General features: G+C 43.6%; 1 protein-coding gene across 2 annotated transcripts; it reads right to left on the bottom strand.

Moving 5' to 3' along the window:
* Nucleotides 1–9,932: 9,932 nt before the first annotated feature.
* On the bottom strand, nt 9,933–87,000 carry LOC130303375 (calcium-binding protein 2-like). Of its 2 annotated transcripts, XM_056551786.1 has the most exons (7): nt 86,843–87,000; nt 48,396–48,560; nt 14,929–14,959; nt 12,896–13,030; nt 11,865–11,974; nt 10,415–10,562; nt 9,933–10,223 (listed from the first exon to the last, which is right to left on the bottom strand). In XM_056551786.1, the coding sequence occupies exons 1-7, from the start codon at nt 86,882–86,884 to the stop codon at nt 10,198–10,200; spliced, it is 657 nt and encodes a 218-aa protein (XP_056407761.1). In that variant the 5' UTR covers nt 86,885–87,000; the 3' UTR covers nt 9,933–10,197. The 2 variants fall into 2 exon arrangements, with proteins under 2 accessions (XP_056407761.1, XP_056407760.1); XM_056551785.1 differs by having other exon boundaries at nt 9,933–10,562.
* Nucleotides 87,001–110,689: the final 23,689 nt, after the last annotated feature.

Here is a 110,689-nt window from a genome sequence, read left to right as displayed (position 1 = left end):
GCTCCAAATGAGGAACACATCATCTATGTATCGCCACCACCCCAGGACATGCCTGAAGTACGTTGGGGACACATTTGTCCGTATGGCAGTTTCGGTGATTTGTGCATGTCGTTGAAAGTAAAATAATTGTTAGATAATGCAAATTCACGTAATGAAATAATGAAGTGCACTTCAGCAAATGAAAAATCAGAAGATATCATGGAGGCAACAGCTGCAATGCCTAAGTCATTGGGGATTGATGTGTACAGTGATACAATATCGAACGATGGCAGAATGACATCGTCCGAAATCGCAACTGAATCCAGCTTCTCTAGGAAGTGAGAGGTGTCACGTAGATATGATTTAGCTTTCATTGTGTATGGGCGTAATAATTGGTCCAAGAACATAGATGCATGACTTGTAATCGAGTTCCGTCCGGAGACGATGGGTCGTCCGGGGGGATCAGACAGGGATTTGTGGACTTTTGGTAATAGGTATAGCACAGGTATAACTGGGTTAGAGACCTGAAGAAAATCATACAAAGGTTCATCAATAAGGTGTTGGTCACGTGCCCTTTGTAGAATGTGGTTAAGTGTGGCTGTAATGTCTCTTGTAGGGTCATGTGCAAGGACAAGATAAGTGTTGGAATCACTGAGTTGACGTTGAGCTTCGCGGATGTATTTGCTACGATCAGGACTAAAATCGCTCCGCCTTTATCGGCGGGTTTTGGAATCAGGTTATGGTCCTAAATTAACCTAACCCCGAGGCCAAAGCCCGAGGTGAAAAACCCCTTATTGCTCAACCCTTAAAAAATAACCTTTATTGGTATATATTAAAAACTCCCCAGTGTGAAATTAAAATAACCCCTGACAGGTATATGCAGGGTTAATGAGGGAAAATTCCCTTCCAGTATTAAGTGCGTTGCTGCAGACACTCCCACTTTACTGTCAGAGGGTTGATAAAAACTCAACAGTATGCCCACCCCTACATGTTTCGCCGCATCGCGGCGTTCTCAAGAGGTATATGTGGCTACTAATAGTAGCCTTGTTTCCTCCCTGGTGTTTCGGGGGGAAGGTCTTGGGTGGACGAACTCTGGTTCTTACGGGACCGCCAGTGGCGGAGTCCTCCCCCTCTGGTGGGTCGGTGGATGCTGGGGGTATCTGTAAAAAGGCTGTTGTCTTGGTTGTTTTCCATCATTCGAGGTGCTGGATGAACAGTGAGGTGATGTGGGATGAGATCTCATGTTGTTACCCTTGAAGTCTCTGATCCTCTTAGGGACGTTTATTAGAAAGTTCGCTTCATGAGTAGACACGTGCGTTTTCATAATCAAGACAGTCACGGTGCCATTTGTGGCGTTTGAAGATCTCTTGTTCCCCTCTAGATTTTTGAAGGGATGTAATCTGTTTTTGGAGAAATTAGTCTACTTCATTCGGTGGCAAGCAAGATTTTAAGGAATCTTCCAATGAGGACATTTTGGTGCGAGTAGTAATGATGTCCCTTTGCAGGAAGTCAATGTTGAGAAGGATGAGTTCTAAAGAGAATTTATTGTCAATGACTTCATACTTTGATCTGTAGTCTGGATCGCTGGAGTAAGTATTTTCTTGTGGTTGGACTCATAGGCCATGTGGGATCCACTGTGTAATGTACTATTCGCCCATAGTGATCAAATGGATGGTAAGGGAGAGCATCTTTTTACATTCGGCCTCATATAGTCATTGAATGTCGATACTTGGAGGGGTGTGCAGAAAAGTCGCAGGACAGCAGCCTGTCAATGTCACCCGCAGAATATGCTGATGAGCTAGATGGTGCTGACGTACCATTCGGTAAGGTTGTAGAAGATAAATCCATTTTAACTGGAAGTAAGATCCAATGGGTGCCAGCTCCCTATACCAATAATAGAAAAACCAAGAGGAAGCAGCACACCTAAAGTTGTTGGTTCTATCGGTGCAAATCCCTGGTCACGGGATGTAACATAGATAAATCCAAAAGAAGACCGCATAGTCAGAGATGTATAGTCAGCGAGGAACCGTCCATTGCTTCCACCCTTGACAGCATTGCCTCTAACTTTATTCAGCAAGGGTATCCCAGTAAATTAGTCTCACAATGCAAAAACACTGTACTCACTCTTGACCGTTAGAAATTGATCACAGATACTTCTCCGAAATCTTCACATAAACGTATTGCATTTGTATCCCATCTCATCTCAGGGATTGTCAAACAACATTGGCATATCCTTAGAAGTGCTTTCCCTAACATCAGTGATTTTCAATCATTACCCTTAATGTCTTACAAACATGCACCCAACCTTTGTGATAAGCTTGTCCGAGCTGATATAGGGACTCAGACTTCCACAAAACAAAAGTATCTGACAGTCAAAAGCAGGGGCTGCTTCCCCTGCTGTCACTGCATAAATTGTTCTAAGATGCTGAAAGGGCCTACTTTCACTCACCCTAAGCAGGGTAAAATGTACAAGATTAGACATTACCTCACTTGCATATGCTACTTTGTGATATATGTGCTCCTCTGTCCATGCGATTTATTGTACATTGGCGAGACCAGTGGTGAATTCCGCATATGCTTCAACCAGCATCGTTATACGATTAGGAAGGGGAGATTGGATCACCCTCTCCCTAAACATTTCATAGTATGTGGCCACTCAGAGCGGAACTTACGTTTTGCTCTGATTGACCACATTCCCCCTTTCAAAAGAGGAGGTGATCGCATCTCACCGCTGTGAATTGCGTTGGATATTTGAGCTTCAGATGCTCAGACCCAATGGCCTCAATGTTGATTTTCCTATTGCTAATATCTAATATCATATTTTGCCTGACTCACATGACATCCCTGTAGATTGTCACTCATAGATATGCCTTGTATACACATTGTTTATTTGAGATTTTTCATCTCTGTTTTATTTTGTTCAGGAGACGGTGTGACGGAACCTGCATGAACATTAATTCTATCAAATACAAGTCACCATTAGGAAACAGAAGCTCAACCAAAATACATATCGTGTTAATTTGGAAATCTTTTATGGATCCTTGACCACATTTACTCTGCATTTTACTTCATCTTTCATTATTCTCATTTTACTCTCTGTTTAAATTTTTTGTTTCCTTCAGTCTTTTTACATTTGTTTCCTTTAGACTTTTATATTTATTTCTTCATAACCTTCATATTTTAGCAGGCGGTTGCATCCTGTAGGTGTGTGAAATACATATATATATGTTTATACTTTTACATATATATTTTGGTGGTTAATCTGCCTTCTTCTTATTCATTACAATTATCAACCAGGATCCTGTATGAGTGGGACCCTTCTGGCTGGGACATCATTTATGCCACTACCGATTATGGGGCCATTGGGAGTATTGGGGTTCCCCACTTACCATGTTTTTTCATCTATGACCCTGGGTACTTGACATATAACCCAAGGGGGTCCAGATTGCTGTGTCCGTTGCTTTATGGCTTTCTACATGCTTGCATAGATCCTGTAATATGGGGAGCAGTTCTTCCCTACAGTGTATCTGACTATACCTTATCTTCTTCTCTATAAGAATTGTGTACTTCATTATCACCACCAATTTGGGTTGTACTAGTGCAAGCTGCATTTAATTGTCTCATTTTTTCCATTTTAATTTCTTTATTTTTTCTTTTATCACTATTATTGATTTATTATTTTTCATTTTTCTTTCTTTTCTTCTATTTATTTCATCATCTCATTTTATTTTATTCTTTTTCCCATCTATTTTCCCTACTTCTATACCTATTCCCATTGGTCCCCACAATTTTTGCCATTTGTACCATGTCCGTTTCATCAGTTACAATCGCTTGGTCCCTCTGTATCCCCTGACATACACTACCCTGCGCTTTGCCCATAACTGTCATAACCACGGAGCGCTCTCCGCTGCCCTAAGCATGCGCGAATGCACCATCTTCCGGTTGACCTTCTTAGCTTCAGCTTCTCTCTATGCACGCCGAGCGTACGTCTGTCATATAGTGATGACGCTGCCGGCGCTTTAATTGCACATCAAGCAGGTTCCGCCCAGAGCTCCTGTCCCTGTGAGTTTATTATTGTTGGTTTTATGCTATCCTTCTACTGTAAATGCACGATTTATGACACTCGTCACTTTATACACCATCACCTGCGTCACTGTATGATTATATTGTTTTGTTAACACTCCGATCATGTGATTGTCTATGGTCGCACTTTTGTTATTGTAATTATGCTAATGTATGACGTCATTATGATGTCACTGCCTTTACCATATTTATACCACCCCAGTAACACTGTGTATTGCTTGAAAAAGGCTGCATGTACGCAGCTGAAACGTTGCCCTTTTGAACTTGATGGAATAAACGCTACTCACGTTTTTTCACCACAACTTGGAGTGCTGCGGTCTTCTTTTGGATTTATGTTACATCCTGTGACCAGGGATTTGCACCGATAGCACTCACAACTTTAGGTGTGCTGCTTACTCTTGGTTTGTCTATATCTGACCTAAGAGTAATATCAATATATGATATTTGACATAAGAGTAATATATACAGGGTGGGCCATTTATATGGATACACCTTAATAAAATGGGAATGGTTGGTGATATTAACTTACTGTTTGTGGCACATTAGTATATGTGAGGGGGGAAATTTTTCAAGATGGGTGGTGACCATGGTGGCCATTTTGAAGTCGGTCATTTTGAATCCTACTTTTGTTTTTTCAATAGGAAGAGGGTCATGTGACACATCAAACTTATTGGGAATGTCACAAGAAAAACAACGATGTGCTTGGTTTTAACGTAACTTTATTCTTTCATGAGTTATTTACAAGTTTCTGACCACTTATAAAATGTGTTCAATGTGCTGCCCATTGTGTTGGATTGTCAATGCAACCCTCTTCTCCCACTCTTCACACACTGATAGCAACACCGCAGGAGAAATGCTAGCACAGGCTTCCAGTATCTGTAGTTTCAGGTGCTGCAGAATGGGCAAAACAAAAATTGGAACAGGACCCTCAGTTTACGCAGAAGATTTTGTTCAGTGATGAGAAAACTTTAAGGTGAATGGTGAAGTTAGCAAACAAAACCACCACTATTGGTCTGACACTAACCCACAGGATAGATTCCTCCAAGATTGTGGGAACACAAAAATTGATGGTATGGTGTGGTATATGGGCTACAAAGATAGTGGGGCCATTCTTCATCAATGGAAACCTCGAGGCCACTGGATATGCGAAATTGCTACATGATGATGTGTTTCCCTCTATGCACTGAAGCTGGCACGTTCCCTGAGTTTTTCCGAGCATTCCTAGATGAACAGTTTACTGGAAAGTGGATTGGTCGTCTTGGGCCAGGTGAATGGCCCCCAAGGTCTCCCGATCTGACCCCCTTAGACTTTTATCTTTATGGTCATCTGAAGGCAATTGTCTATGCTGTGAAGATACGAGATGTGCAGCACCTGAAACTACGGATACTGGAAGCCCGTTAAAACCAAGCACATCATTGTTTTTCTTGTGAAATTCCCAATAAGTTTGATTTTTTCACATGACCCTCTTCCTATTGAAAAAACAAAAGTTGGATTCAAAATGGCCAGCTTCAAAATGGCCGCCATGGTCACCACCCATCTTGAAAAGTTTCCCCCCTCACATATGCTAATGTGCCACAAACAGGAAGATTATATCACCACCCATTACCATTTTATTAAGGTGTATCCATATAAATGGGCCACCCTGTATATATGATATCTGACCTAACAGTAATATCTATAAAATCATGGCCGTAAATGTTGGCACCCCTGAAATCTAGCAAGAAAGTGAAGTATTTCATGGATTTCAAGGATTGCAGTAACACATGTTTTGCCATATGTTTTGCCATAAAAAAAGCAAATTGGACATAATGTCACCAAACTCCCAAAATGGGCTGGACAAAATTATTGTCACCCTTAACTTAATATTTGGTTGCATACCCTTTGGAAAAAATAAGTGAAATCAGTGTCTTCCTATAACCATCAATAAGCTTCTTACACCTCTCAGCCGGAATGTTGGACCACTCTTCCTTTACAAACTGCTCCTGGTCTCTTATTGGAAGGTGCCTTTTCCCAGCAGTAATTATAAGATCTCTCCACAGGTGATCAATGGGATTTAGATCTGGACTCATTGCTGCCACTTCAGAACTCTCCAGCGCTTTGTTGCCATCCATTTCTGGGGCTTTTTGACGTATGTTTGGGGTCATTGTCCTGCTGGAAGACCCAAGATCTCGGACACAAACCCAGCTTTCTGACACTGGGCTGTACAGTGTGACCCAAAATCCATTGGTAATCCTCAGATTTAATGAGGCCTTGTACACATTCAAGGCCCCCAGTGCCAGAGGCAGCAAAACAACCCAGAACATCACTGACCTCCCCCATATGTCACTGTAGGTACTGTGCTCTTTTCTTTGTAGGCCTCATTCTGTTTTCGGTAAACAGTAGAATGATGTCCACAAGATGTTTTCCCAGAAGGATTTTGTCTTACTTAAAGGGGTATTCCAGGCAAAAACTTTTTTATATATATCAACTGGCTCCAGAAATTTAAACAGATTTGTTAATTAAATATCTTCAAAAGGCAATGAAGGAATGAAGCTCGTATAACGAGTGAAACAGAATCTGTCGCCTACTACATTTTACCCCCCCTGCACCGATCCCTCTCCCTATTTGCATTTCATGCTGTGAGTATGTTTTGAATAAAGGAACTTTTTCAGAAGAGAAGACTGGTGAGTTGCCGATTCATTCCATTCCTTCATTGCCTTTTGAAGATATGAACTTTTTGCCAAGTATCAGAGCACCACCACATCTCTAATTATACTTCTCCGTACAAGCGTCATACACGACTGCCCGCTAGAGCCTATAAATAGCAGTGCCGAATATCACTTCTTTGCTTTAGATTTGTTAATTACTTCTATTAAAAAATCTTAATCCTTTCAGTACTTATGAGCTTCTGAAGTTGAGGTTGTTCTTTTCTGTCTAAGTGCTCTCTGATGACACCTGTCTCGGGAAACGCCCAGTTTAGAAGAGGTTTGCTATGGGGATTTGCTTCTAAACTGGGCGTTTCCCGAGACAGGTGTCATCAGAGAGGACTTAGACAGAAAAGAACAACCTTAACTTCAGAAGGTCATAAGTACTGAAAGGATTAAGATTTTTTAATAGAAGTAATTTACAAATCTGTTTAACTTTCTGGAGCCAGTTGATATATATAAAAAAAAGTTTTTTCCTGGATCACCCCTTTAAGTTCATTTTGGCAAAATGTAGTCTTGCTTTTTTATGTCTCTGTGTCAGCAGTGGGGTCCTCCTGGGTCTCCTCCATAGTGGGGTCATCCTGGGTCTCCTCCATAGCGTTTCATGTAAATGTGGACGGATAGTTCGCTCTTACACTGATGCTCCCTGAGCCTGCAGGACAGCTTGAATATCTTTGGAACTTGTTTGGGGCTGCTTATCCACCATCAGGACTATCCTGCGTTGACACCTTTCATCAATTTTCAATTTTTCTCTTCTGTCCACGCCCAGGGAGATTAGCTACAGGGCCATGGGGTGTAAACTTCTTGGTAATGTTGTGCACTGCACTGTGGACAAAGGCAAATCTAGATCTCCTGAGATGGACATAACTTTGAGATTGTTGATATTTTTCCACAATTTTGGTTCTCAAGTCCTCACAGTTCTCTTCTCCTCTTTCTGTTGTCCATGCTTAGTGTGGCACACGCAGACACACAATGCAAAGACTAAGTGAACTTCTCTCCTTTTTATCTGCTTTCAAGTGTGATTTTTTTATATTGCCCACACCTGTTACTTGCCCCAGGTGAGTTTGAAGGAGCATCACATGCCTGAAACAATCTTATTTTCCACAATTTTGAAAGGGTGACAATAATTGTGTCCAGCCCATTTTTGGAGTTTGGTGACATTATGTCCAATTTGCTTTTTTTCCTCCTTTTTATGGTTTAGTTCCAATACACACAAAGGGAATAAACATGTGTATAGCAAAATATGTGTTACTGCAATCCTTTTCTGTGAGAAATACTTCATTTTCTTGAATAATTTCAGGGGTGCCAACATTTATGGCCACGACTGTATATGATATCTGATCTAAGAGTAATCTCCATGTATGATATAGGTCAAATACCCTATATGGATATTACTCATAGGTCAGATATCATACAGATATTAGTCTTAGGTCAGATATTATATATTGATATTAACTCTTAGTTCAGATGAGTAATCTCCATATATGATATCTGACCTAAGAGTAATCTCCAAATATGATATAGGTCAGATACCCTAGACAGATATTACTCTTAGGTCAGATATTATATATTGATTTTACTCTTAGTTCAGATGAGTAATCTCCATATATGATATTTGACCTAAGAGTAATATCCATGTATAATATCTGAGCTAAGAGTAATATCCATATATAATATCTGACCTAAGAGTAATATCTATATATGATATCTGACCTATGAATAATATCCTTATATGATATCTGACCTAAGAGTAATATCAATATATGATATCTTACCTAAGAGTAATATCTATATATGATATTTGACCTATGAATAATATCCATATATATCTGACCCAAGAGTAATATCTATATATGATATCTGACCTATGAATAATATCCATATATGACATCTGACCTAAGAGTAATATCTATATATGATATCTTACCTAAGAGTAATATCTGTATATGATATCTGACCTAAGAGTAAGGCTCCTTTCACACTATGACTGTTGCTCCGTTACAAACAGATGTTAATGTCTTTTTTTTTTTCTACTTTGGCTGCCGTTAACATCCGTTATTGTAACAGCAAAATGGGAGTTATAACGGGCAAAGAGGATCACATTTACTTGAATGGGATTCCTCTAACATCCGTTAGAAGTCCAGTTTAAGTTTATATCAGACCTGAGTCCCAAACGGGAATGATTGTGGAGAGCACCCGGGAGGGGCCACTGTGACCCAAGTTGATGGGTGTCTCGAGGTCCACTGCTTCCATGATCCCTCTGAGTTATGAGGGCCGTGAAGGCCAGGACTGCAAAGAAAACTTGTCATGGTTCTGGAACAGATTCATGACAATTTATATGGGGGCAGAATATGACTCTTTACACCCGATTACTCTGGAGAGGGACAATCATCCAGTTGCCATGAATGATACTCTGATGCTTTACCTTATATTGTCATCTGCCCTGATGGGATTTAGTCAGAGAACTAAGAAGTCTTCATGGAAGCCCAATCAGGATTATATATAATTCAGCAAGATATTATGTCAGGTTTACACATCACTCATCAGGATTACACATCACTCGTCAGGATTACTCATCACTCGTCAGGATTACTCATCACTCGTCAGGATTACTCATCACTCGTCACGATTACACACCACTTGTCACGATTACACACCACTCGTCAGGATTAGGGTGCATTCACACCACGTTTCCGAGATCCGGCTGCCGGATCTAGGTGGGAAATTTCAAAACCAGTCGCTCCGGCATCCCAGCCGGACCGGCGCCGAATCTCATTCATTTAAATGGTGACCTGGTCTGCTCATTTTGGCCCGTATCCGGTTTTATGGTCAGACTGAAAACCGTAGCATACCACAGTTTTGAAATTTCCCAGCCGGATTTTGGAAACGTGGTGTAAAACTTGTCAGGAATAGGCTCCTTTCACACTGCCGTTAGTACACGGCAGTGTGACAGCTGTCGGGAGAGCTGGGCAGAATATTGGGAGAAGTATTACTGCTTGTGCCGTCTTTTACTCCCGCTATTCATTACGGCATCCAGCGGACCCCATAATTGTAAATGGGAGCCGCCGGGACCCGTTGTTGAGCGTTTCTCCCTGTCATGAGAACGCATGTTAAAGTCAGAAAAAAAGAAGAAGAAAAAAGACTGACAGTCGTTCTAGACAGGGAGCAAAGGCAATGGGAAAGGGGCCTAATACATCACTCGTCAGGATTACATGTCACTCATCTGAATTACACGTCACTTGTTGGGGTTATATGTCACTTGACAGGATTATATATAACTCATTAGGATTATGTACATCACTCATGGGGCCAGTCACAGGTCACCAATGAGAATATCTGTTTGTAGCAGTAATAAGACACACCCAAATCAGTAGAATAATATACATTTATTATAGTGAAGCTCAGACACACGAGCGGATCTATAGACTACTCCAGACATCACTGTATCTTCTCAGCGGGACATCATCCGTACAAATTCTGCGGGGAAAGAGAGAGAGAGAAGAGTAAGGCTGGGAGATGGCAGAAGACTCTGTTCACACCAGCACATTGGTCTCCTGTGACACCTACACCCGATCTCTTCTCATAGGGATCTCAATAAATCCTGGCAGATCACATTCTTCATCTTTCTATAGGAAAGTATCTACAGATAAAGTTATTGATCCTCCTACCTTCGAAATCTACAAGTCCATCTCCATTGACATCCACATCTCTCAAGATTTCATCTACTTCACGGGGAGCAAGTTGTTGGCCGAGGAGTTTTTTCATAGCCTCGCGCAGTTCCCGGGTGCTGATCCTCCCATCACCATTTGAATCAAACTGGATTTGGTAAAAGAAAAAAGGGTTAATAGTCTGGTCACAAGTTATAACAGGACTGAACATGATGTCGATGGATGATCACACAATGTTATGGGATCTGTCTAGGTTTTACACCATATTTTGAGAATGGGGTGGGGTATACTCTTTAAAGGGGTACTCTGTCCCCAGACATCTTATCCCCTATCCAAAGCATAGGGGATAAGATGTCTGATCACTGCTGGGACCCCTGCGAACTCTGTGCAGCATCTGGCATTCGTTTAGAATGCTGGGTGCGGCCGGCGGGGTTGTGACGTCATGGCCACTCCTCATTGTGACATCACGTAACGCCCCCTATTTGTGGGGGCATGCCCCCTTCCATACACTTACATTGAAGGAGCGTGATGTGACGACCCTGCCGCCCGCTTCAGGTGTTCGGAACAAAATGTTTCAAACGCCAGGACAGCAGAGTACCCCTTTAATACCCACCAGGAGGAAGAAGATAGATTTACTGTATATGAGGAATTGTCTTTCTTCTTATCTGTAGTTTGGTTCTTACAAACTTCCCACAACCCTTAAAGGGAACCCTTGATATTTCCTGGTACAGACTCGGCTAGTGGAATTTGACTATTGTGTTTGTTTGTTTAGGTTTATTTCTGTTAGTTGTGTGTTACCCAACTGTATCCTGACCTGTGTCCGATTTTGTAGTTTATTTTGTTGATGTTTACTTCCATCACTTATTTAAGAAGGGATGTCACCGTAGTTGTAGATCCGCTATTTAGGGCAGATAGGCAGGTAGACAGGGTAAGAGGAACTGGGTGAGAACAGGGCTGCACTCCTTCCCTGCCCATACATAATAGACAGATCCCCTTTAAATAATTTTCTTCTTCGTCCTGCCCTCCGCCCTCTCAGGACGCCCCTCTATGGGCCAGAACAGAGAGGTCCTGCTCCGATATACTCCAGCCGTCCATGTCATACATCTGAATGGCTGCTGTGTAATCCCACATTTAATCTCCAGTGCCTTTGAAATGCCGAAGGGTTCCCAGGGCAAAATCACATCTATGGCAGCGACTACAAGCTGAAAGGTCTTGTCTCCAATGAGTTGTTTCCTTACGGAGGGTATACTCATATCTCTTTCTACTCTATATAATAATAACATTTCGTATATCAACATATGAGTAAACCAGATGTGCCCTGCTGCTAAGTGAGTGATCTACCGATGTGCCAGAAGTCTTATTCATGGCATCATGTACCCGGCTGTATTACCTCAGCTTTAATAGGAAGCTATAAATACCACCCACCCAGAGCAGTCTCATGGGGTCCTACCTCCTTAAAAGCATCTCTCAGCTCCTTCACACCGATCATGTCGGCCGTCTCTGCAAGAAGTTTCGGTCCCATCAGTTCTACAAAGTCTTCAAAGTCAACTTTACCCCCTGCTGAGGGCAAAAGAACAGTTCAGCGGAAACAGTATTACTGAGAGGGGTAGAAGGGGCTACATCTAACCTGCACCATGTATATTCATATAGGTCATCTATATGGCTCACCAATATCCATTCTTCTCATCATAGAGGTAAATTAGTAATTTGTGGCTGCCACTAGAGGGCACTTATTGTATACAGCTCCACATGAATTCATATAAATGTCTATGCTGTAAGCTCCCCCTAGTGGCATCAGCTGGAGTCCAGAGTAATATATGTCAGTATTACGCCTCAGGTGCAGCTGTATAGAGAGCAGCTCATAGATGGCGGGCCCAGTGTCTTCAGTAGAGCTGCTGATGGGGTCAAAGGGCTTTACTGACCCTTTACATGCTGCAGTCATGATTTCACCACGGCATGTAAGGGGTTAAACTACCAGCATTGGAGGTTTCTCTCGTGATGGGGGGCCCAGCTGTAATAATAAGAAAACAAATGAAAATGTTTAAACACAGTTGAGGGGTTCGAGGTCTAGAATTAAAGGGGAACTCCACTGGCCAGCATTTGGAACATTTAGTTCTAAAGGCTGTGTGTGCTGCAGGGTCAGTTCCGACCCCCTCGCGATGTCATGCCCCACCTGCCCACTCAATACAAGTCTATATTATGTCCACCACGCCCCCTCCTATAGACTTGCATTGAGGGGACGGGGACGACCCCCGCAGTGCACGAACAGCATTTGGAACTTAATGTTCTGAACGCTGATCAGTGGAGTATCCCTTTAAGGAAAATGGGAAGCCATTTATTAAATGTTATTAACTCTTTCACCACTGGTGTCCTGTATCCCAATCACATCCTGTATGATACCAGATTTATTCCCCAATAATTGATCAGACAATCTATTTATATGTCACTGTACTCGTCTTCACACACAACCAGAACACTTACTGATTTTCTGGGAGAGTTCAATGAGCTCCATCTCGGTCGGCATATATCCCATGGTCCTCATGCATTCGCCCAACTCCTTGTAGCCAATGAAGCCGTCCTTGTCCCGATCGAACTCCTTAAAGGCTTCTCTGAGCTCTGAGGAGGTAAAAAGACATAAGTTACATCTGAGACCATGAGACGGTGATATAAGGAGACCGCGAGATGGTGATATAAGGAGACGGTGATATAAGGAGACCGCGAGACGGTGATGTAAGGAGACCGGAAGACGGTGATATAAGAAGACCATTAGACGGTGATATGAGGAGACCGTGAGACAGTGATATTTGGAGACCCCGAGACAGTGATATTAGGAGACCATGAGACGGGGATATAAGGAGACAGTGATATAAGGAGACCGCGAGACGGTGATATAAGGAGACCACGAGACGGTGATATAAGGAGACGGTGATATAAGGAGACGGTGATATAAGGAGGCCGCAAGACTGTGATATAAGGAGACCGCAAGACTGTGCTATAAGGAGACCGTGAGATGGTGATATAAGCAGACCGTGAGACGGGGATATAAGGAGACCGTGAGACGGGGATATAAGGAGACTGCTCTGGACCACAGCTCTTGTATCTGAAGCGTGTGTATTATGTCTACAGCCAATGCTGTGTTGTCCCTAATGTTTATAATGCTGAGTGGTCTATGTGATTCCCATGATGCGGCAGAAATGGGCGGGAGATCATGAGCAGCAGGAAACCGGGACAGGCTTCATAATTACAGCTGACTGTGTAAAGGGAAAGATCTAGTAATTCAAGTCTGGTGGCAGGAGAAGCCACCTCAGATGGCCCCATTGACTCCTGGACCATCCAAGTGACACGTGTGACCGCCCTATTGACTCCTGGACCATCCCAGTGACTCCATGCCCCGTTCCTGCCCAGGTTTTTCAAACTCAGTGACATGTGTAGGCTGAAAACACACAGCAAGTTATACTCACCCCAGGGTTTTTTTTTTTTTTTTGTTTTTGTTTTTTTTGCAAAAAATGCTGTGGCCAGATGTTAGCTGGCATGAATATGAAACATGAGACGCTATACCTAGGTGTTTTTTTTTTTAACCCTTTAGCATAATTTTTAGGCTCTAAAATCACAGCATGCTTGGGTAGGGCTTTTTTTTTTTTTCCAGAAATGTTGGCATTTTATTCCTCTCATAGACTTCTATAGGTGGATAAAACAAAACAAAAAACATGTGTGCATGTATACTGGCGTTCTTTATGGTGTTATCCCCCCAACTCTTTAATTGAAATCCTGATGAAAAAATCACATGACATGACAGCAAGAAAAAGCAGGGGATAAAGATACCACCTAAAAAACTCCTATACTAAAAATAAAATATGCAACACAGAGCATCATAGAGGAGAAAACTGATGGGGAGGGGCTTTTCAGGGCAAAAACATTAAACTAAAGTTGTGTCTGTTCATATTGTGTATGTTAAAAAAGTTTCCACTGATGGTATATTTCAGGATACTATCACGGAGGTAGTTAGATGTATGAGGCTGTAATAGACGTAGTTCACTAGTGATTATCTGTTTTAAGCTGGAATTTTTTTTTTCAGACAAAAACATGGTCAACCACAAATAAACCATAATCCAGCATATAACCTATGGTTCCCAGTATACATGGAGTGTCCTTATGTATGGTATATCCGGTATACTACTGCAAGAGACTGACATTGTGTGTGGAGACGCTCAGTATATCTGTCCTCATCTACAGGAATTGGTAAATGCAATAAATACAGAGTTCGGATACGGTCACATGGGTGGATATTCTGCCATATTTACGCTCTAGGAAAGCTGCAGGTTTAGACCCCATTGCAGTCAACAAAGTCTCCTACAGAAAATCCACCACGGCTAAACCCACTGCTTTTCTGGGTCAGAAATCCTGCAGAAGATCCAATGGTGTGAATGTACCCTAATAGAATGTCCAGAGTATTCATGGAGAAAAGAAAAAGGAACCTAGAAGGGACATCATAGGGACAGTAATAGGACTCATACCTTCTATCTCCTCCGGTCTCAGCTCTCTGTCCTGGAAAAGAAAGAGTAATAATTAAGAGTTAATGTATCATATAGATAGAAATGACAACAATGGAGAGTTCTCAGGAGCTGTTACCTTTCAAATTGAATGTGTCGTCTAGATTTTAGTTTTTATTGATTAGACCTAAATATAGAAACATGTTATTTCTTTCTAATCTGTTCTGAGCTTCTAACGCCTTCTCTGTCTATAAGGGAGAAAAAGGCTGAGCCCCTATTGTCTTCTCTATAGGGGAGGAAGAGGCGGAGCTCTTATTGCATTCTCTATCTATATGGGAGGAAAATACAGCTCCTATTGTTTTCTCTATCTACAGGGAGGGGGAGGCTGAGCTTCTATTTTCTTCTCTATCTACAGGGAGGGGGAAGCTGAGCTCCTATTGTCTTCTCTATCTACAGGGAGGGGGAGGCTGAGATCCTATTGTCTTCTCTACATGGAGGGAAATGCTGAGCTCCTATTGTCTTCTCTACATGGAGGGAAATGCTGAGCTCCTATTGTCTTCTCTACATGGAGCTCCTATTGCCATGTCTATCTACAGGGGAGGAAGAGGCTGAACTCCTATTGTCTTCTTTATCTACATGAAGAGGAAGGCTGAGCTCCTATTGTCTTCTCTATATACAGGGAGGGGAACGCTGAGCCTCTATTGTCTTCTCTATCTACAGAGAGGGGGAGGCTGAGCCCCTATTGTCTTCTCTATCTACAGGGATGAGTAAGGCTGAGCCCCTATTGTCTTCTCTATCTACAGGGATGAGTAAGGCTGAGCCCTTATTGTCTTCTCTATCTACAGGGAGGGGGAGGCTGAGCTTCTATTGTCTTCTCTTGCTCCTGGTGTCACCTCTAACTGTAATCTTGTACAGATCACTTGCCAGCAGCATCCGCCTTATCATCACAGACACAATAAGAAGCCTCTGCTTAGTTTTAGGCCTTAGTGGCCAGAATGGAAACTGCAAGAATACAGGATTATTTCATGATAAAGAAAGAAAAAAACAACAATGAATACGTTCAACATAAAACAATTTAAACAACAAGTATTTGTTCTGACGACATAATTCACATCAGGAACAAGACGTTCCGGGTCATGAGGACCCGGGTCATGTGACAGAACAATGATTTCCAGCACAGTGGCAAATCTGTGAAAGAGAAGATGAAAGGGGCCAAAATAAGTCCCGGTCCGGACCAAAACCCGAGAGAAATGTTATGGTGGGACCGTAAGAGTTGTGTATAAACCAATGGCCACCCTAATGTCTCCTCCTTATAGTATATACAGGATGATCACCATAATGTCTCCTTATTTATTTTATTTATATATATAGTGCCTACAGATTCCACAGCGCTTACAATTATGGGGTACAAACAAAGACAAGTATCAGACATAAAATTACATATTCAAACAATAACTATTCAAACAAGAGGTGTGGGGATATATTGAGGATATGTTGGGGATATGTTTGGAATATGTTGAGGATATGTTGAGGATATGTTGGGGATATGTTGAGGCCAATTAGAGACTGTTATAAGCCTGTCTGAAGAGATGTGTTTTTAGGCCACGTTTGAAACTATGGATGTTGTTGTTGAGTCTAAGGGATTGAGGGATAGCATTCCAGAGAACCGGAGCAGCACGAGTGAAGTCTTGGAGACGGGAGTGAGAAGTTCGGATTATAGAAGATGTTAGTGTGAGGTCATTAGCAGATCAGAGAGAACGTGTAGGATGATAGACAGAGATGAGAGAGGAGATGTAGGGAGGTGCAGCATTGTGGAGAGCTTTGTGTGTGAGACTGAGGATTTTGTACTGTATTCTGGACTGAATTGGTAACCAGTGTAGTGACTGGCACAGGGAGGAGGCGTCGGTGTAGCGGCTGGAGAGGAAGATGAGTCTGGCTGCGGCATTAAGGATGGACTGGAGAGGAGAGAGTTTGGAGAAAGGAAGGCCTATTAGTAAAGAGTTACAGTAGTCGAGGCGGGAGTGAATCAAAGCAATAATGAGAGTTTTTCAGTTTCAGTAGTGAGAAACGGGCGGATTCTGGAAATGTTTTTTGAGATGCAGGTGACAAGAACGTGAAAGAGACTGAATATGGGGAGTGAAAGACAGATCAGAGTCAAGTATAACTCCAAGACAGCGAGCCTGCTGCCCGGGAGTTATGGTAGTCCCACATACCGAGATGGAAATGTCAGGGTTAGGTACAGTATCAGTTGATGGAGAAAAGACAAGAAGTTCTGTTTTAGAAAGATTTAGTTTCAGATATAAATAGGACATGATGTCTGAGACGGCAGAGAGACAGTCACTGGTATTCTGTAGGAGTGCAGGGGTGATGTTGGCAGAGGAGGTATAGAGTTGGGTGTCATCAGCGTAGAGGTGGTACTGGAAATCAAATCTACTGATTGTTTTTCCAATGGGGGATGTGTAGAGTGAAAAGAGTAGAGGACCCAGGACCGATCCCTGGGGAACCCCGACAACAAGAGGAAGAGGAGAAGAAGTAGAGCCAGAAAACGAGACGCTAAAGAAGCGGCCAGAGAGATAGAAGGAAAACCAGGCGAGAGCAGAGTCCTTGAGACCGATGGAGCGGAGACTGCTGAGGAGGAGTTGGTGATCCACAGTGTCAAAAGCCGCAGACAGGTCCAAAGAGAAATTGCCATTTGATTTGGCTGTCAGAAGATCGTTACTGACTTTGGTTAGGGCCTTTTCTGTAGAGTGAAGGGAGCAGAAACCAGACTGTAAGGGGTCAAGGAGAGAGTTCTTGGAGAGATAGCGGATAAGGCGGGAGTAGACCAAGTGTTCCAGGAGTTTGGAGATAAAGGGGAGATTTGAGACGGGTCAAAAGTTGGCTGCACAGGACGGGTCCAGAGATGGTTTTTTCAATAGTGGGGTTATGATAGAGTGTTTGAAGGAGGAGGGAAAGACCCCAGAAGAGAGGGAGAGGTTAAAGATTTTAGTTAGGTGACAGCTGATAGCAGGAGAGAGAGACTGGGTGAGGTGTGAAGGCATGGGGGTCACTAGAGCAGGTAGTGGGGCGGGCGGAGGAGAGGAGCCTGGAAACCTCATCCTCCGTTACAGGCTCAAAAACTGAGAGTGGTGAAGAGGAGACGTGGCTGGGAATTGGATCAGAACTTTTAGGGGACTGGGAGAGGATTTCATCATGAATGTCATCGATTTTAGTTTTGAAGTATTTGGCCAGGGAGGGAGGAACTCCCTCCCTTCTTATAGTATATACAGGATGATCACCATAATGTCTCCTCCTTATAGTATATACAGGATGATCACCATAATGTCTCCTCCATAACAACAAGACATACAACATCAAGGGACAATACTCCTGCACCACAGAGAACGTAGTCTACATGATACAATGCACCAAGTGTGACCTGGGATGTTACATTGGTGAGACCAGTCAGCCACTCAATAAAAGGATGAACCTCCACAGATCGTCCATCAACAACCATAGAGAAAAGGACTATTGCACCCCAGTTGGACACCACTTCACTCACACAGGTCACTCCCTACAGGACCTCAAAATCAAGATCCTGAAAGGAAACTTCAAGAACACCCAGGAAAGAAAGACATTTGAAGCCAAAATGATAGTTCTTTATGACTCCAAGAACAGAGGACTTAATGTGGATTTAAGCTTCTTATCCCATTATCAAAATTTCCTATAATCTTTGCTAAACTCTCTACCCTCTCCCTGCTCTAACACCATCACACCCCTGCTCCCCCTCCCCTGTCTAGTCTTATCTTCATTCTATGGCTCTATAGTAAAATTGTCTGTCCAGCGTAACCACTATTCTCACCTCTGCTCTCCAGCCCCCCCCCCTCCTCATCCTTATCTGTATCTATCGTCCTATTGCTATACAATTTATGGCCCAACTTAATGTCCATTCTCCACTAATGTTGTTTTAACCCCTGCATATTTTGTGAGATAGAACCTGTGTTTTCTCCTTGTGAGCTCAGAAATGCTTATGACTTGATAAAGGGAGGAATCCCGAAAGCTTGTCTCTACAAAATCTTGTTAGTCCAATAAAAAAGGTTATTACAAGATACTGCAACTACACATGATTTTGCTTTTTGCATCACTGGACTAATACGGCTACTCCTAACTAATCTATATATATATATATATATATATATATATATATATATATATATATATATATACAGGATGATCACCATAATGTCTCCTCCTTATAGTATATATACAGGACAATCACCATAATGTCTCCTCCTTATAGTATATATAGGATGATCACCATAATGTCTCCTCCTTATAGTATATATGCAGGACAATCACCATAATGTCTCCTCCTTATAGTATATATAGGATGATCACCATAATGTCTCCTCCTTATAGTATATATACAGGACAATCACCATACTGTCTCCTCCTTATAGTATATACAGGATGATCACCATAATGTCTCCTCCTTATAGTATATACAGGATGATCACCATAATGTCTCCTCCTTATAGTATATACAGGATGATCACCATAATGTCTCCTCCTTATAGTATATACAGGATGATCACCATAATGTCTCCTCCTTATAGTATATACAGGATGATCACCATAATGTCTCCTCCTTATAGTATATATACAGGATGATCACCATAATGTCTCCTCCTTATAGTATATACAGGATGTTCACCATAATGTCTCCTCCTTATAGTATATACAGGATGATCACTGTTATGCCGAGCGCTCCGGGTCCCCACTCCTCCCCGGAGCGCTCACAGCGTTCTCCTATTCGCAGCACCCTGGTCAGACCTGCTGACCGGGTGCGCTGCGATAATGTTCCCAGCCGGGGAGGCGATTCGCGGTGCGGGACGCGCCCGCTCGCGATGCGCATCCCGACCCGCTTACCAGACTCGTTCCCCGTCTGTGCTGTCCCGGGTCTTTGCGATTTAAAGGGCCGGTGCGCCACTGATTGGCGCATGGGTTTTAATCAGTACCTTCACCTGTGCACTTCCCTATTTATACCTCACTTCCCCTGCACTCCCTTGCCGGATCTTGTTGCCATTGTGCCAGTGAAAGCGTTTCCTTGTGTGTTCCTAGCCTGTGTTCCAGACCTCCTGCTGTTGCCCCTGACTACGATCCTTGCTGCCTGCCCTAACCTTCTGCTACGTCCGACCTTGCTCTTGTCTACTCCCTTGTACCGCGCTTATCTCAACAGTCAGAGAGGTTGAGCCGTTGCCGGTGGATACGACCTGGTTGCTACCGCCGCTGCAAGACCATCCCGCTTTGCGGCGGGCTCTGGTGAAAACCAGTAGCAACTTAGAACCGGTCCACCGACACGGTCCACGCCAATCCCTCTCTGGCACAGAGGATCCACCTCCAGCCAGCCGAATCATGACAGTAGATCCGGCCATGGATCCCGCTGAGGTCCCGCTGCCAGTTGTCGCTGACCTCACCACGGTGGTCGCCCAGCAGTCGCAACAGATAGCGCAACAAGGCCACCAGCTGTCTCAACTGACCGTGATGCTACAGCAGCTTCTACCACAGCTTCAGCAACCATCTCCTCCGCCAGCTCCTGCACCTCCTCCGCAGCGAGTGGCCGCATCCAGCCTCCGTTTATCATTGCCGGACAAATTTGATGGGGACTCTAAATTTTGCCGTGGTTTTCTTTCACAATGTTCCCTGCATTTGGAGATGATGTCGGACCAATTTCCAACTGAAAGGTCAAAGGTGGCTTTCATAGTCAGCCTTCTGTCTGGGAAAGTCCTGTCATGGGCCACACCGCTCTGGGACCGCAATGATCCTGTCACTGCCTCTGTACACTCTTTCTTCACGGAGATTCGAAGTGTCTTCGAGGAACCAGCCCGAGCCTCTTCTGCCGAGACTGCCCTGCTGAATCTGGTCCAGGGTAATTCTTCTGTTGGCGAGTACGCCATCCAATTCCGTACTCTTGCCTCCGAATTGTCCTGGAATAACGAGGCCCTCTGCGCGACCTTTAAAAAAGGCCTATCCAGTAACATCAAAGATGTGCTGGCTGCACGAGAAATCCCTGCTAACCTGCATGAACTTATTCATCTTGCCACCCACATTGACATGCGTTTTTCTGAAAGGCGTCAGGAGCTCCGCCAGGATATGGACTTTGTTCGCACGAGGCGGTTTCTCTACCCGGCTCCTCTCTCCTCTGGTCCACTGCAATCCGTTCCTGTGCCTTCCGCCGTGGAGGCTATGCAAGTTGACCGGTCTCGCTTGACACCTCAAGAGAGGACACAACGCCGCATGGAGAACCTTTGCCTGTACTGTGCCAGTACCGAACACTTCTTGAAGGATTGTCCTATCCGACCTCCACGTCAGGAAAGACGTACTCCGACTCCGCACAAAGGTGAGACAGCTCTAGATGTGAACTCTGCTTCTCCACGTCTTACTGTGCCTGTGCGGATTTCTTCTTCTACCTTCTCCTTCTCAGCTGTGGCCTTCTTGGATTCCGGATCTGCAGGAAATTTTATTTTGGCCTCTTTCATCAACAGGTTCAACATCCCGGTGACCAGTCTCGAGAGACCCCTCTACATCGCCTCTGTTAATAATTAAAGATTGGACTGTACTGTGCGTTACCGCACGGAACCCCTCTTAATGTGCATTGGACCCCATCACGAAAAAATTGAATTACTGGTCCTCTCTAACTGCACTTCGGAAATTCTTCTTGGACTACCGTGGCTTCAACGCCATTCCCCAACCCTTAATTGGACCACTGGGGAGATCAAGAACTGGGGTACTACTTGCCACAAGAACTGTCTTAAGCCTGCTCCCAGTACTGTCAGTCAAGACCCTGTGGCTCCTCCTGGTCTCTCCAAGGCCTATCTGGACTATGCTGATGTTTTTTGCAAAAAACAAGCAGAGACTTTGCCTCCTCACAGGCCTTATGACTGTCCTATTGACCTCCTCCCTGGTACTACTCCACCCCGGGGCAGAATCTATCCTCTGTCTGCTCCGGAAACACAAGCCATGTCGGAGTACATCCAAGAGAATTTAAAAAAGGGGTTTATCCGCAAGTCTTCCTCCCCTGCCAGAGCTGGATTTTTCTTCGTTTCCAAAAAAGACGGCTCCTTACGTCCTTGCATTGATTACCGCGGACTTAATAAAATCACTGTAAAAAAACGCTATCCCCTACCTCTTATCTCGGAACTCTTTGACCGCCTACGAAGCGCCAACATCTTTACCAAGCTGGACTTAAGAGGTGCATATAATCTCATCCGCATCAGGGAGGGGGACGAGTGGAAGACCGCGTTTAACACCAGAGATGGACACTTTGAATATCTGGTTATGCCCTTTGGGCTTTGCAACGCCCCTGCCGTCTTCCAAGACTTTGTAAACAAAATTTTTCGTGATCTTCTATGTACCTGTGTTGTGGTCTACCTGGACGATATTTTGATTTTTTCTGCTAACCTAGAAGAACACCGCCGGCATGTCCGCATGGTTCTTCAGAGACTTCGGGACAATCAATTATATGCCAAAATGGAAAAATGTCTCTTTGAATGTCAATCTCTTCCCTTCCTAGGATACTTAGTCTCTGGCCAGGGACTCCAAATGGACCCAGACAAACTATCAGCCGTATTGGATTGGCCACGCCCCTCCGGACTCCGTGCTATCCAACATTTCTTGGGGTTTGCCAATTATTACAGACAATTTATTCTGCGTTATTAGTGGTGTACCCCAAGGTTCAGTACTGGGCCCGCTGTTGTTTAATTTATTTATCAATGATATAGAGGATGGTATTAACAGCTCTGTTTCTATCTTTGCAGATGACACCAAGCTTTGTAGCACGGTACAGTCTATAAAGGATGGGCATAAGTTACAGGATGACTTGGATAGACTAAGTGTCTGGGCATCCACTTGGCAAATGAGGTTCAATGTGGATAAATGTAAAGTTATGCATCTGGGTACTAATAACCTGCATGGATCGTATGTCTTAGTGGGGATTAAACTGTCAGAGTCACTGGTAGAGAAGGATCTGGGTGTACTTGTAGATCACAGACTACAAAATAGCATGCAATGTCAGGCTGCTGCTTCCAAAGCCGGCAGGATATTGCCATGTATAAAAAGAGGCATGGACTCAAGGGACAGGGACATAATACTCCCCCTTTATAAAGCATTGGTACGGCCTCACCTGGAATATGCTGTTCAGTTTTGGGCACCTGTCCATAAAAGGGACACTACGGAGTTGGGAAGGGTGCAGAGACGCGCGACTAAACTAATATGGGGCATGGATCATCTTAGCTATGAGGAGCGATTAAAGGAGTTACAATTGTTTAGTCTTGAGAAGAGACGTTTAAGGGGGGATATGATAAACGTATATAAGTATATTAATGGCCCATACAAAAAATATGGAGAAAAACTGTTCCAGGTTAAACCCCCCCAAAGGACGAGGGGGCACTCCCTCCGTCTGGAGAAGAAAAAGTTTAGTCTCAAGGGGCGACACGCCTTCTTTACCGTGAGGACTGTGAATTTATTGAACGGTCTACCTCAGGAACTGGTCACAGCAGGAACAATTAACAGCTTTAAAACAGGATTAGATACATTCCTGGAACAAAATAACATTAATGCTTATGAAGAAATATAAAATCCCATCCCTTCCCCAATATTGCGCCGCACCCCTACCCCTTAATTCCCTGGTTGAACTTGATGGACATATGTCTTTTTTCGACCGTACTAACTATGTAACTATGTAACTATGCATTTTTCCACTATTGTGGCCCCTATCGTGACCCTAACCAAGAAAAATGCCAACCCTAAGTCCTGGCCTCCTCAAGCGGAAGATGCATTCAATCATCTCAAAACTGCCTTTTCTTCTGCTCCCGTACTCTCCAGACCTGATCCATCTAGGCCCTTCTCGCTGGAGGTAGACGCCTCCTCGGTGGGAGCTGGAGCAGTACTCCTACAGAAAAATTCTTCCGGACATGCTGTTACTTGTGGTTTCTTTTCTAGGACCTTCTCTCCGGCGGAGAAAAACTACTCCATTGGTGATCGAGAACTACTGGTCATAAAATTGGCGCTTGAAGAATGGAGGCACCTGCTGGAGGGATCCAAATATCCAGTTATTATATGCACTGATCACAAGAATCTCTCTTATCTTCAGTCTGCCCAACGGCTGAACCCTCGCCAGGCTAGGTGGTCGTTGTTCTTTGCCCGTTTTAACTTTGAAATTCATTTTCGCCCTGCTGACAAGAACATTAGGGCTGACGCCCTCTCTCGTTCATCGGATGCTTCTGAAGTGGAAGCTTCCCCGCAACACATTATTCCTCCGGACTGTCTGATCTCCACTTCTCCAGCCTCCATCAGACAAACTCCTCCAGGGAAGACCTTCGTCTCTCCACGCCAGCGCCTCAGGATTCTCAAGTGGGGACACTCCTCACACCTCGCAGGCCATGCTGGCATCAAAAAATCCATCCAGCTCATCTCTCGATTTTATTGGTGGCCTACCCTGGAAGCTGATGTTGTTGATTTTGTTCGGGCTTGTACAGTCTGTGCCCGGGACAAGACCCCTCGCCAGAAGCCTGCTGGTCTCCTCCATCCTCTGCCTGTTCCTGAGCGACCATGGTCTCAGATTGATATGGACTTTATTACTGACTTACCTTTATCCCATGGCAACACAGTTATTTGGGTGGTCACTGATCGATTCTCCAAGATGGCACATTTTATCCCTCTTCCAGGTCTTCCTTCTGCGCCTCAGTTGGCGAAACAATTTTTTATACACATTTTTCGCCTTCACGGGCTTCCTACGCATATCGTCTCGGATAGAGGCGTTCAATTTGTGTCAAAATTCTGGTGGGCCCTCTGTAATCAACTTAAAATCAAATTAAACTTCTCGTCTTCTTATCATCCCCAATCCAATGGGCAAGTGGAAAGAATTAATCAGGTTCTGGGTGACTATTTGCGACATTTTGTTTCCTCCCGCCAGGATGACTGGGCCGATCTTCTACCATGGGCCGAATTCTCGTACAATTTCAGAGTCTCTGAGTCTTCCGCTAAATCCCCATTTTTTGTGGTGTACGGCCGTCATCCTCTTCCCCCCCTTCCCACTCCCATGCCTTCTGGTTTGCCCGCTGTTGATGAGGTGACTCGGGACTTCTCCACCATCTGGAAAGAGACTCAAAATTCTCTCCTACAGGCCTCATCCCGGATGAAGAAACATGCTGATAAAAAAAGAAGAATTCCCCCCGTTTTTTCTCCCGGAGACAAAGTATGGCTCTCCGCCAAGTATGTCCGCTTTCGTGTCCCCAGTTATAAACTGGGACCACGTTATCTTGGTCCTTTCAAAATCAAGTGCCAAATCAACCCTGTCTCTTACAAACTCCTTCTTCCTCCTTCTCTCCGTATTCCCAATGCTTTCCATGTCTCTCTTGTAATGCCGAGCGCTCCGGGTCCCCGCTCCTCCCCGAAGCGCTCACAGCGTTCTCCTATTCGCAGCGCCCCGGTCAGACCTGCTGACCGGGTGCGCTGCGATAATGTTCCCAGCCGAGATGCGATTCGCGATGCGGGACGCGCCCGCTCGCGATGCGCATCCCGACCCGCTTACCAGACTCGATCCCCGTCTGTGCTGTCCCGGCGCACGCAGCCCCGCTCCCTAGGGCGCGCGAGCGCCGGGTATTTGCGATTTAAAGGGCCGGTGCGCCACTGATTGGCGCATGGGTTTTAATCAGTACCTTCACCTGTGCACTTCCCTATTTATACCTCACTTCCCCTGCACTCCCTTGATGGATCTTGTTGCCATTGTGCCAGTGAAAGCGTTTCCTTGTGTGTTTCTAGCCTGTGTTCCAGACCTCCTGCAGTTGCCCCTGACTACGATCCTTGCTGCCTGCCCTGACCTTCTGCTACGTCCGACCTTGCTCTTGTCTACTCCCTTGTACCGCGCTTATCTCAGCAGTCAGAAAGGTTGAGCCATTGCCGGTGGATACGACCTGGTTGCTACCGCCGCTGCAAGACCATCCCGCTTTGCGGCGGGCTCTGGTGAAAACCAGTAGCAACTTAGAACCGGTCCACCGACACGGTCCACGCCAATCCCTCTCTGACACAGAGGATCCACCTCCAGCCAGCCGAATCGTGATAATCACCATAATGTCTCCTCCTTATAGTATATATAGGATGATCATCATAATGTCTCCTCCTTATAGTATATATACAGGATGATCACCATAATGTCTCCTCCTTATAGTATATACAGGATGATCACCATAATGTCTCCTCTTTATAGTATATATATAGGATGATCACCATAATGTCTCCTCCTTATATATATACAGGATGATCACCATAATGTCTCCTCCTTATAGTATATACAGGATGATCACCAAAATGTCTCCTCCTTATAGTATATACAGGATGATCACCATAATGTCTCCTCTTTATAGTATATATATAGGATGATCACCATAATGTCTCCTCCTTATAGTATATACAGGATGATCACCATAATGTCTCCTCCTTATAGTATATATATATATATATATATATATATATATATATAGGATGATCACCATAATGTCTCCTCCTTATAGTATATACAGAATGATCACCATAATGTCTCCTCCTTATAGTATATATATATAGGATGATCACCATAATGTCTCCTCCTTATAGTATATACAGGATGATCACCATAATGTCTCCTCCTTATAGTATATACAGGATGATCACCATAATGTCTCCTCCTTATAGTATATACAGGATGATCACCATAATGTCTCCTCCTTATAGTATATATAGGATGATCACCATAATGTCTCCTCCTTATAGTATATATACAGGATGATCACCAAATTGTCTCCTCCTTATAGTATATACAGGATGATCACCATAATGTCTCCTCCTTATAGTATATACAGGATGATCACCATAAAGTCTCCTCCTTATAGTATATACAGGATGATCACCATAATGTCTCCTCCTTATAGTATATACAGGATGATCACCATAATGTCTCCTCCTTATAGTATATACAGGATGATCACCATAAAGTCTCCTCCTTATAGTATATACAGGACAATCACCATAATGTCTCCTCCTTATAGTATATACAGGATGATCACCATAATGTCTCCTCCTTATAGTATATATACAGGATGATCACCATAATGTCTCCTCCTTATAGTATATATAGGATGATCACCATAATGTCTCCTCCTTATAGTATATATACAGGATGATCACCAAATTGTCTCCTCCTTATAGTATATACAGGATGATCACCATAATGTCTCCTCCTTATAGTATATACAGGATGATCACCATAAAGTCTCCTCCTTATAGTATATACAGGATGATCACCATAATGTCTCCTCCTTATAGTATATACAGGATGATCACCATAATGTCTCCTCCTTATAGTATATATACAGGATGATCACCATAATGTCTCCTCCTTATAGTATATATAGGATGATCACCATAATGTCTCCTCCTTATAGTATATATACAGGATGATCACCATAATGTCTCCTCCTTATAGTATATACAGGATGATCACCATAATGTCTCCTCCTTATAGTATATATACAGGATGATCACCATAATGTCTCCTCCTTATAGTATATATACAGGATGATCACCATAATGTCTCCTCCTTATAGTATATACAGGATGATCACCATAATGTCTCCTCCTTATAGTATATACAGGATGATCACCATAATGTCTCCTCCTTATAGTATATACAGGATGATCACCATAATGTCTCCTCCTTATAGTATATATACAGGATGATCACCATAATGTCTCCTCCTTATAGTATATACAGGATGATCACCATAATGTCTCCTCCTTATAGTATATATATAGGAATGATTGTCACGATTCGGCTTACAGGTAGTGGATCCTCTGTGTCAGCGAGGGATTGGCGTGGACCGTGCTGGTGGACCGGTTCTAAGAGGCTACTGGTGTTCACCAGAGCCCGCCGCAAAGCGGGATGGTCTTGCTGCGGCAGTAGCAACCAGGTCGTATCCACTAGCAACGGCTCAACCTCGCTGACTGCTGAGAAGGCGTGGGACAGAAGGACTAGGCAGAGGCAAGGTCAGACGTAGCAGAAGGTCGGGGCAGGCGGAAAGGTTCGTAGTCAAGATGGATAGCAGGAGTTCAGGTAACACAGGCTTTGGACAACACTAAACGCTTTCACTGGCACAAGGCAACAAGATCCGGCCCGGGAGTGCAGGGGCAGTGAGCGGATATAGCCAGGGAGCAGGTGGAAGCAAATTAAGCTAATTGGGCCAGGCACCAATCATTGGTGCACTGGCCCTTTAAGTCTCAGAGAGCCGGCGCGCGCGCGCCCTAGAGAGCGGAGCCGCGCGCGCCAGCACATGACAGCAGGGGACCGGGACGGGTAAGTGACTTGGGATGCGATTCGCGAGCGAGTGCGTCCCGCTGTGCGAATCGCATCCCCGACGGCCATGTCAGTGCAGTGCTCCCGGTCAGCGGGACCGACCGGGGCGCTGCAGGGAGAGAGACGCCGTGAGCGCTCCGGGGAGGAGCAGGGACCTGGAGCGCTCGGCGTAACAGTACCCCCCCCCCCCTTAGGTCTCCCCCTTTTTTTGTCCGACAACTGCTTTACCTGGGACGAGGACACCGGGAGTGAATGGAGGGTTTCCTCAAAGGCAGGCAGTACAGCAGGAGTGGGAATGGGGAGGGAGGGCAGAGGGCGAAGCCTGGCACGGGGCAGTGTGTCACCAGGACGGGGGCCATGAGGAGGCACTGAGGCTTGCCTGACGGGACTGGGAGGGGGGGAGAGGCACTTCCTATGGCAAGCAGAGTCCCAGTTCTTGATCTCCCCGGTGGTCCAGTCAAGGGTGGGAGAATGAAGCCGGAGCCATGGCAGACCGAGGAGGACCTCAGAGGTACAGTTGGGAAGGACGAAGAACTCAATCACTTCGTGATGGGGTCCAATACACATCAAGAGGGGTTCTGTGCGGTAACGCACGGTGCAATCCAATCTGACTCCGTTGACCTCGGAAATGTAGAGCGGCTTGACGAGACGGGTCACCGGGATGCAGAATTTATTCACCAAAGACTCCAAAATGAAATTCCCAGAGGCACCAGAGTCCAAGCAGGTCACGGCTGAGAGGGAGGAGTTGGCTGAAGGAGAAATCCGCACGGGCACCGTGAGACGTGGAGAAGCAGACTTTGAACCAAGAGACGCCACACCCACGTGAGCTGGGTGCGTGCGTGCGTTTCCCAGACGTGGAGGACGAATAGGGCAATCCACCAAGAAATGCTCGGTACTGGCACAGTACAGACAAAGATTTTCTTCCCTACGGCGATTCCTCTCTTCCTGGGTCAGGCGAGACCGATCCACTTGCATGACCTCCTCGGCGGGAGGCCCAGGCGTAGACTGCAAAGGATGCTGTGGGAGAGGTGCCCAGAGATCTAAGTCTTTTTCCTGGCGGAGCTCCTGATGTCTCTCAGAAAAACACATGTCAATGCGGGTGGCCAAATGGATAAGTTCTTGCAGGTTGGCAGGAATCTCTCGTGCGGCCAGCACATCCTTGATGCTACTGGATAGGCCTTTTTTAAAGGTCGCGCAGAGAGCCTCGTTATTCCATGATAATTCGGAAGCGAGAGTACGAAATTGGATGGCGTACTCGCCCACTGAAGAATTACCCTGGACCAGGTTCAGCAGGGCAGTCTCGGCAGAAGAAGCTCAGGCTGGTTCCTCGAAGACACTACGGACTTCAGCGAAGAAGGACTGGACTGTGGCTGTGGCAGGATCATTGCGGTCCCAGAGCGGTGTGGCCCAAGACAAGGCCTTTCCTGAAAGAAGGCTCACTACGAACGCCACCTTAGACCGTTCTGTAGGAAACAAGTCCGACAACATCTCCATATGCAGGGAACATTGAGACAAAAATCCACGGCAGAGTCTAGAGTCCCCATCAAATTTGTCCGGCAGGGACAAGCGGAGGCTAGGAGCAGCCACTCGCTGCGGAGGAGGTGCAGGAGCTGGCAGAGGAGATGGTTGCTGCTGTAGCAGAGGCAGAAGTTGCTGTAACATGGCGGTCAACTGCGACAGCTGCTGTCCTTGTTGGGCAATCTGCTGCGATTGCTGAGCGACCACCGTGGGAAGGTCAGCGAGAATTGGCAGCGGCACCTCAGCGGGATCCATGGCCGGATCTACTGTCACGATTCGGCTTACAGGTAGTGGATCCTCTGTGTCAGCGAGGGATTGGCGTGGACCGTGCTGGTGGACCGGTTCTAAGAGGCTACTGGTGTTCACCAGAGCCCGCCGTAAAGCGGGATGGTCTTGCTGCGGCAGTAGCAACCAGGTCGTATCCACTAGCAACGGCTCAACCTCGCTGACTGCTGAGAAGGCGTGGGACAGAAGGACTAGGCAGAGGCAAGGTCAGACGTAGCAGAAGGTCGGGGCAGGCGGAAAGGTTCGTAGTCAAGATGGATAGCAAGGGTTCAGGTAACACAGGCTTTGGACAACACTAAACGCTTTCACTGTCACAAGGCAACAAGATCCGGCCCGGGAGTGCAGGGGCAGTGAGCAGATATAGCCAGGGAGCAGGTGGAAGCAAATTAAGCTAATTGGGCCAGGCACCAATCATTGGTGCACTGGCCCTTTAAGTCTCAGAGAGCCGGCGCGCGCGCCCTAGAGAGCGGAGCCGCGCGCGCCAGCACATGACAGCAGGGGACCGGGACGGGTAAGTGACTTGGGATGCGATTCGCGAGCGGGTGCGTCCCGCTGTGCGAATCGCATCCCCGACGGCCATGTCAGTGCAGCGCTCCCGGTCAGCGGGACCGACCGGGGCGCTGCAGGGAGAGAGACGCCGTGAGCGCTCCGGGGAGGAGCAGGGACCCGGAGCGCTCGGCGTAACAATGATCACCATAATGTCTCCTCCTTATAGTATATACAGGATGATCACCATAATGTCTCCTCCTTATAGTATATACAGGATGATCACCATAATGTCTCCTCCTTATAGTATATACAGGATGATCACCATAATGTCTCCTCCTTATAGTATATACAGGATGATCACCATAATGTCTCCTCCTTATAGTATATACAGGATGATCACCATAATGTCTCCTCCTTATAGTATATACAGGATGATCACCATAATGTCTCCTCCTTATAGTATATACAGGATGATCACCATAATGTCTCCTCCTTATAGTATATACAGGATGATCACCATAATGTCTCCTCCTTATAGTATATATACAGGATGATCACCATAATGTCTCCTCCTTATAGTATATATACAGGATGATCACCATAATGTCTCCTCCTTATAGTATATACAGGATGATCACCATAATGTCTCCTCCTTATAGTATATACAGGATGATCACCATAATGTCTCCTCCTTATAGTATATACAGGATGATCACCATAATGTCTCCTCCTTATATATATATACAGGATGATCACCACAATGTCTCCTCCTTATAGTATATACAGGATGATCACCATAATGTCTCCTCCTTATAGTATATACAGGATGATCACCATAATGTCTCCTCCTTATAGTATATATAGGATGATCACCATAATGTCTCCTCCTTATAGTATATACAGGATGATCACCATAATGTCTCCTCCTTATAGTATATATAGGATGATCACCATAATGTCTCCTCCTTATAGTATATACAGGATGATCACCATAAAGTCTCCTCCTTATAGTATATACAGGATGATCACCATAATGTCTCCTCCTTATAGTATATACAGGATGATCACCATAATGTCTCCTCCTTATAGTATATATACAGGATGATCACCATAATGTCTCCTCCTTATAGTATATACAGGATGATCACCATAATGTCTCCTCCTTATAGTATATATAGGATGATCACCATAATGTCTCCTCCTTATAGTATATACAGGATGATCACCATAATGTCTCCTCCTTATAGTATATATACAGGATGATCACCATAATGTCTCCTCCTTATAGTATATACAGGATGATCACCATAATGTCTCCTCCTTATAGTATATACAGGATGATCACCATAATGTCTCCTCTTATAGTATATACAGGATGATCACCATAATGTCTCCTCCTTATAGTATATATAGGATGATCACCATAATGTCTCCTCCTTATAGTATATACAGGATGATCACCATAATGTCTCCTCCTTATAGTATATATAGGATGATCACCATAATGTCTCCTCCTTATATATATATACAGGATGATCACCATAAAGTCTCCTCCTTATAGTATATACAGGATGATCACCATAATGTCTCCTCCTTATAGTATATATAGGATGATCACCATAATGTCTCCTCCTTATATATATATACAGGATGATCACCATAATGTCTCCTCCTTATAGTATATATACAGGATGATCACCATAATGTCTCCTCCTTATAGTATATACAGGATGATCACCATAATGTCTCCTCCTTATAGTATATACAGGATGATCACCATAAAGTCTCCTCCTTATAGTATATACAGGATGATCACCATAATGTCTCCTCCTTATAGTATATACAGGATGATCACCATAAAGTCTCCTCCTTATAGTATATACAGGACAATCACCATAATGTCTCCTCCTTATAGTATATACAGGATGATCACCATAATGTCTCCTCCTTATAGTATATACAGGATGATCACCATAATGTCTCCTCCTTATAGTATATATACAGGATGATCACCATAATGTCTCCTCCTTATAGTATATATACAGGATGATCACCATAATGTCTCCTCCTTATAGTATATACAGGATGATCACCATAATGTCTCCTCCTTATAATATATACAGGATGATCACCATAATGTCTCCTCCTTATAGTATATATACAGGACAATCACCATAATGTCTCCTCCTTATAGTATATACAGGATGATCACCATAATGTCTCCTCCTTATAGTATATATACAGGATGATCACCATAATGTCTCCTCCTTATAGTATATACAGGATGATCACCATAATGTCTCCTCCTTATAGTATATACAGGATGATCACCATAATGTCTCCTCCTTATAGTATATACAGGATGATCACCATAATGTCTCCTCCTTATAGTATATACAGGATGATCACCATAATGTCTCCTCCTTATAGTATATACAGGATGATCACCATAATGTCTCCTCCTTATAGTATATACAGGATGATCACCATAAAGTCTCCTCCTTATAGTATATACAGGATGATCACCATAATGTCTCCTCCTTATAGTGTATATACAGGATGATCACCACAATGTCTCCTCCTTATAGTATATACAGGACAATCACCATAATGTCTCCTCCTTATAGTATATACAGGATGATCACCACAATGTCTCCTCCTTATAGTATATATACAGGATGATCACCATAATGTCTCCTCCTTATAGTATATATACAGGATGATCACCATAATGTCTCCTCCTTATAGTGTATATACAGGATGATCACCATAATGTCTCCTCCTTATAGTATATATACAGGATGATCACCATAATGTCTCCTCCTTATATATATATATACAGGATGATCACCATAATGTCTCCTCCTTATAGTATATACAGGATTATCACCATAATGTCTCCTCCTTATAGTATATACAGGATGATCACCATAAAGTCTCCTCCTTATAGTATATACAGAACAATCACCATAATGTCTCCTCCTTATAGTATATACAGGATTATCACCATAATGTCTCCTCCTTATAGTATATACAGGATTATCACCATAATGTCTCCTCCTTATAGTATATACAGGATGATCACCATAATGTCTCCTCCTTATAGTATATACAGGATGATCACCATAATGTCTCCTCCTTATAGTATATACAGGATGATCACCATAATGTCTCCTCCTTATAGTATATATACAGGATGATCACCATAATGTCTCCTCCTTATAGTATATACAGGATGATCACCATAATGTCTCCTCCTTATAGTATATACAGGATGATCACCATAATGTCTCCTCCTTATAGTATATACAGGATGATCCCCATAATGTCTCCTCCTTATAGTATATATACAGGATGATCACCATAATGTCTCCTCCTTATAGTATATATACAGGATGATCACCATAATGTGTCCTCCTTATAGTATATATATAGGATGATCACCATAATGTCTCCTCCTTATAGTATATACAGGATGATCACCATAATGTCTCCTCCTTATAGTATATACAGGATGATCACCATAATGTCTCCTCCTTATAGTATATATACAGGATGATCACCATAATGTCTCCTCCTTATAGTATATATAGGATGATCACCATAATGTCTCCTCCTTATAGTATATACAGGATGATCACCATAATGTCTCCTCCTTATAGTATATACAGGATGATCACCATAATGTCTCCTCCTTATAGTATATACAGGATGATCACCATAAAGTCTCCTCCTTATAGTATATACAGGATGATCACCATAATGTCTCCTCCTTATAGTATATACAGGATGATCACCATAATGTCTCCTCCTTATAGTATATACAGGATGATCACCATAATGTCTCCTCCTTATAGTATATATACATGATGATCACCATAATGTCTCCTCCTTATAGTATATACAGGATGATCACCATAATGTCTCCTCCTTATAGTATATACAGGATGATCACCATAATGTCTCCTCCTTATAGTATATATACAGGATGATCACCATAATGTCTCCTCCTTATAGTATATACAGGATGATCACCATAATGTCTCCTCCTTATAGTATATACAGGATGATCACCATAATGTCTCCTCCTTATAGTATATATAGGATGATCACCATAATGTCTCCTCCTTATAGTATATACAGGATGATCACCATAATGTCTCCTCCTTATAGTATATATATGGGATGATCACCACAATGTCTCCTCCTTATAGTATATACAGGATGATCACCATAATGTCTCCTCCTTATAGTATATACAGGATGATCACCATAATGTCTCCTCCTTATAGTATATACAGGATGATCACCATAATGTCTCCTCCTTATAGTATATATACAGGATGATCACCATAATGTCTCCTCCTTATAGTATATACAGGATGATCACCATAATGTCTCCTCCTTATAGTATATATACAGGATGATCACCATAATATCTCCTCCTTATAGTATATACAGGATGATCACCATAATGTCTCCTCCTTATAGTATATACAGGATGATCACCATAATGTCTCCTCCTTATAGTATATACAGGATGATCACCATAATGTCTCCTCCTTATAGTATATACAGGATGATCACCATAATGTCTCCTCCTTATAGTATATATACAGGATGATCACCATAATGTCTCCTCCTTATAGTATATACAGGATTATCACCATAATGTCTCCTCCTTATAGTATATATACAGGATGATCACCATAATGTCTCCTCCTTATAGTATATATACTGGATGATCACCATAATGTCTCCTCCTTATAGTATATATAGGATGATCACCATAATGTCTCCTCCTTATAGTATATATACAGGATGATCACCATAATGTCTCCTCCTTATAGTATATATACAGGATTATCACCATAATGTCTCCTCCTTATAGTATATACAGGATTATCACCATAATGTCTCCTCCTTATAGTATATACAGGATGATCACCATAATGTCTCCTCCTTATAGTATATACAGGATGATCACCATAATGTCTCCTCCTTATAGTATATATAGGATGATCACCATAATATCTCCTCCTTATAGTATATACAGGATGATCACCATAATGTCTCCTCCTTATAGTATATACAGGACAATCACCATAATGTCTCCTCCTTATAGTATATACAGGATGATCACCATAATGTCTCCTCCTTATAGTATATACAGGATGATCACCATAATGTCTCCTCCTTATAGTATATACAGGATGATCCCCATAATGTCTCCTCCTTATAGTATATATACAGGATGATCACCATAATGTCTCCTCCTTATAGTATATACAGGATGATCACCATAATGTCTCCTCCTTATAGTATATACAGGATGATCACCATAATGTCTCCTCCTTATAGTATATACAGGACAATCACCATAATGTCTCCTCCTTATAGTATATACAGGATGATCACCATAATGTCTCCTCCTTATAGTATATACAGGATGATCACCATAATGTCTCCTCCTTATAGTATATACAGGATGATCACCATAATGTCTCCTCCTTATAGTATATACAGGATTATCACCATAATGTCTCCTCCTTATAGTATATACAGGATTATCACCATAATGTCTCCTCCTTATAGTATATACAGGATGATCACCATAATGTCTCCTCCTTATAGTATATACAGGATTATCACCATAATGTCTCCTCCTTATAGTATATACATGATGATCACCATAATGTCTCCTCCTTATAGTATATACAGGATGATCACCATAATGTCTCCTCCTTATAGTATATACATGATGATCACCATAATGTCTCCTCCTTATAGTATATACAGGATGATCACCATAATGTCTCCTCCTTATAGTATATACAGGATGATCACCATAATGTCTCCTCCTTATAGTATATATAGGATGATCACCATAATGTCTCCTCCTTATAGTATATATACAGGATGATCACCATAATGTCTCCTCCTTATAGTATATACAGGATGATCACCATAATGTCTCCTCCTTATAGTATATACAGGATGATCACCATAATGTCTCCTCCTTATAGTATATACAGGATGATCACCATAAAGTCTCCTCCTTATAGTATATACAGGATGATCACCATAATGTCTCCTCCTTATAGTATATACAGGATGATCACCATAATGTCTCCTCCTTATAGTATATACAGGATGATCACCATAATGTCTCCTCCTTATAGTATATATACAGGATGATCACCATAATGTCTCCTCCTTATAGTATATACAGGATGATCACCATAATGTCTCCTCCTTATAGTATATACAGGATGATCACCATAATGTCTCCTCCTTATAGTATATACAGGATGATCACCATAATGTCTCCTCCTTATAGTACATACAGGATGATCACCATAATGTCTCCTCCTTATAGTATATACAGGATGATCACCATAATGTCTCCTCCTTATAGTATATACAGGATGATCACCATAATGTCTCCTCCTTATAGTATATACAGGATGATCACCATAATGTCTCCTCCTTATAGTATATACAGGATGATCACCATAAAGTCTCCTCCTTATAGTATATACAGGATGATCACCATAATGTCTCCTCCTTATAGTATATATACAGGATGATCACCATAATGTCTCCTCCTTATAGTATATACAGGATGATCACCATAATGTCTCCTCCTTATAGTATATATAGGATGATCACCATAATGTCTCCTCCTTATAGTGTATACAGGATGATCACCATAATGTCTCCTCCTTATAGTATATACAGGATGATCACCATAATGTCTCCTCCTTATAGTATATATACAGGATGATCACCATAATGTCTCCTCCTTATAGTATATATACAGGATGATCACCATAATGTCTCCTCCTTATAGTATATACAGGATGATCACCATAATGTCTCCTCCTTATAGTATATACAGGATGATCACCATAATGTCTCCTCCTTATAGTATATACAGGATGATCACCATAATGTCTCCTCCTTATAGTATATACAGGATGATCACCATAATGTCTCCTCCTTATAGTATATATACAGGATGATCACCATAATGTCTCCTCCTTATAGTATATACAGGATGTTCACCATAATGTCTCCTCCTTATAGTATATATACAGGATGATCACCATAATGTCTCCTCCTTATAGTATATACAGGATGATCACCATAATGTCTCCTCCTTATAGTTTATATACAGGATGATCACCATAATGTCTCCTCCTTATAGTATATATAGGATGATCACCATAATGTCTCCTCCTTATAGTATATATACAGGATGATCACCATAATGTATCCTCCTTATAGTATATATACAGGATGATCACCATAATGTCTCCTCCTTATAGTATATACAGGATGATCACCATAATGTCTCCTCCTTATAGTATATACAGGATGATCACCATAATGTCTCCTCCTTATAGTATATATACAGGATGATCACCATAATGTCTCCTCCTTATAGTATATACAGGATGATCACCATAATGTCTCCTCCTTATAGTATATATACAGGATGATCACCATAATGTCTCCTCCTTATAGTATATACAGGATGATCACCATAATGTCTCCTCCTTATAGTATATATACAGGATGATCACCATAATGTCTCCTCCTTATAGTATATATACAGGATGATCACCATAATGTCTCCTCCTTATAGTATATACAGGATGATCACCATAATGTCTCCTCCTTATAGTATATACAGGATGATCACCATAATGTCTCCTCCTTATAGTATATATACAGGATGATCACCATAATGTCTCCTCCTTATAGTATATACAGGATGATCACCATAATGTCTGCTCCTTATAGTATATACAGGATGATCACCATAATGTCTCCTCCTTATAGTATATACAGGATGATCACCATAATGTCTCCTCCTTATAGTATATACAGGATGATCACCATAATGTCTCCTTATAGTATATACAGGATGATCACCATAATGTCTCCTCTTATAGTATATACAGGATGATCACCATAATGTCTCCTCCTTATAGTATATACAGGATGATCACCATAATGTCTCCTCCTTATAGTATATACAGGATGATCACCATAATGTCTCCTCCTTATAGTATATACAGGATGATCACCATAATGTCTCCTCCTTATAGTATATATAGGATGATCACCATAATGTCTCCTCCTTATAGTATATACAGGATGATCACCATAATGTCTCCTCCTTATAGTATATACAGGATGATCACCATAATGTCTCCTCCTTATAGTATATATACAGGACAATCACCATAATGTCTCCTCCTTATAGTATATACAGGATGATCACCATAATGTCTGCTCCTTATAGTATATACAGGATGATCACCATAATGTCTCCTCCTTATAGTATATACAGGATGATCACCATAATGTCTCCTCCTTATAGTATATATAGGATGATCACCATAATGTCTCCTCCTTATAGTATATACAGGATGATCACCATAATGTCTCCTCCTTATAGTATATACAGGATGATCACCATAAAGTCTCCTCCTTATAGTATATACAGGACAATCACCATAATGTCTCCTCCTTATAGTATATACAGGATGATCACCATAATGTCTCCTCCTTATAGTATATACAGGATGATCACCATAATGTCTCCTCCTTATAGTATATACAGGATGATCACCATAATGTCTCCTCCTTATAGTATATACAGGATGATCACCATAATGTCTCCTCCTTATAGTATATACAGGATGATCACCATAATGTCTCCTCCTTATAGTATATACAGGATGATCACCATAATGTCTCCTCCTTATAGTATATACAGGATGATCACCATAATGTCTCCTCCTTATAGTATATATATACAGGATGATCACCATAATGTCTCCTCCTTATAGTATATATATATATATATATATATATATATATATATATATATAGGATGATCACCATAATGTCTCCTCCTTATAGTATATATATAGGATGCTCACCATAATGTCTCCTCCTTATAGTATATACAGGATGATCACCATAATGTCTCCTCCTTATAGTATATACAGGATGATCACCATAATGTCTCCTCCTTATAGTATATACAGGATGATCACCATAATGTCTCCACCTTATAGTATATACAGGATGATCACCATAATGTCTCCTCCTTATAGTATATACAGGATGATCACCATAATGTCTCCTCCTTATAGTATATACAGGATGATCACCATAATGTCTCCTCCTTATAGTATATACAGGATGATCACCATAATGTCTCCTCCTTATAGTATATACAGGATGATCACCATAATGTCTCCTCCTTATAGTATATACAGGATGATCACCATAATGTCTCCTCCTTATAGTATATATACAGGATGATCACCATAATGTCTCCTCCTTATAGTATATATACAGGATGATCACCATAATGTCTCCTCCTTATAGTATATACAGGATGATCACCATAATGTCTCCTCCTTATAGTATATACAGGATGATCACCATAATGTCTCCTCCTTATAGTATATACAGGATGATCACCATAATGTCTCCTCCTTATATATATACAGGATGATCACCACAATGTCTCCTCCTTATAGTATATATACAGGATGATCCCCATAATGTCTCCTCCTTATAGTATATACAGGATGATCACCATAATGTCTCCTCCTTATAGTATATGCAGGATGATCACCATAATGTCTCCTCCTTATAGTATATACAGGATGATCACCATAATGTCTCCTCCTTATAGTATATACAGGATGATCACCATAATGTCTCCTCCTTATAGTATATACAGGATGATCACCATAATGTCTCCTCCTTATAGTATATACAGGATGATCACCATAATGTCTCCTCCTCATAGTATATACAGGATGATCACCATAATGTCTCCTTATAGTATATACAGGATGATCACCATAATGTCTCCTCCTTATAGTATATATACAGGATGATCACCATAATGTCTCCTCCTTATAGTATATATACAGGAGGATCACCATAATGTCTCCTCCTTATAGTATATACAGGATGATCACCATAATGTCTCCTCCTTATAGTATATACAGGATGATCACCATAATGTCTCCTCCTTATAGTATATATAGGATGATCACCATAATGTCTCCTCCTCATAGTATATACAGGATGATCACCATAATGTCTCCTCCTTATAGTATATACAGGATGATCACCATAATGTCTCCTCCTTATAGTATATACAGGATGATCACCATAATGTCTCCTCCTTATAGTATATACAGGATGATCACCATAATGTCTCCTCCTTATAGTATATACAGGATGATCACCATAATGTCTCCTCCTTATAGTATATATACAGGATGATCACCATAATGTCTCCTCCTTATAGTATATATACAGGATGATCACCATAATGTCTCCTCCTTATAGTATATACAGGATGATCACCATAATGTCTCCTCCTTATAGTATATATAGGATGATCACCATAATGTCTCCTCCTTATAGTATATACAGGATGATCACCATAATGTCTCCTCCTTATAGTATATATAGGATGATCACCATAATGTCTCCTCCTTATAGTATATACAGGATGATCACCATAATGTCTCCTCTTTATAGTATATATATGGGATGATCACCACAATGTCTCCTCCTTATAGTATATACAGGATGATCACCATAATGTCTCCTCCTTATAGTATATACAGGAAGATCACCATAATGTCTCCTCCTTATAGTATATACAGGATGATCACCATAATGTCTCCTCCTCATAGTATATACAGGATGATCACCATAATGTCTCCTCCTTATAGTATATACAGGATGATCACCATAATGTCTCCTCCTTATAGTATATATACAGGATGATCACCATAATGTCTCCTCCTTATAGTATATATACAGGATGATCACCATAATGTCTCCTCCTTATAGTATATATACAGGATGATCACCATAATGTCTCCTCCTTATAGTATATATACAGGATGATCACCATAATGTCTCCTCCTTATAGTATATATACAGGATGATCACCATAATGTCTCCTCTTTATAGTATATATACAGGATGATCACCATAATGTCTCCTCCTTATAGTATATACAGGATGATCACCATAATGTCTCCTCCTTATAGTATATACAGGATGATCACCATAATGTCTCCTCCTTATAGTATATATACAGGATGATCACCATAATGTCTCCTCCTTATAGTATATACAGGATGATCACCATAATGTCTCCTCCTCATAGTATATACAGGATGATCACCATAATGTCTCCTCCTCATAGTATATACAGGATGATCACCATAATGTCTCCTCCTTATAGTATATACAGGATGATCACCATAATGTCTCCTCCTTATAGTATATATACAGGATGATCACCATAATGTCTCCTCCTTATAGTATATACAGGATGATCACCATAATGTCTCCTCCTTATAGTATATATACAGGATGATCACCATAATGTCTCCTCCTTATAGTATATACAGGATGATCACCATAATGTCTCCTCCTTATAGTATATACAGGATGATCACCATAATGTCTCCTCCTTATAGTATATACAGGATGATCACCATAATGTCTCCTCCTTATAGTATATACAGGATGATCACCATAATGTCTCCTCCTTATAGTATATACAGGATGATCACCATAATGTCTCCTCCTTATAGTATATATACAGGATGATCACCAAATTGTCTCCTCCTTATAGTATATATACAGGATGATCACCATAATGTCTCCTCCTTATAGTATATACAGGATGATCACCATAATGTCTCCTCCTTATAGTATATACAGGATGATCACCATAATGTCTCCTCCTTATAGTATATACAGGATGATCACCATAATGTCTCCTCCTTATAGTATATATACAGGATGATCACCATAATGTCTCCTCCTTATAGTATATACAGGATGATCACCATAATGTCTCCTCCTTATAGTATATACAGGATGATCACCATAATGTCTCCTCCTTATAGTATATATACAGGATGATCACCATAATGTCTCCTCCTTATAGTATATACAGGATGATCACCATAATGTCTCCTCCTTATAGTATATATACAGGATGATCACCATAATGTCTCCTCCTCATAGTATATACAGGATGATCACCATAATGTCTCCTCCTTATAGTATATACAGGATGATCACCATAATGTCTCCTCCTTATAGTATATATACAGGATGATCACCATAATGTCTCCTCCTTATAGTATATATAGGATGATCACCATAATGTCTCCTCCTTATAGTATATATACAGGATGATCACCATAATGTCTCCTCCTTATAGTATATACAGGATGATCACCATAATGTCTCCTCCTTATAGTATATACAGGATGATCACCATAATGTCTCCTCCTTATAGTATATACAGGATGATCACCATAATGTCTCCTCCTTATAGTATATACAGGATGATCACCATAATGTCTCCTCCTTATAGTATATACAGGATTATCACCATAATGTCTCCTCCTTATAGTATATACAGGATGATCACCATAATGTCTCCTCCTTATAGTATATACAGGATGATCACCATAATGTCTCCTCCTTATAGTATATACAGGATGATCACCATAATGTCTCCTCCTTATAGTATATACAGGATGATCACCATAATGTCTCCTCCTTATAGTATATACAGGATGATCACCATAATGTCTCCTCCTTATAGTATATATACAGGATGATCACCATAATGTCTCCTCCTTATAGTATATATACAGGATGATCACCATAATGTGTCCTCCTTATAGTATATATACAGGATGATCACCATAATGTCTCCTCCTTATAGTATATATACAGGATGATCACCATAATGTGTCCTCCTTATAGTATATATACAGGATGATCACCATAATGTCTCCTCCTTATAGTATATATACAGGATGATCACCATAATATCTCCTCCTTATAGTATATATACAGGATGATCACTATAATGTCTCCTCCTTATAGTATATATACAGGATGATCACCATAATGTCTCCTCCTTATAGTGTATATACAGGATGATCACCATAATGTCTCCTCCTTATAGTATATATAGGATGATCACCATAATGTCTCCTCCTTATAGTATATATACAGGATGATCACCATAATGTCTCCTCCTTATAGTATATATACAGGATGATCACCATAATATCTCCTCCTTATAGTATATACAGGATGATCACCATAATGTCTCCTCCTTATAGTATATACAGGATGATCACCATAATATCTCCTCCTTATAGTATATATACAGGATTATCACCATAATGTCTCCTCCTTATAGTATATACAGGATGATCACCATAATGTCTCCTCCTTATAGTATATACAGGATGATCACCATAATGTCTCCTCCTTATAGTATATACATGATGATCACCATAATGTCTCCTCCTTATAGTATATACAGGATGATCACCATAATGTCTCCTCCTTATAGTATATACAGGATGATCACCATAATGTCTCCTCCTTATAGTATATACAGGATGATCACCATAATGTCTCCTCCTTATAGTATATATACAGGATGATCACCATAATGTCTCCTCCTTATAGTATATACAGGATGATCACCATAATGTCTCCTCCTTATAGTATATACAGGATGATCACCATAATGTCTCCTCCTTATAGTATATATACAGGATGATCACCATAATATCTCCTCCTTATAGTATATATAGGATGATCACCATAATGTCTCCTCCTTATAGTATATACAGGATGATCACCATAATGTCTCCTCCTTATAGTATATACAGGATGATCACCATAATGTCTCCTCTTTATAGTATATACAGGATGATCACCATAATGTCTCCTCCTTATAGTATATATACAGGATGATCACCATAATGTCTCCTCCTTATAGTATATATACAGGATGATCACCATAATGTCTCCTCCTTATAGTGTATATACAGGATGATCACCATAATGTCTCCTCCTTATAGTATATATACAGGATGATCACCAAATTGTCTCCTCCTTATAGTATATACAGGATGATCACCATAATGTCTCCTCCTTATAGTATATATAGGATGATCACCATAATGTCTCCTCCTTATAGTATATACAGGATGATCACCATAATGTCTCCTCCTTATAGTATATACAGGATGATCACCATAATGTCTCCTCCTTATATATATATAGGATGATCACCACAATGTCTCCTCCTTATAGTATATACAGGATTATCACCATAATGTCTCCTCCTTATAGTATATACAGGATTATCACCATAATGTCTCCTCCTTATAGTATATACAGGACAATCACCATAATGTCTCCTCCTTATAGTATATATAGGATGATCACCATAATGTCTCCTCCTTATAGTATATACAGGATGATCACCATAATGTCTCCTCCTTATAGTATATACAGGATGATCACCATAATGTCTCCTCCTTATAGTATATACAGGATGATCACCATAATGTCTCCTCCTTATAGTATATATACAGGATGATCACCATAATGTCTCCTCCTTATAGTATATACAGGATGATCACCATAATGTCTCCTCCTTATAGTTTATACAGGATGATCACCATAATGTCTCCTCCTTATAGTATATACAGGATGATCACCATAATGTCTGCTCCTTATAGTATATACAGGATGATCACCATAATGTCTCCTCCTTATAGTATATACAGGATGATCACCATAATGTCTCCTCCTTATAGTATATACAGGATGATCACCATAATGTCTCCTCCTTATATATATATACAGGATGATCACCACAATGTCTCCTCCTTATAGTATATACAGGATGATCACCATAATGTCTCCTCCTTATAGTATATACAGGATGATCACCATAATGTCTCCTCCTTATAGTATATACAGGATGATCACCACAATGTCTCCTCCTTATAGTATATACAGGATGATCACCATAATGTCTCCTCCTTATATATATATATACAGGATGATCACCATAATGTCTCCTCCTTATAGTATATATATAGGATGATCACCATAATGTCTCCTCCTTATAGTATATACAGGATGATCACCATAATGTCTCCTCCTTATAGTATATACAAGATGATCACCATAATGTCTCCTCCTTATAGTATATACAGGATGATCACCATAATGTCTCCTCCTTATAGTATATACAGGATGATCACCATAATGTCTCCTCCTTATAGTATGTACAGGATGATCACCATAATGTCTCCTCCTTATAGTATATATACAGGATGATCACCATAACGTCTCCTCCTTTTAGTATATATACAGGATGATCACCATAATGTCTCCTCCTTATAGTATATACAGGATGATCACCATAATGTCTCCTCCTTATAGTATATATACAGGATGATCACCATAATGTCTCCTCCTTATAGTATATACAGGATGATCACCATAATGTCTCCTCCTTATAGTATATATATAGGATGATCACCATAATGTCTCCTCCTTATAGTATATACAGGATGATCACCATAATGTCTCCTCCTTATAGTATATATACAGGATGATCACCATAATGTCTCCTCCTTATAGTATATATACAGGATGATCACCATAATATCTCCTCCTTATAGTATATACAGGACAATCACCATAATGTCTCCTCCTTATAGTATATACAGGACGATCACCATAATGTCTCCTCCTTATAGTATATATACAGGATGATCACCAAATTGTCTCCTCCTTATAGTATATACAGGATGATCACCATAATGTCTCCTCCTTATAGTATATACAGGATGATCACCATAATGTCTCCTCCTTATAGTATATACAGGATGATCACCATAATGTCTCCTCCTTATAGTATATATAGGATGATCACCATAATGTCTCCTCCTTATAGTATATACAGGATGATCACCATAATGTCTCCTCTTTATAGTATATATATGGGATGATCACCACAATGTCTCCTCCTTATAGTATATACAGGATGATCACCATAATGTCTCCTCCTTATAGTATATACAGGATGATCACCATAATGTCTCCTCCTTATAGTATATACAGGATGATCACCATAATGTCTCCTCCTTATAGTATATACAGGATGATCACCATAATGTCTCCTCCTTATAGTATATACAGGATGATCACCATAATGTCTCCTCCTTATAGTATATACAGGATGATCACCATAATATCTCCTCCTTATAGTATATACAGGATGATCACCATAATGTCTCCTCCTTATAGTATATACAGGATGATCACCATAATATCTCCTCCTTATAGTATATACAGGATGATCACCATAATGTCTCCTCCTTATAGTATATACAGGATGATCACCATAATGTCTCCTCCTTATAGTATATACAGGATGATCACCATAATGTCTCCTCCTTATAGTATATACAGGATGATCACCACAATGTCTCCTCCTTATAGTATATATACAGGACAATCACCATAATGTCTCCTCCTTATAGTATATATAGGATGATCACCATAATGTCTCCTCCTTATAGTATATACAGGATGATCACCATAATGTCTCCTCCTTATAGTATATATACAGGATGATCACCATAATGTCTCCTCCTTATAGTATATACAGGATGATCACCATAATGTCTCCTCCTTATAGTATATACAGGATGATCACCATAATGTCTCCTCCTTATAGTATATATACAGGATGATCACCATAATGTCTCCTCCTTATAGTATATACAGGATGATCACCATAATGTCTCCTCCTTATAGTATATACAGGATGATCACCATAATGTCTCCTCCTTATAGTATATATACAGGATGATCACCATAATGTCTCCTCCTTATAGTATATACAGGATGATCACCATAATGTCTCCTCCTTATAGTATATACAGGACGATCACCATAATGTCTCCTCCTTATAGTATATACAGGATGATCACCATAATGTCTCCTCCTTATAGTATATACAGGATGATCACCATAATGTCTCCTCCTTATAGTATATACAGGATGATCACCATAATGTCTCCTCCTTATAGTATATATACAGGATGATCACCAAATTGTCTCCTCCTTATAGTATATACAGGATGATCACCATAATGTCTCCTCCTTATAGTATATACAGGATGATCACCATAATGTCTCCTCCTTATAGTATATACAGGATGATCACCATAATGTCTCCTCCTTATAGTATATACAGGATGATCACCATAATGTCTCCTCCTTATAGTATATACAGGATGATCACCATAATGTCTCCTCTTTATAGTATATATATGGGATGATCACCACAATGTCTCCTCCTTATAGTATATACAGGATGATCACCATAATGTCTCCTCCTTATAGTATATACAGGATGATCACCATAATGTCTCCTCCTTATAGTATATACAGGATGATCACCATAATGTCTCCTCCTTATAGTATATACAGGATGATCACCATAATGTCTCCTCCTTATAGTATATACAGGATGATCCCCATAATGTCTCCTCCTTATAGTATATACAGGATGATCACCATAATGTCTCCTCCTTATATATATATATATATATATATATATATATATATACACACACAAGATGATCACCATAATGTATTTTATGCTCCTCAGTGTTCTCCATACTGTTGACCTCTAGAGGTTGGATCTGAAGGTCCATAGTTTGGAGACCATTGACCTACGTTCTATGGTAATAATGGACGATGAGAGCAGAGTTGTAGGCACCTTGGCCCTGTAGGTAATAACCCCGGCCTGGGCAGAGAACGACCCTTGTGCCCCCCACGGCCTCCATTTAGATACATGTATCATTCTTGTTGTTCCCTTTATATAATGATCACAGACAATAATAATACATACGATCTGGGTGATAGCGATGCTGTGCCGCAGGAAGATGCAGGCTGTCCCAGCGAGGCTCTGCAGCGCCGCGAAGCTCTGCAAGGGCCGTGGCCAGCTGTCCACAATCTCTGGACCCACCTCACAGGGAGAGAAAGGAGCGAGCTGCAAGTGGGAATGTTTCCCATCCTGACGGGAGAGAAAGCAGATGACATTCACTGTATCCAGAGTCCGGTGAGTCATAAAATATATATATATCATGGTCTTCAATGTTCTTTGATAATCTAGAGAGGCCCCAAACCCAGTCCTCAGGACCCACCAAGATTACGGGGGTTTTATTTACTCCATTAGAATAGTATCACAGAAGCAAAAAACACTTAAAACTATATATATAATAGTATATGAATTAAAATGATATATATATATATACGGAATAGGACCACATTATGAACTATAGGAAATTGTAGTAAATTTGGACAAATATATTAATCCATCAACATAGAACAAAAACTACAGAAATATAAAGTATGTCATGGAAGGGGGCGGCAGGGAGTCCGTGCACCCTAACTGTCCCTACAACGGCTGTCCCTGTCCCATCTGCCCTAAAAAAATCAACAACCACGAGGATGGACCCTATATGTACTAAAGTGCAGAAACAAACCAAACTGTAAATATCGGGAAACTACAAAGTTACAAACAAATATACACCAGGCAGGATATAACATACAGATATACACCAAGCAGGATATAACATACAGATATATACTGGGCAGGATATAACATACAGATATACACCAGGCAGGATATAACATACAGATATACACCAGGCAGGATATAACATACAGATATATACTGGGCAGGATATAACATACAGATATACACCAGGCAGGATATAACATACAGATATATATATCGGGCAGGATATAACATACAGATATACACCAGGCAGGATATAACATACAGATATATACTGGGCAGGATATAACATACAGATATACACCAGGCAGGATATAACATACAGATATACACCAGGCAGGATATAACATACAGATATACACCAGGCAGGATATAACATACAGATATATACTGGGCAGGATATAACATACAGATATACACCAGGCAGGATATAACATACAGATATATATATCGGGCAGGATATAACATACAGATATACACCAGGCAGGATATAACATACAGATATATACTGGGCAGGATATAACATACAGATATACACCAGGCAGGATATAACATACAGATATACACCAAGCAGGATATAACATACAGATATACACCAGGCAGGATATAACATACAGATATATACTGGGCAGGATATAACATACAGATATATATCGGGCAGGATATAACATACAGATATATACCAGGCAGGATATAACATACAGATATACACCAGGCAGGATATAACATACAGATATACACCAGGCAGGATATAACATACAGATATACACCAGGCAGGGTATAACGTACAGATATACATCAGGCAGGATATAACATACAGATATACACCAGGTAGGATATAACATACAGATATACCCCAGGCAGGATATAACATACAGATATATACTGGGCAGGATATAACATACAGATATATACCGGGCAGGATATAACATACAGATATATACTGGGCAGGATATAACATACAGATATACACCAGGCAGGATATAACATACAGATATATATATCGGGCAGGATATAACATACAGATATACACCAGGCAGGAAATAACATACAGATATACACCAGGCAGGAAATAACATACAGATATACACCAGGCAGGATATAACATACAGATATACACCAGGCAGGAAATAACATACAGATATACACCAGGCAGGATATAACATACAGATATACACCAGGCAGGATATAACATACAGATATATACTGGGCAGGATATAACATACAGATATATACCGGGCAGGATATAACATACAGATATATACTGGGCAGGATATAACATACAGATATACACCAGGCAGGATATAACATACAGATATATATATCGGGCAGGATATAACATACAGATATACACCAGGCAGGATATAACATACAGATATACACCAGGCAGGATATAACATACAGATATACACCAGGCAAGATATAACATACAGATATATACTGGGCAGGATATAACATACAGATATACACCAGGTAGGATATAACATACAGATATACACCAGGTAGGATATAGCATACAGATATACACCAGGCAGGATATAACATACAGATATATACTGGGCAGGATATAACATACAGATATATACCGGGCAGGATATAACATACAGATATACACCAGGCAGGATATAACATACAGATATACACCAGGCAAGATATAACATACAGATATATACCAGGCAAGATATAACATACAGATATATACCAGGCAGGATATAACATACAGATATATACTGGGCAGGATATAACATACAGATATACACCAGGCAGGATATAACGTACAGATATACACCAGGTAGGATATAACATACAGATATACACCAGGCAGGATATAACATACAGATATACACCAGGCAGGATATAACATACAGATATACACCAGGCAGGATATAACATCCAGATATATACCGGGCAGGATATAACATACATATATACACCAGGCGGGATATAACATACAGATATACACCAGGCAGGATATAACATACAGATATATACCAGGCAAGATATAACATACAAATATATACTGGGCAGGATATAACATACAGATATACACCGGGCAGGATATAACATACCGATATACACCGGGCAGGATATAACATACAGATATACACCAGGCAGGATATAACATACAGATATACACCAGGCAAGATATAACATACAAATATATACTGGGCAGGATATAACATACAGATATACACCAGGCAGGATATAACATACAGATATATACCGAGCAGGTTATAACATACAGATATACACCAGGCAAGATATAACATACAAATATATACTGGGCAGGATATAACATACAGATATACACCAGGCAAGATATAACATACAGATATATACTGGGCAGGATATAACATACAGATATACACCAGGCAGGATATAACATACAGATATACACCAGGCAGGATATAACATACAGATATACACCAGGCAAGATATAACATACAAATATATACTGGGCAGGATATAACATACAGATATATACCGGGCAGGATATAACATACAGATATACAACAGGCAAGATATAACATACAAATATATACTGGGCAGGATATAACATACAGATATACACCGGGCAAGATATAACATACAGATATACACCAGGCAGGATATAACATACAGATATACACCAGGTAGGATATAGCATACAGATATACACCAGGCAGGATATAACATACAGATATACACCAGGCAGGATATAACGTACAGATATACACCAGGCAGGATATAACATACAGATATACACCAGGCAGGATATAACATACAGATATACACCAGGCAGGATATAACGTACAGATATACACCGGGCAGGATATAACATACAGATATATACCGGGCAGGATATAACATACAGATATACACCAGGCAGGAAATAACATACAGATATACACCAGGCAGGATATAACATACAGATATACACCAGGCAGGATATAACATACAGATATACACCAGGCAGGATATAACATACAGATATACACCAGGCAGTATATAACATACAGATATACACCAGGCAGGAAATAACATACAGATATACACCAGGCAGGAAATAACATACAGATATACACCAGGCAGGATATAACATACAGATATACACCAGGCAGAATATAACATACAGATATACACCAGGCAGGATATAACTTACAGATATACACCGGGCAGGATATAACATACAGATATACATCGGGCAGGATATAACATACAGATATACACCAGGCAGGATATAACATACAGATATACACCGGGCAGGATATAACATACAGATATATACCGGGCAGGATATAACCTACAGATATACACCAGGCAGGATATAACATACAGATATACACCAGGCAGGATATAACATACAGATATACACCAGGCAGGATATAACGTACAGATATACACCAGGCAGGATATAACATACAGATATACACCAGGCAGGATATAACATACAGATTTACACCAGGCAGGATATAACATACAGATATACACCAGGCAGGATATAACATACAGATATACACCAGGCAGGATATAACATACAGATATACACCAGGCAGGATATAACATACAGATATACACCAGGCAGGATATAACATACAGATATACACCAGGCAGGATATAACATACAGATATACACCAGGCAGGATATAACGTACAGATATACACCAGGCAGGATATAACATACAGATATACACCAGGTAGGATATAGCATACAGATATACACCAGGCAGGATATAACATACAGATATACACCAGGCAGGATATAACGTACAGATATACACCAGGCAGGATATAACATACAGATATACACCAGGCAGGATATAACGTACAGATATACACCGGGCAGGATATAACATACAGATATATACCGGGCAGGATATAACATACAGATATACACCAGGTAGGATATAACATACAGATATACACCAGGCAGGAAATAACATACAGATATACACCAGGCAGGATATAACATACAGATATATACCAGGCAGGATATAACATACAGATATACACCAGGCAGGATATAACATACAGATATACACCAGGCAGGATATAACATACAGATATATACTGGGCAGGATATAACATACAGATATACACCAGGCAGGATATAACATACAGATATATACCAGGCAGGATATAACATACAGATATACACCAGGCAGGATATAACATACAGATATACACCAGGCAGGATATAACATACAGATATACACCAGGCAGGAAATAACATACAGATATACACCAGGCAGGATATAACATACAGATATACACCAGGCAGGAAATAACATACAGATATACACCAGGCAGGATATAACATACAGATATACACCAGGCAGGATATAACATACAGATATACACCAGGCAGGATATAACTTACAGATATACACTGGGCAGGATATAACATACAGATATACATCGGGCAGGATATAACATACAGATATACACCAGGCAGGATATAACATACAGATATACACCGGGCAGGATATAACATACAGATATATACCGGGCAGGATATAACCTACAGATATACACCAGGCAGGATATAACATACAGATATACACCAGGCAGGATATAACATACAGATATACACCAGGCAGGATATAACGTACAGATATACACCAGGCAGGATATAACATACAGATTTACACCAGGCAGGATATAACATACAGATATACACCAGGCAGGATATAACATACAGATATACACCAGGCAGGATATAACATACAGATATACACCAGGCAGGATATAACATACAGATATACACCAGGCAGGATATAACATACAGATATACACCAGGCAGGATATAACATACAGATATACACCAGGCAGGATATAACATACAGATATACACCAGGCAGGATATAACATACAGATATACACCAGGCAGGATATAACATACAGATATACACCAGGCAGGATATAACATACAGATATACACCAGGCAGGGTATAACGTACAGATATACATCAGGCAGGATATAACATACAGATATACACCAGGCAGGATATAACATACAGATATATACCGGGCAGGATATAACATACAGATATACACCAGGCAGGATATAACGTACAGATATACACCAGGCAGGATATAACATACAAATATATACCGGGCAGGATATAACCTACAGATATACACCGGGCAGGATATAACGTACAGATATACACCAGGTAGGATATAACATACAGATATATACCGGGCAGGATATAACATACAGATATACACCAGGCAGGATATAACATACAGATATACACCGGGCAGGATATAACATACAGATATACACCAGGCAGGATATAACATACAGATATACACCAGGCAGGATATAACCTACAGATATACACCAGGTAGGATATAACATACAGATATACACCAGGCAGGATATAACCTACAGATATACACCAGGCAGGATATAACATACAGATATACACCAGGCAGGATATAACATACAGATATACACCAGGCAGGATATAACATACAGATATACACCAGGCAGGATATAACATACAGATATACACCAGGTAGGATATAACGTACAGATATACACCAGGTAGGATATAACGTACAGATATACACCAGGTAGGATATAACATACAGATATATACCGGGCAGGATATAACATATAGATATACACCAGGCAGGATATAACATACAGATATATACCGGGCAGGATATAACATACAGATATACACCAGGTAGGATATAACGTACAGATATACACCAGGCAGGATATAACATACAGATATACACCAGGTAGAATATAACATACAGATATACACCAGGTAGAATATAACATACAGAAATACACCAGGCAGGATATAATGTACAGATATACACCAGGTAGGATATAACCTACAGATATACACCAGGCAGGATATAACCTACAGATATACACCGGGCACGATATAATGTACAGATATACACCAGGCAGGATATAACGTACAGATATATACCGGGCAGGATATAGCATACAGATATACACCAGGTAGGATATAACATACAGATATACACCAGGGAGGATATAACGTACAGATATACACCAGGCAGGATATAACGTACAGATATACACCAGGTAGGATATAACATACAGATATACACCAGGTAGGATATAACATACAGATATACACCAGGTAGGATATAACCTACAGATATACACCAGGCAGGATATAACATACAGATATACACCAGGTAGGATATAACATACAGATATACACCAGGTAGGATATAACCTACAGATATACACCAGGCAGGATATAACATACAGATATACACCAGGCAGGATATAACATACAGATATACACCAGGCAGGATATAACATACAGATATACACCAGGCAGGATATAACATACAGATATACACCAGGCAGGATATAACATACAGATATACACCAGGCAGGATATAACATACAGATATACACCAGGTAGAATATAACATACAGATATACACCAGGCAGGATATAACATACAGATATACACCAGGTTGGATATAACCTACAGATATACACCAGGTAGGATATAACATACAGATATATACCGGGCAGGATATAACCTACAGATATACACCAGGCAGGATATAACATACAGATATATACCGGGCAGGATATAACCTACAGATATACACCAGGCAGGATATAACATACAGATATACACCAGGTAGGATATAACATACAGATATACACCAGGTAGGATATAACATACAGATATACACCAGGGAGGATATAACGTACAGATATACACCAGGCAGGATATAACCTACAGATATACACCAGGTAGGATATAACATACAGATATACACCAGGTAGGATATAACATACAGATATACACCAGGTAGGATATAACATACAGATATACACCGGGCAGGATATAACATACATATATATACCGGCAGAACATAACATACAGATATACACCAGGCAGGATATAACATACAGATATACACCAGGCAGGATATAACATACAAATATACACCAGGCAGGGTATAACATACAGATATACACCAGGCAGGATATAACATACAGATATACACCAGGCAGGATATAACATACAGATATACACCAGGCAGGATATAACATACAGATATACACCAGGCAGGATATAACATACAGATATACACCAGGCAGGGTATAACGTACAGATATACATCAGGCAGGATATAACATACAGATATACACCAGGCAGGATATAACATACAGATATATACCGGGCAGGATATACCATACAGATATACACCAGGCAGGATATAACGTACAGATATACACCAGGCAGGATATAACATACAAATATATACCGGGCAGGATATAACCTACAGATATACACCGGGCAGGATATAACGTACAGATATACACCAGGTAGGATATAACATACAGATATATACCGGGCAGGATATAACATACAGATATACACCAGGCAGGATATAACATACAGATATACACCGGGCAGGATATAACATACAGATATACACCAGGCAGGATATAACATACAGATATACACCAGGTAGGATATAACGTACAGATATACACCAGGTAGGATATAACGTACAGATATACACCAGGTAGGATATAGCATACAGATATATACCGGGCAGGATATAACATATAGATATACACCAGGCAGGATATAACATACAGATATATACCGGGCAGGATATAACATACAGATATACACCAGGTAGGATATAACGTACAGATATACACCAGGCAGGATATAACATACAGAAATACACCAGGCAGGATATAATGTACAGATATACACCAGGTAGGATATAACCTACAGATATACACCAGGCAGGATATAACCTACAGATATACACCGGGCACGATATAATGTACAGATATACACCAGGCAGGATATAACGTACAGATATATACCGGGCAGGATATAGCATACAGATATACACCAGGTAGGATATAACATACAGATATACACCAGGCAGGAGATAACCTACAGATATACACCGGGCACGATATAATGTACAGATATACACCAGGCAGGATATAACGTACAGATATATACCGGGCAGGATATAGCATACAGATATACACCAGGTAGGATATAACATACAGATATACACCAGGCAGGATATAACATACAGATATACACCAGGTAGGATATAACATACAGATATACACCAGGTAGGATATAACATACAGATATACACCAGGTAGGATATAACCTACAGATATACACCAGGCAGGATATAACATACAGATATACACCAGGTAGGATATAACATACAGATATACACCAGGCAGGATATAACATACAGATATACACCAGGCAGGATATAACATACAGATATACACCAGGCAGGATATAACATACAGATATACACCAGGCAGGATATAACATACAGATATACACCAGGCAGGATATAACATACAGATATACACCAGGTAGAATATAACATACAGATATACACCAGGCAGGATATAACATACAGATATACACCAGGTAGGATATAACCTACAGATATACACCAGGTAGGATATAACATACAGATATATACCGGGCAGGATATAACATACAGATATACACCAGGCAGGATATAACCTACAGATATACACCAGGTAGGATATAACATACAGATATACACCAGGCAGGAAATAACATACAGATATACACCAGGCAGGATATAACATACAGATATACACCAGGCAGGATATAACATACAGATATACACCAGGCAGGATATAACTTACAGATATACACCGGGCAGGATATAACATACAGATATACATCGGGCAGGATATAACATACAGATATACACCAGGCAGGATATAACATACAGATATACACCGGGCAGGATATAACATACAGATATATACCGGGCAGGATATAACCTACAGATATACACCAGGCAGGATATAACATACAGATATACACCAGGCAGGATATAACATACAGATATACACCAGGCAGGATATAACGTACAGATATACACCAGGCAGGATATAACATACAGATATACACAAGGCAGGATATAACATACAGATTTACACCAGGCAGGATATAACATACAGATATACACCAGGCAGGATATAACATACAGATATACACCAGGCAGGATATAACATACAGATATACACCAGGCAGGATATAACATACAGATATACACCAGGCAGGATATAACATACAGATATACACCAGGCAGGATATAACATACAGATATACACCAGGCAGGATATAACGTACAGATATACACCAGGCAGGATATAACATACAGATATACACCAGGTAGGATATAGCATACAGATATACACCAGGCAGGATATAACATACAGATATACACCAGGCAGGATATAACGTACAGATATACACCAGGCAGGATATAACATACAGATATACACCAGGCAGGATATAACATACAGATATACACCGGGCAGGATATAACATACAGATATATACCGGGCAGGATATAACATACAGATATACACCAGGCAGGATATAACATACAGATATACACCAGGCAGGATATAACATACAGATATACACCAGGTAGGATATAACATACAGATATACACCAGGTAGGATATAACATACAGATATACACCAGGCAGGATATAACATACAGATATATACCAGGCAGGATATAACATACAGATATACACCAGGCAGGATATAACATACAGATATACACCAGGCAGGATATAACATACAGATATATACTGGGCAGGATATAACATACAGATATACACCAGGCAGGATATAACATACAGATATATACCAGGCAGGATATAACATACAGATATACACCAGGCAGGATATAACATACAGATATACACCAGGCAGGATATAACATACAGATATACACCAGGCAGGAAATAACATACAGATATACACCAGGCAGGATATAACATACAGATATACACCAGGCAGGAAATAACATACAGATATACACCAGGCAGGAAATAACATACAGATATACACCAGGCAGGATATAACATACAGATATACACCAGGCAGGATATAACATACAGATATACACCAGGCAGGATATAACTTACAGATATACACTGGGCAGGATATAACATACAGATATACATCGGGCAGGATATAACATACAGATATACACCAGGCAGGATATAACATACAGATATACACCGGGCAGGATATAACATACAGATATATACCGGGCAGGATATAACCTACAGATATACACCAGGCAGGATATAACATACAGATATATACCAGGCAGGATATAACATACAGATATACACCAGGCAGGATATAACATACAGATATACACCAGGCAGGATATAACATACAGATATACACCAGGCAGGAAATAACATACAGATATACACCAGGCAGGATATAACATACAGATATACACCAGGCAGGAAATAACATACAGATATACACCAGGCAGGAAATAACATACAGATATACACCAGGCAGGATATAACATACAGATATACACCAGGCAGGATATAACATACAGATATACACCAGGCAGGATATAACTTACAGATATACACTGGGCAGGATATAACATACAGATATACATCGGGCAGGATATAACATACAGATATACACCAGGCAGGATATAACATACAGATATACACCGGGCAGGATATAACATACAGATATATACCGGGCAGGATATAACCTACAGATATACACCAGGCAGGATATAACATACAGATATACACCAGGCAGGATATAACATACAGATATACACCAGGCAGGATATAACGTACAGATATACACCAGGCAGGATATAACATACAGATATACACCAGGCAGGAAATAACATACAGATATACACCAGGCAGGATATAACATACAGATATACACCAGGCAGGAAATAACATACAGATATACACCAGGCAGGAAATAACATACTGTCACGATGCCGGCTGGCAGGTAGTGGACCCTCTGTGCCAGAGAGGGATTGGCGTGGACCGTGCTAGTGGACCGGTTCTAAGCCACTACTGGTTTTCACCAGAGCCCGCCGCAAAGCGGGATGGTCTTGCTGCGGCGGTAGTGACCAGGTCGTATCCACTAGCAACGGCTCACCTCTCTGGCTGCTGAAGATAGGCGCGGTACAAGGGAGTAGGCAGAAGCAAGGTCGGACGTAGCAGAAGGTCGGGGCAGGCAGCAAGGATCGTAGTCAGGGGCAACGGCAGAAGGTCTGGAAACACAGGCAAGGAACACACAAGGAACGCTTTCACTGGCACTAAGGCAACAAGATCCGGCAAGGGAGTGCAAGGGAAGTGAGGTAATATAGGGAAGTGCACAGGTGAAAACCCTAATTGGAACCACTGCGCCAATCAGCGGCGCAGTGGCCCTTTAAATCGCAGAGACCCGGCGCGCGCGCGCCCTAGGGAGCGGGGCCGCGCGCGCCGGGACAGAACAGACGGGGAGCGAGTCAGGTAGGGGAGCCGGGGTGCGCATCGCGAGCGGGCGCTACCCGCATCGCGAATCGCATCCCGGCTGGCAGCGGGATCGCAGCGCCCCGGGTCAGAGGACGTGACCGGAGCGCTGCAGCGGAGGGAGTGAAGCGAGCGCTCCGGGGAGGAGCGGGGACCCGGAGCGCTCGGCGTAACAGTACCCCCCCCCTTGGGTCTCCCCCTCTTCTTGGAGCCTGAGAACCTGAGGAGCAGACTTTTGTCAAGGATGTTGTCCTCAGGTTCCCAGGATCTCTCTTCAGGACCACAACCCTCCCAGTCTACTAAAAAAAAATTTTTCCCTCTGACCTTTTTGGCAGCCAAAATTTCCTTGACCGAGAAGACGTCCGAGGAGCCGGAAACAGGAGTGGGAGGAACAGATTTGGGAGAAAAACGGTTGAGGACGAGTGGTTTGAGAAGAGAGACGTGAAAGGCATTAGGGATACGAAGAGAAGGAGGAAGAAGAAGTTTATAAGAGACAGGATTAATTTGACACAAAATTTTGAAAGGACCAAGATAGCGTGGTCCCAACTTGTAGCTAGGGACACGGAAGCGGACATATTTAGCGGAGAGCCATACCTTGTCTCCAGGGGAAAAAACGGGGGGAGCTCTTCTTTTCTTATCCGCGAACCTCTTCATGCGTGAAGAAGCCTGTAAGAGAGAATTTTGGGTCTCTCTCCATATAATGGAAAGGTCACGAGAAATTTCATCCACAGCGGGCAGACCAGAGGGCAAGGGGGTAGGGAGGGGGGGAAGAGGGTGACGGCCGTACACCACGAAAAATGGGGATTTGGAGGAAGATTCAGAGACCCTGAAGTTATACGAGAATTCGGCCCATGGAAGGAGATCTGCCCAGTCATCCTGGCGGGAGGAAACAAAATGTCGCAAATAATCACCCAGGATCTGGTTAATTCTTTCTACTTGTCCATTGGACTGGGGATGATATGCAGAGGAAAAATTTAATTTAATCTTGAGTTGTTTACAGAGAGCCCTCCAGAATTTAGACACGAATTGGACCCCTCTATCCGAGACAATCTGCGTAGGCAACCCGTGAAGACGAAAAATGTGTACAAAAAATTGTTTAGCCAACTGAGGCGCAGAAGGAAGACCAGGAAGAGGGATGAAATGTGCCATTTTGGAGAATCGATCAACGACCACCCAAATAACGGTGTTGCCACGGGAAGGGGGTAAATCAGTAATAAAATCCATACCAATCAGAGACCAAGGCTGTTCGGGGACAGGCAGAGGATGAAGAAAACCAGCGGGCTTCTGGCGAGGAGTCTTATCCCGGGCACAGATAGTGCAGGCTCGCACAAAGTCCCCAACATCCGTCTCCAGAGTCGGCCACCAATAGAAGCGGGAGATGAGTTGCACAGATTTCTTGATGCCCGCATGACCTGCGAGATGGGAGGAGTGACCCCATTTGAGGATTCCGAGGCGTTGGCGTGGAGAAACAAAGGTCTTTCCTGGAGGAGTCTGCCTGATGGAGGCAGGAGAAGTGGAGATCAGGCAGTCAGGTGGAATGATGTGTTGCGGAGGGAGATCAACTTCTGAGGCATCCGAGGAACGAGAGAGAGCATCGGCCCTAATGTTCTTATCGGCAGGACGAAAGTGAATCTCAAAATTAAATCGGGCAAAGAACAGAGACCACCGGGCCTGGCGAGGATTCAGCCGTTGGGCAGACTGGAGGTAGGAGAGGTTCTTGTGGTCGGTGTAGATAATAACAGGAAATCTTGATCCCTCCAGCAGATGCCTCCATTCCTCAAGTGCTAATTTAATGGCTAGAAGCTCTCGATCCCCGATGGAGTAGTTCCTCTCCGCTGGAGAGAAGGTCCTAGAGAAAAAACCACAAGTGACAGCATGCCCGGAAGAATTTTTTTGTAGAAGAACAGCTCCAGCTCCCACTGAGGAGGCATCAACCTCCAATAGGAAGGGTTTGGAAGGGTCAGGTCTGGAGAGCACGGGAGCCGAAGAAAAGGCAGACTTGAGTCGTTTAAAGGAGTCTTCTGCTTGAGGAGGCCAGGACTTGGGATCAGCATTTTTTTTGGTTAAAGCCACGATAGGAGCCACAATGGTAGAAAAATGTGGAATAAATTGCCTGTAATAATTGGCGAACCCCAAAAAGCGTTGGATAGCACGGAGTCCGGAGGGGCGTGGCCAATCTAAGACGGCAGAGAGTTTGTCTGGATCCATCTGTAGTCCCTGGCCAGAGACCAAATATCCTAGAAAAGGAAGAGATTGGCATTCAAACAGACATTTCTCAATTTTGGCATAGAGTTGGTTGTCACGAAGTCTCTGAAGAACCATACGGACATGCTGGCGGTGTTCTTCTAGATTGGCAGAAAAAATTAGGATATCGTCCAGATATACAACAACACAGGAGTATAACAGATCACGAAAAATTTCATTGACAAAGTCTTGGAAGACGGCAGGGGCATTGCACAGTCCAAAGGGCATGACCAGATACTCAAAGTGTCCATCTCTGGTGTTAAATGCCGTTTTCCACTCGTCCCCCTCTCTGATGCGGATGAGGTTATAGGCGCCTCTTAAGTCCAATTTAGTGAAGATGTGGGCACCTTGGAGGCGATCAAAGAGTTCAGAGATGAGGGGTAAGGGGTAGCGGTTCTTAACCGTGATTTTATTAAGACCGCGGTAGTCAATGCAAGGACGTAGGGAGCCATCTTTTTTGGACACAAAGAAAAATCCGGCTCCGGCAGGAGAGGAGGATTTACGGATAAAGCCCTTTTTTAGATTCTCCTGGACGTATTCGGACATGGCAAGAGTCTCTGGGGCAGAAAGAGGATAAATTCTGCCCCGGGGTGGAGTAGTACCCGGGAGGAGGTCGATAGGGCAATCATAAGGCCTGTGAGGAGGTAGAGTCTCAGCTTGTTTTTTGCAGAAAACATCCGCGAAGTCCATATAGGCCTTAGGGAGACCGGTTACTGGAGGAACCACAGAGTTACGGCAAGGGTTACTGGGAACCGGTTTTAGACAGTTCTTGGAACAAGAGGACCCCCAACTCTTGATCTCCCCAGTGGACCAATCCAGGGTTGGGGAATGAAGTTGAAGCCAGGGAAGTCCAAGGAGAATCTCCGAGGTGCAATTGGGGAGGACCAAAAGTTCAATCCTCTCATGATGAGATCCGATGCTCATAAGAAGGGGCTCCGTGCGGAAACGTATGGTACAGTCCAATCTTTCATTATTTACACAATTGATGTAGAGGGGTCTGGCGAGACTGGTCACCGGGATGTTGAACCTGTTGACGAGAGAGGCCAAAATAAAATTTCCTGCAGATCCAGAGTCCAAGAAGGCCATAGTAGAGAAGGAGAAGGCAGAGGCAGACATCCGCACAGGCACAGTAAGACGTGGAGAAGCAGAGTAGACATCAAGGACTGTCTCACCTTTGTGCGGAGTCAGCGTACGTCTTTCCAGGCGGGGAGGACGGATAGGACAATCCCTCAGGAAGTGTTCGGTACTAGCACAGTACAGGCAGAGGTTCTCCATACGGCGTCGTGTCCTCTCTTGAGGTGTCAGGCGAGACCGGTCGACCTGCATAGCCTCCACGGCGGGAGGCACAGGAACAGATTGCAGGGGACCAGAGGAGAGAGGAGCCGAGGAGACGAAACGCCTCGTGCGAACAGAGTCCATATCTTGGCGGAGTTCCTGACGCCTTTCAGAAAAACGCATGTCAATGCGAGTGGCTAGGTGAATAAGTTCATGTAGATTAGCAGGAATTTCTCGTGCGGCCAGAACATCTTTAATGTTGCTGGATAGGCCTTTTTTGAAGGTCGCGCAGAGGGCCTCATTATTCCAGGACAATTCTGAAGCAAGTGTACGGAATTGTACGGCATACTCGCCAACGGAAGAATTACCCTGGACCAGGTTCAACAGGGCAGTCTCAGCAGAAGAGGCTCGGGCAGGTTCCTCAAAGACACTTCGGATTTCCGAGAAGAAGGAGTGTACAGAGGCAGTGACGGGGTCATTGCGGTCCCAGAGCGGTGTGGCCCATGACAGGGCTTTTCCGGACAGAAGACTGACTACGAAAGCCACCTTAGACCTTTCAGTGGGAAACAGGTCCGACATCATCTCCAGATGCAGGGAACATTGGGAAAGAAAGCCACGGCAAAACTTAGAGTCCCCATCAAATTTATCCGGCAAGGATAAGCGTATCCCAGGAGCGGCCACTCGCTGCGGAGGAGGTGCAGGAGCTGGCGGAGGAGATGACTGCTGAAGCTGTGGTAGCAACTGTTGTAGCATAACGGTCAGTTGAGACAGCTGTTGGCCTTGTTGCGCTATCTGTTGTGACTGCTGGGCGACCACCGTGGTGAGGTCAGCGACAACTGGCAGAGGAACTTCAGCGGGATCCATGGCCGGATCTACTGTCACGATGCCGGCTGGCAGGTAGTGGACCCTCTGTGCCAGAGAGGGATTGGCGTGGACCGTGCTAGTGGACCGGTTCTAAGCCACTACTGGTTTTCACCAGAGCCCGCCGCAAAGCGGGATGGTCTTGCTGCGGCGGTAGTGACCAGGTCGTATCCACTAGCAACGGCTCACCTCTCTGGCTGCTGAAGATAGGCGCGGTACAAGGGAGTAGGCAGAAGCAAGGTCGGACGTAGCAGAATGTCGGGGCAGGCAGCAAGGATCGTAGTCAGGGGCAACGGCAGAAGGTCTGGAAACACAGGCAAGGAACACACAAGGAACGCTTTCACTGGCACTAAGGCAACAAGATCCGGCAAGGGAGTGCAAGGGAAGTGAGGTAATATAGGGAAGTGCACAGGTGAAAACCCTAATTGGAACCACTGCGCCAATCAGCGGCGCAGTGGCCCTTTAAATCGCAGAGACCCGGCGCGCGCGCGCCCTAGGGAGCGGGGCCGCGCGCGCCGGGACAGAACAGACGGGGAGCGAGTCAGGTAGGGGAGCCGGGGTGCGCATCGCGAGCGGGCGCTACCCGCATCGCGAATCGCATCCCGGCTGGCAGCGGGATCGCAGCGCCCCGGGTCAGAGGACGTGACCGGAGCGCTGCAGCGGAGGGAGTGAAGCGAGCGCTCCGGGGAGGAGCGGGGACCCGGAGCGCTCGGCGTAACACATACAGATATACACCAGGCAGGATATAACATACAGATATACACCAGGCAGGATATAACTTACAGATATACACTGGGCAGGATATAACATACAGATATACATCGGGCAGGATATAACATACAGATATACACCAGGCAGGATATAACATACAGATATACACCGGGCAGGATATAACATACAGATATATACCGGGCAGGATATAACCTACAGATATACACCAGGCAGGATATAACATACAGATATACACCAGGCAGGATATAACATACAGATATACACCAGGCAGGATATAACGTACAGATATACACCAGGCAGGATATAACATACAGATTTACACCAGGCAGGATATAACATACAGATATACACCAGGCAGGATATAACATACAGATATACACCAGGCAGGATATAACATACAGATATACACCAGGCAGGGTATAACGTACAGATATACATCAGGCAGGATATAACATACAGATATACACCAGGCAGGATATAACATACAGATATATACCGGGCAGGATATAACATACAGATATACACCAGGCAGGATATAACGTACAGATATACACCAGGCAGGATATAACATACAAATATATACCGGGCAGGATATAACATACAGATATACACCGGGCAGGATATAACGTACAGATATACACCAGGTAGGATATAACATACAGATATATACCGGGCAGGATATAACATACAGATATACACCAGGCAGGATATAACATACAGATATACACCGGGCAGGATATAACATACAGATATACACCAGGCAGGATATAACATACAGATATACACCAGACAGGATATAACATACAGATATACACCAGGTAGGATATAACGTACAGATATACACCAGGTAGGATATAACATACAGATATATACCGGGCAGGATATAACATATAGATATACACCAGGCAGGATATAACATACAGATATATACCGGGCAGGATATAACATACAGATATACACCAGGTAGGATATAACGTACAGATATGCACCAGGCAGGATATAACATACAGATATACACCAGGCAGGATATAACATATAGATATACACCAGGCAGGATATAACATACAGATATATACCGGGCAGGATATAACATACAGATAAACACCAGGTAGGATATAACGTACAGATATACACCAGGCAGGATATAACATACAGATATACACCAGGCAGGATATAACATACAGATATACACCAGGCAGGATATAACATACAGAAATACACCAGGCAGGATATAATGTACAGATATACACCAGGTAGGATATAACCTACAGATATACACCAGGCAGGATATAACCTACAGATATACACCGGGCACGATATAATGTACAGATATACACCAGGCAGGATATAACGTACAGATATATACCGGGCAGGATATAGCATACAGATATACACCAGGTAGGATATAACATACAGATATACACCAGGGAGGATATAACGTACAGATATACACCAGGCAGTATATAACGTACAGATATACACCAGGTAGGATATAACATACAGATATACACCAGGTAGGATATAACATACAGATATACACCAGGTAGGATATAACCTACAGATATACACCAGGCAGGATATAACATACAGATATACACCAGGTAGGATATAACATACAGATATACACCAGGTAGGATATAACCTACAGATATACACCAGGCAGGATATAACATACAGATATACACCAGGTAGGATATAACCTACAGATATACACCAGGCAGGATATAACATACAGATATACACCAGGCAGGATATAACATACAGATATACACCAGGCAGGATATAACATACAGATATACACCAGGCAGGATATAACATACAGATATACACCAGGCAGGATATAACATACAGATATACACCAGGTAGAATATAACATACAGATATACACCAGGCAGGATATAACATACAGATATACACCAGGTAGGATATAACCTACAGATATACACCAGGTAGGATATAACATACAGATATATACCGGGCAGGATATAACCTACAGATATACACCAGGCAGGATATAACATACAGATATACACCAGGTAGGATATAACATACAGATATACACCAGGCAGGATATAACATACAGATATACACCAGGCAGGATATAACATACAGATATACACCAGGCAGGATATAACATACAGATATACACCAGGCAGGGTATAACGTACAGATATACATCAGGCAGGATATAACATACAGATATACACCAGGCAGGATATAACATACAGATATATACCGGGCAGGATATAACATACAGATATACACCAGGCAGGATATAACGTACAGATATACACCAGGCAGGATATAACATACAAATATATACCGGGCAGGATATAACCTACAGATATACACCGGGCAGGATATAACGTACAGATATACACCAGGTAGGATATAACATACAGATATATACCGGGCAGGATATAACATACAGATATACACCAGGCAGGATATAACATACAGATATACACCGGGCAGGATATAACATACAGATATACACCAGGCAGGATATAACATACAGATATACACCAGGTAGGATATAACGTACAGATATACACCAGGTAGGATATAACATACAGATATACACCAGGCAGGTATAACATACAGATATACACCAGGTAGGATATAACATACAGATATACACCAGGTAGGATATAACATACAGATATATACCGGGCAGGATATAACATATAGATATACACCAGGCAGGATATAACATACAGATATATACCGGGCAGGATATAACATACAGATATACACCAGGTAGGATATAACATACAGATATACACCAGGTAGGATATAACATACAGATATATACCGGGCAGGATATAACATATAGATATACACCAGGCAGGATATAACATACAGATATATACCGGGCAGGATATAACATACAGATATACACCAGGTAGGATATAACGTACAGATATACACCAGGCAGGATATAACATACAGAAATACACCAGGCAGGATATAATGTACAGATATACACCAGGTAGGATATAACCTACAGATATACACCAGGCAGGATATAACCTACAGATATACACCAGGCAGGATATAACCTACAGATATACACCAGGCAGGATATAACCTACAGATATACACCAGGCAGGATATAACCTACAGATATACACCGGGCACGATATAATGTACAGATATACACCAGGCAGGATATAACGTACAGATATATACCGGGCAGGATATAGCATACAGATATACACCAGGTAGGATATAACATACAGATATACACCAGGCAGGAGATAACCTACAGATATACACCGGGCACGATATAATTTACAGATATACACCAGGCAGGATATAACGTACAGATATATACCGGGCAGGATATAGCATACAGATATACACCAGGTAGGATATAACATACAGATATACACCAGGCAGGATATAACATACAGATATACACCAGGCAGGATATAACATACAGATATACACCAGGCAGGATATAACATACAGATATACACCAGGTAGGATATAACCTACAGATATACACCATGCAGGATATAACATACAGATATACACCAGGCAGGATATAACATACAGATATACACCAGGCAGGATATAACATACAGATATACACCAGGCAGGATATAACATACAGATATACACCAGGCAGGATATAACATACAGATATACACCAGGCAGGATATAACATACAGATATACACCAGGTAGAATATAACATACAGATATACACCAGGCAGGATATAACATACAGATATACACCAGGTAGGATATAACCTACAGATATACACCAGGTAGGATATAACATACAGATATATACCGGGCAGGATATAACCTACAGATATACACCAGGCAGGATATAACCTACAGATATACACCAGGTAGGATATAACATACAGATATACACCAGGTAGGATATAACATACAGATATACACCAGGTAGGATATAACATACAGATATACACCGGGCAGGATATAACATACATATATATACTGGCAGAATATAACATACAGATATACACCAGGCAGGATATAACATACAGATATACACCAGGCAGGATATAACATACAAATATACACCAGGCAGGGTATAACATACAGATATACACCAGGCAGGATATAACATACAGATATACACCAGGCAGGATATAACATACAGATATACACCAGGCAGGATATAACATACAGATATACACCAGGCAGGATATAACATACAGATATACACCAGGCAGGGTATAACGTACAGATATACATCAGGCAGGATATAACATACAGATATACACCAGGCAGGATATAACATACAGATATATACCGGGCAGGATATAACATACAGATATACACCAGGCAGGATATAACGTACAGATATACACCAGGCAGGATATAACATACAAATATATACCGGGCAGGATATAACCTACAGATATACACCGGGCAGGATATAACGTACAGATATACACCAGGTAGGATATAACATACAGATATATACCGGGCAGGATATAACATACAGATATACACCAGGCAGGATATAACATACAGATATACACCGGGCAGGATATAACATACAGATATACACCAGGCAGGATATAACATACAGATATACACCAGGTAGGATATAACGTACAGATATACACCAGGTAGGATATAACGTACAGATATACACCAGGTAGGATATAGCATACAGATATATACCGGGCAGGATATAACATATAGATATACACCAGGCAGGATATAACATACAGATATATACCGGGCAGGATATAACATACAGATATACACCAGGTAGGATATAACGTACAGATATACACCAGGCAGGATATAACCTACAGATATACACCGGGCACGATATAATGTACAGATATACACCAGGCAGGATATAACGTACAGATATATACCGGGCAGGATATAGCATACAGATATACACCAGGTAGGATATAACGTACAGATATACACCAGGCAGGATATAACATACAGAAATACACCAGGCAGGATATAATGTACAGATATACACCAGGTAGGATATAACCTACAGATATACACCAGGCAGGATATAACCTACAGATATACACCAGGCAGGATATAACATACAGATATACACCAGGCAGGATATAACCTACAGATATACACCGGGCACGATATAATGTACAGATATACACCAGGCAGGATATAACGTACAGATATATACCGGGCAGGATATAGCATACAGATATACACCAGGTAGGATATAACGTACAGATATACACCAGGCAGGATATAACATACAGAAATACACCAGGCAGGATATAATGTACAGATATACACCAGGTAGGATATAACCTACAGATATACACCAGGCAGGATATAACCTACAGATATACACCAGGCAGGATATAACCTACAGATATACACCGGGCACGATATAATGTACAGATATACACCAGGCAGGATATAACGTACAGATATATACCGGGCAGGATATAGCATACAGATATACACCAGGTAGGATATAACATACAGATATACACCAGGCAGGAGATAACCTACAGATATACACCGGGCACGATATAATGTACAGATATACACCAGGCAGGATATAACGTACAGATATATACCGGGCAGGATATAACATACAGATATACACCAGGCAGGATATAACATACAGATATACACCGGGCAGGATATAGCATACAGATATACACCAGGTAGGATATAACATACAGATATACACCAGGCAGGATATAACATACAGATATACACCAGGCAGGATATAAAATACAGATATACACCAGGTAGGATATAACCTACAGATATACACCATGCAGGATATAACATACAGATATACACCAGGCAGGATATAACATACAGATATACACCAGGCAGGATATAACATACAGATATACACCAGGCAGGATATAACATACAGATATACACCAGGCAGGATATAACATACAGATATACACCAGGCAGGATATAACATACAGATATACACCAGGTAGAATATAACATACAGATATACACCAGGCAGGATATAACATACAGATATACACCAGGTAGGATATAACCTACAGATATACACCAGGTAGGATATAACATACAGATATATACCGGGCAGGATATAACCTACAGATATACACCAGGCAGGATATAACCTACAGATATACACCAGGTAGGATATAACATACAGATATACACCAGGTAGGATATAACATACAGATATACACCAGGTAGGATATAACATACAGATATACACCGGGCAGGATATAACATACATATATATACCGGCAGAATATAACATACAGATATACACCAGGCAGGATATAACATACAGATATACACCAGGCAGGATATAACATACAAATATACACCAGGCAGGGTATAACGTACAGATATATACCGGGCAGGATATAGCATACAGATATACACCAGGTAGGATATAACATACAGATATACACCAGGCAGGAGATAACCTACAGATATACACCGGGCACGATATAATGTACAGATATACACCAGGCAGGATATAACGTACAGATATATACCGGGCAGGATATAGCATACAGATATACACCAGGTAGGATATAACATACAGATATACACCAGGCAGGATATAACATACAGATATACACCAGGTAGGATATAACATACAGATATACACCAGGTAGGATATAACATACAGATATACACCAGGTAGGATATAACCTACAGATATACACCAGGCAGGATATAACATACAGATATACACGAGGTAGGATATAACATACAGATATACACCAGGCAGGATATAACATACAGATATACACCAGGCAGGATATAACATACAGATATACACCAGGCAGGATATAACATACAGATATACACCAGGCAGGATATAACATACAGATATACACCAGGCAGGATATAACATACAGATATACACCAGGTAGAATATAACATACAGATATACACCAGGCAGGATATAACATACAGATATACACCAGGTAGGATATAACCTACAGATATACACCAGGTAGGATATAACATACAGATATATACCGGGCAGGATATAACATACAGATATACACCAGGCAGGATATAACCTACAGATATACACCAGGTAGGATATAACATACAGATATACACCAGGCAGGAAATAACATACAGATATACACCAGGCAGGATATAACATACAGATATACACCAGGCAGGATATAACATACAGATATATACCGGGCAGGATATAACCTACAGATATACACCAGGCAGGATATAACATACAGATATACACCAGGCAGGATATAACATACAGATATACATCGGGCAGGATATAACATACAGATATACACCAGGCAGGATATAACATACAGATATACACCGGGCAGGATATAACATACAGATATATACCGGGCAGGATATAACCTACAGATATACACCAGGCAGGATATAACATACAGATATACACCAGGCAGGATATAACATACAGATATATACCGGGCAGGATATAATATACAGATATACACCAGGCAGGATATAACATACAGATATACACCGGGCAGGATATAACATACAGATATATACCGGGCAGGATATAACATACAGATATATACCAGGCAGGATATAACATACAGATATACACCAGGCAGGATATAACATACAGATATATACCGGGCAGGATATAATATACAGATATACACCAGGCAGGATATAACATACAGATATACACCAGGCAGGATATAACATACAGATTTACACCAGGCAGGATATAACATACAGATATACACCAGGCAGGATATAACGTACAGATATACACCAGGCAGGATATAACATACAGATATACACCAGGTAGGATATAGCATACAGATATACACCAGGCAGGATATAACATACAGATATACACCAGGCAGGATATAACGTACAGATATACACCAGGCAGGATATAACGTACAGATATACACCAGGCAGGATATAACATACAGATATACACCAGGCAGGATATAACGTACAGATATACACCGGGCAGGATATAACATACAGATATATACCGGGCAGGATATAACATACAGATATACACCAGGCAGGAAATAACATACAGATATACACCAGGCAGGATATAACATACAGATATATACCAGGCAGGATATAACATACAGATATACACCAGGCAGGATATAACATACAGATATACACCAGGCAGGATATAACATACAGATATATACTGGGCAGGATATAACATACAGATATACACCAGGCAGGATATAACATACAGATATATACCAGGCAGGATATAACATACAGATATACACCAGGCAGGATATAACATACAGATATACACCAGGCAGGATATAACATACAGATATACACCAGGCAGGAAATAACATACAGATATACACCAGGCAGGATATAACATACAGATATACACCAGGCAGGAAATAACATACAGATATACACCAGGCAGGAAATAACATACAGATATACACCAGGCAGGATATAACATACAGATATACACCAGGCAGGATATAACATACAGATATACACCAGGCAGGATATAACTTACAGATATACACTGGGCAGGATATAACATACAGATATACATCGGGCAGGATATAACATACAGATATACACCAGGCAGGATATAACATACAGATATACACCGGGCAGGATATAACATACAGATATATACCGGGCAGGATATAACCTACAGATATACACCAGGCAGGATATAACATACAGATATACACCAGGCAGGATATAACATACAGATATACACCAGGCAGGATATAACGTACAGATATACACCAGGCAGGATATAACATACAGATTTACACCAGGCAGGATATAACATACAGATATACACCAGGCAGGATATAACATACAGATATACACCGGGCAGGATATAACATACAGATATACACCAGGCAGGATATAACATACAGATATACACCAGGCAGGATATAACATACAGATATACACCAGGTAGGATATAACGTACAGATATACACCAGGTAGGATATAACATACAGATATATACCGGGCAGGATATAACATATAGATATACACCAGGCAGGATATAACATACAGATATATACCGGGCAGGATATAACATACAGATATACACCAGGTAGGATATAACGTACAGATATACACCAGGCAGGATATAACATACAGATATACACCAGGCAGGATATAACATATAGATATACACCAGGCAGGATATAACATACAGATATATACCGGGCAGGATATAACATACAGATATACACCAGGTAGGATATAACGTACAGATATACACCAGGCAGGATATAACATACAGATATACACCAGGCAGGATATAACATACAGATATACACCAGGCAGGATATAACATACAGAAATACACCAGGCACGATATAATGTACAGATATACACCAGGTAGGATATAACCTACAGATATACACCAGGCAGGATATAACCTACAGATATACACCGGGCACGATATAATGTACAGATATATACCGGGCAGGATATAGCATACAGATATACACCAGGTAGGATATAACATACAGATATACACCAGGGAGGATATAACGTACAGATATACACCAGGCAGGATATAACGTACAGATATACACCAGGTAGGATATAACATACAGATATACACCAGGTAGGATATAACATACAGATATACACCAGGTAGGATATAACCTACAGATATACACCAGGCAGGATATAACATACAGATATACACCAGGTAGGATATAACATACAGATATACACCAGGTAGGATATAACCTACAGATATACACCAGGCAGGATATAACATACAGATATACACCAGGCAGGATATAAAATACAGATATACACCAGGCAGGATATAACATACAGATATACACCAGGCAGGATATAACATACAGATATACACCAGGTAGAATATAACATACAGATATACACCAGGCAGGATATAACATACAGATATACACCAGGTAGGATAAAACCTACAGATATACACCAGGTAGGATATAACATACAGATATATACCGGGCAGGATATAACCTACAGATATACACCAGGCAGGATATAACATACAGATATACACCAGGTAGGATATAACATACAGATATACACCAGGTAGGATATAACATACAGATTTACACCGGGCAGGATATAACATACATATATATACCGGCAGAATATAACATACAGATATACACCAGGCAGGATATAACATACAGATATACACCAGGCAGGATATAACATACAGATATACACCAGGCAGGATATAACATACAGATATACACCAGGCAGGGTATAACGTACAGATATACATCAGGCAGGATATAACATACAGATATACACCAGGCAGAATATAACATACAGATATATACCGGGCAGGATATAACATACAGATATACACCAGGCAGGATATAACGTACAGATATACACCAGGCAGGATATAACATACAAATATATACCGGGCAGGATATAACCTACAGATATACACCGGGCAGGATATAACGTACAGATATACACCAGGTAGGATATAACATACAGATATATACCGGGCAGGATATAACATACAGATATACACCAGGCAGGATATAACCTACAGATATACACCAGGCAGGATATAACATACAGATATACACGAGGTAGGATATAACATACAGATATACACCAGGCAGGATATAACATACAGATATACACCAGGCAGGATATAACATACAGATATACACCGGGCAGGATATAACATACAGATATACACCAGGCAGGATATAACATACAGATATACACCAGGTAGGATATAACGTACAGATATACACCAGGTAGGATATAACATACAGATATACACCAGGCAGGATATAACATACAGATATACACCAGGTAGGATATAACATACAGATATACACCAGGTAGGATATAACATACAGATATATACCGGGCAGGATATAACATATAGATATACACCAGGCAGGATATAACATACAGATATATACCGGGCAGGATATAACATACAGATATACACCAGGTAGGATATAACATACAGATATACACCAGGTAGGATATAACATACAGATATATACCGGGCAGGATATAACATATAGATATACACCAGGCAGGATATAACATACAGATATATACCGGGCAGGATATAACATACAGATATACACCAGGTAGGATATAACGTACAGATATACACCAGGCAGGATATAACATACAGAAATACACCAGGCAGGATATAACATACAGATATACACCAGGCAGGATATAACCTACAGATATACACCAGGCAGGATATAACCTACAGATATACACCGGGCACGATATAATGTACAGATATACACCAGGCAGGATATAACCTACAGATATACACCAGGCAGGATATAACATACAGATATATACCAGGCAGGATATAACATACAGATATACACCAGGCAGGATATAACGTACAGATATATACCGGGCAGGATATAGCATACAGATATACACCAGGTAGGATATAACATACAGAGATACACCAGGCAGGAGATAACCTACAGATATACACCGGGCACGATATAATGTACAGATATACACCAGGCAGGATATAACATACAGATATACACCAGGCAGGATATAACATACAGATATACACCAGGCAGGATATAACATACAGATATACACCAGGCAGTATATAACATACAGATATACACCAGGCAGGATATAACATACAGATATACACCAGGCAGGATATAACATACAGATATACACCAGGCAGAATATAACATACAGATATACACCAGGCAGGATATAACATACAGATATACACCAGGTAGGATATAACCTACAGATATACACCAGGTAGGATATAACATACAGATATATACCGGGCAGGATATAACATACAGATATACACCAGGCAGGATATAACATACAGATATACACCGGGCAGGATATAACATACAGATATACACCAGGCAGGATATAACATACAGATATACACCAGGTAGGATATAACGTACAGATATACACCAGGTAGGATATAACATACAGATATACACCAGGCAGGATATAACATACAGATATACACCAGGTAGGATATAACATACAGATATACACCAGGTAGGATATAACATACAGATATATACCGGGCAGGATATAACATATAGATATACACCAGGCAGGATATAACATACAGATATATACCGGGCAGGATATAACATACAGATATACACCAGGTAGGATATAACATACAGATATACACCAGGTAGGATATAACATACAGATATATACCGGGCAGGATATAACATATAGATATACACCAGGCAGGATATAACATACAGATATATACCGGGCAGGATATAACATACAGATATACACCAGGTAGGATATAACGTACAGATATACACCAGGCAGGATATAACATACAGAAATACACCAGGCAGGATATAACGTACAGATATATACCGGGCAGGATATAGCATACAGATATACACCAGGTAGGATATAACATACAGATATACACCAGGCAGGAGATAACCTACAGATATACACCGGGCACGATATAATGTACAGATATACACCAGGCAGGATATAACGTACAGATATATACCGGGCAGGATATAGCATACAGATATACACCAGGTAGGATATAACATACAGATATACACCAGGTAGGATATAACATACAGATATACACCAGGCAGGATATAACCTACAGATATACACCAGGCAGGATATAACATACAGATATACACCAGGCAGGATATAACATACAGATATACACCAGGCAGGATATAACATACAGATATACACCAGGCAGGATATAACGTACAGATATACACCAGGTAGGATATAACATACAGATATACACCAGGCAGGATATAACATACAGATATACACCAGGCAGGATATAACATACAGATATACACCAGGCAGGATATAACATACAGATATACACCAGGCAGGATATAACATACAGATATACACCAGGCAGGATATAACATACAGATATACACCAGGCAGTATATAACATACAGATATACACCAGGCAGGATATAACATACAGATATACACCAGGCAGGATATAACATACAGATATACACCAAGCAGAATATAACATACAGATATACACCAGGCAGGATATAACATACAGATATACACCAGGTAGGATATAACCTACAGATATACACCAGGTAGGATATAACATACAGATATATACCGGGCAGGATATAACATACAGATATACACCAGGCAGGATATAACATACAGATATACACCAGGCAGGATATAACATACAGATATATACCAGGTAGGATATAACATACAGATATACACCAGGCAGGATATAACATACAGATATATACCAGGCTGGATATAGCATACAGATATACACCAGGTAGGATATAACATACAGATATACACCAGGTAGGATATAACCTACAGATATACACCAGGTAGGATATAACATACAGATATACACCAGGTAGGATATAACATACAGATATACACCAGGTAGGATATAACATACAGATATATACCAGGCAGGATAGAACATACAGATATACACCAGGTAGGATATAACATACAGATATACACCAGGTAGGATATAACATACAGATATACACCAGGTAGAATATAACATACAGATATACACCAGGTAGAATATAACATACTAACAAACAGTACAAGAACCCGGACCAGAATTACCGGCAGATATGATAACATGAACAAGACTAGAAATAAGGATAAGTAAACAGCAGACAAAACCAGGAGAAGCAGGGGATGAACAGGTTAACTGAATGTCAGAACACTAAATGGGTCAGGAAATCAAGAGCACTGTTCACACTGGACTCCGGATAAAGAACACACTGGACACCCCACTCCAATCATGGAGGAATAGGCTCCTAGCTAGCGGCACTCACCAGTGTGAAGAGGATACCAGCCAAGGAGGAAACAATACAAGAAACACGAATACAGATGTGGTGAGGGTGTTGGAAGGGCAGATGGTATTAACCCTTAGGGCAGATGGCATTAACCTTTTGTGTTCGTGATGCCAGGGCGTGGTTTAGCTAATTCACCACCCGAGGTATAGCCGATGATTCCTGGGCCAAGAGCGGGGCAACGGCTTTTTACTGAGGCAGACAAGGTGTTAAAGTTCTTACAGCTCAGTTTAGGCCCAAGGAGATGCACAGTGAACTTTAGGAAGCTTATCAGCTTGTTGGGACTTGTAGTGGACTTGGACTGACTTATGCAACCATCGCTGACTATGGTGAATGACAATTGACTATCATGACTAGACTTCTCCCCTGTATTTGTGCATACAGCCAGGATTTGCACACACTGATCATTGTTATCCCATAGAAGACTATAACACTGCACACACTGATCTCTTATACTGATCATTGTTATCCCATAGAAGATTATAACACTGCACACACTGATCTCTTATACTGATCATTGTTATCCCATAGGAGACTATACCATTGCACACACTGATCTTTTATACTGATCATTGTTATCCCATAGGAGACTATAACACTGCACACACTGATCTCTTATACTGATCATTGTTATCCCATAGGAGACTATAACACTGCACACACTGATCTCTTATACTGATCATTGTTATCCCATAGGAGACTATACCATTGCACACACTGATCTTTTATACTGATCATTGTTATCCCATAGGGACCTATAACACTCCACACACTGATCTCTTATACTGATCATTGTTATCCCATAGGAGACTATAACACTGCACACACTGATCATTGTTATCCCATATGAGACTATAACACTGCACACACTGATCATTGTTATCCCATAGGAGACTATAACACTGCACACACTGATCTTTTACATTGATCAATGGTTTCTCATAGGAAACCATTGATCAATGATTCTGCCGCTTGACTGCTCATGTCTGGATCTCAGGCACGGAGCAGTCATTCGGCGATCGGACAGCATGGAGGAAGGTAGGGACCCTCCTGCTGTCTTTACAGCTGTTCGGGATGCCGCGATTTCATTGCAGTGATCCCGAACAGCCCCCTGAGCTAACCGGCAATGTTTTACTTTCACTTTAGACTCAGCGTTCAATGCCACGCGCTATTAGCCACTGGTCCTGGCCGTTGTTAGAGGCCGGGCCCGACACACTATGACCCCACGATTTAGAAAGGGAGTGAGCTGAGGGCGTATAGGTACGTCATCCGTCCCCAAGGAGTTAAAGGGGAACTCCGGTGGAAAACTTTTTTTTATCAACTGGTCCAAGAAAGTTAAACAGATTTGTAAATTACTTCTATTAAAACATCTTAATCCTTCCAGTACTTATTAGCTGCTGAATACTACATAGGAAATTCTTTTCTTTATGGAACACAGAGCTCTCTCCTGACATCATGACCACAGTGCTCTCTGCTGATATCTCTGTTCATTTTAGGAACTGTCCAGAACAGCATATGTTTGCTATGGGAATTTTCTCCTACTCTGGACAGTTCCTAAAATGGACAGAGATGTCAGCAGAGAGCACTGTGGTCATGATGTCAGCAGAGAGCACTGTTGCATAGTTACATAGTTAGTATGGTTGAAAAAAGACACGTCCATCAAGTCCAACCAGGGAATGAAGTGCAGGGTGTAAGGGGATAAGGGGAAGGGATGTAGTTTTATATTTCTGCATAAGCATTAATGTTATTTTGTTCCAGGAATGTATCTAATCCTGTTTTAAAGCTGTTAATTGTTCCTGCTGTGACCAGTTCCTGAGGTAGACTGTTCCATAAATTCACAGTCCTCACGGTAAAGAAGGCGTGTCGCCCCTTTAGACTAAACCTTTTCTTCTCCAGACGGAGGGAGTGCCCCCTCGTCCTTTGGGGGGGGTTAACCTGGAACAGTTTTTCTCCATATTTTTTGTATGGGCCATTTATATACTTATATACGTTTATCATATCCCCCCTTATACGTCTCTTCTCAAGACTAAACAATTGTAACTCCTTTAATCGCTCCTCATAGCTAAGATGTTCCATGCCCCACATTAGTTCCATGCCCCACTGTGTTCCAAAAAGGAAAGAATTTCCTCTGTAGTATTCAGCAGCTAATAAGTACTGGAAGGATTAATATTTTTTTTTAATAGAAGCAATTTATAAATCTGTTTAACTTTCTGGCACCAGTTGATTAGAATAAAAAAAAAGTTTTCCACCGGAGTTCCCCTTTAACTGTTCACAAACCAGGGAGAATAAACATAATGTCTGAACAGGCCCCGAAGCAGAAAAATGCAACATACAAATAAACAGACATTACAACATAATATAGGACCTCAGATAAAGGAGAGGACCCAACAGTACAGTACAGGCCTGCACATCTACCATCGAGGGGCGCAGTGAGTGGCCTGACCATGGGACAGTTCTTTCTTTTTTGCATTACGATCTGATTTTCCTTCCAGTTAGATTGAGTTGTGTCTTATGGTTTCATGTATTGATCATCTGCTGACACTTCTTTATATTTCTACATACATTTATTTTAGTGGTTATTTGGTCAGTGAAATTGAGTTTACTTTATACCCCCGGATTTGAGTCCCCTGAGGATCCCATATAAAATATTATGGATGAAACGCGTTGGGACGAGGGTACTGTGCTGTTGGTTCCTCTTCTTTTCCTGAGGTCCACAACTATGTTATATTTCTGTTTTTTTTTTTTTGTTATGTTGATGGATTCATATATTTGCCCAAATTTACTACAATTTCCTATAGGTCATAATTTGGTCCTATTCCTCATATATTTATACATCATTTTGATTAATATACTATTATAAGTTATGTTTGAAATGTTTTTTGCTTCTGTGATATTGTTCTTTTTGCACATACATGTCTTTAGTAATTGAACATTGGTGATATCTGTGAAATTCTCATTGGAATAGGACAGGAAAAAAAATGTAATCCTGGGTCCTCGAGGACTGGGTTGGGGACCTCTGAGGTTTGTCAGAAGTCCTATGTAAGTCTATGTAAGTGACCAGTGAGTTTAGCTGCGGGTACACCGTTGTGGGTTTCATCGTATATCCTGTCACCCTATGGTTACCCTCTAATATTCGCACGTGTCCTAACATTAAGTGCGGTGTGAGCCTCAATCGTCCCAAGAGCTTACACTTTTCTCTCGTATATAATCGTCTATCGTTATATTCTCATTTAAATAAAAATTTTCTGAAACACCAACAATCTGACACAGTTTTGTTGTCAGTTTTTTTTTTACTATGAAAAACCAGCATGGCATGTCCATGAGATCGTAAATATCTGACAGATTGGGGGCACTGCTGAGATCCCACCTATAGGGACAGCTGATGTTTCTTGACACCTGTTCTGCCAGGTAAGGGTCTATTCACATTATGGCGGCCATATATATACTGTGATGTGTTCCCCGCGTGCTCATTCAGAGGGCAGAATATAATCTAACGTTAGGGTCACACAGAGCCAATCCAAGTTTATTTCATGCTGCGGAGGGGTCCACACAGACCAGGTTTATGAGTACCACACACAGACCAGGCTTATGAGTGCCACACAGACCAGGCTTATGAGTTCCACACAGACCAGGCTTATGAGTACCACACACAGACCAGGCTTATGAGTGCCAAAAACAGACCAGGCTTATGAGTGCCAAAAACAGACCAGGCTTATGAGTGCCACACACAGACCAGGCTTATGAGTACCACACAGACCAGGTTTATGAGTACCACACACAGACCAGGCTTATGAGTGCCACACAGACCAGGCTTATGAGTTCCACACAGACCAGGCTTATGAGTACCACACACAGACCAGGCTTATGAGTGCCAAAAACAGACCAGGCTTATGAGTGCCAAAAACAGACCAGGCTTATGAGTGCCACACACAGACCAGGCTTATGAGTACCACACAGACCAGGCTTATGAGTGCCACACAAACCAGGCTTATAAGTGCCACACAGACCAGGCTTATGAATACCACACAGACCAGGCTTATGAGTGCCACACAGACCAGGCTTATGAGTGCCACACAGACCAGGCTTATGAGTGCCAAAAACAGACCAGGCTTATGAGTGCCAAAAACAGACCAGGCTTATGAGTGCCAAACACAGACCAGGCTTATGAGTGCCACACAGACCAGGCTTATGAGTGCCACACAGACCAGGCTTATGAGTGCCAAAAACAGACCAGGCTTATGAGTGCCAAAAACAGACCAGGCTTATGAGTGCCACACACAGACCAGGCTTATGAGTGCCACACACAGACCAGGCTTATGAGTACCACACAGACCAGGCTTATGAGTGCCACACAGACCAGGCTTATGAGTGCCACACAGACCAGGCTTATGAGTACCACACAGACCAGGCTTATGAGTGCCACACAGACCAGGCTTATGAGTGCCAAACACAGACCAGGCTTATGAGTGCTACACAGACCAGGCTTATGAGTGCCAAACACAGACCAGGCTTATGAGTGCCAAACACAGACCAGGCTTATGAGTGCCACGCAGACCAGGCTTATGAGTGCCACACACAGACCAGGCTTATGAGTGCCACACAGACCAGGCTTATGAGTGCCACACACAGACCAGGCTTATGAGTGCCACACAGACTAGGCCTATGAGTGCCACACAGACCAGGCTTATGAGTGCCACACACAGACCAGGCTTATGAGTGCCACACAGACCAGGCTTATGAGTGCCACACAGACCAGGCTTATGAGTGCCACACAGACCAGGCTTATGAGTGCCACACAGACCAGGCTTATGAGTGCCACACACAGACCAGGCTTATGAGTGCCACACAGACCAGGCTTATGAGTGCCACACAGACCAGGCTTATGAGTGCCACACACAGACCAGGCTTATGAGTGCCACACAGACCAGGCTTATGAGTGCCACACAGACCAGGCTTATGAGTGCCACACAGACCAGGCTTATAAGTGCCACACAGACCAGGCTTATGAGTGCCACACACAGACCAGGCTTATGAGTGCCACACACAGACCAGGCTTATGAGTGCCACACAGACCAGGCTTATGAGTGCCACACAGACCAAGCTTATGAGTGCCACACAGACCAGGCTTATGAGTGCCACACACAGACCAGGCTTATGAGTGCCACACAGACCAGGCTTATGAGTGCCACACACAGACCAGGCTTATGAGTGCCACACAGACCAAGCTTATGAGTGCCACACAGACCAGGCTTATGAGTGCCACACAGACCAGGCTTATGAGTGCCACACAGACCAGGCTTATGAGTGCCACACACAGACCAGGCTTATGAGTGCCACACAGACCAGGCTTATGAGTACCACACACAGACCAGGCTTATGAGTGCCACACAGACCAGGCTTATGAGTGCCACACACAGACCAGGCTTATGAGTGCCACACACAGACCAGGCTTATGAGTGCCACACACAGACCAGGCTTATGAGTGCCACACAGACCAGGCTTATGAGTGCCACACACAGACCAGGCATATGAATACCACACAGACCAGGCTTATGAATACCACACAGACCAGGCTTATGAGTACCACACAGACCAGGCTTATGAGTGCCACACAGACCAGGCTTATGAGTATCACACAGACCAGGCTTATGAGTGCCACACAGACCAGGCTTATGAATACCACACAGACCAGGCTTATGAGTACCACACAGACCAAGCTTATGAGTGCCACACAGACCAGGCTTATGAGTACCACACAGACCAAGCTTATGAGTACCACACACAGACCAGGCTTATGAGTGCCACACAGACCAGGCTTATGAGTGCCACACAGACCAGGCTTATGAATACCACACAGACCAGGCTTATGAGTACCACACAGACCAAGCTTATGAGTGCCACACAGACCAGGCTTATGAGTACCACACACAGACCAGGCTTATGAGTGCCACACAGACCAGGCTTATGAGTGCCACACAGACCAGGCTTATGAATGCCACACACAGACCAGGCTTATGAGTGCCACACACAGACCAGGCATATGAATACCACACAGACCAGGCTTATGAGTGCCACACAGACCAAGCTTATGAATGCCACACACAGACCAGGCTTATGAGTGCCACACACAGACCAGGCATATGAATACCACACAGACCAGGCTTATGAGTGCCACACAGACCAGGCTTATGAGTGCCACACACAGACCAGGCTTATGAGTGCCACACACAGACCAGGCATATGAATACCACACAGACCAGGCTTATGAGTGCCACACAGACCAGGCTTATGAGTGCCACACAGACCAGGCTTATGAGTGCCACACAGACCAGGCTTATGAGTGCCACACAGACCAGGCTTATGAGTATCACACACAGACCAGGCTTATGAGTGCCACACAGACCAGGCTTATGAGTACCACACAGACCAGGCTTATGAGTACCACACAGACCAGGCTTATGAGTGCCACACACAGACCAAATATATCCAAATATATATTTAAGATCTGTACCCAACATAGTCAATGTTAGGCTACATTCGTCCTATTATAGTCAATGAGCCTGCCAGGAACACATGGCTATATATATATATATATATATATATATATATATATATATATATATAAAGAAACCTTTCTGAGAAGTTGCCGACATATATGAATTACATCATGGGAACCCTAAGGCAGGTTAAATAAAGAGATGGCCATGCGTCTCCATTCACCAAGTGTATGCCTGCAATATGTCGTAAATGTCTATGGTGGGAAAACCTTCTAAGGCTATGTTCACATTGTGGAATTTCCTGCCCCGGAAATCTCAACTCAGATGTCCGCAGACATGTCTATTCTTTCTGCAGTTTCCACTCGGAAATGCATTGCCTTTTATGAGGATGCGGATTTCGTAGCTGTCCGGTGCGGAATGTCCTCCCGTGTTTTTACGAGTGGACATTTCACCCAATTTGGACTGTGTGAATGTGGCCTAACAGTAAGGAGATTACAGTAATGCATCATTGTAGCCCGGGAAAATGACATTTCATCTACTCCTCTGTCAACCTCTACGATGGTGTAGATCAGTTGCCTTCAAACTGTGGACCTCAAGCTCTTGCAAAACTACGACTCCCGGCATGCCCGGACAGCCAACGGACTTCAAGCTCTTGCAAAACTACGACTCCCTACATGCCCGGACAGCCAACGGACTTCAAGCTCTTGCAAAACTACGACTCCCTACATGCCCGGACAGCCAACGGACCTCAAGCTCTTGCAAAACTACGACTCCCGGCATGCCTGGACAGCCAACGGCTGTCCGGGCATGCCGGGAGTCGTAGTTTTGCAAGAGCTTGAGGTCTACAATTAGAAGACCATTGATGTGGACAGTCCTATCGATAGTACCTGTGCTCCCAAATCCTAGAGTCCCTACCAGCTGCACCACCCACCTCCATGATGGTCCACCTTAAGCCCCTTGTTCCTCGCCCTTCCGCTCGTACCTGGCTTGTTTTCTTCCTCTGACTTTTAGTGCAGTTCCCCATCTCTCGTCTGTGATTTTGTTGATCTCATTCTCTTAGTTGTTGTCACTGCGCCTCAAGCCATGGGTGCATACACAGAATCGATGTCAACCTCTGCGCTGTCGTGCCTCTCGTGAACCCGTCCAAGAGTATAGTAATATATGTGTGCGTCTATATCAGGCTGAGTATTTCTGTCTCTGATGAGTTATGAGGAGGATAAACCTGCTGCCAGGGATTAAAGATTTCAATGAGAGAGAAAGCCATGTGAGCGGAGGGTAGGATGGGAACGAGAGGGTGAAACATCGAGGCGGAACGTCAGCTATGGCAGAAATAAGCTGAGCAGTAAGAGAAATCAGCATCGGCCACCAGTGGCCACCATTGATCTATTGAGTGGCCACCATCCATCTATAAAGAACTTATCACAGATGGGGACGATTTCTGCTAGACCTTTGGGGCTCCATGGGATTTGGGGCCACAATAGTGCCAGAGCCTGGGCCAATCAACTGGTTCTCTGGTCCAACCCTGAAGAGCATGAATTCTTGAAGGTTGTAGATTCCGGAAGCCAAACTTCCGACTATTGTTACACACTCTGGGGGAGAGTTATTTTTTATTTATTTTTTGTTGGTGTTGAAAAGGCGCATCTTTAGGCACAGTGTGTAACTGCGCCTAGTTAGTGTGCCTTTCGAATATACGTCCTTTTTGCAAACTGGCTGTGAAATCCAGCGGTGCGAGTTTTCCGATGCAGTGGACGTTATTTATTATGTGCGCCTTTTTGCAAAAGAGTGCATAAAAAGACGCATCTACCTTTAAAAGAAAAGGCGCAGATTCATTCCATGTCGAGGCAACCTTTCCGTAGTGGCTGGAGCCATCAAATTCTGAGCTAAAATTCAAAAGGCGCAATATTTATTAAGGCCGTGCGCCTTTATAGTAAATTTGGTGCAAGTTATGAGTGCCACACACAGACCAGGCCAGACTCCTCTGCCCTCCTCTTCCTCCATACTCCTCTGTCCTCCTCCTCCAGACTCCTCTGTCCTCCTCCTCCAGACCCCTCTGTCCCCTCCTCCTCCAGACCCCTCTGTCCCCTCCTCCTCCAGACTCCTCTGTCCTCCTCCTCCAGACTCCTCTGCCCTCCTCTTCCTCCATACTCCTCTGTCCTCCTCCTCCAGACCCCTCTGTCCCCTCCTCCTCCAGACTCCTCTGTCCTCCTCCTCCAGACCCCTCTGTCCCCTCCTCCTCCAGACTCCTCTGTCCTCCTCCTCCAGACTCCTCTGCCCTCCTCTTCCTCCATACTCCTCTGTCCTCCTCCTCCAGACCCCTCTGTCCCCTCCTCCTCCAGACTCCTCTGTCCTCCTCCTCCAGACTCCTCTGTCCTCCTCCTCCAGACCCCTCTGTCCACTCCTCCTCCAGACTCCTCTGTCCTCCTCCTCCAGACTCCTCTGCCCTTCTCTTCCTCCATACTCCTCTGTCCTCCTCCTCCAGACCCCTCTGTCCCCTCCTCCTCCAGACTCCTCTGTCCTCCTCCTCCAGACTCCTCTGTCCTCCTCCTCCAGACCCCTCTGTCCACTCCTCCTCCAGACTCCTCTGTCCACCTCCTTCAGACCCCTCTGTCCCCTCCTCCTCCAGACCCCTCTGTCCCCTCCTCCAGACTCCTCTGTCCTCCTCCAGACTTCTCTGTCCTCCTCCTCCAGACCCCTCTGTCCTCCTCCCCCAGACCCCTCAGTCCTCCTCCCCCAGACTCCTCTGTCCTCCTCCTCCAGACTCCTCTGTCCTCCTCCTCCAGACCCCTCTGTCCCCTCCTCCTCCAGACCCCTCTGTCCCCTCCTCCTCCATACTCCTTTGCCCCTCTCATCTCCTTTATTTCCTTCTCCGGATAGATAGATAGATATGAGATAGATAGATAGATAGATAGATAGATAGATAGATAGATATGAGATAAATAGATAGATATGAGATAGATAGATATGAGATAGATAGATAGATAGATATGAGATAGATATGAGATAGATAGATAGATATGAGATAGATAGATAGATATGAGATAGATAGATATGAGATAGATAGATAGATATATAGATATGAGATAGATAGATATGAGATAGATAGATATGAGATAAATATTAGATAGATATGAGATAGATAGATATGAGATAGATATTAGATAGATAGATAAGAGATAGATAGATAGATATGAGATAGATAGATATGAGATAGATAGATAGATATGAGATAGATATGAGATAGATAGATATGAGATAGATATTAGATAGATAGATAAGAGATAGATAGATAGATAGATAGATATGAGATAGATAGATATGAGATAGATAGATATGAGATAGATAGATATATAGATATGAGATAGATAGATATGAGATAGATAGATAGATATGAGATAGATAGATAGATATGAGATAGATAGATATGAGATAGATAGATATGAGATAGATAGATAGATATATAGATATGAGATAGATAGATATGAGATAGATAGATATGAGATAGATAGATAGATATGAGATAGATAGATAGATATGAGATAAATAGATAGATATGAGATAGATAGATATGAGATAGATAGATATGAGATAGATAGATAGATATGAGATAGATAGATAGATATGAGATAAATAGATAGATATGAGATAGATATGAGATAGATAGATAGATATGAGATAGATAGATAGATAGATATGAGATAGATATGAGATAGATAGATATGAGATAGATAGATATGAGATAAATATTAGATATGAGATAGATAGATAGATATGAGATAGATATGAGATAGATATTAGATAGATAGATAAGAGATAGATAGATAGATAGATATGAGATAGATAGATATGAGATAGATAGATAGATATGAGATAGATAGATATGAGATAGATAGATAGATATGAGATAGATAGATATGAGATAGATAGATAGATAGATATGAGATAGATATGAGATAGATAGATAGATATGAGATAGATAGATAGATATGAGATAGATAGATATGAGATAGATAGATAGATATGAGATAGATAGATAGATATATAGATATGAGATAGATAGATATGAGATAGATAGATATGAGATAGATAGATAGATATGAGATAGATAGATAGATATGAGATAAATAGATAGATATGAGATAGATAGATATGAGATAGATAGATATGAGATAGATAGATAGATAGATATGAGATAGATAGATAGATATGAGATAAATAGATAGATATGAGATAGATATGAGATAGATAGATAGATATGAGATAGATAGATAGATAGATATGAGATAGATATGAGATAGATAGATATGAGATAGATAGATATGAGATAAATATTAGATATGAGATAGATAGATAGATATGAGATAGATATGAGATAGATATTAGATAGATAGATAAGAGATAGATAGATAGATAGATATGAGATAGATAGATATGAGATAGATAGATAGATATGAGATAGATATGAGATAGATAGATATGAGATAGATATTAGATAGATAGATAAGAGATAGATAGATATGAGATAGATAGATATGAGATAGATAGATAGATATATAGATATGAGATAGATAGATATGAGATAGATAGATATGAGATAGATAGATAGATATGAGATAGATAGATGGATATGAGATAGATAGATATGAGATAGATATGAGATAGATAGATAGATAGATATGAGATAGATAGATACGAGATAGATAGATAGATATATAGATATGAGATAGATAGATATGAGATAGATAGATATGAGATAGATAGATAGATAGATATGAGATAGATATGAGATAGATAGATATATAGCTATGATATATACAGGGAGGGGTATACAGCAGGATCTTCCGTGTCACATAAATGACATAATGCGCAGTTGGGAGAGCAGAAAACCTCTGTGATTTCTGAGGGAATTAAAGAAATATTTCTATTTCCTAATCTACTAATCCTCTGCAATCTAATCCGATCTAAAGTGCAGTGTGAGGGGACGGGGGGAGCGCGGCATAAAGGGATGACTGGCTGTGAGGAGACATGTGCCAAGCCTGTTCTCTCACCCAGGGGGCATCCATGCCAACACTGTCTTCAGAGTGACAGCCGTGTCCCCATCACATGACCACGACCAGGAACCCGTCTGCAGAGTATTGAGCCTTATCGTGAAGACGCTGCCAGACACCCTGCAGCCACAGACATAAAACCTAACAGTCATTTTATCCGCACATCAACCTGAAAGCAACAAAAGTCCAACACACAGTCCTGAGCGCCGTCCTGCAACACAAAGCGGAACCAAAGCACCTTCCAAAAACACAAGTTCATTCTACGCAAAGTGCAGACGACATTTTTGTGCCTTGTTTTATGCCAATTATTGCCAAAAATCTGTAGATGTAAAATACATCAGGTACCTTTCTGCTGTGTGAACACGGCCTTAGGGTAAGTTTACACACCATAAAAAAGTGTCACATATCGTATATTACATTTTCATCTGTCATCGGAAAAATAGAAAAATGCTGCGTCCGATTTCCAATGATGGCCGAAGATGTAGGCGTAAAATACGATACATGGCTAAATTTCACCATGTGTGAACCCGTACGAAACTGGAGACATTAGAACAATTTGGGCTCAGGATCCATCAAACATTGACCCACAAATCAATCTGACGGGATTAAGACTAATGTATCTTGGTATAATAATTGGCATAAATAGATTTCTATTATTACCCATTATCTGGAAAAAAAGTGTGAAAAGTTGGATACACCAACGCAAAGTGTAAGAAATGTTACAATAAAGCTGCAACCGTCCACTAGAGGACGCCAGAGGCCGGGACACTGAGATGGGACTGTTCAGTGCAGTATGAGGAGGACTAAAGTTTGATTGAGATTCAACTGGAGCCAGAAGGTTATACAGACTTTTAAATTACTTCTATTAAAAATTCCAGTACTTATTAGCTGCTGAATACTACAGAGGAAATTATTTTCTTTTTGGAACACAGAGCTTTCTGCTGACATCACCAGCACAGTGCTCTCTGCTGACTGTTACGCCGAGCGCTCCGGGTCCCTGCTCCTCCCCGGAGCGCTCACGGCGTCTCTCTCCCTGCAGCGCCCCGGTCAGTCCCGCTGACCGGGAGCGCTGCACTGACATGGCCGTCGGGGATGCGATTCGCACAGCGGGACGCGCCCGCTCGCGAGTCGCATCCCAAGTCACTTACCCGTCCCGGTCCCCTGCTGTCATGTGCTGGCGCGCGCGGCTCCGCTCTCTAGGGCGCGCGCGCGCCAGCTCTCTGAGACTTAAAGGGCCAGTGCACCAATGATTGGTGCCTGGCCCAATTAGCTTAATTGGCTTCCACCTGCTCCCTGGCTATATCTGATCTCCTCCCATGCACTCCCTTGCCGGATCTTGTTGCCTTGTGCCAGTGAAAGCGTTTAGTGTTGTCCAAAGCCTGTGTACCTGAACTCCTGCTATCCATCCTGACTACGAACCTTGCCGCCTGCCCCGACCTTCTGCTACGTCTGACCTTGCCTCTGCCTAGTCCTTCTGTCCCACGCCTTCTCAGCAGTCAGAGAGGTTGAGCCGTTGCCGGTGGATACGACCTGGTTGCTACCGCCGCAGCAAGACCATCCCGCTTTGCGGCGGGCTCTGGTGAACACCAGTAGCCTCTTAGAACCGGTCCACCGGCACGGTCCACGCCAATCCCTCGCTGACACAGAGGATCCACTACCTGTAAGCCGAATCGTGACACTGCCATCTCTGTCCATTTTAAGAACTCCCCATAGCAAACATATGCTGCTCCGGACAGTTCCTAAAATGGACAGAGATGTCAGCAGACAGCACTGTGCTTGTGATGTCAGCAGAGAGCACTGTGTTCCAAAAAGAAAACAATTTCTTCTGTAGTGTTCAGTAGCTAATAAGTACTGGAAGGATTAAGATTTTTTAATAGAAGTAATTTACAAATCTGTTTAACTTTCTGGCACCAGTTGATTTAAAAAAAAAATGTTTTCCATCGGAGTACCCCTTTAATCGCTTTGCAGGTTGGCAATGTCCACTCCTCCATGATGACATCACGGAGCTGTTAGATGTTAGAGACCCTCCGACCCCCCACCCTCTGTATGAGGAGGCCCCACAGATGCTCAGTAGGGTTTAGGTCTGGAGGTGTTTGGGGTCATTATCATGTCTGAATACTGCCCTGCAACTCGACGAAGTAAAAGGTCCACTTTTATCCCTCACTCTAATTCGATTAATAGTCCATAGAAAAAATGAACAGTGGCGCATACCGCGTCGAAAAATTCCTATCTTTATTCCATCTTTAGGTGCAGGTTACATTCCGCATCTGTGTCCGTCCAAACTAAGACACCAGTGCGTTCACTTGATGCAGGTAACAATTGTTTCACGTGCTTGCGCGCTTCAACGGACCCTCCCCAGAGGGTCCATAAGAGCGCGAGCGTGTGAAACAATTGTTACCTGCATCAAGTGAATGCACTGGCGTTCAATCCGGACTAAGACACCAGTGCGTTCACTTGATACAGGTAACAATTGTTTCATGCGTTTGCGCACTTCAACGGATCCTCTCTGGGGAGGGTCAGTTGAAGTGCACAAGCGCATGAAACAATTGTTACCCTCATCAAGTGAACGCACTGGCGTTCAATCCGGACTGAGATGCCAGTGCGTTCACTTGAGGCAGGTAACAATTGTTTCATGCGCATGCGCGCTTCAGTGGACCCTCCGGGGTCGCTTCAACGGACCCTGTTACATTCAGCTTCTGTGTCCGTCCAGACTAAGACGCCAGTGTGTTCACTTGTTTCATGCGCATGCGCGCTTCAGTGGACCCTCCGTGTTACATTCAGCTTCTGTGTCCGTCCAGACTAAGACGCCAGTGTGTTCACTTGATGCAGGTAACAATTGTTTCATGGGTCCAGTAATCCATCTCCTTAGTCACTTGTCTTCAGTAGACTGTTTCGGAGCTTTTTGTGCATCATCTTTAGAAGAGACTTCCTCCTGGGACGACAGCCATGCAGACCAATTTGATGCAGTGTTTTGCATATGATCTGAGCACTAACAAGCTGATGCTCCACCCCTTCAACCTCTGCAGCAATGCTGGCAGCACTCATACATCTATTTCCTAAAGAAAACCTCTGGTTATGATGCTGAGCGCGTGCACTTTACTTTTTTGGTTGACCAAGGCGAGGCCTGTTCTGAATGGAAGATGTCCTGTGAATCCGCTGTATGGTCTTGCCCACCGTGCTGCAGGTTAGTTTCATGGTCTTCACAACCTTCTTATAGCCATGGTCACCATTATGTAGAGCTTTTTTTCAGAGTTCTTTGCCATAAGGTGCCAGGTTTACCTTCCAGTACCCAGTAGTAAAGAGTGTGAGAGTGATAACACCAAATTTAAGACACCTACTCTCCATTTACACTTGAGACCTTGTAACACTAACAAGTCACATGACACTGGGAAGGGAAATTGCTAATTGGGCTGAATTTGAACATTTCCACCAAGGTTTAGACATTAATGGCTGTGTTGAGTTATTTTGAGGGGACACAACATTAAACACTGTTAAACAGGTGGTGGACTCACTTGTGAGATATACTGTATATATATATATATATATATATGTAAGGGGTGGAGCCGCTTAAGGGATGACTGCCATTAGGTACCGTGATGAGATCCTCAGACCCCTTGTGAGACCATATGCTGGTGCGGTTGGGTTCCTCCTAATATAAGACAATTCTAGACCTCATGTGGCTGGAGTGTGTCAGCAGTTCCTACAAGAGGAAGGCATTGATGCTATGGACTGGCCGCCCGTTCCCCTGAATCCGATTGAGCACATCTGGGAGGTCTCGCTCCATCCACCACAGACTGTCCAGGAGTTGGCGGATGCTTTAGTCCAGGTCTGGGAGGACATCCCTCAGGAGACCATCCCCCACCTCATCAGGAGCATGCCCAGGCGTTGTAGGGAGGTCATACGGGTACGTGGAGGCCACACACACTACTGAGCCTCATTGGGACTTGTATTAAGGACATTATATAAAGTTGGATCAGCCTGTAGTGGGGTTTTCCACTGTGATTTTGAGTGACTCCATATCCAGACCTCCATGGGTTAATACATTTCATTTCCATTGATAATTTTTGGTGATTTTGTTGTCAGCGAATTTAGCTATGTAAAGAGGAAAGGATTTCATACGATTAGTTCATTCAGATCTACGATGTCTTATCGTAGGGTTCACTTTAGTTTTCTGAGCAGTATATATATATATGAGGGGTGGAGTCACTTATGGGATATATATGGGATATACAAAACTCAGATCCTATAAGGAAAGGGCTCCAAGAGTGGACTGGGAAATGAAGACGTCCTGGGCTCACTATATGCTCCAGTGTGTAGGTCGGCACTTTGCACAGGAGGCATTATACATAGACATCCAGTATATACATATGATAGGACATTAATTATGGTTACAAAATATTTAAATCACAAATGTAGAAAAAAAAATGAAACAATATGAAATGAAAAGACAAAGTGCGATGTAGCCCTAACAATAAAAGTTATATTTGGTGAAAAATAATATTTTGGTCATTAAAAAGTTTTAGAAGAACAATAAAGTAGAGCAGCTGACTTATCAGGAGTATGCCTGAGGTTACTGGTGGGTCCTGCACCCAAATAGGCCAAAAATATAGTAGAAGAGTAATAAATTATATAGAAAAATCTATATAAATTCATACGTCTTAAAGGAAATCTGTCACCAGTGTCACCCGCACTAACCTGTTGGTATCGTCAGTACAGGTGACACTGATGACAACAGTACTTACCTTGTCCCGGTCCGTGCAGTCGTTCTTCGGTTATCTTCTCTGGTTTCTTCAGCTCCGGGCCCAGCATGGGGCATAGGAGGAGCTTAGTGACGTCACCGCTGCTGTTCTCTAGCAGCGGGACCCAACAGAGAGCAGCAGAGGTGACATCACTAAGTTCCACCTATTCCCCAAGCCGTGGCCGGAGCTGAATAAACCGGAGAAGATAACCGAAGAATGACTGCATGTACCGGGACAAGGTAAGTACCGTTGTCATCAGTGTCACCTGCACTGCCTATCGATACCGACACTGGTGACAGATTTCCTTTAACTGACCGCGGTCTTGGTGCTCAGAACCCAACTGATCTCGATTAAAGAGCCGCCTCCTGTTTCCTGTGAGCTGACCTTGCCTGCTGATTTTGTACTACGCTGCCCTCTTAGTTGGACCCTTGCTTGCTCTGATGCTCATTCTGGATATGTTTTGTACTTTGCTGTCCTTTTTGGTTTTCATTTTCTGGCTTGTCCCCAGTTAACCCCTCATCTGCTGTTTTAGTACCTTTTCTCCCTGTTTGTTGATGACCTGGCCTGGTACCTTACCCTTGATGCCCCATACACTATGCTCAGTGTAGGGACCAACGCCAATCGGGGACCGCTGTTTAGGGCAGATCCGCTGAGCAGGTAGGGACAGTGATTTGGGTGAGTTCAGGTATGTACTTCTCCCTATCTGATGTGTTAGCTGCTTTGGCAGAAGCCAAACTCGTACTTAGCTGTTTTTGGGTACAGCCCTCTGGGGAGAAGGGGTTGGACTAGGGACTCTTCCCATGGCCGTTCTGGAAGTTTCTACATAGAAACTAGCTGAGGTATATATCATTTGACCTATAAATCACTCACCTGATAGAATATGCAAATATTTAACCCTAATACAGTTGTGAGACATTGGTCTATGCTGGTTTGGTAATGCAGTACACAAAAACTGTTATGAAGGTCAACTCACAGGACCCCATACACACATTTAAGAAGCTTTAAAGGGTTTCCCAGCCACACGACAACTTCTCACATATTGTAGTTGAGATACGTGTATCTGGACACTGCATTCAAATTGTGCTCAATGGGGCTATAACCCCAGGTGTCAGGCCGATAGCCCCGTATCTCAGGCTGGAGTTTTTTTTCTTTCTCAATAATTATTGCCACGGCTGTCTTAAAGCAGCCGGATGGGGCATGGCGTGACGTGCCGCGCATAGGCACTTCAGATGCAGTGCAGGAGCCTCCCTCTGAACCATTACACCGGCCCCCAAGTCCCATGAGATCGGACAGCTGCAGACGCTTTTGGGAGCAGACGTGCTCTGCGCAGGCATGCACGTCTGCTCCTAGCCTTCAACTGTCGAACTGTTGAAGGCAAAGTCCTTTTTTTAGGCACTGACTGGTCCCATCTACCGTTGGTATGTTTTTGATTTTTCTTTTTTTACAATGGGACCTATATATAATGGAGATATATACTGAGGAGTCCCCCATGTATGCTTTAGATGCAGTTTGAAGAAAATCCTCTATTCCATGTTCCATCACCGGCTCCTAAACGTCTCTATGGGCTTGTGAATTGTGGATGAACCAAGACTGGTCCTAACTCTGCTTCCAGGGACCAAGGAAACCCCTTATGGAGTCCTATATGCCTGTGACTTGTGTCTCTACAAACAGTCTATTTCATGACCTGTAAATTGTTTTAGTCTTTTGCGGCTGTTCTCTACTTGTCTCTCACAGATTATCTGATTAAAGAACGAGATTGGAGACACTTATGGCGAAAAAATCAAATATAGTTTTATTGATATGTATTAAAATTAGTAAAAAGTGTATATAATAAAGAGGGGGTACAAAACACTCCACTGAATGGAGAAAAAATGGGCGTCACCCCAACACAGACCCATACAATGAATGGAGAAATAATGGGCGTCACCCCAACACAGACCCATACAATGAATGGTTGACATATAAGGTAAGTATTCAGATATAGATAGGTGCTCTATATGGGAACCCACAGTATATAGAGCACCTTTCTATATATGAATACTCCATTCATTGTATGGGTCTGTGTTGGGGTGACGCCCATTGTTTCTCCATTCATTGTATGAGTCTGTGTTGGGGTGACGCCCATTGTTTCTACATTCATTGTATGGGTCTGTATTGGGGTGACGCCCATTGTTTCTCCATTCATTGTATGGGTCTGTGTTGGGGTGACGCCCATTATTTCTCCATTCATTGTATGGGTCTGTGTTGGGGTGACACCCATTATTTCTCCATTCATTGTATGGGTCTGTGTTGGGGTGACGCCCATTATTTCTCCATTCATTGTATGGGTCTGTGTTGGGGTGACGCCCATTGTTTCTCCATTCATTGTATGGGTCTGTGTTGGAGTGACGCCCATTATTTCTCCATTCATTGTATGGGTCTGTGTTGGGGTGACGCCCATTATTTCTCCATTCATTGTATGGGTCTGTGTTGGGGTGACGCCAATTGTTTCTCCATTCATTGTATGGGTCTGTGTTGGGGTGATGCCCATTATTTCTCCATTCATTGTATGGGTCTGTGTTGGGGTGACGCCCATTATTTCTCCATTCATTGTATGGGTCTGTGTTGGGGTGACGCCCATTATTTCTCCATTCATTGTATGGGTCTGTGTTGGGGTGACGCCCATTATTTCTCCATTCATTGTATGGGTCTGTGTTGGGGTGACGCCCATTATTTCTCCATTCATTGTATGGGTCTGTGTTGGGGTGACGCCAATTGTTTCTCCATTCATTGTATGGGTCTGTGTTGGGGTGACGCCCATTGTTTCTCCATTCATTGTATGGGTCTGAGTTGGGGTGACGCCCATTATTTCTCCATTCATTGTATGGGTCTGTGTTGGAGTGACGCCCATTATTTCTCCATTCATTGTATGGGTCTGTGTTGGGGTGACGCCCATTATTTCTCCATTCATTGTATGGGTCTGTGTTGGAGTGACGCCCATTATTTCTCCATTCATTGTATGGGTCTGTGTTGGGGTGACGCCCATTGTTTCTCCATTCATTGTATGGGTCTGTGTTGGAGTGACGCCCATTATTTCTCCATTCATTGTATGGGTCTGTGTTGGGGTGACGCCCATTGTTTCTCCATTCAGTGTATGGGTCTGTGTTGGGGTGACGCCCATTGTTTCTCCATTCATTGTATGGGTCTGTGTTGGGGTGACGCCCATTATTTCTCCATTCAGTGTATGGGTCTGTGTTGGAGTGACGCCCATTGTTTCTCCATTCAGTGTACGGGTCTGTGTTGGGGTGACGCCCATTATTTCTCCATTCATTGTATGGGTCTGTGTTGGGGTGACGCCAATTGTTTCTCCATTCATTGTATGGGTCTGTGTTGGGGTGACGCCCATTATTTCTCCATTCATTGTATGGGTCTGTGTTGGGGTGACGCCCATTGTTTCTCCATTCATTGTATGGGTCTGTGTTGGGGTGACGCCCATTATTTCTCCATTCATTGTATGGGTCTGTGTTGGGGTGACGCCAATTGTTTCTCCATTCATTGTATGGGTCTGTGTTGGGGTGATGCCCATTATTTCTCCATTCAGTGTATGGGTCTGTGTTGGGGTGACGCCCATTATTTCTCCATTCATTGTATGGGTCTGTGTTGGGGTGACGCCCATTATTTCTCCATTCATTGTATGGGTCTGTGTTGGGGTGACGCCCATTATTTCTCCATTCATTGTATGGGTCTGTGTTGGGGTGACGCCCATTTTTTCTCCATTCAGTGGAGTGTTTTGTACCCCCTCTTTATTATATACACTTTTTACTAATTTTAATGCATATCAATAAAACTATATTTTATTTTTTCGCCATAAGTGTCTCCAATCTCGTTCTTTAATCAGATAATCTTGTGTAGGAGTAGACAGTGGGTCATTACAATGCGTTGGGCACATGACAATATATGTGTTAGGTATTAACTCATTTCTTGCTGTGGTAGTAATTTGTCTCTCACGGAGGCCGCTTACGGTTTGGGTTTTGGTTATTAAAATCCATTACGAAGACCTGGTGACCCAATACAGAGGTGTAGGGGCTGTATACAGGGGCACAGCTATGGGAGGTGTAGGGGCTGTATACAGGGGCACAGCTATGGGAGGTGTAGGGGCTGTATACAGGGCACAGCTATGGGAGGTGCAGGGGCTGTATACAGGGGCACAGCTATGGGTGGTGCAGGGGCTGTATACAGGAGCACAGCTATGGAAGGTGCAGGGGCTGTATACAGGGCACAGCTATGGGAGGTGCAGGGGCTGTATACAGGGCACAGCTATGGGAGGTGTAGGGGCTGTATACAGGGCACAGCTATGGGAGGTGTAGGGGCTGTATACAGGGCACAGCTATGGGAGGTGTAGGGGCTGTATACAGGGGCACAGCTATGGGAGGTGTAGGGGCTGTATACAGGGGCACAGCTATGGGAGGTGCAGGGGCTGTATACAGGGGCACAGCTATGGGAGGTGTAGGGGCTGTATACAGGGGCACAGCTATGGGAGGTGCAGGGGCTGTATACAGGGGCACAGCTATGGGAGGTGTAGGGGCTGTATACAGGGCACAGCTATGGGAGGTGTAGGGGCTGTATACAGGGCACAGCTATGGGAGGTGTAGGGGCTGTATACAGGGGCACAGCTATGGGAGGTGCAGGGGCTGTATACAGGGGCACAGCTATGGGAGGTGTAGGGGCTGTATACAGGGGCACAGCTATGGGAGGTGTAGGGGCTGTATACAGGGGCACAGCTATGGGAGGTGTAGGGGCTGTATACAGGGGCACAGCTATGGGAGGTGTAGGGGCTGTATACAGGGGCACAGCTATGGGAGGTGTAGGGGCTGTATACAGGGCACAGCTATGGGAGGTGCAGGGGCTGTATACAGGGCACAGCTATGGGAGGTGCAGGGGCTGTATACAGGGCACAGCTATGGGAGGTGCAGGGGCTGTATACAGGGGCACAGCTATGGGAGGTGTAGGGGCTGTATACAGGGCACAGCTATGGGAGGTGTAGGGGCTGTATACAGGGGCACAGCTATGGGAGGTGCAGGGGCTGTATACAGGGGCACAGCTATGGGAGGTGTAGGGGCTGTATACAGGGGCACAGCTATGGAAGGTGTAGGGGCTGTATACGGGGGCACAGCTATGGGAGTTGTAGGGGCTGTATACAGGGGCACAGCTATGGGAGGTGCAGGGGCTGTATACAGGGGCACAGCTATGGGAGGTGTAGGGGCTGTATACAGGGCACAGCTATGGGAGGTGTAGGGGCTGTATACAGGGGCACAGCTATGGGAGGTGCAGGGGCTGTATACAGGGCACAGCTATGGGAGGTGTAGGGGCTGTATACAGGGGCACAGCTATGGGAGGTGTAGGGGCTGTATACAGGGGCACAGCTATGGGAGGTGTAGGGGCTGTATACAGGGGCACAGCTATGGGAGGTGTAGGGGCTGTATACAGGGCACAGCTATGGGAGGTGTAGGGGCTGTATACAGGGGCACAGCTATGGGAGGTGTAGGGGCTGTATACAGGGGCACAGCTATGGGAGGTGTAGGGGCTGTATACAGGGGCACAGCTATGGGAGGTGTAGGGGCTGTATACAGGGGCACAGCTATGGGAGGTGTAGGGTCTGTATACAGGGGCACAGCTATGGGAGGTGTAGGGGCTGTATACAGGGGCACAGCTATGGGAGGTGTAGGGGCTGTATACGGGGGCACAGCTATGGGAGGTGTAGGGGCTGTATACAGGGGCACAGCTATGGGAGGTGTAGGGGCTGTATACAGGGCACAGCTATGGGAGGTGCAGGGGCTGTATACAGGGGCACAGCTATGGGAGGTGTAGGGGCTGTATACAGGGGCACAGCTATGGGTGGTGTAGGGGCTGTATACAGGGGCACAGCTATGGGAGGTGTAGGGGCTGTATACAGGGGCACAGCTATGGGAGGTGCAGGGGCTGTATACAGGGGCACAGCTATGGGAGGTGTAGGGGGCTGTATACAGGGGCACAGCTATGGGAGGTGTAGGGGCTGTATACAGGGGCACAGCTATGGGAGGTGTAGGGGCTGTATACAGGGGCACAGCTATGGGAGGTGTAGGGGCTGTATACAGGGGCACAGCTATGGGAGGTGTAGGGGCTGTATACAGGGCACAGCTATGGGAGGTGTAGGGGCTGTATACAGGGGCACAGCTATGGGAGGTGTAGGGGCTGTATACAGGGGCACAGCTATGGGAGGTGTAGGGGCTGTATACAGGGGCACAGCTATGGGAGGTGTAGGGGCTGTATACAGGGGCACAGCTATGGGAGGTGTAGGGGCTGTATACAGGGCACAGCTATGGGAGGTGTAGGGGCTGTATACAGGGGCACAGCTATGGGAGGTGTAGGGGCTGTATACAGGGGCACAGCTATGGGAGGTGTAGGGGCTGTATACAGGGGCACAGCTATGGGAGGTGTAGGGGCTGTATACAGGGGCACAGCTATGGAAGGTGCAGGGGCTGTATACAGGGGCACAGCTATGGGAGGTGTAGGGGCTGTATACAGGGGCACAGCTATGGGAGGTGTAGGGGCTGTATACAGGGGCACAGCTATGGGAGGTGTAGGGGCTGTATACAGATGCACAGCTATGGGAGGTGTAGGGGCTGTATACAGGGGCACAGCTATGGGAGGTGTAGGGGCTGTATACAGGGGCACAGCTATGGGAGGTGCAGGGGCTGTATACAGGGGCACAGCTATGGGAGGTGTAGGGGCTGTATACAGGGGGCACAGCTATGGGAGGTGTAGGGGCTGTATACAGGGGCACAGCTATGGGAGGTGCAGGGGCTGTATACAGGGGCACAGCTATGGGAGGTGTAGGGGCTGTATACAGGGGCACAGCTATGGGAGGTGTAGGGGCTGTATACAGGGGCACAGCTATGGGAGGTGTAGGGGCTGTATACAGGGGCACAGCTATGGGAGGTGTAGGGGCTGTATACAGGGGCACAGCTATGGGAGGTGTAGGGGCTGTATACAGGGGCACAGCTATGGGAGGTGTAGGGGCTGTATACAGGGGCACAGCTATGGGAGGTGTAGGGGCTGTATACAGGGGCACAGCTATGGGAGGTGTAGGGGCTGTATACAGGGGCACAGCTATGGGAGGTGTAGGGGCTGTATACAGGGGCACAGCTATGGGAGGTGCAGGGGCTGTATACAGGGGCACAGCTATGGGAGGTGTAGGGGCTGTATACAGGGGCACAGCTATGGGAGGTGCAGGGGCTGTATACAGGGGCACAGCTATGGAGGTGTAGGGGCTGTATACAGGGGCACAGCTATGGGAGGTGTAGGGGCTGTATACAGGGGCACAGCTATGGGAGGTGTAGGGGCTGTATACAGGGGCACAGCTATGGGAGGTGCAGGGGCTGTATACAGGGGCACAGCTATGGGAGGTGTAGGGGCTGTATACAGGGGCACAGCTATGGGAGGTGCAGGGGCTGTATACAGGGGCACAGCTATGGGAGGTGTAGGGGCTGTATACAGGGGCACAGCTATGGGAGGTGTAGGGGCTGTATACAGGGGCACAGCTATGGGAGGTGTAGGGGCTGTATACAGGGGCACAGCTATGGGAGGTGTAGGGGCTGTATACAGGGGCACAGCTATGGGAGGTGTAGGGGCTGTATACAGGGCACAGCTATGGGAGGTGTAGGGGCTGTATACAGGGGCACAGCTATGGGAGGTGCAGGGGCTGTATACAGGGCACAGCTATGGGAGGTGTAGGGGCTGTATACAGGGGCACAGCTATGGGAGGTGTAGGGGCTGTATACAGGGCACAGCTATGGGAGGTGTAGGGGCTGTATACAGGGGCACAGCTATGGGAGGTGTAGGGGCTGTAAGGGGCCAGCTATGGGAGGTGGAGGGGCTGTATACAGGGGCACAGCTATGGGAGGTGTAGGGGCTGTATACAGGGGCACAGCTATGGGAGGTGCAGGGGCTGTATACAGGGCACAGCTATGGGAGGTGTAGGGGCTGTATACAGGGGCACAGCTATGGGAGGTGTAGGGGCTGTATACAGGGGCACAGCTATGGGAGGTGTAGGGGCTGTATACAGGGCACAGCTATGGGAGGTGTAGGGGCTGTATACAGGGGCACAGCTATGGGAGGTGCAGGGGCTGTATACAGGGGCACAGCTATGGGAGGTGTAGGGGCTGTATACAGGGGCACAGCTATGGGAGGTGTAGGGGCTGTATACAGGGGCACAGCTATGGGAGGTGTAGGGGCTGTATACAGGGCACAGCTATGGGAGGTGTAGGGGCTGTATACAGGGCACAGCTATGGGAGGTGTAGGGGCTGTATACAGGGGCACAGCTATGGGAGGTGTAGGGGCTGTATACAGGGGCACAGCTATGGGAGGTGTAGGGGCTGTATACAGGGGCACAGCTATGGGAGGTGCAGGGGCTGTATACAGGGGCACAGCTATGGGAGGTGTAGGGGCTGTATACAGGGGCACAGCTATGGGAGGTGTAGGGGCTGTATACAGGGGCACAGCTATGGGAGGTGTAGGGGGCTGTATACAGGGGCACAGCTATGGGAGGTGTAGGGGCTGTATACAGGGGCACAGCTATGGGAGGTGTAGGGGCTGTATACAGGGGCACAGCTATGGGAGGTGTAGGGGCTGTATACAGGGGCACAGCTATGGGAGGTGTAGGGGCTGTATACAGGGGCACAGCTATGGGAGGTGTAGGGGCTGTATACAGGGGCACAGCTATGGGAGGTGTAGGGGCTGTATACAGGGGCACAGCTATGGGAGGTGTAGGGGCTGTATACAGGGGCACAGCTATGGGAGGTGTAGGGGCTGTATACAGGGGCACAGCTATGGGAGGTGCAGGGGCTGTATACAGGGGCACAGCTATGGGAGGTGTAGGGGCTGTATACAGGGGCACAGCTATGGGAGGTGTAGGGGCTGTATACAGGGGCACAGCTATGGGAGGTGTAGGGGCTGTATACAGGGGCACAGCTATGGGAGGTGTAGGGGCTGTATACAGGGGCACAGCTATGGGAGGTGTAGGGGCTGTATACAGGGGCACAGCTATGGGAGGTGTAGGGGCTGTATACAGGGGCACAGCTATGGGAGGTGTAGGGGCTGTATACAGGGGCACAGCTATGGGAGGTGTAGGGGCTGTATACAGGGGCACAGCTATGGGAGGTGTAGGGGCTGTATACAGGGGCACAGCTATGGGAGGTGTAGGGGCTGTATACAGGGGCACAGCTATGGGAGGTGTAGGGGCTGTATACAGGGGCACAGCTATGGGAGGTGTAGGGGCTGTATACAGGGGCACAGCTATGGAGAGTGTAGGGGCTGTATACAGGGCACAGCTATGGGAGGTGTAGGGGCTGTATACAGGGCACAGCTATGGGAGGTGTAGGGGCTGTATACAGGGGCACAGCTATGGGAGGTGTAGGGGCTGTATACAGGGGCACAGCTATGGGAGGTGTAGGGGCTGTATACAGGGGCACAGCTATGGGAGGTGCAGGGGCTGTATACAGGGGCACAGCTATGGGAGGTGCAGGGGCTGTATACAGGGGCACAGCTATGGGAGGGTGCAGGGGCTGTATACAGGGGCACAGCTATGGGAGGTGTAGGGGCTGTATACAGGGGCACAGCTATGGGAGGTGTAGGGGCTGTATACAGGGGCACAGCTATGGGAGGTGTAGGGGCTGTATACAGGGGCACAGCTATGGGAGGTGTAGGGGCTGTATACAGGGGCACAGCTATGGGAGTGTAGGGGCTGTATACAGGGGCACAGCTATGGGAGGGTGCTAGGGGCTGTATACAGGGGCACAGCTATGGGAGGTGCAGGGGCTGTATACAGGGGCACAGCTATGGGAGGTGTAGGGGCTGTATACAGGGCACAGCTATGGGAGGTGTAGGGGCTGTATACAGGGGCACAGCTATGGGAGGTGTCAGGGGCTGTATACAGGGGGCACAGCTATGGGAGGTGTAGGGGCTGTATACAGGGGCACAGCTATGGGAGGTGTAGGGGCTGTATACAGGGCACAGCTATGGGAGGTGTAGGAGCTGTATACAGGGGGCACAGCTATGGGAGGTGTAGGGGCTGTATACAGGGGGCACAGCTATGGGAGGTGTAGGGGCTGTATACAGGGGCACAGCTATGGGAGGTGTAGGGGCTGTATACGGGGGCACAGCTATGGGAGGTGCAGGGGCTGTATACAGGGGCACAGCTATGGAAGGTGTAGGGGCTGTATACAGGGCACAGCTATGGGAGGTGTAGGGGCTGTATACAGGGGCACAGCTATGGGAGGTGTAGGGGCTGTATACAGGGGCACAGCTATGGGAGGTGTAGGGGGCTGTATACAGGGCACAGCTATGGGAGGTGTAGGGGCTGTATACAGGGGCACAGCTATGGGAGGTGTAGGGGCTGTATACAGGGGCACAGCTATGGGAGGTGTAGGGGCTGTATACAGGGCACAGCTATGGGAGGTGTAGGGGCTGTATACAGGGCACAGCTATGGGAGGTGTAGGGGCTGTATACAGGGCACAGCTATGGGAGGTGTAGGGGCTGTATACAGGGGCACAGCTATGGGAGGTGTAGGGTCTGTATACAGGGGCACAGCTATGGGAGGTGTAGGGGCTGTATACAGGGGGCACAGCTATGGGAGGTGTAGGGGCTGTATACAGGGCACAGCTATGGGAGGTGTAGGGGCTGTATACAGGGGCACAGCTATGGGAGGTGTAGGGGCTGTATACAGGGGCACAGCTATGGGAGGTGTAGGGGCTGTATACAGGGGCACAGCTATGGGAGGTGTAGGGGCTGTATACAGGGCACAGCTATGGGAGGTGTAGGGGCTGTATACAGGGGCACAGCTATGGGAGGTGTAGGGGCTGTATACAGGGGCACAGCTATGGGAGGTGTAGGGGCTGTATACAGGGGCACAGCTATGGGAGGTGTAGGGGCTGTATACAGGGGCACAGCTATGGGAGGTGTAGGGGCTGTATACAGGGGCACAGCTATGGAAGGTGCAGGGGCTGTATACAGGGCACAGCTATGGGAGGTGCAGGGGCTGTATACAGGGGCACAACTATGGGAGGTGTAGGGGCTGTATACAGGGGCACAGCTATGGGAGGTGTAGGGGCTGTATACAGGGGCACAGCTATGGGAGGTGCAGGGGCTGTATACAGGGGCACAGCTATGGGAGGTGCAGGGGCTGTATACAGGGCACAGCTATGGGAGGTGCAGGGGCTGTATACAGGGGCACAGCTATGGGAGGTGTAGGGGCTGTATACAGGGGCACAGCTATGGGAGGTGTAGGGGCTGTATACAGGGGCACAGCTATGGGAGGTGTAGGGTCTGTATACAGGGGCACAGCTATGGGAGGTGTAGGGGCTGTATACAGGGCACAGCTATGGGAGGTGCAGGGGCTGTATACAGGGGCACAGCTATGGGAGGTGTAGGGGCTGTATACAGGGGCACAGCTATGGGAGGTGTAGGGGCTGTATACAGGGGCACAGCTATGGGAGGTGTAGGGGCTGTATACAGGGGCACAGCTATGGGAGGTGTAGGGGCTGTATACAGGGGCACAGCTATGGGAGGTGTAGGGTCTGTATACGGGGGCACAGCTATGGGAGGTGTAGGGGCTGTATACAGGGCACAGCTATGGGAGGTGTAGGGGCTGTATACAGGGCACAGCTATGGGAGGTGTAGGGGCTGTATACAGGGCACAGCTATGGGAGGTGTAGGGTCTGTATACGGGGGCACAGCTATGGGAGGTGTAGGGTCTGTATACAGGGGCACAGCTATGGGAGGTGTAGGGGCTGTATACAGGGCACAGCTATGGGAGGTGTAGGGGCTGTATACAGGGGCACAGCTATGGGAGGTGTAGGGGCTGTATACAGGGCACAGCTATGGGAGGTTCAGGGGCTGTATACAGCGGCACAGCTATGGGAGGTGTAGGGGCTGTATACAGGGGCACAGCTATGGGAGGTGTAGGGGCTGTATACAGGGGCACAGCTATGGGAGGTGTAGGGGCTGTATACAGGGCACAGCTATGGGAGGTGCAGGGGCTGTATACAGGGGCACAGCTATGGGTGGTGTAGGGGCTGTATACAGGGGCACAGCTATGGGAGGTGTAGGGGCTGTATACAGGGCACAGCTATGGGAGGTGTAGGGGCTGTATACAGGGGCACAGCTATGGAAGGTGCAGGGGCTGTATACAGGGCACAGCTATGGGAGGTGTAGGGGCTGTATACAGGGGCACAGCTATGGGAGGTGTAGGGGCTGTATACAGGGGCACAGCTATGGGAGGTGTAGGGGCTGTATACAGGGGCACAGCTATGGGAGGTGTAGGGGCTGTATACAGGGGCACAGCTATGGGAGGTGTAGGGGCTGTATACAGGGGCACAGCTATGGGAGGTGTAGGGGCTGTATACAGGGCACAGCTATGGGAGGTGTAGGGGTCTGTACACAGATGCACAGCTATGGGAGGTGTAGGGGCTGTATACAGGGACACAGCTATGGGAGGTGTAGGGGCTGTATACAGGGCACAGCTATGGGAGGTGTAGGGGCTGTATACAGGGGCACAGCTATGGGAGGTGTAGGGGCTGTATACAGGGCACAGCTATGGGTGGTGTAGGGGCTGTATACGGGGGCACAGCTATGGGAGGTGTAGGGGCTGTATACAGGGGCACAGCTATGGGAGGTGTAGGGGCTGTATACAGGGGCACAGCTATGGGAGGTGTAGGGGCTGTATACAGGGGCACAGCTATGGGAAGTGTAGGGGCTGTATACAGGGGCACAGCTATGGGAGGTGTAGGGGCTGTATACAGGGCCACAGCTATGGGAGGTGTAGGGTCTGTATACAGGGGCACAGCTATGGGAGGTGTAGGGGCTGTATACAGATGCACAGCTATGGGAGGTGTAGGGGCTGTATACAGGGGCACAGCTATGGGAGGTGTAGGGGCTGTATACAGGGCACAGCTATGGGAGGTGTAGGGGCTGTATACAGGGGCACAGCTATGGGAGGTGTAGGGGCTGTATACAGGGGCACAGCTATGGGAGGTGTAGGGGCTGTATACAGGGCACAGCTATGGGAGGTGTAGGGGCTGTATACAGGGGCACAGCTATGGGAGGTGTAGGGGCTGTATACAGGGGCACAGCTATGGGAGGTGTAGGGTCTGTATACAGGGGCACAGCTATGGGAGGTGTAGGGGCTGTATACAGGGCACAGCTATGGGAGGTGTAGGGGCTGTATACAGGGGCACAGCTATGGGAGGTGTAGGGTCTGTATACAGGGGCACAGCTATGGGAGGTGTAGGGTCTGTATACAGGGGCACAGCTATGGGAGGTGTAGGGTCTGTATACAGGGGCACAGCTATGGGAGGTGTAGGGGCTGTATACAGGGGCACAGCTATGGGAAGGTGCAGGGGCTGTATACAGGGCACAGCTATGGGAGGTGTAGGGGCTGTATACAGGGCACAGCTATGGGAGGTGTAGGGGCTGTATACAGGGCACAGCTATGGGAGGTGTAGGGGCTGTATACAGGGGCACAGCTATGGGAGGTGTAGGGGCTGTATACAGGGGCACAGCTATGGGAGGTGTAGGGGCTGTATACAGGGGCACAGCTATGGGAGGTGTAGGGGCTGTATACAGGGGCACAGCTATGGGTGGTGTAGGGGCTGTATACAGGGGCACAGCTATGGGAGGTGTAGGGGCTGTATACAGGGGGCACAGCTATGGGAGGTGTAGGGGCTGTATACAGGGGCACAGCTATGGGAGGTGCAGGGGCTGTATACAGGGCACAGCTATGGGAGGTGCAGGGGCTGTATACAGGGGCACAGCTATGGGAGGTGTAGGGGCTGTATACAGGGGCACAGCTATGGGAGGTGTAGGGGCTGTATACAGGGGCACAGCTATGGGAGGTGTAGGGGCTGTATACAGGGGCACAGCTATGGGAGGTGCAGGGGCTGTATACAGGGGCACAGCTATGGGAGGTGTAGGGGCTGTATACAGGGCACAGCTATGGGAGGTGTAGGGTCTGTATACAGGGCACAGCTATGGGAGGTGTAGGGGCTGTATACAGGGGCACAGCTATGGGAGGTGTAGGGGCTGTATACAGGGGCACAGCTATGGGAGGTGCAGGGGCTGTATACAGGGGCACAGCTATGGGAGGTGTAGGGGCTGTATACAGGGGCACAGCTATGGGAGGTGTAGGGGCTGTATACAGGGGCACAGCTATGGGAGGTGTAGGGTCTGTATACAGGGGCACAGCTATGGGAGGTGTAGGGGCTGTATACAGGGGCACAGCTATGGGAGGTGTAGGGGCTGTATACAGGGCACAGCTATGGGAGGTGTAGGGGCTGTATACAGGGGCACAGCTATGGGAGGTGTAGGGGCTGTATACAGGGCACAGCTATGGGAGGTGTAGGGGCTGTATACAGGGGCACAGCTATGGGAGGTGTAGGGGCTGTATACAGGGGCACAGCTATGGGAGGTGTAGGGGCTGTATACAGGGCACAGCTATGGGAGGTGCAGGGGCTGTATACAGGGGCACAGCTATGGGAGGTGTAGGGGCTGTATACAGGGGCACAGCTATGGAAGGTGCAGGGGCTGTATACAGGGGCACAGCTATGGGAGGTGCAGGGGCTGTATACAGGGGCACAGCTATGGGAGGTGTAGGGGCTGTATACAGGGGCACAGCTATGGGAAGGTGCAGGGGCTGTATACAGGGGCACAGCTATGGGAGGTGCAGGGGCTGTATACAGGGGCACAGCTATGGAAGGTGTAGGGGCTGTATACAGGGCACAGCTATGGGAGGTGTAGGGGCTGTATACAGGGGCACAGCTATGGGAGGTGCAGGGGGCTGTATACAGGGGCACAGCTATGGGAGGTGCAGGGGCTGTATACAGGGGCACAGCTATGGGAGGTGTAGGGGGCTGTATACAGGGGCACAGCCTATGGGAGGTGTAGGGGTCTGTATACAGGGCACAGCTATGGGAGGTGTAGGGGGCTGTATACAGGGGCACAGCTATGGGAGGTGTAGGGGCTGTATACAGGG

Source organism: Hyla sarda, unplaced genomic scaffold (genome assembly GCF_029499605.1).
Source record: "Hyla sarda isolate aHylSar1 unplaced genomic scaffold, aHylSar1.hap1 scaffold_1219, whole genome shotgun sequence".
NCBI classification, from domain to species: domain Eukaryota; kingdom Metazoa; phylum Chordata; class Amphibia; order Anura; family Hylidae; genus Hyla; species Hyla sarda.
Note: the sequence above shows the minus strand (reverse complement) of the source record. Positions and strands in the feature narration are given on the sequence as shown.

Excerpts from the sequence above, each read along its gene's own strand:
- LOC130303375 (XM_056551785.1), bottom strand. The coding sequence starts at position 86,884 with ATGGGGAACTGCACTAAAAGTCAGAGGAAGAAAACAAGCCAG. Across the intron at positions 48,561-86,842 it reads AGAGGAAGAAAACAAGCCAG|GATGGGAAACATTCCCACTT; the intron begins GTACGAGCGGAA and ends CTCTCCCGTCAG. Across the intron at positions 11,975-12,895 it reads TGAACTCTCCCAGAAAATCA|CAGGGGGTAAAGTTGACTTT; the intron begins GTAAGTGTTCTG and ends TTTTGCCCTCAG.